The following is a 140,003-nucleotide window of genomic DNA, read 5'->3' as shown; positions in this document are numbered from 1 at the left end:
CCTCAGCTGCAGTGTTGAGCATAAATAGGAGAGGGATCCCCAAATAGAAGGGCATATTAGTTTGCTAGGGTTAATGCAGCGGTGTACCACACATTGGGTTGCCTAGCGACAGAAATGTGTTGTCTCACTTCTGGAGGCTGGAAGTCCAAGATCAAGGTGTCAGCAGGGTTGGTGCCTTCTGAGGTTGTGAGGAAGGATCTATTCATGCCTCTTGCCCAACTTCTGGTGCTTGCTGGCAATCTTTGGTGTTCCTTGGTTTGTGTAAGCATCACCCAAACTCTGGCTTCATCTTCACATGGTGTTCTTCCATGTGTGTTTCTCTGTGTCCAAATGGCCCCTTTTTATAAAGATATCATATTGGATTAGAGTCCACCCTAATGACCTTATGTATTTGTTAAAGATTTTATTTATTTACTTGAGAGAGAGAGAGAGCACGAGCAGGGTGAGGGACAGAGGGAGAGGGAGAACCAGCCTCCCCACTGAGCACGGAGAGCTCATATATGAGGCTTGTCTTGGGCAGCAGCAAGACAAGTGGATCCCTATACCCACCTGCTAAATCCGAAAAGTTTATGTAGATAGAGGCCTTCACTGGATTCAATCACATATACCATGTAGGAGTTCACAACACCCCATCACTATCTCAAGGCTCTGCCCTTGGACCAGCCTCTGGAAGAGGGAAAAGCAAGCAGAACCCATGTTCCAAGGACAGGGGAGGTGGTGAGGAGCCTCTGAGTGCCCAGGTCCAGCTCATGGGTCAGTCAGCGATCATGTCTTGTCCATGACCTTCCCCAACACTCTACCCACCACAGCAGGCTCTTACAATCTCTTTGGCTGCATTAGAGGCAGATGCCACACAACAATGTAAGTAAATGTAAGAGAGAACACTGATTAAGACAATGATTCCAGGTGCCCCTGTGTGGCTCAGTCAGTTAAGCATCTGCCTTGGGCCCAGGTTATGATTCCAGAGTCCTGGGATCGAGCCCCACGTCAAGCTCCATGTTGGGCTCCACGTCGGGCTCCCTGCCCAATGGAGAGCCTACTTCTCCCTCTGCCACTCCCCCTGCTCACGCTCTCTCTCCCTCTCTTTCTCAGATAAACAAATAAAAATCTTTAAAAAAAGACTGATACCAGAATCAGTGACAACTTTTTCCATGAGAGCTCCATGATCTGAACCACTGATTTATTAAGTTCCCTAGACTGGGGATTGGATCACTCAAGGTGTTTACTTGTGGCCTCGTGCGATTTATTAAAGATGACACATTAGCAGACTCATCAGGTTGAACACACAACATTCTGTTGGGATAATGGCACAGGTGCCTCCTTACAAGGCAGTAATAATGTCTAAGGCCATCCTGTTTTGGAGGACAGTTTTTTTCACCGGATACATTTCAAGTGTTCAGGCTTTGTTGGCTATCATTTAAGGCTTGCTGGGTGAAGGTTTCTAGGTGTGCTGTAATATCGGCCATTCCAATGGTGGGGACAAAGAAGGTGGCCAAATGGACCCATGGAAAACAGGATGTGTCCATCTGGCCTTGAGGAGAGGGAGATGGGCAACTTTAGGAATTTGACCAGGTTGAGCACACCATACATGTTGGCGGGGGAAGGCAGCACTATCCGATGTGAGGAGATGGACTGGGGATGGGATAAGTCAGACCAGGGTCTCCATCTTCTCCCCTCATCCAATGGTGTATTCTCCATTTCAGGTGCAATCCATTCCAATGGTTCTGGCTTGCAGCAAGACAATGGGATCCCAGGGGAGATTGAGTAGTTTCCCCCCCATACAGGGGTGCAGAGTAACTCACCCATCCTGGTGGGATGTCCATTGTAAATCCCAGTAGATAATGCCTTTCCCAGCTTTGATGGGACTTAGTGTTCTCAGCAGCACAGCACGTTGATCCACGGTGAGAGTCGAGGTAATGGTTGTCCTCCAATACTCCCGAAACTTTAAGGTGTTGGGTGTTTCGACAGGGGTCCCCAGTCTGGCATGTGGGGCAATAGGTCCTACTGGTTGGTCATCCAAATGTATTAAAGCCTGGGTCAGTACTTTAATCCACCTGACCAAGGTGGTTTTACCTGTTAATAATTTAATCTGTTGTTTTAATATTTCATCCTTCCTTTTTACCAACCCTGCTGTTTGTTTGTTGGTTGCAGGAGAGATGGAACCTCTGCTCAGTGTCACGTTCTTCTTCTTCTTCTTCTTCTTTTTTTTTTTTTAGAGAAAGAGAGAGACAGGAGGTGTGCATGAAGGGGGAGGGGCAGAGGGAAAGGGGGAGAGAGAGATAATCTTAAGCAGACTCCACGCCTAGTGCAGAGCCCAATGTAGGGTTTCATCTGATAACCCTGAGATCATGACCTGAGCCGAAACCAAGAGTCGGACACTTAACTGACTGGGCCACCTAGGTGCCTCTCAAGGTCATGTTCTATGCCCAGTCTTGTATGTCATGACCTTTGAAACAGGACTCCCAATCACTGTTTAGTCCATTTTAATATTTTTTTAAAAAAGATTCTATTTATTTATTTGACAGGGAGAGATAGCAAGAGAGGGAACACGAGCACGGGGGAGCAGGAGAGGGAGCCTAATTTGGGGCTCGATCACAGGACACTGGGATTACGACCTGAGCTGAAGACAGCCGCTTAATGACTGAGCTACCCAGGTGCCCCACAATGATGGTATCTTTACATAGTTTTTTGGTTTTTGTTTTTTGTTTTTTAAATCTCCTAATGGCCGTAGTCTGGTTTGCCTGGCAATAGGGGAAAACGTGGGTTGGGCCAGATGAATTGTCCACAACAAACCAAGGCATATTTAGAACCCTTACTTGGGGCGGGGGGGGGGGGCAATATAATCATTCGCTAATCTCTCACTGGTTTAACCAAATCACCATACTTCAAGGGCAGTCTGGCGCCCTTGGCAATGTGCCATCCTACTCCGGTCCTGTGGTGGCCACTCTTTATATGCACCCGATCTGCCGTAACCACTGAAAACTCAGTAGCTAAGGTTCATCCCCGCACTTAGGGTCCCAGCTTTCTCATTGCCGGTGGGGTGTCAGTGCCTTATGAGCTGAGCCATGAAAAAGGGAGGGCTGTTTCAGGCTCCTGTAGGCAAATTCAGATATCTTTTCACATACACCCTGACCCCACAGGGGCTTATTTATGATTATTTACCCCTTGGTTTTCCACTGTCCAAGTCATAGAATTAATCCCTTTAGAACAGTCCAACTATCAGGGCAAAGAGTTAATGGGCAGAGGTCAAGAGTGATCGCCAGACAAACTGCTCCAAGCCCAGCCCTTTGTCTGCTGCACTGACTGCCATGTGAGGGGGTTGTCCCTGCTAGGAGTTGCTGCTCCGTGGGGTATGTGGCATTTCTGCCCCCTTCCAGAGCTGGGATCAAAATCCTAGGGGTATTCTGCACCATAGTGCCTGACCCAAACCCTCTCGAGTCACAGACACATGTAATTCAAATGGTCGCCCTGCTTGGGAGATGCCCAGAGCTTTAATCTCTTTCCCTGGTATTTTTCCCTTCTCAAAGGCAGCTTACCACTGATCCCCAGTCCCACGTGTGCTCTTTCTTTACCAGGAGGCATAAGGGATGGAGGTACCCTGCCAGGTGGGGAATGAAAATCTTCCCAGACCCCCAGATCCCTACAGAGACCTGGATCTTATTAATCATAGCTTTGGGAACAACGTGAGTTTTAACTGGACTTAACAACGTGAGACTTAACTAGACCTTAACTTAACTAGACACCCAAAACCTTACAGCAGTGTCTGTGCCTTGAATTTTCTGTGGGTTCAGCTCCTACCCTTTCCCTCACAGATGCTCCAGCAAAACCTTCAGTGTGTCCTGTGGCAGAAGCAAATCTTCCCATGTTAACATTATATCATCAACATAATGGACCCATATTACAGATGTGGGGAAGAAGAACAAGGACAAGTCTCGGGCTACCATCTCATGACATAATGTGGGTTGTGCGGGTGACCTTGGGGAAAGACTTGGAAGGTTCATTAGTCTCCTTCCCACATGAAGGCACATTGAGCCTAGTTATCAGAAACTTGTTAAAGTCTTTTCCATGAATCTCTTTAAAGATGAAGCACTGGTTTTTTTTTTTTAAAGATTATTATTGATTTGACAGAGAGAGACACAGGGAGAGAAGGTACACAAGCAGGGGAAGTGGGAGAGGGAGAAGCAGACTTCCTGCTGAGCAGGGAGCCCGATGCGGGGCTCCATCCCAGGACCCTGGGATCACGACCTGAGCCTAAGGCAGATGCTTAACGACTGAGCCACCCAGGTGCCCCAAGATGAAGCACTTTTGCAAAAATGCTTTCTGCCAAAGCCTCAGAGTAAAACAATAACTATCTGTAAGTGACAAGAGACTTAACATGGCCATGATCAAAGATCTGGTGAGAGTCCATGACAATGCAATTGACAAAAGAATTTGGGTATTTCTGTGACATACATTTCAAAATTATGACTGATAACATTATACCAGGACATATCTGCTCTTAGGAATTTCATACAAATACATCTTTCAGCATCCTTTTTTGACAGGCTTCCCATGAAATGTAGCATATACAAAAAGCTGCATAGTCATAAAAAAATTAGCTCTTTGAATAGAGACAACTCAGTTTTTTAAGTAGTCAAAGACCAGATAAAAACAAAACAATCTTTGTTTTTCAGGCAGATTACAGTAAAAGTAAAGAAAAACCATTGTTTATGGTTTCCTTTTTTAATGATTTTATTTATCTATACTATTTTAGAGAGAGAGCATGCGAGCGGGGGCGGGGGTGCAGAGGAAAAGTATTTCAAGCAAACTCCATGCTGAGCACAGAGCCTGATATTGGGCTCTATTCTATGACCTTGAGACCACGACCTGAGCCGAAATCAAGAGTCGGATGCTTAACTGACTAAGCCACCCAGGTGCCCCTACAATTTCTTATTAAGAAGAGGCCAATAATCTAAGAAAACGGTCTTCTTAACCGAGAGAAAATAAAATTCTAATCTGGCAACAGTGTACTTTTGATATTAAAACGCTCTTATTTTTTCTTTTTAATTTGCATAAGTTCATTCCAACTCCTACGTAAGTCCATTCCAACCTCTTAGCTAGACTACCCATAAAATTCCTTTCTCTGTATTCCTTTTCCGTAGACCTTCTACAACTTTCTACCCATTCAGCTTTCACCCCAAAACCAATGAATCAGGTACACACTCACAGGGCTAGAGCTTTTTATTGATATTTGTGATCTTATGGAGGCTGTGGGCTGGATTTGGAGCAAGGGAACTCCTGCAACAGTCACTATTAAAAAAAAAAAAAAACACCAAAAAAACTTCCCCGTTTGTTTTTCTCTGGTCTCTGGTCAATGTTTTTGTTGTCTCCTGGGGTGTTTATGTTTCAAAGACATGCGATTTACAACTTCCTGGGACAGAGAAAGAATGCAAGGTATCTCCTAGGAGTGTTGGGGAAATTCCTATTTAAAATGTTCCTTAGTACGAGGGGTCAGAAGGCGTGGGGCAGTTCATGCATTTCAGCATCAATCACCACGACATCCTCCTCTTCTCTTTCCAAACTTTCTCAGAGATTCCACCTCTTAACATCCTCACCAGGCTTTGTCCCAAGTACCCAGATCATAATCTGAGCCAATGTTAGGCTCTCCTAGCTTTGCCAAAAGTCACGCAATAAGACCTCTAAGTTGGGGCGCCTGGCTGGCTCCGTGGGTGGAGCGTGTGACTTTTGATCTTAGGGTGGTGAGTTCGAGCTTCATGTTGAGTGCAGAGATTACTTAAAAAAAGAAAAAGACCTCTGATTCATGATTCTTTTCCCCGACCTGCTGTGCCAGCCCCGAAGCTGGTAGAGCAGTGCACAACCATGGGTCCTTCTCTAACCTCAGCTCTTCTAACTTTCTAACCCGAGCTTCCGCCTTTAGCTGGGCGTTGGTGGCCGGCGTCGGTGGCCAGCCCGACTGCCCACAGGAGAGCCCAGCCCACTGTGGCAACCATGCATTTCCCTTCTTTGCTGCTGTGTGCTCTGCGCAGTTCCTCAAACAACCCCCTTAAATCAGTCGGCATTTTCGGGGTGACCTTGTGCTCAGGCGGCGGTCCACAGCGTCTGACATATGGCCCCTGCCTCCCCCACGTAGAGGTCAATGGCCAATTCAGTATTTCCCCTCTGGGGATGCCTCATTCCCAAGGCCCATTTCTTTGGTTTCCTGGATGGCTCACCAACTGTTGGTTTATAAGCTCCTTGGGAGGTTCCCAGGTGTGATTGGAAACTGGCTCCCAAATGGGGAGGGCAGGGAAAGATGGAAGAAAGAGGCAGGCCCCTCCAGACTGGCAGGTGACAGGTTTAATAAGCAAAAGCAGCTTATGGATCAGGCTTGTCTTGGGTGGCCGCAAATGAATGAATCCCTGCACCCACCTGCCAAATCTTTTTTTTTTTAAGATTTTATTTATTTATTTATTTATTTGAGAGAGAGGGAGAGAGAGAGAGAACACAAGTTTTGAGGAGGGGCAGAGGGAGAGAGAGAAGCAGACTTCTGCCGATCAGGGAGCCCGATCGGGAGTTCCATCCCAGGACGCTCAATCAACTGAACCACTCAGGCATCCCCCCCCCCCAAATCTTAAAAATTTATGCAGAGGCCTTAAGTAGGTTCACTCACATATGCTATTGCAGGGGGTCTCAACACAACATCACTATCTCAAGCCTGTGTCCCTGGAGGAGCCTCTGGGAGAGGGAAAGGTAAGCAGAGCCCACAGATGGGTTGACCGGCAGTTGCGTCTCTTCCATGACCTTCCCCAACAGACTGGGAGAAAATATTTGCAAAAACCATCTATCTGGGGCCCCTGGCTGGCTCAGCGGCTTAAAGCCTCTGCCTTCGGCTCAGGTCGTGATCCCGGGGTCCTGGGATCAAGCCTCACGTCGGGCTCTCTGCTCAGTAGGGAGCCTGCTTCCCTTCCTCTCTGCCTACCTCTCTGCCTACTTGTGATCTCTGTCTGTCAAATAAATAAATACAAGCTTTAAAAAAACCTATCTATCTGATAAAGGACTGCTTTCCAAAGTATATAATCTCAACAATAAGAAAATGAACGTCCCGATTAAAACATGAGCAAGAGATCCGAACAGACATCTCAGCTGTGAAGACATGGGTGGCGAATCAGGATATGAAAAGATGCCGCCACATCACACGTCCTGGGAGAATTACAAATGAATGCGACGGGATACCACTGCACACCTATCAGAATGGTGAAAATTCAGAACGACATACCAAATGCTGGCAGACATGTGCAACAACTAGAACTTTCATACGTTGCTGGTGGGAATGCAAAATGGTCCAGGTGCTCTGAAAGGCAGTTATTCCATTCAGTGGTGGATATATGTCATTATACATTTCTCGAAACCCATAGAATGTACAAGGCCAAGAGTGAACCCTAATATAAACTATGGACTTGGGATGATAACGATGTGTCCGTGTAGGTTTACTGATTGGAGCACGTACCTCTCCAGTGGGGGCATGTTGATAGGGAGAGAGGTTGTGTGGGGGGGGGGGAGGGGGGCAGAGGGCTATATGGGAATTTTCTGTGCTTTCTCCTCAGTTTTACTGTGAACCTAAAACTTCACTAAAAAAATAAAGTCTATTAAAAATATATATAGCAGTGCACCCAGGTGGCTCAGTCAGTTAAGCGTCTGCTTTTGGCTCAGGTCATGATCCCAGGGTCCTGGGATTGAGCCCCACGTCGGGCTCCCTGCTGGGTGAGGAGCCTGCTTTTCCCTCTCCCTCTACCACTCCCCTTGCTTGTGTTTGCTCTCTCTTTCTCTCTGTGTCAAATAAATAAATCAACTCTTTTAAAAATAAAATAAAAAACAAAAAAATACATAGCATCTTCAATAGCAGCCCCAAATATAAAAACCTATAAATAAATATAGGAAGAATTGTAAAAATAATTACAGCGATTACTGTGTGCCCTGCATGATAGTAAGTACTTTATATACGCATCTAATCCTTAATGCAGTCCTGTGGCATAAGTAATGTTATCCCCAATTTGCAGATGAGGGCGCCATAGCACTGAGGTTAAGCAACTTTCCCACAGTCGGACAGCTGAGCAGAGTCTGGATCTTGATTCATGCAACGGTCTGCAGAGTCAACTTTGATGGCCAAATTATGACATTTTATGGCAAGACAGAAAAGGAGACTGAAAGAAATGAAGAGTCATACTACATTTATCCACAGGGAGACTCGACGTCAATAAGATGTTGAGAGTTCCCAAATTAATCTCATATTCAATGCACTTTCAGGCAAAAGCTTCAAAAGTTTGCCTGAGGACATTTTGGACTCTTTCCATAATTTGTGCATCCATCGGGTAAATAAAATGATGAAGTGTGTATCTTTGATGGAATATTATGCAGCCATCAAAAAGAATGAACTCTTGTCATTTGCGATAATGTGGATAGAGCTAGAGTGTTATGCTAAGTGAAATGAATCAGTCAGAGAAAGAGAAACACCATATGATTTCACTCACATGTGGAATTTAAGAAACAAAATAGATGAATACAGAGGAGGAAAAAAGAGAGGCAAAGCCGGAAACAGACTCTTAACGATAGAGAACACACTGAGGGCTGCTGGAGGGGAGGTAGGTGGGGGGATGGATTAAACAGGTGATGGGGATTAAGGAGGGCACTTGTTGTGATGAGCACTGAGCGTTGTAGGTAAGTGATGAACCACTGAATTCTACCCCTGAAACTAACATGACGCTATATGTTAACAAACTTGAATTTAACAACGTGAAAAGGAAAAAAGTTTCCTGAGGACCTTCACAAGCAGACTTTAAAATTTACATGGAAGTGTAATGGCCTCAGACACTCTTAAAAAGAAGAATGAGATGGGGAAATTGCCCAACAGATTTCAAGATTGTAAACACTGTAGTAACCAAGGCAGTGTGATAGTGTTGAAAGGAAACACAAACATCCCAAATAAAGAACAGTGCCCAGAAACAGAACTGATTAGAGCCATTTGACTTATGACAGAGCCAGACAGCAGATCAGTGGGGAAAGAATGGATATCTTTTTTTTTTTTTAAGATTTTATTTATTTATTTGACAGAGAGATCACAAGCAGGCAGAGAGGCAGGCAGAGAGAGGAGGAAGCAGGCTCCCCGCCGAGCAGAGAGCCCGATGCGGGGCTCGATCCCAGGACTCGGAGATCATGACCTGAGCCGAAGGCAGCGGCTTAACCCACTGAGCCACCCAGGCGCCCCAAGAATGGATATCTTAATTACCAGCTGGGACAATCCAGTATCCATATGCAATCCAACATGCAAATCAGTCGTAGAGGGATTGAAACATAAATGTGAAACCCAAAACTCTAAAAATTAGAGATGGTAAGGGAATAACTTTATAAACTTAGGGTAAAAAAGAATTTCTCTTTTTTAAAGATTTTATTTATTTATTTGAGAGAGCAGGAGCAAGCATGAGTAGGGGTGAGGGACCGAGGGAGAGAGAAAGCAGGGTCCCTGCTGAGTGTCCCATGTGAGGCTCCATCCCAGGACCCTGATTCCATTTCACTCGAGACTTCCATGTGATCCCTTCCATGGGATAAGGGATCATGACCTGAGCTGAAAGCAAACGTTTAATCTACTGAGCCACCCAGGCGCCCCTTCTTCTAGAAGTTTTTGTGTAGGGGCTTAGGGATTTTCTATCTGGACCATCATGTTACCTGCAAGTAGGGTCAGTTTTATTTCCTTCCTTTTCAATTTCTATGCCTTTTGTTCTTTTTCCTTGCCTCATTGCACTGGCAAGAATTTTCATTACTGTATTGAATAAGAGTGGTGACAGTTGACATCCTAGTGTTGTTCCTGATAGTCTCTCACTATTAAGTATGATGTTAGTTATAGTTTTTTTTTTGTAGATCTTATTTTTAGCAAGTTGGCAAAGTTAACCTTTATTCCAGGTTTTCTAAGAGTTTTGTTTTGTTTTTAATCAAGAATGGGTGTTGGATTTTGTCAAAACCTCTGCCTGGAGATTGCTTCTTCCTCTCCCTCTGCCCCTCCTGCCAATGCTTTCTATCTCTCTCTCTTTCTCAAATAAATAAATAAAATCTTTAAAAAAATTAATACATACTGGGGCCCCTAAATGGCTCAGGAGGTTGAGAGTCTGACTTTTGGTTTTAGCTCAGGTCATGATCTCAGGGTCCTGAGATCAAGTCCCATCTTGGGTTCCGAGCTCCACATGGAGTCTGCTTCTCTCCATCTCTCCCTGCCCCTCCCACTCATGCTCTCTCCCTCTCTAAAATAAATAAACAAATCTCTTAATAAATCAATAATACTGTTAGAAAATGAATAATACAACCTGTGGGGTGTTATTTGTGCTAAAACCAGGTAAGGCATAATCTCCAGGAAGTATGTTGAGAGGAATAAGAATCCATGCACTGACATCATTTAAATAAAGTTTAAATACTTGCACAAGTACTCTAAGTTCAGGGATTTTTAAAAAACATTATTTAGGGCTGCCTGGGTGGCTCAGTGGGTTAAGCATCTACCTTCGGCTCAGGTCATGATCTCAGGGTCCTGGGATCGAGCCCCACATCGGGCTCTCTGCTTGGCAGGGAGCCTGCTCCCCCCCCCCCTCTGCCTGCCTCTCTGCCTACTTGTGATCTCTCTCTCTCTCTCTCTCTGTCATATAAAAAAATAAATAAAATCTTTAAAATTTTTAAAAAACATTATTTATTTATTTATTTATTTGAGAGAGAGTGAGCCAGATAAAGAGACATGCACACATGCGCACTCTCGCACACACACGTGCGCACACACACGTGTGGGGGGCAGAGGGAGAAGGAGAAGAAGATTACCTGATGAGCCAGATGCAGGGCTCCATCCCAGGACTCCAGTATCATAACCTGAGCTGAAGGCAGATGCTTAGCCGACCAGCCACCCAGGTGCCCCAAGTACAAGGTTTCATACATATTTTGTAAAAATGTAAAAAAAAAATGCAGAAAAGCAGCAACTATGTGAGTTAAGTCTGTTCTGTGGAATGTGCTCCCCAGGCAGATATCCAGGAAGGGGTATGGGAATCTCCAACAGAGTAAGCTCCTTGTAAACCCCCAGAACTGGCCCCAGATTCCTCAGGGTCTTTGTCATGGGCTGCTCAGGAAGGCCCAGAGATGGAGAACGTGGAGCCACACTGACCTCACTGAGAGAGCAAAAGGACTGGGTAACCCCAGCCTCTGTTTTGCTCCTTTCCGTCCTCTCCTATTCTCTCCCTATCCGGTCCAGGAGAACCAGTTGCTGCATCTTTGGGGCACCCTCTCCCGATCCAGGCTTTGCCAGGATCTGTGGGACTTTGGCCAAATCCTTGAGCCATTCCCTTCATTTTGAAATAAATGCCACATGCAAAAGAATGCAATTAGGCCTCTATCTTACCCCATCCATGAAAATGAACTCAAAATGGATTAAAGACTTGCACGGAAGATGTAAAACTGTAAAATTCCTCAAAGAAGACATAGGGGAGAGGCTCCTTGACACTGGTGTCAGCAAGGATTTCCTAGATTTGACACCAAAAGCACAGGCAACAAAAGCAAAAGTAGACGAGGGGGACTCCACTAGACTAAAAAGCTTCCGCACAAGAGAAACAATCAACAGAGTGAAAAGGCAACCTATGGAATGGCAGAAAATATTTGCAAACTATCTATCTGATAAGGGGTTAATATCCAAAAGAATTTTTAAAAGTGGGGGGCAACTGGGTGGCTCAGTAGGTTAAGCACGTGCCTTTGGCTCAGATCGTGATCTCAGGGCCCTGCGATAGAGTTCATCAAGGAGTCTGCTTTTCCCTCCCTTTGTCCCTCACCCTCACTGCCCCCACCCACACTCGTCCTCGTGTGTGTGTGTGTGTGTGTGTGTGTGTGTGTGTGTCTTGTCCTCGTTCTCTCTCAAATAAATAAACAAAATCTATAAAAAAATTTTTTCAAAAAAAGAATTTCCTACAATTCAATAGCAAAAAACCCCAAATAACCCAATGTAAAAATGGGCAGGACTTGAACAGATATCTGTCTAAAGACATAGAAATGACCAACAGGTGCATGAAAAGATGCTCAACATCATTCATCATCACGGAAATGCAAATCAAAACCACAATAAGATATCAATTCACACCTGTCAGGATGACTATTATAAAAAAAAAAATAACAAGTATCAGTGAGGATGTGGAGAAGTTGACCCCTTGTGCACTGTTGGTGGGAATGTAAATTGTTGTAGCCGCTCTGGAAAACAGTACAGAGGCTCCTCAAAAAATAAAAAAATACAACTACCATATGATCCAGCAACCTCACTTCCGGGTATTTATCCAAAAGAATGGAAACCAGGATCTTCAAGAGATTTCTGCACTCCTATGTTCACATTATTCACAATAGCCAACTTAGGGATACAACCTAAATATCCACGGACAGATGAGTGCGTAAGGAAAATGTGGTCTAAGCGGGTAGTTTGGGGGCGCCTGGGTGGCTCAGTCGGTTAAGCATCTGCCTTCCACTCAGGTCACAATCCCAGGGGTTTGGGATCCAGTCCTGAATCGGGCTCCCTGCTCAGCGGGGGGGCCTGCTTCTCCCTCTCTCTCTCTTTTTGCTGCTCTCCCTGCTTGTGTATGCTCTCTCACTGTCAAATAAATAAATAAAATCTAAAAAAAAAGAATACAAAAATGTAATACATACATACAATGGAATATCATTCAGCCTTTGGAAAGAAGAACATCCTGCCATTTGCAACCACACGATGAACCTAGAGGACATTACGCTAAGTAAAATAAGCAGGTCACAAAAAGACAAGGACTGTGTGACTACACGTATATGAGTAACCTAAAATAGTTAAGCTCATAGAAGCAGAGAGTAGAATGGTGGTGGTCAGGAGCTGCGAGCGGATGGTGAGGAGGAGGAAGAAATGGGCAGGTGTTGCCCAATGGCTATAAAATTTCAGTTATGCAAAGAGGAATAAGTTCTAGAGATCGGTGGTGCAACATAGTATCTCCATATAGGTAACTATACAGGCCATCTCTAGTTAACAAAAAGGTATTGGGCACTTTAAAATATATTAAGAGGCAGGATTTCACGTTGAATAGTCTTATCACCCAAAGAAAAACACACAGACACACACACAAAAGAACACAAGGGAATTCTGGGAGACGATGGATATGTTTAGCATTTTGCTTGAAAACAATGGCATCAGGTCCTATGGCACACGCCCAAACTCATCATGGTGTGTAGGTTGAATATGTGCAATATTTTGTATATCGATTCTACCTCAATAAAGCTTTAAAAAAAAAAGAAGGGTAAATATATGAGACTTTGTGAGTTTTTTTTTTTTAATGAAGCTCCAGAGGGTACTTTTTTTTTTTTTTTAGATTTTATTTATTTATTTGTCAGAGAGAGAGAGAGAGCACATGCAGAGTGGCAGGCAGAGAAGGAGCCCAATGTGGGACTCGATCCCATGACCTGAGCCGAAGGCAGCCGCTTAACCAACTGAGCCACCCAGGTGTCCCAGACTTTGTGAGGTTTTTAAAATTGTATCCGCTGCGTCCAAGGTGGCTGGTGCTGAGGAAGCAATCAATACTGTCTTGCATATTACCTAGGGGATAAGGGTTAACTCTCCGTCCGCGCAGCTCCCTGCAGCCCCTGACAAGCCAAGCGCTGCCCCTGTCGCCAAGGGCACAAGTGCGTCAGATGAGCCTCCGGGGCAGCGGGCAAAGCAGCCTGTCCCCGTGGCGGCGCCGCCCGCACCAATGAACGACACAAAGGTGGGGCGGGGGGGGGGGATCGCGCAGGGCTGGGGGAGACCTAGAAACCTAGAAAGGAGAGGCTGGGTGGGACGTGAACAGCCCGCCCCGAGGTGCCCAAGGAGGCCGGAGAGGCGGGGCGGGGCGGGGGGTATGCTGGAGGGGGTGGCGACAAGGCTCCAGGGAGGGAAACACCCCACGGCGGGGAGGAGGGGTGCCTGGCTCTTCCAGGTCAGAATGCCAGCTCCCCACCGGGCGAAACAGAAAAGCACCAATCTCTGGATGAAGCAGCCTCCTTGCCCATCGCGTAACCTAACCCCGCCCCCGAGCAAACTAAGGCATTCATTCGTTCAACCCTTATATCTTTCCAGAACCCTCCAGGTATGTCTGGGGTTGGCCAAACGCAAGCTCACCCCCAGAATCAAAGCCATACCTCCTTAGTGACCAATGCCAGGGCGAATGGAGTTGGAGAGCCGGTTGGGGGGCGGAGCTCAGGGGCTGCAAGAGGAGTATTTACATTTAACCTTGGCCTTCGCACACCTTATATCTGGAAAAAATGTGTTGGAGCCCCAGAGGGATGAAGGGGATATCTGCTAACCTCGTTAGTGGTTTCTAAATGCTACTCTCCACAAAAGGATACAGGGCCCTTTGGAGAAATCACTTATTCTAGGGCTGAACAAGGGAAGTGTAAGATAAGCTTGCAGCGTCTTGCACCAGAAAGGGAATGTTCAGGAATGATGGGGACATATCAGAATGATGTGGGAGGGAGATCGAAGAGGGCCTCACTGGGTCAAATCTGGACCATGTAAGCACCAAAATAAATAATAATAGGACTTCTAGTTCCCACCAAGTTGGAGTAGCCCCATTCCTCTCAAGCCCTCCCTCTTACAACTAAAAACCCCTGTAATTAACAATAAACATAGGAAGACTCCAAAAGGTGGAAAGAAGACAAACTTCCTAGGGACTCCAGGACTCCTAGGGACACAACAGTGAATTTCCTCAGCTTCCAATTGCTACCTGTGGATCCTGGACAGGGGCTCCAGAAGCCTCCAATTCCCAACTCCCGACAGGCACCGAAGAGATATAAAAAAATGAAAGGCTACAAGGAAAGCCTGTTCCCCTTAGCCATAGGTCCCGGAAAACAGGTGGACTGACAACAGAAAAGTTTTTAGACAATACCAGCCCTGCAAGGCCAAACACAATGGAAAATCCACAGCACTGCTCCCCCCACAACAGCCAGATTTCATCAGGGGAACGTGGTGCTCCTGCTCCACCCCACCCCTCAGCAGGAGGAAGTGAACTGAGTCTCCACCCTCAGCCACCTGAACAGATGAGAGAGGGCTCTAAGCTGGATTCCATATTCCCTTCACCGGACCCAGCAGGCAGGTGAGCTCACAATCCCACACAGAGATAAGGGGGTGGTGCCTGTCTGGGCCCTAATTTTGCTGGGGGCAAATTTCCTGCTGGGGGAGGAGATGAGTTTCCACTGCACCTGCAGTAGAAGGAGGCAGCGTGAGTAAGCGCTCCGTCCTCACGGGGCACTTGGAAAGAATGCGCATTCTACAGGTGTTGGGCGGGTCACAGCTTCCATATGCTTGCTGAGTTTTTGTCTAGTAGTTTTATCAGTTGATAAGAGCGGGTGCTGAAGTCCTCAGTATAACAGTGTGTTTGTTTATTTCTCCTTTCAGCTCCATTGATTTTTAAATTACTGTTGAAGTGCAGTTGACATACAATGTTACATTACTTTCTGGTGTACCACATAGCGATTTGACAATTCTATACATTATGCAGGGCTCAGCACAAAAAATGTAGCTACCGTCTGTCCGCATACAATGTTATCACAGTATTATTGACTATATTGTCTATGCTGTTCTTTTCAACATTATGACTTATTTATTTTATAACTGGAAGTTTGTAGTTCTTAATCCCCTTCACCTTTCAATCATCTCCCCAGCCCTTCTTCCTCTCTGGCAACCACCAATTTCTTCTTTGTATTTATGAGTCCTTTTTTGTTTGTTGTTATTGTTTCTTTTGTTTTGTTTTTTAGATCCCACATATAAATGAAATCATATGGTATTTGATTTTCTCTGTCTGACATAGTTCACATAACCTAACACCCTTTGGGCCTATCCATCTTGTTGTGAATGGCAAGATTTCATTCTTTTTTATGGCTGAGTAATATTTCATTTTGTGTATGTATATCACATCTGCTTTATCCGTTCATCTATGGACTGACACTTGGGCTGCTTCCATATCTTGGCTATTGACAATAATGCTGCAGTGAACATAGGGGTGCATGTATCTTTTTGAATTAGTGCTTTTGTTTTCTTTGGATAAATACCCAGTAGTGAATTACTGGGTCATATGGTATTTCTGTTTTTAATTTTTTAAAGATTTTTGTTTATTTGACAGAGAGAGAGAGTCACCGCAAGAGAGGGAACACAAGCAGGGCCAGTAGGGTAGGAGAAGTGGGGAGAAGCAGGCTCCCTGTGGAGCAGGGAGCCCCATGCGGGGCTCGATCCCAGGACCCTGGGATCATGACCTGAGCTGAAGGCAGATGCTTAACGACTGAGCCGCCCAGGCGCCCCTGTTTTCTATTTTTTTTTAATTTTATTCATTTATTTGACAGAGAGAGAGACCACAAGGAGGCAGAGAGGCAAGCAGAGAGAGAGAGAGAGGGAAGCAGGCTCCCTGCTGAGCAGAGAGCCCGATGCAGGGCTCGATCCCAGGACCCTGAGACCATGACCTGAGCCGAAGGCAGAGGCTCAACCCACTGAGCCACCCAGGCGCCCCGCCCCTGTTTTCTAATTGTTAAAGAAACCTCCACACTGTCCTCCATAGCAGCTGCACTAATTCACATTCCCACCAGTAATGTATGACAACACTAGTTATTTCTTGTGGTTTTGATACTAGCCATTCTGACTGGTGGGCATCAGTTTTTGTTTTATGTACTTTGAGGCTCTTTTGTTTGGTACTTGCATATTTAAGATAGTATATTGATCCTTTCATCATTATGCAATATCCCTCTTTGTTTTTACTAAGGTTTTATTAATCTGATATTAATACAGCCACTACTTTTTTAAAAAGTTAATGTTTGCATGGCATATCTTTTTCCATCCTTTTACTTTCAATCTAATTATGTCATTGTGTTTGCGGTGAATTTCTTGTAGATAATATCTGATATGGTGCTCAGTGTAAGTAGAGAGAAGATTTAAGGGGCACCTGGGTGGCTCAGTCCTTCAACGTCTGCCATGATCCCAGGGTTCTAGAATCAAGCCCCACGTCAGGCTCTCTGCCCCACGGGGAGCCTGCTTCTCCCACTGGCCTGCTTTTGTTCTCTCTCTCGCTGTCTCTCTGTCAAATAAGTAAATAAAATCTTAAAAAAAAAGATATAGGGTTGCCTGGGTGGCTCAGTCGGTTAAGCTGCTGCCTTCAACTCAGGTCATGATCCCAGGGTCCTGGGATTGAGTCCCACATTGGGCTCACTGCTCAGCGGGGAACCTGCTTCTCTCTCTGCCTCTGCCTGCCACTCTGCCTGCCTGTGTGCTCTCTCTCCCTGATAAATAAATAAATTAATTAATTAATTAATTTATTTTAAAAATCTTAAAAAAAGAAAACATTAATTTGGAGCACCTGGGAGGCTCAGTGGGTTAAGCCGCTGCCTTTGGCTCAGGTCATGATCTCAGGGTCCTGGGATCTAGCCCCACATCGGGCTCTCTGCTCAGCAGGGAACCTGCTTTCCCCTCTCTCTCTGCCTGCCTCTCTGCCTACTTGTGATCTCTCTCTCTCTATCGAGTAAATAAATAAGATCTTTAAAAAAAAAAGATTTAAGGGGCGCCTGGGTGGCTCAGTTGGTTAAGCGTCTGCCTTCAGCTCAGGTCGTGATCTCAGGGTCCTGGGATCAAGCCCTACATTGTGCTCTCTGCTCAGTGAGTCTGCTTCTCTTTCTCTTTGTGCTTGCTCTCTCTCAAATAAATTAAATAAATAATAAAAAATAAAAAGGGGGAAGGGTGAAAGAAGTAAGGTGTCTATACTTCATTCGAATTAGTAAATGCTGATACTGACAGATGAGTTACGTGTATCTACTTGTTACCTAGAGCAACCACTAAGAAATCTATACAAAGAGATATACTCAAATCACTATAAATAAATCAAGTTGGAATCCTAAAACATGTTCGAATAACCCACAGGAAAGTAAGCGAAAGAAATAAGAAGGAGAAGACATGCAAAAAACATTAACATGGCAGACTTAAACTGTAATATATCTATAATGACCTTAAATGTAAATTATCTAAGTTCATCAATTAAGAGAGATTGGCAGAGTGGATTAAAAACATGATCAGATAACATGCTAGAATACATAAAGAACTCTCAAAACTCAACAGCAAAGGGCCACTTGGGTGGCTCAGTTGGTTAACTGTCCAACTCTTTTTTTTTTTAAGATTTTAAAAATTTGTTTATTTTAAAGAGAGAGAGAAAGAAAGTGCATGTGAGAGTGCAAGCAAGTGAGGGGAAGAGGAGAGGGAGAGGGACAAGCAGACTCTGCACTGAGAGTGAACCCATTGCAGGGCTCAATCTTATGAACCTGAGATCATGACCTGAGCCAAAATCAAGAGTCAGATGCCTAACCAACTGAGCCACCCAGGTGCCCCAATTGTCTGACTCTTTTTTTTTTTTTTAGATTAAAAAAAATTTGTTTTTATTTATTTGACAGACAGATCACAAGTAGGCAGAGAGGCAGGCAGAGAGAGACAGGAGGAGGCAGGCTCCCTGCAGAGCAGAGAGCCCGATGCGGGACTCGATCCCAAGACCCTGAGATCATGACCTGAGCCGAAGGCAGAGGCTTTAACCACTGAGCCACCCAGGCGCCCCAATTGTCTGACTCTTAATCTCAGCTCAGATCTTCGTCTCAGGGTCATGATTTGAGCCCTGTGTTGGGCTCCACACTGGGCATGGAGCCTACTAAAAACAAAACAAAACAAACAAACAAAAAAACCTCAACTGTAAAAAAACAAATCCTATTAGAAACTGGACAAAAGGTATGAAGAGACATTTCACTAAATGGGATATGCAGTGGCAAATACACACATGAGAAGTTGTTCAACGCTGTTATCCATAGGGAAATGAATATTAAAACCAGAATGAGCTCTCACCATGCACTCCTAACAGAATGACTAAAATAAAAAATAGTAATCCCAAATGCTAGCAAGCATGCAGAGAAACTGGATAACTCATACATCGCAGGTGGGAATGTAAAATGGTACAAGCACTCTGAAAAACAGTAGGAAAGTTTCTTATAAACTAAACGTAATTACCATATGACTCAACACTTATACTTTTCGGCATTTATTCCAGAGAAATAAAAACTTATGTTCAAATGAAAAAATTGTGCACAAATGTTCACAGAAGCCTTATTAGTAATAGTGAAAATGTGGAAACAATTTAGATTCCTTTGAGCAGCCAACACGTAAATAAACTGTGATACATCCATATTATGGAACACTACAGAGCAATAAAATGGAATGAAATGTTCCAAAAGGAACACGCAACTTGAGTGAACCTCCAGGGAATGATGCTGGATGAAAGGAGCCAAACCCAAATGGTCATATGCTCTATGATTCCATTTGTGTAACAGTCTTGAAATGACAAAATGATAGATACAGAGAACAGATTCATGTCAGAGAACAGGGACATGGAGGAGAGGATGGAGGGTGAAAAGGTAGCGGATGTGGTTATTAAAGGGCAGCAGGAGAGATCCTGTGAATTATATCAATGTCAATCCCCTGGTTGTGATATCATACTGTGGTTTTGAAAGATGTACTATTGGAGGAAATTGGATAAAGGATCTTTCTGTATTATTTTTTGCAATTGCAGGTAAATCTATAATGATCTCAAAATAAGTTTAATTTTTAAAAATGCATAGCTCACATTTGATGGTCTTATATCTCTGGCTTAGATCATGGCTACAAAGCAGTCACCAGAGGATGATGAGAATAAAGTGGGGAAGGCAGGAATCTTCTGGAAACAACAGAGAAAAACAAGCAAGCATGTGGTGGCAGGAGCCATATTGCCTGGGCTAGAATCTTGAGTCTGCCACATACTTGTTCTACAGCCCTGGCTATTAACTCCCTTCCTCCGTGCCTCAGTTTCCTCATCTATAAAATGTAGATGAGTTAATATGTATAAATCACTTAGAACAGCACCTGGTACATAGTTAGCACTCAAGGATTTCTTATTATTTCTATTATTTCACCTAGGAAGGATAATGCTCAACTTCTGACATTGATTCCCCAGCGCACTAAAAAAATGCTAGGTTGATATCTTTAAAAAGTACCGTAAAACCACATCACATGAATATTTAACTTATGAAAATTTCATTATTCTGGGGATAACTAACATATACTATATGTATCCATTTGTGTGACTGTTCAGACTTGCTGTCTTCTTTTTGTATTACTCCATTCTTCTCTTCCTTTATCCTAATTTGTATAATAAAAACAATATTAAATTTTAAAAATAAAAATAAATAATAATAGTAACTTATAGCCCATAGACTAAAACAGGGCATTGTGAGTGCATCCTGATATAAAGCCCTGAATAAATTAAATATTTGATGAGGGAGAGGATTTCTGCATGATCTCAAAGTGACACTCCATAAATTACATGTTAATTACAAAGGGGGATAGAGTAACTTTACAGGGGAGAAGCCTGGCAGATCCACTTCAATCAAGCAATTACAATGAATATTATCGGTAAGGGGAGAAATTGACATTATGTGCCACCTGATTGGATGCCCTCGGGACACAGCATCGCTTCTGTTCTATCCCTGACAAAGATGCGTAACCTGAACCTCACCATGAGGAAACATCAGACAAATTCAAACTGAGGAACATTCTACAAAATAACTGCCCTGCAATCTTCAAAAGTTTATGAAAGACAAAGGCAGACTAAAGAACTAATCTTTTTTTTTAAGATTTTATTTGATTTTTATTTGACAGACAGAGATCACAAGTAGGCAGAGAAGCAGGTAGAGAGAGAGGGGGAAGCAGGCTCCCCGCTGAGCAGAGAACCCTATGCGGGGCTCAATCCCAGGACCTTGGAATCATGACCTGAGCCAAAAGCATAGGCTTTAACCCACTGAGCCACCCAGGCACCCTGAAGAACTAATCTTGATTGAACAACACTAAAGAGACACGAACACTCAACACTAAACATAACTGAACACTATTGGAACAAGAGTTGAATACTGATGGGGTCTGAGGATTAGAAAGTAGGAGTGTTGGGTGGAGGGGATGGGTGAGCCCGATGATGGGTATTAAGGAGGGCACGTATTGGGGCACCTGGGTGGCTCAGTGGGTTAAAGCCTCTGCCTTCCGCTCGGGTCATGATCCCAGGGTCCTGGGATCGAGCCCCACGTTGGGCTCTCTGTTCAGCGGGGAACCTGCTTCCTCCTCTCTCTCTGCCTGCCTCTCTGCCTACTTGTGATTTCTGTGAAATAAAAAAATAAATAATCTTTTAAAAAATCATTAAAAAAGAAAACAAAAAAAAGAAAGTTGTTGGACAACTACATAGAAAAATGAACAGGAAATTGAAACAGGCAATTGACAATATTGACATATAAAAGTTGACATAAAGGGGCACCTGGGTGCCTTAGTGGGTTAAGCCTCTGCCTTTGGCTCAGGTCATGATCTCAGGGTCCTGGGATAGAGACCCGCATCGGGCTCCCTGCTCAGTGGGAAGCCTGCTCTCCCTTTCCCACTCACCCTGCTTGTGTTCCTTCTCTCGCTGTGTGTCTCTCTCCATCAAATCAGTGAATAAAATCCTTAAAAATATATATATATATATGATACAGCGTCATTAGCTTGAAGCGCTATGCTGTACCTTAGATCCCCCAATTGTTAATCTTATAACTGGAAGTTTGTACCCATTGACCAATGTCTCCCCATTCCCCCCGCCTCTCTACCCCCGTAATCAACACTCTACTCAATTTCTCTGTCTTTGTTTAGAGTCCACATATCAGTGATATCACAACGGTATTTGTCTTTCTCTGTCTGATTTATTTCACTTAGCCTAGTACCCTCTAGGTCCATCCAGGCTGTTGCAAATGGCAAGATTTCCTTCTTTTTTATGGCTGAGTAAATACTTCATTGTGTGTGTGTTTATCTATTTTTTCTTGATCTTTTCATCCAATAATGGACACTTAGGTTAATTCTATGTGTTATAAATAACGCTGCCATAAACACAGGGGTGCATAAATCTTTTTGAGTTGGTGCTTTCATTTCCTTAAGATAAATACCCAGCAGTGCAATTGGTAGATCATATGCTAGTTCTATTTTTAATTTTCTGAGGAGCCTCCATACTGTTTTCCACAACAGCTGCACCAACTTACATTCCCATCAACAGTGCACGAGGGTTCCCTTCTCTCCACAGTCTTGCCAACACTTGTTCTTTCTCATCTTTGCTGAGAATAGCCACTCTAACAGGTGGGAGGTAATCTCTCATTGTGGTTTTCCCACATTTCTCTGATGATGAGTGATGTTGAACACTTTTCATGTACCCGTTGCCCACTGTATGTCTTTGCTGGAAAAATGTCTCTTCAGATCCTCTGCCCACAACTTAAATTGGATTGTTCATTTTCCCCTTTTGAGTTATAGGAGTTCTATATGTTTTAAACATTAACCCCTCATCAAATACACAATTCGCAAACATGTTCTCCCATACCCTTAGGTTGTCTTTTCATGTTTGGTGGTCCCTCTTGCTATGCAAAAGCTTTTTAATTTGATGTGGTTCCCCTTGTTTATTTTTCCTTGTGTTGTCTGTGCTTTTAGGGTCACATCCAGGAAACCACTACTGACCAACATCAAGGAGCTTTTTCCTGGTGTTTTCTTATGTGAGTTTTTGGGTTCGGGTCTTAAATTTAAGTCTTTAATCCATTTCGAGTTCATTTTGGTGAGTGATGTATGTCCAGCAATATTTTCTTACCCAACAGTTTTACCTCACAAATGGGTAAAGGAAACACATATTACAGTTAGCTGCCTTACATTCTGTGGGCTTATAGCCAGAGAGCAAAACTTACTTGAGCTATTAATTATTTTTATTTTTTTAAAGATTGTATTTATTTATTTGACAGAGAGAGACATGGCGAGAGAAGGAACACAAGCAGGGGAAGCGGGAGAGAGAAGTAGGCTTCCTGCAGAGGACCCTGGGATCATGACCTGAGTCGAAGGCAGACACTCAATGACTGAGCCACCCAGGTGCCCCAACTATTAATTATTTTTAAATGACTCTTCTCTTACAGACCTCAAGATTAAGGCGTTTTTCTGCCTTACCAACTTGGAGATTTTGATGCCAAAAGGGCATGTATTTCCAAGTGCTGTGGCTTTTCCCTCCTCAGGTAATATCCTGACATGTTTCTATTTCGGGAGGTGATTAGTTGAATTGCCCGTTCTGTGGCCTTTCTTCCTCTACATCTCACTGCTTGTAAAACAGCAGAAATTCAAAGCGCTCTGAAATTTTTCGATTGAAAGTTTTCACTATTTTTCCCTACATGCTATTTTCCTGACCGGTTCCAAGAAATTTCAAACATTTCTAGGGTATCTAGTAGTTATTTGGGGGGAAAAAAATGAAAACTCGAGATCTTATGCTTCATACCAAAATAAATGCCATTAGGCTAGAAGCTTTAAATGCTAAAAACAAAACAAAACAAAACAAAACAAAACAAAACAAAATGACCCAGACAAGCCTAAAGAAAAAGAAAAACACATTGGAACTATTAAATTAAAACACAGGCGAATATTTTTATAACTGACAAATCAGCTGTCATGAAAGAATTAGGCCTCCTAAAAATATAATTCTGGATGTTTCTGAGCATTTTGCTATTCTTGTACCAACATAATTTTTTTAAAGAAAAATGAGATCAGTGAATGCTTATTGCTTTGCAACTTATTTTTATTCACTTGGCAATGGAATAATGGCATCTTTCCAAGTTAGTGCCTTTGTTTTAATGGATATAGAAGTATCTCATTACATTGGAATTGAGAATGTATTCTCTTTCATATTCTCCTCTTTTGTTAATATCTTAACTAACTAGGTTACAGGGGAAGCAACAAATAAGCCCACAGCGATATTTATAATGCCTAGAGAGTCTTATCAAAGGGTTTCTTTCAAAGGACCTAATCCAAAGGTTTTCTGACATCCCTCTGCTCCAGTGTGTGGCTGGAGATAAAGGATTCTGGAAAAACAAAATGCTGAGTCACAGAACATATATTTTTTTTTCACCACCTCTCAGGTGGATATGAATTTTAATATTAAAAAATAGTAATTAAGATTCTGAAGACCATAAAGTTACGAAGGTTGGAAAATTACAAAGTTTTGCTTTCCAGAGTGATGATAAAAGTGTACCATTTTAGTTATTAACTTGAAAAAAAATAAACAACACATCAGTACAGGTCAGGTGTTGTTAACCAAAAGCAGAGAGGGAAAAGCAGCTACTTTATGATCTAAATATTGTATCCTCTAAGCAGTTTTCAAAATGTGTACAAAATCAAACGAATACCTCTTTGTTTTCTTTGGTTCTCAGAATTTTCCCCTTATACTGGCCACGGCCTGTTTCCTTCCAGAAAATTCCCTGGATGGGATTTTGCACATAGCCCAGTAGAGGGCCCTGTGTTCTGAGCCGCAATCAAGCCATGTATTTAAGACGCTGCAGAGACCAGTTAGGAAATGAGGAATGAGGGCTTCCAACCTCCCACACTCCACCCACAGGCCCATCAGTTTCCAGTTACAGCCGTTTGGCTAACAACAGATGGCTTCTGAGCTTCCTTTTAATCAAGGAGGCAGAAAAAATGGTTTCTAAGAATAACTACCAGCTTGGGAAAATATCCCTATTATGTGAATTACCATGCAAGTATTTTATACTGCAGCTTTTATTCCCCTAGGGCTCCTAGCCGCATTTGAAAATGTATTTGAAAGATATCTAGATGCATAATATGAATGCTTAGGAGAAATGCATTAAAAAGGAAGACATCACAATGTCTTCCTGAAGAGATTATGGCTGATTTTGCTGCATTCTTTTGTTTTCCTGATTTTAAACATAGCACTTTTTTTTTTTTTTTTTTTTTTTGGTTTGGAATATTCCGTTTTCAAAAAGAGAAAACACAGAAGGGAAAATCAAGAGACAGGAAGTAAATACATGCCTATCAAAACAATTCAAGGGGTGCCTCTCTGTCCCAGTCAGTAGAGCCTGGGACCCTTAATCTCAAGGCCATCAGTTCAAGCCCCACATTGGGCAAGGAGCCTGCTTCAAAAATAATAATAATTCAATTCAATTAAAATTAAAAAATTCAAGACATTTGGACCAACTTTTTAAAATTTTTATTAAAAACATTTTTTAGAACAGTCTAAAATGTGCATGAGGATGACTCATTTAGCCTTTACCTAATTGGTCATTTTTTAATTTTTAATTTTTTAATTTTTGATTTTTTGTTATTTATGTATTTCAAATTTTTTATTTATTTGGCAGAGAGACAGAGAGGGATACAGAGGGAGAGGGACAAGCAGACTCCGTGCTGAGCACAGAGCCCCACCCAGCTCCATCCCAGGACCCTGAGATCATGACCTGAGCAGAAACTAAGAGTCAGCCACTTAACCGACTGAGCCACTCAGGTGCCACTCATTGGTCATTTTTATCCTTTCAGCAAAAAAGTGGAAGAATGTACTTATGTGAAGACGGCATGGATCACTTTTCCAGGAAGAAATTTTATCTTGATTTCAAGGAGGGGGGAAGAAACTGTCCAATGACTCTGTCGTTAAAGTGTGTTTTGTATTAAGAGATCATTTACTTATTTTTTTCCACAAATATTTACAAATTCCTTTGAGGTACCAGGTGCTTATCATTCCATTAATTCTCCCCCCCACCACACCCCCCCAAAAAATTTCCCTGATTGCAAGCCCTACATCTCAGGAAACCAGCACTGTTACCATTTTCATTCTCTCTGGTAGATCTTCTTTCTCCGAAAGCCCAGCTGTCACTTGGCCAAGGGCCCTTCATTCCTTAGTTTTTCAACTACGCTTCAGGGAGACCTTCTCATGTCTCCCATCGCAGCTGGCTTCTAGCCTTCAGGCATTTGCTTTCTCTATCCCTGGATGGGCACCTTCCTCAAACTCCTTGCAGACACCAGGTCTTCTGCTTAACTGTGGGCATCAAGAATGAAGACCAGGAAACCCTGGAGCCAAACCCGAGGCCATGGAAATGCCATGTATGACCGAGTGGGCTGTACTTATGGAATAAGTAGGTTTGTACGCATCCTCTAGTTCCAAGATAGGGTATTTCTTCTCTTTCCCACCATATTTTCTTTTACATTTTTAGAAAGGTTTTATTTATTTATTTGAGAGAGAGGGAGAGAAAACAAGCCAGGAGAGGGCCAGAGGGAGAGGAAGAAGCAGACTCCCTACTGAGCAGGGAGCCCGATGTGGGGCTCGATCCCAGGACCCCGAGATCATGACCTGAGCCAAAGGCAGACGCCTAACCAAATGAGCCACCTGGGCTCGTGGCCCTATTTTACATTTTTAAATGTTTATTTTGAAATGCTTTTAAATTTAGCAGAAAACTTGCAAGAATGGTACATAGACACTTTGATGAGAGTAGGGTTCTTTTTTTTTTTAAAGATTTATTTATTTATTTATTTGACAGACAGAGATCACAAGTAAACAGAGAGGCAGGCAGAGAGAGAGGAGGAAGCAGGCTCCCCACCGAGCAGAGAGCCTGATGCAGGGCTCGATCCCAGGACCCCGGGACCCCGGGACCACGACCCGAGCGGAAGGCAGAGGCTTTAACCCACTGAGCCACCCAGGCACCCTAGGGTAGGATGTTTTGTAGACCAAACTCCTCCCTCCCACTTAGTATTCATTGATTATTCTTGCATATTTATTTAAATTTTTAGTTTGCCTTATAACTTTTTTCTTTTTTTTAATTTAAATTCAATTAGCCGACATACAGTACATCGTTAGTTTCAGACGCAGTGTTCAGCAGTTTATCAGTTTCGTACAACACCCAGTGCTCATCCCGTCACGTGCCCTCCTTCATGCCCATCACCCAGTTACCCTGTCTCCCCACCGACCTCCCTTCCAGCAACCCTCAGTTTGTTTCCTAGAGTTAAGAGCCTCTCATGGTTTGTCTCCCTCTCTGTTGACTTCCCATTCGGTGCCCCCGCCCCATTCCCTATGATCTTCTGTGCTGTTTCTTATATTCCACGTATGAGTGAAACCACATGATAATTATCTTTCTCTGACTGACTTATAACTTTCAACTACCCATTGGCCTGTGTTTGTGTTTTCGCTTTAGGACCTGCTGGGAGGGAGTGTTAGATTGTATAGATGTTCTTCTCGAAGAAGAGCAAGTTTGGAAGACTTTTTTTCCACCAGGTGTCAGAATGTCTATAAATTAGGGCAGTGTGGTAATGGCACAGGAATAGACAAGCAAATAAATTTAGCCGAGTGGAAGCATGGCAACTCGGCCAGTACAGAACCTTGATCTATGATCCAGTTGCTACTACAGAGCATTGGGGGAAGGTGGGCCTTTTCAATAAATGGTTCTGGGCCAGTTGTGTATCTATATGGAAAAAAACTGAAATTGGTTCCCTATTTCACACTATCTACAAAACATCAACTCACAAGGCATTATAGATCTCCATAAGGGGGCCCCTGGGTGGCTCAGTCAGTTAGGCATCTGACTCTTGGTTTTAGCTCAGGTCATGATCTTGGGGTCATGAGATGGAGCCCCGCATCAGGTTCCGTGCTGAGGGTGGAGCCTGCCTGGGATTCTTTCTCTCTCTCTCTCTGTCCCCACTCTTCCTCACTCATGCTCTCTCTGTAATACAACCCCCCTCCCAAAAAAGATGGTGATTATGGAAGGTGATGGGTATGTCAACTTGGTTGTGGTAATCATTTTGTAACATATAGGTATATCAAACCATTACCTTGCCCATTTTGATATTTTATTTATTTATTTGACAGAGAGAAGAGAAGATGAGAGAGGGAACACAAGCAGGGGGAGTGGGAGAGGGAGAAGCAAACTCCCGCTGAGCAGAGAGCCCGATGCGGGACTCCATCCCAGGACCCTGGAGTCATGACCTGAGCCGAAAGCAGATGCTTAATGATTGAGCCACCCAGGCACCCACCTTGTCCATTTTAAATATATATAATTTTTATGGTCAATTATACCTCAATAAAGCTAGAAAAAGTCCCCAACCCAGCTATGGTGGGATACTCTGATGTGGCACGTAGATGTCCCTTCAAGCAAGAACTGCTGGGAGCGCTGAGAACACAGTCCTTAGCCATCAAAGCGCGGAAGGGTGCTTATGGCTGCAGAGAGCCACTTTGCACAAGGCTATGCCCTCCCCAGGGCAGTGCACACCCAGTCACTGACTAATAAGGGGGTAGAAAGGCCTGGCTATCTTCGGCCCTGCTCTGGAAATCTCTGATGGGCCACCCTCCATCTAGAGCTATTCTGGGTGATCAGCCAAGGCTGTCCAAGGCACTGCACATAAGAGCTCTCCTTGTCCTTCAGTCCAATCCAGCCTCTCCCATTGTTTCCATGTGCACCGATGCCAAGAACATTCCCGAATAAACAGTCCGTGAACTAAACTCCACCACAGGGCCTGTTTATTAGAAAACCCAACTTGCACAGTCACCTTTCAACCTTGAGGCCTCTGCTGTCAGATTTTAAAGGAAATGACAGACATTGTGACTACCCGAGCAGATGGACTAGTCTTTGGCTTCAAGGTATATGGTTTCAATAAACTTCTGTATATAATATAGTTAATACTGTGTATCTAGATTGTGCCTCAAGCCACAAAGGTTCAGCCTACTGTGAAATATGGGCATTTTGAACAAAGATAAAAATGGAAAATATCCTTTAACCCAGCTCAGATTTCTGTTCGTTTGTACAAATACTAAGGCACACAGACTCTTGGATTAAACATGAAAATTTGCCTGCTAATTGTGAAGATCATTGGTGCTCTAGAAATGTAAGGGTTTTTATATGAATTAAAACCTCATACTGGGCGGTGGGGGTGCCTGGCTGGCTCGGGTGGTGGAGCATGGGACTCTTGGTCTCAGGGTTTTGAGTTCGAGCCCCGCATTGAGTGCAGAGATTACCGACAAATAAAATCTTTAAGAAAAAACTCTTAGGGGGCGCCTGGGTGCCTCAGTGGGTTAAGCCGCTGCCTTCGGCTCAGGTCATGATCTCAGGGTCCTGGGATCGAGTCCCGCATCGGGCTCTCTGCTCAGCAGGGAGCCTGCTTCCCTCTCTCTCTCTCTCTCTCTGCCTGCCTCTCTGCCTACTTGTGATCTCTGTCTGTCAAAGAAATAAATAAAATCTTAAAAAAAAAAAAAGAAAAAACTCTTAGGGCACCTGAGTGATTCAGTTGGTTAAGCATCTGCCTCTGGTTCAGGTCATGGTCTCGGGGTCCTGGGATGGAGCCCTGCGTCGGGCTTTGTGCCCGGTGGGGAGTCTGCTTCTCCTTTTCCCTCTGCCGCTCCCTCTGTTTGTGCTGTCTCTCTCTCTCTCTGTGTCAAATAAATAAATAAAATCTTTAAAAAAAAGAAAAAACCCTCATTTTGAGGTTGAAAGTAATTTTCACCATCTTAGTCTTTTTTGTTTCTTATTCTTTTGTATGACATAAAATTTAAAATTACTCTGAATAGAGATATTTAATATCAGAATAAAAGACTTGCATCTTCTTGAAATAGTATTTTAGTGCAATATAAATGACCCATTTCGTGCAATATAAATAGATATTTATAAAATTATAAATTTTTAGTGCTAATCTCTGTAGAAATCTTTCAATAGTGCCACTAGAGGGCCTACAGAGCAGCAAACACTTGGTACCAGAGAACTTGCTAGGTTTAGCAAGTGCTGGTTTTAAGAGCCTTAAAAGCTTTAAAAAATATATATATTATTTATTTATTTATTTATTTGAGACAGAGAGAAAGATAGGAAATGCATAAGCCGGTGCAGGGGAAGGGGTAGAGGGAGAGGGAGAAGCAGACTCCCTGCTGAGCAAGGAGCCCAAGGCAGGGCTTGAGGCCAGGACCCTGAGATCATGACCCGAGCCAAAGGCAGACGCTTCACTGACGGAGCCATACAGACGCCCCCCTTCTGGACTTTTCTAATCGTACTTTTAAATTTTTTTATATTTTTTTCTTTTAATGCCCATGTCGGTCACATGGAGTGTTATATTAGTTCCAAGTGAGTCAACAGGTCCAAACCGCACCCGGTGTTCCTGGCTAGGAGTGCCCTCTTCTATCCCTGTCTCCTATTTCACCCGTTCCCCCCACCCAACTCCCCTCTGGTACCCATTTGTTGGTTCTCTGTCTTTAAGAGTCTGTTTCTCGATTTTTCTCTCTCTCTTTCCCCCTTTGCTCATTTGTTTTGTTTCTTAAATTCCACATGTGAGTGACATCATTCTTGTCTCATTTAGCATTATACTCTGTAGCTGCATCCATGTTGTTACAAATGGAAAGACTTGGTTCTCTTGTATGGTTGAGTAATATTCCATTGTCTGTGAACTGTCTCTTCTTTCTGCACTCATCAATCAATAGACACTCGGGCTGCTTCCATATCTTGGCTATTGTAAACGATGCTGCTGTAAACAGCAGGGGGCATGGATCCCTTTGAATTAGTGTTTTTGTATTCTTTGGGTAAATACCCAGCAGTGTGATTGCTGAATTGTAGGGGAGTTCTATTTTTAACTTTCTGAGGAACCGCCATACTGTTTTCTACACTGGCTGCCCCAGTTCGCATTCCCACCCACTGTTACATGATTGGGAAACACAAACTTTTTTGAAGAGAAAATTTTGAGAGAAACTCATCCTTCTGAGGCATTCTTGGTAGCTTTGGCACCATTTGTCTTCAGCCTCAATTAAAATTCTTCTCATATTACAATGCAAATTACATTATGTTAGGAGTAATACTGGGAATAAAGGAAGGGACCCAAGTTTCGAGACCTAGGCTAGGCCCTGCTGGAAAAGGCAGGTCTAGGTCCCCTCATTCTGTCCCTGGAAAGTTCAGCTTCCTCATCCTTGGGACCAAGGAAGAAAGAAGAGGGGTCTGATTTTCTCACTTATCTTTGCCAGCCTCTGCCTGGACTGATCGCCAGTTTGGACACCTCATTAAATTAATGCCATGAGACATCTCTTTTCCTTCTGTACTGGAAAAGGGTGCCCATGAGATAGCATGATATTTAGACTAGAAAAATAGGCATCATCTATAAAATTGTAAAGATCTTCAAATGTGTGTGCATTTGTGAGTACCAAGAACTTGTCGCTCTGTTAGTGATTTCCCAAAAAATTCACTGATAAAAAGGCATTTTTGAATAGTTTCCTTCCATGTCTTTTCATAATGTTGTCTTTGCTCATATAGGTATTGGGAACATGAGTCTGAAACAGAACTGTGTAATCTAGAGGAAAGAAATGTTCCCAAATCCCCATCCTTGGGTGAGAAATATGGTGTATCAGTCTTCCAGAGCTGCCATAACAAAATACCACACTGGGGGAATTCAACAATGAAAATGTATCTCTCACTGTTCTGAAGGCTGGAAGTCGAAGGTCAAAGTGTTGGCAAGATAGGTTTCATCCCGACACCTCTTCTTTTGGCTTGTAGATGGCAACCAACTCACTGTGGGCTCACAGAACCTCTTCTTTGTGAGGGGAGAGAAGGAGGCAGGAAGGGAGGGAGGGAGAGAGAAAGAAGGCTGAGGGTTGGAGAAGAGAGTACATGAGTGCTCTCTGGTGTTCTTTCTTCCTATAAGAACACTAATCCATCAGATCAGGGTCCCACTCTAATGACCTTGCTTAACCTTAATTATTTCCTTAGAGGCCCCATATCCAAATACAGCTACACTGGGGGTTAGGGCTTCAACACAGGAATTTTGAGGGGACACAGTATTCAGTCCGTAACATATAGTGAGGGTGTCCACGTTCTCTTCCATAAATAAGTTGGATTTACTAGATGTGCTTGTTTCCCATATATACATTGATAAATCTCTTTCAATGTTAAGGTTGATGATGGAATTCCACAACATGGAAATTTTTTTTCAGAAGGTTCAGAGAATATTCATCCTATGCCCAAAGGTATTTGTATTTCAAAATAGCTGTTGGACAGAAATATTGTGTGGAGGCATATTGTGTACCTATTTTTTCTTTCCTTTTTTTTTTTTAAGATTTTATATTCAAGTAACCTCTACACTCAACGAGAGGCTCAAATTTACAACGCTGAGATCAAGAGCTGTACCCTCCACTGACTGAGCCAGACAGGTGCTCCCAGATTATTTCTAGAACACGCATTTAACTGTGAGCTCAGAATTAATCCTGGGGATGACAGACGGGTCTTCTCAAGAGGAAGAAACTTCTGCCAATGTGAGAAGAAAAAAAAAAAACCAACACACAGTTTCGGGGAAGCAGCTTTTTAAGAAACTTTGGCCAGTAATATCATTCTTTTGGAAAAAGCACCTAAGGTCTTGGTTTTGGGGATTGTGTGGAGTCATTAAGAAAGGGATTAAACACTTCTGTTTCCAACCAAGATGAAGTAAGAGAGAATAAATATAACCTCCCATCCGAAAGAACCAAAAAATCCCAGGCAATATAAATAAAACAATGGTTTTTAAGATACTGGACATCACGCACTGAAGGACCATGATTCCTGAGAAATGGAAAATAAACAAGGTCAGCCCTGTGATTGCCCCAGCTTGCTGTCTTGAGAGTTTCCAGACCCAGCAAAGGGCCAACGAATGAGATGGAGCCCAGTGGACTCCCTGAGTTGAGGAGAGCTCCTGGCTGTGATAGCATGCTATAGTGTGATCGCACGCTATAGTTTTGCAAGATGTTACCACTGGGGAAAATTTGGAAAATGGAACACAGATCTCTCTGTATTATTTCTTATAGATGCATGTGAATCTCCCATTATCTCAAAATGCAAAAACTTAAAAAAAAAAAAACCCTTAACTTTGAAAGTGGGAGAGGGATGTCTGGGTGGCTCAGTTGGTTGAGTGGTTGAGCATCTGCCTTTGGCTCAAATCATGATCTCAGGGGTCCTGGGGTTGAGGCCAGAGTCGTGGGGCTCCCTGCTCAGCGTGAAGTCTGCTTCTCTCTCCGCCACCCACCCCCTGCCTGTGCTCTCTCTCTCTCTCAAATAAATAAATAAATAAACAAATTCCTTTAAAAAGTAGGAGAAGAGGCGCCTGGGTGGCTCAGTGGGTTAAAGCCTCTGCCATCGGCTCGGGTCCTGGGATCAGCCTCCCATCGAGCTCTCTGCTCAGCGGGGAGCCTGCTTCCCTTCCGCTCTCTGCCTGCCTCTCTGCCTACTTGTGATCTGTCTGTCAAATAAATAAATAAAATAAATAATCTTTTCTAAAAAAGGTAGGAGAAATAAACTTGCTTTCAGATATACAAAAGCTGGAAGAATGGATCACCAGCAGACCTTCAGTATAAGAAATGCTAAAGGATGTCCTTCAGGCAGATAGAAATCAAGACCTACACAAAGGAATGAAGAACAAGAGAAGTAATAGTTGTATCGGTAAATAAACAAGATTTCATATAGTTAAATCTCTTTTAAGATGTTACTTAAATCTCTTTATTTTATTTTTTTAAGATTTTATTTATTATTGGACTGGGGATGGGGGCTGGGGGGGGGGCGGGGAGAGGCAGAAGCAGGCTCCGTGCTGAGCAGGGAGCCTGACTCTGGGCTCCATCCTAGGACCCTGAGATCATGACCTGAGCTAAAGGCAGACGTTTAGCCGACTGAGCCACCCAGGCACCCCTACTTAAATCGCTTTAAAAGATACTTGCTTGCTTAAAAATAATCATAATAACGTGTTATGGGGGTTTTAACATGTGAAAATATAATGCATGAAAACAAGAGCATAAATCTCAAGAGGGAAGCAATAGAAGTATACTGTTGTGAGGTTCTTGTACTACCTATGAAGTGGTATATTGTCCCTCAGAGGCAGACTTTGGTAAGTTAAGTATGTTTATTATAAAGCCTAAAGCAATCACAAAAACCCTCAAGGAGATACATGGAATCATCATAAAAATATGCAATCCACAGGGCGCCTGGGTGGGTCAGTCGGTTAAGCCGCCAACTCTTGGTTTCGGCTCAGGTCGTGATCTCAGGGTCCTGGGATCAAACCCGGTATCAGGCTCTGTGGTCAGTGGGGAGTCTACTTGTGGATTTTCTCTCCCTAACCCTCTGCCCCTCCCCCTGCTCATGCTTTCTCTCTCTCTCTCTCTATCCTTTTCTAAAATAAATAAATAAATCTTTGAAAAGATACTCAATGTGGGACACCTGGTTAAGGGTTCAGCTCAGGTCATGATCTCACAGGCTGTGGGATTGAGCCCCCCAGTCAAACTCCAGACCCACAACTTCATGTTTCCCCTGACTCAGTACTTTCTAGGCTTGTAAGCCCCCTAGAAACCTGTGAGGCCAAGGATACCTATAATTCTTGACTTCTCCCAAGCTTCAAGCCTTCTGTTCTGCAAGCAGAGAACTCCTGTCCTTAGAATCCGAGTTGTAAGTCCTTGGAGACCCAGAATCCTTGAATCCACAAGATCCCCACAGTCCTCCAGACCCAAATACCCAGAGTACCCCAGTTTCAGTTTACCCAAAAAGGAGTCTCCAAAGCCCCTTGAGACCCAGAATTCTCTCAGCCTCCCAGCCCAGACCCCCAGATCAACCCATTCCTGTCCCTTCTGTTTATCTCTATGTTGGGCCATGGCTATCTGTCCCCAGACCTCCCCTCATTTGCTCTCTGTCACTCTCTCAAACAAATAAATAAATCTTTAAAAATCTTTAAAATGTTCCTACAAGGAAAATTTCAGGTGCTGGTTGCTTCACTGATGAATCTATCAAATATTAAAGAGGAGGGGTTCCTGGGTGGCTCAGTGGGCTAAAGCCTCTGCTTTCGGCTCAGGTCTTGATCCCAGGGACCTGGGATAGAGCCCAGCATCCGGCTCTCTGCTCATCAGGGAGCCTGCTCCCCCACCCCCTCCTCTCTGCCTACTTGTGATCTCTCTGTCAAATAAATAAATAAAAATCTTTAAAAAAAAAAAAAGAAGAAATAATGATTCTACACAAACTCTTCCCCAAAACTGGAGAGGTGGCAATACCTCCCAACTCCAACTCATCCTATGAGGCTGGCATTACCCTCATACCAAAATCAGACAAAAACCTTAACAGAAAAGAAAAAAAAAAAACTATGGACCAATATCCCTCAGTAACATAGATGCAAAAATTCTAAACAAAATTTTGGCAAATCAAATTCTATAATATATTAAAATGATAATACATTATGACCAAGTAGGGTTTACCCTAAAAATGTAGAATTGGCTTAGCATTTGAAAATCATTGAACAGAATGCACCACAATAACAATAACAAACTAGAAGAGAAAACCATATGGCAGAAAAGCATTTCACAAAATCTAACACTCATTTTGATAAAAACTCCCAGAATATTAGGATAAAAGGGAACTTTCAACCTTCTAGAGGGTATCTTTGAAAAGGAAAAGGAAAGAAGAAATGGAAGACCTTCTTAAGGCCCTAGCACAGGCTGAGCTGGTTATGGGCTGGCAACCCAGAATGGCTCACACATCTGTTAATGGGTACTGAGCCTTCTGAAATGAAACTAGTCTTCATATTGGATTCTTTGGAATGTTTAACCTTCTGTAATCCTGTCAGCGTCCTTGAACTTGGGTCATACCAAGTTCTGCCAGGGGCCAAAGATCGTTGCTCTAATACTTTAACAATACTGATGGTGATGATAGTGATAACGGGAATAGCTAATAATTCCTGCTTAGTCACTGTGTATCAGGCACTGTGTAAAGTTTGATATAGATTAGTTCACAGAGTATTACAGAAGTCTTTAAATGACAGCAGTACTTAGGAAATATTAAGATAATATTAAGGTAAGGCTGAGACATGTGGAGAGAGGAATCAACTTGTCCAAGGTCACACAGTTACAGAGCAGGACATGTGGGTACCTGCACACTAACTAGACAAGTGGTCAAATCCCAAGGCATTCTAGGTAATTCTAGAATTGATTTTCTCAAACCACGTGACCATACATAACATCTACTTAAAGTGACATAAAAACTATGAGGAATTCTTTTATATATACAAAGGACTACATATAATATGCATATTGTATCAGGAATGGTGTAGAAAAGACCACATGTGGGTCATTTAATGAATGAAATAATGAAAACTTACTTGGAGTACATTGGCGTGAAATCTCATTTACAACGGTTTTAGATGCTGACTAGAAATTTATTAAGTATGTGTGATGTAAACCAACAGATACTAAGCTTTTTCTTTCACCTATGATGGGCCTGTAGGTCAGTGTATATGTGCTTGAAATAAATCTGTTAACCTTAAGAAAAATTTTACCAGATGCATTTCTGATGAAATCCAAAGTAGACCCTTCTGAATCACTTTTTTTTAAAGATTTTATTTATTTATTTGACAGACAGAGGTCACAAGTAGGCAGAGAGGCCGGCAGAGAGAGAGAGGAGGAAGCAGGCTCCCCGACGAGCAGACAGCCCAAAGCCAGGCTCGATCCCAGGACCCTGAGATCATGACTTGAGCCGAAGGGAGAATCTTAACACACTAAACCACCCAGGTGTCCCCTGAATCACTTTCTTTGGGGAAATTATTTTTTGTTTGCTCTTCAGTTAATTAAAAATTTAAAAATAGGGGCGCCTGGGTGGCTCAGTGGGTTAAGCCGCTGCCTTCGGCTCAGGTCATGATCTCAGGGTCCTGGGATCGAGCCCCACATCGGGCTCCTTGCTCAGTGGGGAGCCTGCTTCTCTCTCTGCCTCTGCCTGCCTCTCTGCCTGCTTGTGCTCTCTCTCTCTGTCAAATAAATAAATAAATAAAATCTTTAAAAAAAATTTTAAAAATAATTGCCAACCATATTAAATAGTGGTTCCAACCTAGGAAGCTACCAAGGAGGACCAGAGGTGAATGTTACTGTTCATGGCACCTCAAAGGTGGTTCCATTGCTCAGTTTGTAGGTTTTTTTTATCCTTTTGCCTGAGTATTAAATATTTTCATACTTGACCTTTGTTTTATTTCTAAAAAATAAGCACACTGACCAAAGGATTCCGTCACCAGAGGAAAATTTTTTTTTTAAGATTTTATTTATTTATTTGATAGAGATCACAAGTAGGCATAGAGGCAGGCAGAGGCGGAGCGGGGGTGGGGAGGAAGCAGGCCCCCTGCTGAGCAGAGAGCCCGATGCAGGGCTTGATTCCAGGACCCTGGGATCATGACCTGAGCTGAAGGCAGAGACTTTAACCCACTGAACCACCCAGGCGCCCCACCAGAGGAAATTTTTAATAACAATTACAGGACTGTTATTTGGTTTAATTATTTTCCCCCTCTTTATTGAGAAATAATTGACTTTTTTTTTTTTTACTCCTCTGATCCTTTGGAGATTGAAAATACATAATAAACCAGCACGTTTGTTTAATTTTATGAAAGCATGGGAATGCCATATGTAGCATATAATGAACTCAATTTTTTTTTAAACAAAAGAATCCCGTGTTGGTTTAATGGTGTTTTTCATCCATTTGGATCATAGGGATAGCAAATTCAAATTCCTGCTCAAAGCATTTTGTTAGACTTTTTAATGAGGAAAATTTATGTTAAAAGTAATGTTTTGGTTCACATGTGAATTTCTCACACTTCTTACCCCTGGGTTGTATATTAAAAATCTCTTCCAGGAATATTCAGAAGTGGAAACGTCCACACTCTGCTTTAGAGGGACCCGATTACGGATGCATTGCCATTAATTTAAAAGTTAACGTTAAGTTGGGAGTTTGTAGTAAGTCTCAGGCTTGCATCACCTCCCATTGGCTGGGATGGCTCAAAGCCCACCTCCTCTGCGTAGCTATTGGTTTGTCAGTGGCTCCTCAGCCTCCCGACGTCCCCTCCCTTCTCATTCTTAAACCCCAGGAGTTGAGGTAGAACCTATCAATGCCCGCGGCATCCCAAAGCCCAACCTCCTCTCCATTGCTATTGGCTGATCTCCACGCCTGTCGAGGGCTGGAGGGCGGAGTGGCCTAGCGGAGTCGATAGGTGAGGGTCCTGAGTTAGGCATGAGGGGCGCCCAGCCAAGTCCCCCTCCTCAGTGAAATGTGTATATGCGCGGTCATCTCTTCCGAAATGGTTAGCTGAGGGAGGCATTGCGATCGGGTCTCAGAGGTGTCATTCTCAAGGCGGCGGCGGCGGCGGCGGCGGGAGTCAAGGGCGTTGGCTTTGGGAAATGGGCGTAGCAGGTTCTGGAGGCGGGCTTCAGGGAGTCAGGACTGCTGGGGTGGATCCAAGATTCCTTAAGGAGGTGTCCCTGGCCTGCACCCTTGTTGAACAGTTTTATCAAACTTGAATTCCTGGACTGAGCTCTCTTCTCTCTCCCTCCAGTTAGGGCACCCTGAACCTCGGTTTGCTCATCTGAAAAATGGGTAGCATTGCAACAGCAGTCAGTGAACACTTCAGATTTTATATATATATACACATATATATATTTAAAGATTTATTTATTTATTTGAGGGAGAGAGGGAGAGCACAGAGGGTAAGTGAGAGAGAGAAGCCGACTCCCGGATGAGCAGAGAGCCCCAGGTGGGATAAGATTCCAGGACCCTGGGATCATGACCTAAGCGGAAGGCAGACACTTAACAGACTGAGACACCCAGACGCCCTGTAATTTTGTTTTTAGACACGTTTCTAAGGCTTTTAAATCAACAATAAGAAAAACCAACAACCACTTTTAAATCGTTTAAAATTTCTAGGTGGGTAATTTTGAAAAAAATCATTATCAGCTAGTTCTGGTTTTAATTTTTGTTTTAATACATGGTGCTTCTGATGGTTTTAAATGTATGATGACAGTGATGTTAAAAACCCAAATCACTTTTTTTTTAAGATTTTATTTATTTATTTGACAGAGACAGAGACAGAGAGGGAGGGATCACAAGCAGGGGGAGTGGGAGAGGGAGAAGCAGGCCTCCCTCTGAACAGGGAGCCTGATGTGGGGCTCGAAGCCAGGACCCTGGGATCATGACCTGAGCCGAAGGCAGATGCTTAACGACTGAGCCACCCAGGCTCCCCCTCAATCACTTTAAAGGCCTTCATATTTTGTTAGGTACCTCTGAGACACTTGGCTAAAGTCGTGCCAGTTAGGATAGGTTTGAAGTGAGTCTATGAGTCCTGGGAGAGAACCATCCATTCCTCCCTGCCACCCCACCCCCTGGCACCTGCGCAGTGACTTCATGGAGGGATTTTCTTTGCAATGGTCGAGCAACAACCAGAAAGTCTGTCTTCAAATACTGCCTAGAAATTAAAATTTTTAAACAAATTTAATGATATATAACTGAATAATATTTCAGTGAATTGGAATTTAAAATGTATCTCCCCGACCCTGGAAATTATTCTTAGTTGGAGTATTTTGGAGCCCTTCGCTGAGCTCCAATAGTTGTTCCTGAGCCCATGTGGTGCTGAGGTGGGTGCCAGGGCTCTTGGACTGAGAAATGGAAATTTGGGGTCCAGGGATTCAATTTCAGAAAAGAAAAAAATTCTCTAACCAGTAAGAATTTGCAAGAAATCACGATGTTTGGAATTATGTTTGAAGCCATTTCTTTGCCATGCGTTTTTTTTTTTTTTTTTTTATGAGGTATGCTTTACATAAAATAAAATGACCCTAGTTTCAGTACAGAGTTCAGTGGTTTGGACAGATTCATACTGAACAGCCCAATCACCTCCAAAAGTTTCCTCACACGCTTCCGAGTTCTTCTCCCCTAAGATAACAACTACTCTGGAAATCCCTCACTGTAGATTAGTTTTGCCTGACTTAGAATTTCATGCAAAAGGAATAATACAATATTTCTTCTTTGATTCTGAATTCTTTCACTGAACCTTATGTCTACAAGATTCAGAGACATAGGAAGTAGTTTGTTTCATTACTGAGTAGTATTCCATGATCCCACCGTTGAGTCTATTGTCAGTTCTTCAGTTACTGGACACGTGGGATGTTTCCAGTTTTTTGTTATTATGAATAAAGCTAATATGGCCATCCACGTGCAAGTTTTTGTGTGCACATATTGCAATCGCATGCTGTGGACGGCTCACTGAGCTTATTTTGCAAATCTCAACTGTGGTTAAGCGATGTCATATTCCTAGCTTGAAATAAGTCATGGTGGGAGTGTTTACACCATAGTTGGCAAATGCTACAAATTAGAGGGTTTTTTTTTTTTTTCCTGGAGAGCTGGTTGTTGAACATCTACCAGCACATCACTGGACATAAGCTCTTATTTCTTTGAATACCTGGGAGTCAGATTGCTGGATTGTGTGTGTTTACCTTTATAGGAAGCTTTCGATCTCTTTCCAAAGTGGGTCACCATTTTACACTCCCAAATAGCAATGCATGAAAGTTCCAGTTGCTCCACATTCTCAATGACAGGTGGTCTTTATTGTCAGTCTTCTTATTTTTTTAAAAGATTTTATTTATTTATTTGACACACAGAGATCACAAGTAGGCAGAGAGGCAGGCAGAGAGAGAGAGAGGGGAAGCAGGCTCCCCGCTGAGCAGAGAGCCCGATGTGGGACTCGCTCTCAGGATCCAGGGATCATGACCTGAGCCGAAGGCAGAGGCTTTAACCCACTGAGCCACCCAGGCGCCCCTATTGTTAGTCTTTTTAATTTTTGCCACTGAATGGTGAAAATCCCGAAATAGAATGGGGCGGTGGAAAAATGGAGGTTCTATGACAGCCCAGTAAGCCAAACTTGTCTCTCTTTATAGGCAGAGAAACGTTAAATACACACTGAAGCATGTTGCCGTCTCCGCACCTAGTGACTTTTCTCTTGCTCTTTTCCATTTCACCACATAAGGAAGCTGAAGCTCCAAACAGGAGAATGTAGCCAGTTCAAACACCACAGGCAATTCACACTGTTGGGGAAATAATTAAAAAAATAAAAATCTTGTGCCAGCTTGTGAATCCTCTCCACAAAGGTAGAAAAGATTGAAATAGTTTTATTATTGAATAAACATTAAACCAGATGGCAATGTGCAACTCAAGCAATGTGCTAAAGAGCTTTGGAAGAGGGGCGCTTGGGTGGCTCAGCAGGTTAAGCCTCTGCCTTCGGCTCAGGTGTGATCTCAAGGTCCTGGGATGGAGCCCTGCATCGGGCTCTCTGCTCAGCGGGGAGCCTACTTGTGATCTCTCTCTGCCAAATAAATAAATAAAATCTTTAAGAAAGAATTAAAAAAAAATTTTTTTAAAAAGAGCTTTAAAAAAAAAAAAAAGCTTTGGAAGACAGAAAGAAACATCTTCTATGCAGCCGAGTGGCTCTGACCCGTTATATACGCGTTCTCAAGAATGGCAATTTGTAGGGGCGCCTGGGTGGCTCAGTGGGTTAAGCCGCTGCCTTCCGCTCAGGTCATGATCTCAGGGTCCTGGGATCGAGCCCCGCATCAGGCTCTCTGCTCAGCAGGGAGCCTGCTTCCTCCTCTCTCTCTGCCTGCCTCTCTGCCTGCTTATGATCTCTCTGTCAAATAAATAAATAAAATCTTTAAAAAAAAAAAGAATGGCAATTTGTCCTCCAGCAAGAGAACTTGACAGCACTGTTTGTTATCCATAGTTTATCTCCAATTCACCTGGAGATCGGGGTAGCCATCTGCCCTTACCCAAAGGAAAAATAAAACACCTATCTCTTTGACAAGCAGGTTAACAACTTGGGGCCAAGAGCCTAGGTCAAATTCCTACCCAGATGAGGAGATAAGGGTACTAGACTCGTCTCGCGGATGTTTACACTTCAAAGAGATGGCTCCAAGGCCCCTGAGAACAACATTCCTGGGTAATGATATGGACAGGAGGCCTATTTAGCTTTTTACAAGATTTACATACATCTGGAAGGGAGAAGGAAAAAATGTTTACAAGTTTTCTAAAGGAAAAGCTCTAAGAAAAGGGAGGATGGAAAGCCTCATTCACTTTTGACACCAGGGAAAATTCAGCTTTTGAAAAATTCTTCACCCTACAATGTCTTCACACTTTCCCCTGCTCTGTGCCCCATTCCAGGTCCACACTTCACCTCCCCTCTTTAACATGGTCATCTATGACTAATCTCCCCCCAAATCCTTACCAAAGCCATTCCTCAAGTAAGCTGCACAGAATGGGGCAGGATGCTTCTGCTAGGGCCAGACACCCCGGCCCCGGCCCGACCTGAGACCCGCTGTTATCAAAAGCTATGACTACAAGTTTCTTAGAACTGGCAAACGTTGCAGTTCTGCGGTCTGATGGCAACTCACTTCAAATATGGTAAAACTGAGACAGGGAAAGACCAAATGGGTACCTAGGGCTTCGGGTCACTGGCCAAAAAAAGGGCACTTAAAGATTCCCCGCCCAGATTCAAGAACCCCTAGAGTCAGCCCCAAGTGGCTGAAAAAAATTCCAGCTTTACTCCAGCACGGCACAATGTGGGTTAAAGTCCACCGCGCGGCGCGCTCCACCCAACTGCGCCTGCGCGAGTTCGGACAGGCGAATTTGCCTCAGACCCTGACGTTTTAGGCAGCCCCTCCTAATCCGGAACACGACCCACATTCCGCCGGTCCTGCTTTGACAGGCGTGACCCTAACCCAATAAGGATGTAGAGGTGAATCCGGCGGAGCCAATGGTGAAAGTCCGAGGGGCGGTGGAGGCGGACTCAGCGAGGAAACAAGAAGACAGGCCCAAGATGGAGGCGGCGGTAGCCGTAGCGGCGTGACAGGTGAGGGCGGGTCCGGCGGGGTTAGGTTTCTGGAGCGACCGCCGGGCACAGGCAGGGAGCCGGGACCGAAAGCTTAGCTCCAGGATGGCTTCGCCTGGACGCCGGCGCCCCCCGCCCGGAACCGGAGGAGTGGTTTGACCTGGGGCGAGACCATCGTCGACAGCGGGGGTGGGGTGGGTAGACAGGAATAGGGGTGCAAGGCTGCGGGGGATGGTTTCGCCCGTCGCGTGTGGCAGTGCGCCTGCGCAGAGCCGGAAGGCCCTCGGTAGGCGGGGCCGGGCTGAATGGGACCTGGGCTGTGGTGTGCCGGGACTCCCTCTAAACCTCCTTGAGATGTCTTGATAACCCTGCCCTGCCGGCAATGGGGAGTGCGTGGAGCTGTGGTTTACTAGTCGCGACCCACTGGGAGAATGTTTGAGGATTTCTCCGTTACTCTTTAACCCTACCCAGCCTCCTTCCATTGATAGCAGTAATAGGTCTGTGACCCCTTCATTAGTTAGGGGGGAGTTTGGACCCCTCCACCCCCGCTTTCAACCTGTTTATCTCATCTCGATAGTGTTTGGTAATGCACCATTTCCCTCCATTCCCCCATGACAGTGTTTGGTGATGTCCATTATCCATACTTCTCCCCACTACAGTCCCTTCAGCACAGTTTCTGCTGAGCCCCTATGAAGTCCCCATCATAGTCTGATGACAGCCATTAGCCACCTAACAGTGTTTGAGAGCCTGCCATCGTTACAGCCCAGGGCTTAGGGATTCCCCCAGGGCCCCTAAGAACACCGTTTGGTGCGGTTCCCATTTCCCCCCAACTAAGGGCAGTATCTGATGATCTCTTCCATTTCTTTCCCATCATCCTGTCTGTGACTCCTCCCTCACCACAGTATCTGGTAACCACCCTTTCTCCATCAAAAAGCCAGGACACCCTGTTCTTGTCCTTATGGACGTGACACGCCCAACTGCAGTGTGGTTTGACTTCCTTGTTACCCCCCCAGCACAGAGACTGGGTACGCCTGTGCACTCCAGGACAGTATGTGCTGCCTCTCCTTGTGTCATTACTCCCCTCTCCTCTGCCCCCACCCCATGCAGTGAATCCTAGACCTTGGCCCTTAAAATAGTGAGACAAACAACAGGAGAGCAGCCTGAGCAGAGGAGAGACTGGATGAGTTCGAGGTGTTTACAAGATCCCTTGGCCTTTGTGTGTAGATTGAGCAACAGCGGGGAGGGGGTGATGTGGAGCCTGGACATTGAAATTTTTTTTGTCCCTGCCACTTTGCTTCCAGACTATCATTACTGGACCTCTGAATTCTTCCTGTGTTCTAGGAGCCCCATGGCACCTGCTCAGCCCCACCTCAACCCGTCTTGACAAAGTCCTAGGCTCCATGGAGCCACCACGGGGCCCCCCTGCCAATGGGGCCGAGCCGTCCCGGGCAGTGGGCACTGTCAAAGTATATTTGCCCAACAAGCAACGCACGGTGGTGAGTCTGACGGGCAAAGCTGGCAGGAGGTCGGGGCAGATCCAGTTGTGACTGGGGGTGGGGGGAGGAGGCTTCTACAGAGGCTGGGCAGAGTCGGCTGGGGCCCATGTTGGGCACTGACCACCCCTTCCATCCCCCGTGTGCACACACAAATGCATAGGTGACTGTCCGGGATGGCATGAGTGTCTACGACTCTCTAGACAAGGCCCTCAAGGTACGGGGTCTCAATCAGGATTGCTGTGTGGTCTACCGGCTCATCGAGGGGTAAGTGTGCCCCCACCCCACCACTTCACCTCCCTCCACTGGGCTCCCCAGCCTCCCATCCCCTCCTTGGAGGCCCCTGACTCCTTCCCTCTGTCGTGTAGTGTCCTGTTAGTCTTCCCTTAAGCTCAGTGAATTCACGAGTGCGTGCAGCTTTTGTTTCATAACATCATTCATTCATCGGCCTTTGAGGCCAGCAGCTCGTCTCTCCTTGGCCCTCAGGTCCTTGCCCAGCTCCTGCACCCCATGTGGGAGTTCGTCTGTGGTGTTCTTTCACGATTTCATCTGTTTGCCAGCTCTCTGCGTCCTCCGCTTCCTCATTCTCGGTCGGTCTGCCGAACTGGGCCATGGCAGCCTTCCATTTATTCCTCTGTCCTGGGCTTCCTGAACTGTTTTATTCCATGCCCGCATGGCTTTTTATTTGTCGTCTCAGTGCCGGTCGGCCATTTTTTTCAGGGGCTTGCTGAGTGCTTCTGAGATTTCGTGGCTTATTCCCCCTCACCTTGTGGTTAAGAGCATGGACTCTTGACGCTGGCCAGCCATTCACAGCCTTTGTGGCCTTGGGCCAGTGACTTGAATCCCTCTGAGCCTCCGTTTCCTCATCTGTAAAATGGGGGCAAGGATAGTAACTAGTTCCTAGAGTTGCCGTGATGAAAATGAAACACGTCAGATGTTGCTCCATGGATGGTGGGTGTGGAGGGACTTTTGGGGGTTCCCTTCCTCCCACAATCTCTGTCCACCCTCTCACTCACTGCCTTCCATGTTTCGTACAGGCGAAAGACAGTCACCGCCTGGGACACGGCCATTGCCCCCCTGGATGGAGAGGAGCTCATTGTAGAGGTCCTCGAAGATGTTCCACTGACCATGCACAATTTTGTGAGTGTGGAGTGGAGAGTCGGGGCAGACTGTGGGCATGGGGCAGGGAGGTTCCTTGACCAGGCCTCAACTTTCCCTGCTCTGTGGCAGCAGGTACGGAAGACGTTCTTCAGCCTGGCATTCTGTGACTTCTGCCTTAAGTTTCTGTTCCACGGCTTCCGCTGCCAAACCTGTGGCTACAAGTTCCACCAGCATTGTTCCTCTAAAGTCCCCACAGTCTGTGTTGACATGAGCACCAACTGCCGACAGTGAGCCTGGCCTATGGTGGGTGGGGGAATGGGGATGACAGACGCCACAGGGTTCTTACAGATAGCTGACCCTTGTCCTCTTGCTCCATCCCCTTAAATGCTCTCAAGGTTCTACCACAGTGTCCAGGATTTGTCCGGAGGCTCCAGACAGCACGAGGTTCCCTCGAACCGTCCCCTGAATGAGCCGCTAACCCCTCAGGGTCCCAGGTAGGGATGCCTTAGCTGAAGGCCTGTTGTCGGGAGAAAAAGATCTGGAGGCCTTTGTAGATCATAAGCCGTACTTCATTCATTTGTTTATTTGCACACATTTATTGAGCACGTATAGGTGTGGAGCTGTAGGACCTTTGGCAAGTCACCTAATCTTTCTGGGCTACAGTTTTCTCTTCTACAAAGAGGGGATAATAATACTTTTTACCACATAGCGTTCTGGTGAGAATTTAAATGTGTTAAGGTGTATCCAGTGCTTAGAATGAGATCTGGTAGAAAATAAGAAGTCCTTATTAATTACAAGGACATATATATAAGTATCTAACTATTTCGTTAATTCTTACAGTATAATCATGCTCAAGCCTTTCCATTTTGAAATACATATTCGTAAATTCCCTTTTATTTCTCTTTTAAGTTCAGTATTATAATACTGTAGTATTTTTTTAAAAGATTTTATTTATTTATTTGACAGAAAGAGACAGCGAGAGAGAACACAAGCAGAGGGAGTGGGAGAGGGAGAAGCAGGCTTCCCGCCGAACAGGGAACTTGATGTGGGGCTCAATCCCAGAAACTTGGGATCACAACCTGAGCCAAAGCCAAACACTTAACCGACTGAGCCACCCAGGCGCTCCAATACTGTAGTATTTCTATATTAAAGTATATTATTGCTCTAAGATAGCACAAATTTATAAAATATACATTGTATTTGTCTGTATATTGTAGGATGTATTCATATGGTACATTATATTAATATATCATGTGTTCTATGTACACTATATAATATAAAACATTTTTATGCAACATAAAATAATGTAGGGCATTATGTTACTTTTAATTATGCATATATGTGGATTACCTATGCATTTCATTTCAGGATAGTGAAAGGAACATTTAAAAATACATTTGTGGGGCTTTTGGGTGACTCAGTCATTAAGTGTCCGCCTTCGGTTCAGGTCATGATCCCAGGGTCCTGGGATCGAGTCCCACATTGGGGTCCCTACTCATCGGGAAGCTTGCTTCTCCCTCTCCCAGTCCCCCTGCTTGTGTTCCTGCTCTTGCCATCTCTGTCTATCAAATAAATAAATAAAATCTTTAAAAAAATAGATACAATAAAAATTAAAAATAAAAATGCATTTGTGACATCAAAATATATATAACATATATCTTTATGTATTTACATCTACGTATAACATACACAGTTGACCCTTGAACAGCATGGGCTTGAACTGCGTGCGTCCACTAACACGTGGATTTTTTACGTGCAGTATTATAAATGTATTTTCTCTTATGATTTTCTTACAAACATTTTCTTTAGCTTACTCTTATCATAAGCATACAGTATATAATACATAAAACATACAAAATACATGCTTAATCGACTGTTTATGTTATCACTAAGGCTTCTGGTCAGTAGTAGGCTCTTAGTGGTTAAGTTTTTGGGGAGCCAGAAGTTACACGTGGACGTTCACCTGGGCAGGGGGTCAGTGGTGCCCCTAATTCCTACATTGTTCAAGGGTCCGCTGTGTAATGTTACTGCAATACACATATTTGGAAACATTGGTATCTTAATACATATAATATGTTATATATTATATAACAACATATTTGAGTAGTGCACACAGTTAGAAGATAATACATATTACTTTTTTCCCCCCTATGTTGTGTCGCTTGCTGTTCCTCCTTTAGGTCTTTACTCAGATGTCCCCTTGGGGAAGCCTTTCCAGATATCACCCATGATACTTTCTGTCTACTTGTGTTGCTTCATTTTTTTTTCTTTATTGTACCTTTCACCAATGGACATATTAAATATTCTTCTTCTTCTTTTTTTGGGGGGGGGCGCTCTCTCCTCACTGGAACATCAGCCCTACGAGGGCAGGAACTTGTTTTTGTTTTGCCCATGGTTTTATTTCCACTACTTAGAATGCTCTCTGCCAGAGGGCAGGCCCCCAGTAAGTGGCTCTTGAGGAAACGAATGGCAATAGTAACAGTAGACGGTGACTGTGATCTACACATACGTTTACAGGGTTGGGGGGCAGCTTTCCTTGTTCTCGTGTTCATCCCACAGTGATTTCCCAGCCTTTACCCCCCCTTCCAGCTCCTGCACCCCACACCGAGACCCCGAGCACTTTCCCTTCCCCGCGCCGGCCAACGCCCCGCTCCAGCGCATCCGCTCCACATCCACTCCCAATGTCCACATGGTCAGCACCACGGCCGCCACGGACTCCAGCCTCATCCAGGTTGGTGGCAAGGGGATCGTTGCCCAAGGGCACCGGGCCGAGGAGAGTGCCGTTCCTCTTGGCTCCCGTGTGCCCTCTCTGACTCCCGGCCCTCTTCTTCCAGCTCACTACCCGGAGTTTCGGCACCGATGGTGAGTCCACCCCGCCCACCCCATGCCCGTGCCTCGCACCCCCTCACCCCCATGCCACCTCTGCTCACACCTCCCCCACAATGATCGCAGCTGCTGGTAGTAGAGGTGGTGGTGATGGAGCCCCCCGGGGGAGCCCCAGCCCAGCCAGCGTGCCCTCGGGGAGGAAGTCCCCCCATTCCAAGTCCCCGTCGGAGCAGCGGGAGCGGAAGTCCTTGGCCGATGACAAGAAGAAAGTGGTAAGCTCCAAGGGAGCCTTTGCTGGGGGCGCCACAGGCTGAGTGAGGAGGGAAGCGGGCAGGCCCCTGAGATGCTGCCCATGTGGCCCACAGAAGAATCTGGGGTACCGGGACTCGGGCTATTACTGGGAGGTGCCGCCCAGCGAGGTGCAGCTGCTGAAGAGGATCGGGACAGGCTCGTTCGGCACTGTGTTTCGTGGGCGGTGGCATGGCGATGTGGCCGTGAAGGTGCTCAAGGTGGCCCAACCCACAGCTGAGCAGGCCCAGGCCTTCAAGAACGAGATGCAGGTGCTCAGGTGAGATGACACGTGTGTGAGGCGGGGCAAAGGGATGGGGCGCCTCCCCGGGGAAGGGCTGAACTGGGGCGCTTCCCAAAGGTCAGCTGTGTTTGCGTTGTGTTAATGAGCTCTTTCTCAATCAGGGAATGTCCCTTTCCCCTCTGGGAAATGGCTTCGTTTCAAGGCCCTCTGATGATGATACTGTTTGTGTTCCGGTTGATACTGATATTAACTAATGTCTCCGCCTCCAAAACGTGCATCTTCTTATTTGCCCGGCACTGAAGTGGGTATGGCCAAGGCCGGCCACGTTACCAGGTGCCGTCACATTCATAGCTTGATGTTAAGCACATTGCCAGGAAGCCTTGGGCCCCTCCTTCCCCTCTGCTTGTGTTGCATTGGTAGCAGTAGGTTTATCCTGCTGGACTCCTGTTACTAATCACAGTCCTGCCATGATTTAAAGAATGGTGGGTGTTGTTTCACTTGATTATGTCCTTGTTTCATTAACGGTTGTAATTCTCTGCTTAATACGCCCCTCATACTGTATCAGTTCATTTGCCCTGAGAAGCCCTGGTGTTCCTCTTCTGCCGCTCTGGTTACTACCTACCACTCCTGGGCTTGCTGACGTGGGTGTGCCCTCTGACCAATGGGTACAGGTACATTACAGAGTTGATGTTCTCATCATTTCTTGTGCCATTTTAACATTTATCCTCATTATGGACACCACAGTAAGAAAACTTTTATTCTCTTCCTCTCTGTGAAATGATTGGAGCCCACTGCTAGCCTGTATCACATTAATATTTTAACCGTAATCAGACCACTGTGAAGAGCGCTCCTGTCCTCCGTTACCCACTGTGACATGAGCAAAATCGCAGAGCACTGTCGGTGTTCGCATTTGTGTTGCCATTATACCTGCGGTGACTCCTTTTGTATGGAGGGAAGGTGTCCTCCTAAACCAGAGCGGTGGCGTCTGTTCACCGTGACGCAGTTTCTTTGAGGTAGACTCAGGCACCCAGTGGCAATAACGAGGACAGTGACATTTTCAGGGTGCTTAGCTCTGGTAGGTGCTGTTCCAAGTGCCTTACAGATCATTTGGTTCCCATTCTTGCCAATATCCCTATAAGGTAGCTAGTATAATGATCATAGTTTTGCAGTTGAGGAACGTGAGGCACCGAGAGGTTAAGTGTCATCCCTGAGGTTGCACAGTGAGTACCTGGGGAAGCCTGGATTGGAACACAGGATCTAATCTGAGTCTTAACTCCGAGCTCTATACTTCTAAGCCTCTCGTGGCAATTAACAGGAAATAGTCACACGTTACTGGGTATCTTTACTGGCATCTGTCAGTATCAGGCTGCTGTATCAATGAAGAAGGTTGGCATTCCACTCTCTTGTCTATAAAATGGTCACAGGCCCAGGTCAGGGTTGGAGGTTGGCAGGTGTTGATGACGTAGAGCCACTGGTCGATAGAGGGGCGGGGAGGGGGCAGTAGTCTCTCTCTCCTGCTTCTGTTGGGAGACTCGGCTGAGGAAGTTGGGGACATACGCCACCCCCACCAGGAGGGAATCCCCGCCCATCAAGCGTATCTCACAAATGCACTGAGTCTGGTGGCAGTCTGGCCCTGAGCCTCCTGAAAGGGCGGAAATGCTGACAGAGGGCAGCAGTGAATAGCCCCGTTTCTGATGCTCCGAAAGTGAGTGATGGTTGCTCTTTTTCCTTCCTGTCCTGGTACTGCCCTCCCTGCCTGTAGGAAGACCCGTCACGTCAACATCTTGCTGTTCATGGGCTTCATGACGCGGCCGGGATTTGCCATCATCACGCAGTGGTGTGAGGGCTCCAGCCTCTACCACCACCTGCACGTGGCCGACACTCGCTTCGACATGGTCCAGCTCATCGACGTGGCCCGGCAGACTGCCCAGGGCATGGAGTGAGCCTCCCGGCCTGGGGACAAAGGGGGGGTGGCAGGAGGCTTGGGGTGGGGAGAGGAGGTAACCCCCCCACCAATCTGCCTTGCACTCCGACCCCTACAGCTACCTCCACGCCAAGAACATCATTCATCGAGATCTCAAGTCTAACAGTATCTGCCTGTCCCTGTGCGCTGGCTGGGCTGGGGTAGGGGCTTAGCGGGGTGGCTCTTGTTGGGGGCCTTCTGGGGATGCATGGAAGGGTCATGTGGCACGTGGCTTAATAGGGCCTCTAAGGCGGGGGGAGTCTCTTGGTCAGGCTCAAGGCTGTGGCTGGTTTCGGTGCTGTTGTTGGGGACTTTGGGCAGGGTCCAAGGTTTGGGAGCTGTGGAGGGCATGGCAAGTCTGAAGCCCCACTTGAGGCGCTTCCTGGTCAGGAGTCATGGGGTGGGGGGTAGCATAAGGGGCAATAATTGGGAGTTCCCTACCCAAGTCAAGATTGTAGCTAGTTTGTATGATACGGGGGGCTTCTGGTCAGGGTCGGGGCAAGATTGGTGTGGGGGCATCCGTGGGAACCGCCCAGTCAGGATGGGAGATGTGGCTTTTGGGAGCTCCTGTAGTGGTCCTTGACCCTGGTGGACATCTTCCTACATGAGGGGCTCACAGTGAAGATTGGTGACTTTGGCCTGGCCACAGTGAAGACACGGTGGAGTGGGGCCCAGCCCTTGGAGCAGCCCTCGGGCTCCGTGCTATGGATGGTGAGTTGGGCCAGGCTGGACTGGGGCCATCTGGGTAGGAGCTTGGGTGACTGGGGCGGGATGCGGGGAGCTGAGTGGGGATGGGAATGCTTGTGCCAGATGAGGGTGTCTAGACTGCTCATGCTTCGCCTCACATGGGTGATCTGAGTTGTACCCAGTGTGGCTGGTGGGATCTGGGAGTGTGGCCGGCCATTGGCTGACCTCTGTGGTCCCCCTGCCTGGTCTGGTCTGCCCTATTGAAGGCGGCTGAGGTGATCCGTATGCAGGACCCGAACCCCTACAGCTTCCAGTCGGATGTCTACGCCTATGGGGTTGTGCTCTATGAGCTCATGACCGGCTCGCTGCCTTACAGCCACATTGGCAGCCGTGACCAGGTGAGCCCCATGCATCACCCACAGTCTCCCAGGCAGAGGAATCCTTTCAGCCTCCAAAGCCCAGACTTCCTCCTTTGTAAAGACCAAGAATTCCACACTTCCCCCGAGAAACCCAAAATCTTCTGGGCTGAGAACTCTCAGAATCCTCTGGTCTTCCCTACCTAGAATCCCCTCCTTCCCTACACATCGACAATCCTCTGGGTCCTTGAGGTCCAGAACCCCCGGAATCCCTTCTACCCAGAACCCGCCATGGCCCCAAACACCCAGAAGCCCTCTGGGGCTCTGGATACCTACAGTCCTCCAGTACCTACAGTTCTCCAAATCTCCCAAGTCCCAAAGCCTTGGGTATCTGCCAGGCTTTCAGGGCCCTGGAACCCATGGTACTCTGGGCCCCAGGCTCTCCCGAGTTCTCCAGGTTGAAGGCCTGGAATCTTCCAGGCCCTCAGAAACCTGGGGTCCTCTAGGCTCTAAGAACCGAGCACTCACAATCCTACAGGCCACATGGACCCATAGTTCTCTAGGCCCCAGACCCCTGCAGAAATACAGGCCCCTGAGGTTTTGACTCCCCTAGCTCCTCCCAGACCCAGAACTTCATGTTTCCCCTGACTCAGTAGGCTTGTAAGCCCCCAGAAACCTGTGAGGTCAGGGATACCTGTAATTTTGGATTTCCCCCAAGCTTCAGTCCCTCTGTTCTGCAGAGAAGCCCTGTGTTCAGAGACCCAGTGTCCTTGGATCCACTGCATCCCCATAGCACTCCAGATCCCAATACCCAGAGTGACCTAGTTTCCCCCAAAAGGAGCCCCCAAAGCCCCTTTAGAGCCACAATTCCCTCAGCCTCCCAGCCCACACCTCCAGACCACCCCATTCCTGTCCCTCCAGATTATCTTTATGGTGGGCCGTGGCTATCTGTCCCCGGACCTCAGCAAAATCTCCAGCAACTGCCCCAAGGCCATGCGGCGCCTGCTGTCTGACTGCCTCAAGTTCCAGCGGGAGGAACGTCCCCTCTTCCCCCAGGTGGGCCGGGCAGGAGGGTTGGACGCACTGGGGAGGGTGAGTCTGAGGAGGAGGACGAGTCTGAGGTGTCCGTGGGAATTGCACAAGTTCAAGGCTTTGAAGCGTATGGTGTGAGTGTGTGTGTGTGTGTGTGTGTGTGTGTGTGTGTGCATGCATGTGTGCTTCCCCTGTAGGCTGGGGTTTGTAGCTGTCGGGGTGCCTACATGGCTCTGGACATCCCCCTAACCTGCCCCTGCCCCCAGATCCTGGCCACGATTGAGCTGCTGCAGCGGTCACTCCCCAAGATTGAGCGGAGTGCCTCTGAACCCTCCTTGCACCGCACCCAGGCTGATGAGTTGCCTGCCTGCCTCCTCAGCGCAGCCCGCCTCGTGCCTTAGGCCCTGCCCCCAGCGGCCAGGGAACCCATCTCAGCCTGCCACGCCAAGGAGCCCTGCCCACCAGCCAGCCAGTGTTCTGTTTCTGCCCTGATAACTGCCTCAGGATCCACCCATCCCCGTCCTGGGAGATGAGGGTGTCCCCATGTGCTTTTCCAGCTCCTCTGGAATTGGGGGACCCCCAAAGACCAATACCCCTGCTTCCTCTAATTTGGTTTCCTCTTGGCTTTGGGGATACTTCTAAATTTGGGAGCTCCTCCATCTGCAATGGCTGGGATTTGTGGCAGGGGTTCCACTCAGAACCTCTCTGGAATTTGTGCCTGATGTGCCTTCCACTGGATTTTGGGGTCCCCAGCACCCCCTGTGGATTTAGGGGGGTCCCCTCTGTGTCTTCCCCACCATTCAAGGACTCCCCTCTTCACCAAGAAGCACAGAATTCTGCTGGGCCTTTGCTTGTTTATTTTGCTTCCCGACTCTTCTCATGGGGTTCAGAGCCGCTGAAGGGTGGGGGTGAGTCCAGGCAAGGAGTGGTTGGAGGGGGGAGTGCGGACCACACAAACAGCGCCACTGCACGCATCACCACAGGCGGCACGATGAACGAAGACCACGTATGCCAAGCACGGCACGAGAGGAGGCCACGTCAGTCACAGACACAGACATCACGGCAAAGGTGGGGAAGTGGAGGACCACTGGCCCTCCATGTGCAAAGGATTCTGGGAGGATGGTTAGAGTTTGCATATTTAGAGATAGCTGTCAGAGGCAGGAAAGTGGGAGTATGGGTCCCTGGGGAACAGAAGGGTCCTAGCAGTGGGAGGACCTCCCAGTGTGAAGGAAAGGGGCTGGGGGTGGATAGTGGCATCTGATGAGGTGGCTCTCCAGAGATGGGACATCCATGGAGGTGCTCCAGGATAGGGGTTTCTTAAGGATTTCGGAAATTCTGATGGGGAACAAGGCATACTTGAGAGATCCAGGAGTAGGGTTTTCCGAGAATTCCAGGGCTCCGGGAGGGGACTGAGTGGTGTGAGGGCCAGAACGGGTTGCCTGGTATTTGGGAGCTTCTGGGAAGGAAAGTGCACTCTGTGGGGCCAGGAGTAGAGGTCTTCAGGAATTTGGAGGTTCTAAAACTGAAAAGTCTTGAGGTGGCGGGGACTGGGCTTTTAAAGGGACTTGGGGATTCCAAAAGTGGGAGTTGGAGTTAGGACCAAGAGTGAGGTTTCCCCAGGGAGTAGGGCATTCAGCGGAGTGAGAAGAGGGGTCTCGGACCAGGAGAGGGCTTCTCAAGGGATTTGGAGACTCCAAAAGTGAGAAATGGATTCGGGCCCAGAGAGGGGTTGCCCAGGAGGAATTAAGGGTTCTCAGGGTGGGGTGTCAGTCGGAGAAGAGGCTGGCGAAAGACTTCCTCAGGCTGCGGATGGTCTCAGCTTTCACCTCGTCCTGGCTAAGGCTGGGCCTGGGCGGGGCTGGTTCTGGAAGGTTGAAGGCATTGGTCAGAGACTGGGATTTGCTAGAGAGAGACAAGGTGGAGGCATGGGAGGAAGGGGGGGGAGGAAGGGAGGAAGGGGAGAGAAACATAATGTTACCCCAGGCCCGGCCCAGCCCTGCCCCTCTAGTCCTGGGGCTGTGCCTGTGACCCGCGCCCCCCCCCCCCCAACCACCATCACAGGCCTGGACCCTGATGGATCCTCAGGTGGAGTGGGGGAGCCCTGGGCCAGGCTGGGAGGACTTGGGTCTAGGGGGAAGTCAGGGCTTAGTGGAAAGAGCCCTGGGCTGAACCGCCTCCACATTCTAGGCTGGACTGGGAGGAGTGGCAGGTGAAGACGGGAGGGGAGCTTTCCAGTCTGGGTGAGGAGTCCCAGAGGGAGGGCGGTGGGGTATGCACCCAGGACAGGCTGGTGGAGGGTGGGGGTCTCCCTTAGGGGAGTGGTTGTGTGTGGCACGGAGGACTTTCGAGCTAAGGTGCGGGGGAGGTCTGGAGCGGACCAGAAAAGGTAGAGAGGACGGTGTGATGATTTGGGGGGAGACTGAGATGGCCCAGAAAGGAGCCTAGGGAAAGCACGAGGGCAGCTGGGAAGAGCACAAAGTGATTGGAGGACTGTGAATTGGGCCGGGAGGAGTTTGGGGGTTTGCCTGGGAGGAGTCCGTTTGGGCAGGAGAAGGGTGCGTTTTGCTGGGAAGGCTCCAGACAGGCCGGGAGGAAGATCTGCTGGGCAGGGAGATACTCAGGGAGGGTCAGCAAGGCGCCTGGGTTGGGCCTAGAGGGGCTGGGGGAGGGGGCTTTCCCAGGGGCCTATTTGGAGGACAAAAAGAAAAACAAGATTCTCTGGAATTCTGGAACAAATCTCTGGGATGGAGGGCAGGAGCCCCCAGGAACTGGGGTGAGGTTGGGGGGTGGATAGCTCGGAGGGTTCTGCTCAGACTGGAGATGGAACTCTCGGAACTCCCTGTATGGGACCTGGGTCCGAGGAGCCTGGGAGCTGGGGCCACTCTCCTGGTTCGGGAGCCTGTTTTAAGTGAGCAGCAAGGCGAGGGCTGCCGTGGGGTCCTCTTACTTGAGCTGGGGGTGCGGGGGTCCCCCGGCAGTGGCGGGTGGTGGCACGTCCTGGCTGGGTTTCTGGGCCAGCTGTGGCTTGGTGGGTCGTCCAGCAGGGCCCGGGCCACTGGGCCGAGGCTGCTGCGTGGTGGGTGGCCCAGTGCGGGGCATGGGACCTGCCTGGCTGGCCTGGCGTGTGGGGCCGGCAGGGCCCGGGGGTTTCTGGGGTGGGCCCTGGCGCTGCTGACCGCTCGGCGGGGCCCCCGAGGCCTTTGGCGGAGCCTGACCAGAGACGGATGTCTGACGGGTAGCCTGTGGGGGTCCCGCCTGGCGCTGGGGAGATGGGGAGGCAGGGGGGCGGGCTGCTGGAGGTGCCCCAGGGCCTCCTGCCACCGGCCGGGATTGGCGGCCTTGACCCTGGGTCATTGGTGGGGCCTGGGACACAGGCTGCTGGGGTGCTGATGTGGGACTTGGTAGGCGCTGGGGCAGGGGACTGCCAGCTGGGGGTCCGAGGCCCGAAAGGTGCTGCTGGCCCTGTGGGGGCGGGCGCTGCTGTAACGGGGGTCCCTGGCGTTGCGGGCCTGGGCCCGGCTGTGGAGGGCCACCTGAGGGACAGAAAAAGTGCACACGTGAGAGGCGTGGGGTGGGGGGTTGGTTGCCAGTCCCGTAGGGGCCCCGGAAGCTGGTCCCTCACTTACCCTGTGGTGGGGGTCGTTGCTGAGCCGGAGGCCCCGAGGGCTGCTGGGAGGTCTGGCGGCCCAAGGGCAGGGCCCCTGGGGACGGAGTCTGCGGCAGAGGAGCAGAGCAGGAGAGGTTCAAAATAGTTACCGGCCAGCCTGAGCCTCAGCCAATCAAAATGACACGGGCTCCCCCTGTGCTGGGTGTTGCCGCGTCTGTGGCTGAGCCGAGGGGATGTGGGGCTGTGTGTGTTTGGCGGGGGGCTAGTTCCCAGGGGGTGGCTGGGAGGCACTCAGGGTGTGGGGAATCAGGATAGCGGCTGTTTTATCATGTTTTAAAACCACTGGTCATTGCCGCCACACATGGGTCATGGCTGTGCCCTCTGCCTGCTGCTGATTAGCTCTGTGGTGGCGTGACCTGGGGCTGGCCGGCCCGCCACCAGCCTCCTCGGGCCAGCCTGGCCCTCTCCCAGCACTGGGGGCCTGACCTGGCTGTGGGACCCCCGGCCAGGGGAGGCATCCCGCTGCCGCTGCCTGGGTAGGGCCTGGGCCATCTTGTTGACCACCAGCTCGACGATGAGCTGCTTGTCTTCATCTTGGTGGTCCCCGATGAGCGGCATGGAAGAGCCCACCACCTAGGGAAGGAAATGGGGTCCAGTGAGGAGAGAGGCGGCAGGTCCCTGGGAGGGTGACAGTGACAAAGCGCCTTCTGTTTTGAAAGGCATGGGCTGCTGCTAAAGAAGCAGATTCAGGCTGAGAGACATGAGTTCTGCGGTGTGAGGAAGGCCTGTTGTTCACAAGGTAACTTACAGCTCAGGAAGGGGGGTGGGGGGCCTACAGCGCAGAGTAGAGTTCCTCGATCAGGCCCGTGGGGTATGGGGCCAAATCTGCACACACACACACACCCTCCCCCCCCACGTTTGGGGATGACCCCTGCAAGCTAAGGGTTGGGTTTTACATTTTTTAATTGTTGGGGAAAAAAAACCACAAGAAGATTCCATGCCGCGTGAAAATATATGAAGTTTAAATGTTTATGTCCATACAGTTTTAGGGGAACACAGCCGTGCCTGCCTTTCTTTCTTTCTTTCTTTCTTTCTTTCTTTCTTTCTTTCTTTTAACATATTGACTTCAGCTGCTTTTGCAGAGCGGCTGCAACGGAGACCACACAGCCCACAAAGCCTGAAATGTGCGCTGTCTGGCTCTTGACAGAAAACCTCACCAAACCCCGCTTTACAGTGTGCTCGGTGCTTGGTTGTTCACGAAGAACTCTGTGACTTATATGGTGCTTTACAGTTTACAAAGCCGCTGTCCTTTTCAAGGGACTAGGGGATACATGGTGTGTTTAGACTTTGGAAAGTGCTTTGCAAGGGCACCACTGTTTACAAAATGCCTTACCACAGATAAAGTGCTCCCTACCGTTTACCAAGCCCTCCACTTTTCAAGGAGCTTTAGAGTTTATAAATGGCTTTACTGTTTCCCAGAGGCACAGCTGTCTATAAAGAACTCTGGAATGTTGAAGTGCTTTGCTCTGATAACAGGGACCTCCCTCCCAGTTTACAGAGCTCCCTTTAAAAAAAAAAAAATAGTTTTATAAGGCACTTTGCTGTTCACATGGCATTTCCTACTTTATAAGGTGTTTTACAGTTTGCAGAAGGCTTTAGTAGCCCCCTGCTGGGCCATGGAGAGCTGCAGGATTCAGTCGCTACCAAGCGCCCACCGCTCCCTCCGTACCCCCACCACTTTCTGGGTGCTCCCACCTCAATGATGTGATCCCTTCCGTCCTTGCCGTGCAGTGCTTCTACTGCGCAGATGTCCAGTCCCCCAAAAATCTCTGAGCATGTATCCACCCATAGCTTGTACCTGCCGAGATGGGGAGCAAGGCAGCCTGTCAGCGCCTGGCTTGGGGCATGCCACGCTTACCCCCCCTCCCAACCTGCCCTCCAGCCAGGCCTGGGTCACCCCTACCTGTCAGACATGGCAATCTGTTCGAGCATCGCAGAGCCGGTGTTGGTCTTCCAGTTTCCTGACACTGACGTCCTCCTGGGGTGGGGGGCAAGAGGAGAGAGGACAGAAGCTCAGGGGAGCCTGGGCTGCCCAGGGCAGGGGACCCCGACCCCGGCCCTGGTCTCTTCACTCACATGTAGGCTTTGTAGTTCTGCCCGATCTTCTGGACGCGCACATCATATTTGGCATCAATGAAGGGCTCGGCGGTGGCGTACGTCTTGGTCAGCGCTACAACGCTTGCGATGTCCTGGAAGTCATGCTGGTTGTCCACTTTGACCTGTGGGGGCAGGGTGGGGATCGGGGCCTGCTGAGGATAGGGCAGCCATGGGCCGTGGGGAGGCCTCTGGGTGGGGGCGTGCATTCCGATGGCCCTGGGGAGCTGAGTACAGAGTTTTTACATGGAGGCAACAGACACACAGGTGGGGAGATGTGACTTGAAACATACTGAAAATGATTGAATTGTCCACTTTAAGTGGGTAAGTGTTATGGGCAGTGACTTTCATCTCAGTAAAGCTGTGCGTGGGAGTGCCCAGACCCAAAGTCAGTAGTCCACACAACAGGAAAGCACACAGAAGCACAGACACGAACATACACATCCTAAGTCTGTTTCCTACATACACAGCACCAGGGTCGTCGGGGGATGGAAAGCATACAGGACCTTAAGACCCTGGAACATGAAAGATCACATGCTGTGTGTTCAACTCAGAGGCATGCATCCACAGAGACACAAAGCAGGATGCACGAACAAAAGAACAGGACACACAGAACTGGTCGAATGTCTGACAAAAGACTGGGCCACCATAATCTAAGAATGCAAGGGAAACAATACACATCAATAAAGATGCTCCAGGACACACAAGCGTACAGAATGACTGGGGTGCATTGACTATGCAATATACACGTACACACATATGCATGATGCCAGGAGTGTGCACCATACACACACACACACACACCCCATCTGGGGACTCACCTTGCCCATCCCGGAGTGTGCATGCCCCATCTTCACCACCACAGGGTACGTCGTGCTGCTGAGCTGGTTGGGGGGGGGGGAAGGCAGAGCATGGTCAGGGCTGGGGGTCCGATCGCCAGGGGTGGGGGATGGCACTGAGAGAAGCCCATTTAGCGGGAGCCACATCAGGAACCACTTCCCAGAAGAGGCGAGTTAGAGACAGACAGCAGCAAGGGTGTCACACAGCGTCTCTGAGCCCAGAATCGAACTCTGAGCCCTGCCTGCCCATCCCTCCCTCCACTACCCCCAAGTGCCAGACATCCCGCCTCTGCTTTCCCGGGCAGAGGCATGGGATAGGGGTGGGGGACTTTTCCGGAAAAGGGAAAGTTTGTTTTGACAGTGAATGGATGATAGAGAAGTGAGTGTGTGCATGTGCGTGCACGGGGGTGTGGTGGTGAGCACACAGTAACCAGACCCCTCAGCCAGGCCTCGTGTGTGAGCATCAGTCATACACAGACGCAACCTACAGACCTGCACACAAACCCTCAGAACTCAGACCTACACAACAAACCCAGAGATTCCCACGCATGTCAGCACTCGCAAGATGGAAAGACCCAGAACCAATACAGACTCTGGGCACACTCTGCTCTCTGGCTACAGATATCCACATAGTTGTTCAGCCAGCCGGGTGCTCGCACTTTGGGGCAGGCGCTCCTGGCCAGCCTCCTTGCCCAGAAGCAGACACACACACACACACACACACACACACACACACGCACGCACGCGCGCGCAGCTCCTTTCCTCTCACCCAAACCTACCAGACAGAGGGACACACAACACGGAGGATTACCCATGCAATACAGAGACAACCCTCAGAACGCACCAGAGACACACACAACTGACAGGCACACACGACACAACTGGGCACAGACTCAACACTCACAGACACACACGCAACACTCCCAGGCATCCGCACAATGAACAGGACCCATGCCTCCTATAGAGATACCCACCTTTCTAGGTAGTCACATAACCACCCACACCATGCCCCTGGGGAGCAAAACATACATCTAGGGACACACACACACACACACACACACGCACGCATTCAGGTGTGAGGGTACCCTGAGTGCCCTGCGACCCTGGCTGGGGAGAGGGGGGTGGGGCCGGGCGCCCCCAGCTCGGGGGCCCTGCACCACCGCCCCCTCACCCTCTCGCCCTCTTGCCCGGAGAGATGGCTTTCCCGGAGGGGCTGCTGGGGGCGGCGGCGGCGGCTGCGGCGGTTCCCAGTTCCCGACAGGCACAGGAAGCCCGCAGGCTCAGGGTGACCGATTGACCTTCAGGCCTCACCCTCTCTCCCCGCACCCCCACCTTCCTCATTTCCCAAATGTCTGGCGTCATGACGGGGCCCTGAGAGGCACGGTGTTGGGACAGGGGTTACAGGGATCCTCTAGCTGGCATTCCAGGGTGACAATGCAGAGGCGGCGCTTGACGCAAGGCTCCAGCGCACACGCAGCTCGGAGCCGAACACCACGTCCACAATTACACGCGCAACCTCAACCCGCTCTGCAGAGGCGGACGGGCAACTCCCCGAAGCGACACGGAGCACGCGTGCGCCACGCAGAGGGGCACATGCCACCTAAAGGCACACACGCAGTTCTTGGAGGCAGAGACACAGGAGAGCTGCGCGTTAGTGCACACGCACCCGCCCACCCCACCGCCAATCCCCCAGGTTTCTAGGCCCCTCTTTTCATAAACATTCCCTGTTTGCGCTGGACCTGAGCCTGAACACAGCCCTGGGTGTCGGGTGTCGGTGCGCGATTGTGCTGGCCCATGTGTGCAGGAGGGCATGGAGCTTTGCTCTCTAGGATTCCCCCGGAGAGCCCTGCGTTTTGACTCTCAGCCTCTCCTCCTCCTCAGGCCACATGGCACCCCCAGGCAGGTCGCTGAACCTTCCCTGGGCCTCAGTTTCCTAATCTGTACAAGGGGTACAACGGAGGCCCAAAGCACTTGGCATGCTGTGGGCAATGGTGGGGCGTCTGCTCTGCATACCCGGCCGGCCCCACGGTCCCCCTCCACCACCCATCCGGCTCCCCCCGGGGGACCACACACCTGGATACCCCTCCTTGACGCCCCCCTCCCCCCCCCCCCGGTTTCAAAAAACCCGCACTACAAACCAGATGCCCAGAACCCCTCACGTGTAGACATGCAGCCCGACTTGGGGCTGACTCAGGCTGGGGAGTCAGAGCCGGCCTTGGGAAGCAGCGTCCATGAGGGGCTTTCCCTTCCTGCGCAGCTACCTCCGGCCAAGCGCTGACTTACTCAGCCCCTGCCTCATTCACTCTCCCTCCCCACTTTCACAACCGGCTTCCCCAAATTCCTGGTTTACTTCCCTTCCCCCCATCAGGGTCATTTCTTCATCCTCATTCCTTGGTTGGTGGCTCTTGACCCCTTGGTGTGTCGCATTTTCCTCATCTGCCTAGGGAGAGACGCAAGTCTGTGTCTACCGGGGAAGTTGGGAGGAAGAGATTAGTTATTTCAGGGAAAGTGCTTAGCGCGCTCTCTAGCTCACAGGAAGCCTCCTCCATCCTCAAAAAGCTTGGGGCGCCGTTATCAGCACAGGGGGGTGGGGGAAGGGGCAGCCAACATTGATTAACAAGGAAGCAGCTGGGATCAAAGCCCTCACCGAGATTTTAGAGCCGGGTTTAATACCCATAACAGCTGGTGGTGGTGGTGCTGGCCGAGCTTACCTCCCTGAGTTCTGCAAGCTTCAGGAGCAAGGGGGCAATGAAGACCAAATGGGAGAATTTATACAAAGAATATAGGGCACAGTGCGCAGTAAGTGTTCAGTTAGTGGCTGCCGGCATCGCTCCCATCACTATTATTATTGGTCTGCCTTCCCTGACTAACAAAGGACGTTAATGAGCCCTTAGAGCCCTTTCCCAGGACCCCAGTGAAGATTCAGGCAGCATCTGGAAGCTGGTGGGCAGGGATTGCCTCACCGCCCCCCCTCCCCTCCAGAGGTGTGGGAGGGTTGGTGGGGAAGGGGCAGGGCAGGATGGGAGGGGATCTGTTTTCTCCTGACTCACTGCCCTCTTTCCCCACCAGTGAACTATCCGCCCCCCAACCCCAATGCTCACTAATTCACTGGCACGTTCCCCACTTGCCGGGGCTGTGCCACGCCTCGGGTGAGAGCCTAGCACCAGTTAGCCTGGGTTCAAATCCCAGCCGTGTCCTGTGATCCTGGGAAAGTTCTCCAATCCCTCTATGCTCCTATTTCCTCATCTGTAAAATGGGAATAATACCGGTACCCATCTCAGAGGTTTTACTGTGAGCTTTCAGTGAGAAAAGTTATACTGAGTGCCTGGTACACAATTGGTGCTCTATAAATGCTGATCGTTTGTCTTTGTGTTTGTTTGTTTGTTTTTCTTAAAGATTTTATTTTAAGTAATCTCCACACCCAATGTGGGGCTGGAACTCACAACCCCGAGATCAATAGCTCCGCAGACTGAGCCATCCAGGAGTCCCTGCCTGTGTTTTTTAGAGGGGTTAAGATCCAGGCTCTGGCTTCAGGCCACCTGAGTTCAAATCCCAGTTCTGCCACTTACTAGCGGTGATCTTGGCTAAGTCACTTAACCCCTCCGTGCCTCAGTTGTCCCACCTTGTATTCCTCTTCCACTCACCTGCCTTATCTCTCTTCCCTGCTTCTACTCCATTTGTTTCCTCTCTGCCTTGCTCGCCCTTCACCAGACTGTCAGATCTCCCAGGAGAGGGATTTCGGCATGTGCTCTCAGCACACAGTAGGTGCACAAGCAATGTTTATTAAAGGGATGAACTCACTGGGGCTTCAGCCATGGGGAGCTGGGTGGGGGACTGGGTAGACTTTGGAGAGAGTTTGGAGAATTTAGGGAATTGCCTTGGGAGGGGGGCTAGTTCTGCCTCTAAGCCCTGCACAGAAGCTGCCTGGAAGGACGGTGACTGATGTGGAGATGGGGGTGGGTGGCCAGGGCGAGGCCCAGAGGGAGGGAGAGGAGGAGGGTGCATCTCCTTTTCGGCAGCCCTCGGCCCGCCCCTTGGCCTCCACCGAGGGTGGGCGGATGAGTAATGCATCCAGGAAGCCTGGAGGCCTGTGGTTTCCGCACCGCTCCCACCCCCGCCCCTCGCGTGGACATTTATCCCCTGCTGCTCAGGCCCTGCCGCCATCGCCGCAGACCCAGCACCCCCGAGAGATACACCAGAGGTAGGCTGGGGCCCTGGGCAGCCCCGCGGGGCCTGGAGCCAGGCTGGAGCTTTCCTGCCAGACCCTGGCAGCTCAGCCTGGCAGGCAGCGGGTTCTGGGATCCTGGGCTGGTCAATGGGAGGAGGGCGGGAGGGTGCTGGAATGGCTCCCCCGATCCCCACGCTCCAAACTCCTTGGAACCCCGACATCTACCCCTGACTCCTCCGAACCCATGAGCCCCTAATATCACAGCTGCCTTCCAGGCCACCAGCTCCCCTAAATTCCTCTCCCCCCAATCCTCCAGACTCCTAAATCCCCAACTCCACAACTTTCTCTGCTCCCAAATCCTTCAGGCACCCCGCCCCCTTAAGTCTCCAAACTCCCTGAACCCCCAATGTCCTCCCCATTCCTGAGCTTCTCTCCATTCCTCCAATCTTAATATGCACAACCCTGAAACCCCAAGCTCCTCCAGCTCCCAAACCCCAAATTCCTCACCCCAGCTTCTCCACCTTCCAACTTTCCAGCGTCCCTAAATCCTGTAACCCCTCTGCCCCCTTATTCTTTAAATCCCACAATCTCATGCCCTCTCCACTCACCCAGTCCCTGAAATCGCTCAAATACCACAACTCCTAGACTCTCCCAACCCCCAGCCCTCTCAGCTCCTCTGGGCTCCCAACCCCCAAATCCCCAACTTCCTTAAAATCTTCACACACCTCCAACCCCACAAGCCCAGAGTGCAGTGGCTTAGTTGCCTTCCAAGCTGGCAGTGGGGGTGGGAGGGGCGGCTGCACACATTGGCAGAGGACCACTGACCACTCCTCCCCACCCTGCAGCACCCACCATGGCACCCTTGGCACCCCTGGCCTCCTGCATCCTGTTATTGCTGTGGCTGACAGCCCCCAGCAGGGCCTGTACCTGTGCCCCACCACACCCACAGACAGCCTTCTGCAAGTCCCAGATCGGTGAGTGCACCCCACTCTGCCCCCCACACTCTATGCTTTGGTTTCCCCTCAATCCCGCAAGGTTCACAATGGCTCCTACTTTTAGAGCAATCCCACTCAGCCCTGCACTGACTGATTTAGACACACTGGCATCCTCAGGCTTCCTTGATTTCTCCAGGCCCAATCCCACCCCAGGGCCTTTGCACTGGCGGCTTCCTCTGCCTGGGAAACCATTTTGCGAAGGTCTTGAGGTTGGGGCGGCCCCAGATGTCAGGATGGTCTTCCTCGACTACCCTGTTCGAAATTTTAACCCCCATCCCCTAGTACTCCTGATCCCAGCTCAAAAATTCCCCAACACATTGAATGCCTCCCATACGCTTATTTATTTCACTTGTGTTCAGTCTCTTCCTGGCTAGAATGTGAGCTTCACAAGGGAGCGGGGCTTCTGTGGTTTCTGTTCACTGTGGTGTTCCTAACACCCAGAACAGTGCCTGGCACACGGCGTGCTCCGAAATATCTGTGGAGCGAATGAACACACGATGAGTATATGAGAAAGGCTTAAAGCAGCTCCTGGCAAAGAGCAGTCACTCAATATAGAGATTAATCGATTATCCAGGGTGTGTACATCGCTTGGCGTGCCAGCTGGCATTCCAGCGATCCCTACTGAAGTCTGGGCTTCGCGCATGTTAGGACTGTTGATGATTTTACTTTATTGGCTCAGGCAGTCCATTTGATTCGTCTTTCCCTTGCTCCCTCCTGCAGTCATCAGGGCCAAGTTCGTGGGGACCGCAGAAGTCAACCAGACCGACTTAAACCGGCGTTACGAGATCAAGATGACCAAGGTATCCCTCCCGCCCTTTCCCCAGCACTAGTTCCTAACATCTTCCCGTCAAAGTCAAAGCCCAGGAAGTTAGCTGTGATGTCAGGATGCTAGAGAGGACTTCAGGGAAGAGCGTGGAGTGGGAGGGTTGTCAGTAAGACAGACTCTTGTTGACAGATGTTCAAAGGGTTCAGCGCCTTGGGGAATGCCTCTGACATCCGGTTCGTCGACACCCCCGCCCTGGAGAGCGTCTGCGGATACTTCCACAGGTCCCAGAACCGCAGCGAGGAGTTTCTCATCGCCGGTGAGGCCCCGCCCCCTCGCCCATTGCCACGCCAGCCGGTCCCTCCGACGCTGCCCTGCAGCCGGGACGGGGCGAGGCTCCGAGGGGCTGGTCCCAGTTGAAATGGGGACCGCCCCGATCTCAGCCTATCAGAAAAGCCGGGGCTTTGCCCGGCCGGGGTCTGTGCGCCAGGGACGCCAATCAGGCGCCGTCCTCCCGCCCCCCCCCGGACCAGCCAATCAGCGGCTGCCTGTCCCCCCCCCCCAACACCGCAGGAAACCTGCAGAATGGACACCTGCAGATCAACACCTGCAGTTTCGTGGCTCCCTGGAACGGACTGAGTAGCGCTCAGCGTCGGGGCTTCACCAAGACCTATGCCGCCGGGTGCGAGGAGTGCACGGTGAGTGCCTGGGCCCTGCGCCCCGCCTGGAAAGCGACCCTCGGGGCTCTTCCTCTAAACCGTGGCTTGTTTCTTGCTCCCTCTGGCCATTCCTTGTCCGTATGGCTGCTCCCCAAACCCTAGGGCTGCCCCTGATCTCTCTTGCTGTTCCCCCGAACCTGACACTGTTCCCTGGAAATTCTGGTTGTTCTTAGCTGTGTCTGATTCCTGATTCCGCCGTTCCCCGGACTGTCAGGTTGCTGCTTTTCCCTCTAAATCCCCCTTGTGACTATTTTCTAGTCCCCCTGTCTATTCCTGATCCCCCCACCCCCACCCCGGGATTGTTTCTTGGTTCCCTAGAATGTTCTCCAAGATCCCAAAGTGCTGATCCCCCAACCCACTGACTCTTTTTCCCCAGAACCTCCAATTCTTGCTCTGATTGTCTCACACACAGGGGTGTGTTTTACGTTGCCCTTCTGACTGTCCAAGGCTTTCTCCCTATGGCCCTGAACGTCCTCTGATCCCAGTGGCTGTGTCTGAGCCCCATGGCTCTTTCCTATTCCCAAGTCCCCACCCCCCACCCCTGGGCCAGCTGTTCCCTATCCTTTGGGATAGTTCCCCTGGAAGCCTGCCTGCCCACCCCCCACCCCATGACTGTTCCCCAACCAGTATTCCAGGAAACTGATCACAGCTGGCTGGATTACTGTGGCCAAGCCCAGTGACTGTTCCTCTAGCGGGAGGGGCTATTCTCAAGTCTCTCCCCAGGTGGGGCAACACCAGGTCTCCTTAGCAGCTCAGTGTTGAAAACTGAGGAGGGGAAGGTTCTGCTGTGTAGGGGAGGTAGGGGCAGGGGGAGAAGCCCTCAGAGACACGCCTCCTCCCCTCCACTAGGTGTTCGCCTGCTCATCCCTCCCCTGCAAGCTGCAGAGTGACACTCATTGCTTGTGGACCGACCAGTTCCTCACCGGCTCGGACAAGGGTTTCCAGAGCCGCCAGCTTGCCTGCCTGCCTAGAGAGCCCGGGCTTTGCACCTGGCAGTCCCTGCGGCCTCGGGTGGCCTAGATCCCACCCCTGGCGGAAGCCGGAGCCTGCACAGTGTTCACCCCACTTCCTACTCCTGTCTGTCTTCATCCCACAAGACAATGAAATAAAGAACTACCATCCAGCAGGCAGTGTCCCCGTGTCATGTCTGGGAACAAATCCATGTCGCTGATGACCTGGTGGCAGCACCAGGGGACTGAGGCCGAGGGGGGTGAGGGATGTGAAATCTGTATTTCACCTAAAATTTCAGGTATTGGGAGTCATTCTCCACGTCGGCATCGGCACCCATGATCGGCCACACCAGCAATGGCCATTTCACCTGCATTACCCACCACAATGTACCAGATAATCTCGCTTTCCCCGATACTTAAGAACAGCTTACCAGGCTAATTTCTGATCCCTGTTTGCACCGGGCTCTCTAGAAAATTATCCCGCTACTGACAAATCACTACCTCCCTGGCAGACCCCTCTATCCACAAGCCCCTCCAGTCGCCAAGCTCATCAACAAATGTCTTACTGATTGGCAAAGAGCTCTCTTCCCCTGGGCACTGTCCTGATGTCATCCAGGAGGAAGCCCTGTTCCATCCACATCTGTGGGTATTGCCGTCCCCGCCCTTAGGTTTCATACTGTGAGTCTGACTTAAGTGAAAGGGGAAAGCGGGGGGGGGGTGCTCAGAGCGCCCCAGTGTCCCCTCTCACCACGTGACCCAGCCAGGGCCTCTGGAAGAAGGGGCAGCCGGGGCTCCCCACCTGTGGCCTGCGGGAGAGTGGCCATTTGAGGAATAGGAGGGATGAGGAGAAGTTGTGACCTGGAATTCCCCAAGCTCTGCCCTTCATCCCCTTCCCCTACTTCTCCCTCACTCCTCCCTTTTAATATTTATTTATTTATTTATTTATTTATTTTTGAGAGAGAGAAGGAGCAGGGAGGAAGGAGCATAGGGATAGGGAGAAGCAGACTCCCCGCTCAGCAGGAAGCCCGAGGCGGGGCTCCATCCCAGGACCCCAGGATCATCACCTGAGCCTAAGGCAGGCACTTATCGACTGAGCCACCCAGGATACCCTCCCCTAACTCCTTTGACTACCACTGAAGGCACTACAGCAGTGAAGTGCAGGTAGGGTTCAAAATCAAGACCAGCCAGGTATGTCAGCCTACACTGCCCATGTATCTCCCATACAGACGTTGCCTTACCCAAACTGGGGCCTCTAGACCCAAGCCTCACCTTTCTGGCTCATCTTCCCCCATAAATCCCGAGTGACAGATGCTCCAAACATTCCCTTCCGCAGGCCTTCTTGTTCCCCAGCGGGGCCCTTCCCAGTCCCTGGCTTCTGTCCCTTATGCCCCAAAGATCCCGATTCAAGTGAGCTCCTGGGACCCAGAACCTCAGACTGGTGCACACTTGAGCGTCACCCTTGATCCGAACCTGTTTGCAAAAAGGCTCCAGTGCACCTTCTTCGGTGAAGGAAAGGAGCCCCCCTCCAATTCCCTCCCATCGGACTGCCCACCACTCCTAACAAGAAGTCAGACCTCCTCCAGGGAGTTCTGGGGTCAGCAAGCTGGCCCCCTGGATCCTCTATGGCCCTCTGCTCTTGCACTCCTGGGAGATGCCCTCAGGGCCCAACATACGTCCTGAATCAGGATGGGTAGATTTTGAGCTCTCTGCACCTGATTCTCTGGCCGCTCCGGGGACAACCAGTGCACTGAAAATTTCTGTGTCAACACTGAGACCTCAGTTATGCCTTGGCCCTCTCTGAACCCCGTCCACTGGAAGGGGCAAATGGCCCCTTGGCTGATGCGTGTGACTGTAAGGACCCTTGGTGCCCTCATTGCTATGGGCTCAGCTGCTCCCAACAGTTCACCAAACCCAAGTAGCAGCTCCCTGCATTCTTCCACTGTTGTTTCCTGGTCCCAGGGCCCATTCTCCGAGCCCTTAGCTGGGCTGGAATCCGTGGGAGGAAGGTGAGGTAGGACGAAGCCGCGGAAAAGGCCAGAGCTGAGTGTGGAGGCCGGTCTCCCGCCACCTTGCCTGCCAGCAGGTGGTGCCCTGGTTCCAGACGGCAGGGCTTCAAGGCCGGCCGACCAGCAGGCCCTGTGGAGGCCAGAACGACATCCAAGGCCACCTCCCCAAGCAGGAGCCCCTGGCAGGATTTCTGTCGTCCTGGGGCCCCTACATTCTCCCCATAGCTCTTCTCGAAGATGTACTCCAGTAAAATGAGTCACACGCCCCCACCCCCAGCATTCCATATGTCTGGGTGTGAATCTCTGCTTGGGACAGATGGATGGCTGAGAGGAAGCACGTGGGGATGACAGCCCTGTGAGGTGTGCAGCATGGAGTTGGGGGGGGCGGTCCCAGCTCAACAGGTGGCCGGGGAGCCGGCCCTCATCTGAGCCTCATCTGAGCCTCAATAATTCTCCCTAAAAAAAATGGGCCTCAAGGTGCCTACTCAGAATCCTTCTGAGGTCCATGCTAGGGTTGGAGGATGGTTAATGCGTGCGTTCGTCTCATGGGTTTTTTTTTTCAGGTCAAACACAAAACGCTCATAAATAACAACTTCATGGGTAATATCACTAACAGTGACTTTGTTTCTAGACAGGCAACGTGTAGTGAATAAGAACATGAACATGAAGGCTGGAGCCAGGCCATTTACATTCCAGTCCTGCCCTTTCCCTATACAAGCCCTGTGTCCTTGGGGAAATCACATGACCTCTTTGTGCCTCAGTTTCCACATCTGTAAAATGGGGATAGAAAGAATGCCTAACTCGCAGGGACAGTGTGAGCAATAAATGAGGTCATACGTAGCACTTACAAGTGTTAGTTATCATTAGTAGTAGCTGTATGCCGAATATAATTTCACATATAACAACAGTAGTGATCATTCTTATCAGTAACGATTATTTACAATATTGGAAATAATGTATAATATCAGTAGTAATAATTTAATGCACTCGGAAAACCTTAGTTTAACTTGTGATCCTGGTAACCTCCCCAGAGATGTTACAGATGTTTAATATGCTCGTTTGGGATGTTTTTTCTTATTCCTCTGAAACTTGTACATTTTTTCCCAGTGAGCAAGTCTCCCCGACCGGAAAACACCAACATTTTCAAAGCCTTCTAAGGAAACCCTTCCCCCACCAGTGATAATGTTCCCTGCTATCAAGTCCTCATCGTGGGTGACGAAATCACGGCACATAGAAATCCCTTCTGTTGCCAAGACCACAGGTGACCAGTTTCTAAGTACTTGGTAAATCTTTTCTTGGAAAAGTTCCCTCTTCTCACTGTACAAATCCCCTCTTTCACAACTAGCCCCATAACAAATACCTCTGTTGAGCTACTGCCTTATTCATAAATACCCCATTGACAACTCCCCATCGGTGACCCCCCCACTGACAAATGTCCCCATTTATAAATACCTGGCTGCAATCTATCACCCACTGAGGGATCCCAGGGACAAATATCTCTCTTCATAATTACCCATCATCTGCATATCCCCTACTGACCACCCAGTTCACAAATCTATTTATAAATGGTATATTCCCGATTTATGACATAATTCTCATGGACAGTCTTTTTTTTTTTAAGGATTTTATTTTTTGGGATGCCTGGGTGGCTCAGTCAGTTAATCAACTGCTTTTGGCTCAGGTCATGATCCCAGGGTCCTGGGATCAAGCCCCATGTCGGGCTCCCTGCTTCTCCCTCTGCCCCTCCCCCTCCGCTCCTGCTCAGGCACTCTCTGTCCCTCTCTCAAAAATAAATAAATAAAATCTTTTTTAAAAACAGATTTTATTTTAAGTGATCTCTACACCCAATCTGGAGCTCAAACTTAGAACCCTGAGATCAAAAGTCACATGCTTTGTCTACTGAACCCAGCCAGTCACCATCCCCCACTGACAAGCTTTATCGACAAATCACCGTATTCCTGTATCTCTACCCACTGACATATCTCCTCATTCAGACAGGCCCATCAAAATGCTCCCATTGATAAACCCCCTTGTCAAATCTTCCCATTCAGAAATACCCACCACTGATCTCTATCTCATTGATTAGCCTGCTTGAAAATCTTTCCATTCGTTGAGCCCCATATAGCCCCCTATTGATCGACCCTCATTGAAATTTCCCCATCCTTAGATATCTCCAGTTGGAAAAATCTCCTTGCTGGAACAGCTCCCAATGCATTACCGTATATGTTGAAATATTTCTCCCCAGCCCACCAATGACAGATGAAGGGGTATATTTCTTTTCTTTTTTTTTTTTTTTTTGTTTTGGATTTAAAAAAAATTTTTTTAAGTAATTTCTACATCCAACCTGGGGCTTGAACTCAGAACCCTGAGATCAAGAGCCTCATGCTCCGCCTACTGTGCTGACGGAGCCAGCCAGGCGTTCTACACGAAGAGGCAGATTTCTGTAATAAGACCAGCCCTTTCTTTTCCTCAGTAATGATGGACACCTAGGTCTCACCATCCAGCTCTGGATGCCTCCTCTACGGCAGTAGTGAAAACCCCAAAACCAACTCTTATCACACTGGAAAGCTCGCTCCAAAGGAAACAATTAGGACACAGGTTGTCTTTCAGTGTGGGAATGAAGGTGGAGATTTTTGGGGAAAAAAAAAAAGATAAGTTGAAAGTCTCTTTAAGAGGCCACTGGAACCTCAGATAGACTGCCCAACTCCTGATCCCCACTCCAGTAGAAGGCTGGAGGTATGCTCCCTTGAAAGAAGAACAGAGAGCTTACGTGGGCAGGAATACCCAAGCCACACCTCCCTCTTGTTGACTATTTTTTTACAAAGTTTTTAAAAATTTATTTGACAGATAGAGATCACAACTAAGCAGAGAGGCAGGCAGAGAGAGAGAGAAGGGGAAGCAGGCTCCCTGCTGAGCAGAGAGCCCCGAGGCGGGGTTGGATCCCATGACCCTGGGATCATGACCTGAGCCAAAGGCAGAGGCTTTAACCCACTGAGCCACCCAGGTGCCCCTCTTGTTGACTATTTATCTACCCCTGAACTTGGGCCTCTTGCTGAACCTTTGAGGAGAGCTACAGCTCTGATGGATGGAGGTGTGGGGCCACTGGCCAGAGGCCCAGACTCAGTGTCTTCCCTCACTCCCCCATGGGGCCTCCCCCTGGCCCCAGGCCCCTGAAAAGCAGTAGTGTTAGAGAGGTGCTCCCTGAATCTTCTCCTGCTTAGGGGTGAGCTGGGCCAGAGAAAGACCATTTCTCAGCTCTAACCCCTACCCATGTCTCTCAGGCACCTGCCATGAGTCCCACCTTCCTGCTGGTTCCTGCTTTGCTCCTGGCTCTGTCCGTGACCACCCCTGGGCCAGCCTTTGGATGCTACCATCCACACACCCATACTATTTATTGTAACCCAGACATGGATAAGTCTGGCCAGACCTTGGAGAGGCCTCCAACACAGGGGCTTATGGTGAGGTTCCTGAAGGGGAGGTAAAGGCCCCTGAGGTGACAGACCCTGGAGGGGAGGTGCTCTGCAAACTTTTTTCAGGAGTCTTAGGGATGGTGGAAATCTTGCCTCAACCCAAAAGGGTTCCCTGACACATTTCTCCCATTCCTAGTTTTCAAGGCTTAATTCCTGGGGCTAGTCCTCCTCATGTGGGACCATCATGTGGGAGACTTTGCCAACCTCTTCCTCACACCTGTCTCCCCACCAAAATATAAGCCCCTGACCCTGCTCTGGCGGAGGAAATGGGTGAGTCTCTGAGACCAAAAAGCTACTGATGTGATACTAAGACCTCGGTCCCTCACCCCATAAGTGCTCCTCGGGATACCCCTCCCTTTCCTTCCTTGTTTCACAAACAATCAAGGCTCCTAAAGGGGTCTTGAACCTCTGGTTCACAGGTGTACCCAAATATAAAGAGCAATGTAGTTCCTTCTACTTACATGCTCACCAAGAACAGCTGTGGGGACATCCATGAGAAGAGTCTCTACCCTGCACGGACTCCTCATCCTCAGACTTCTCCCCATCTCAGCCCTGGAACTCTGTACCCCCTGCTCAGGATATTTTTCCCACAAGTGCCCCGCCAGGATACTGCCCCCAGTTTAGGCCAATCCCAGCAAATTCTATCCCAATACCATAGTGTTCTGAGTCTTTGGGATTGACCACTCGTGGATCACAATCCTAGCCAAGGGACTTGTGGTCACACTTTACTGACTTCTGGGAGTCAGGGATGGCATTTGTCCTCTCTAGGCTCTGTGAGAGATGGGAACTTGCACTTGCGGAAATGAGTGGTGTATCCTGGAAGGGGCTTTGAGAGGAGCCTGTCAGGGAGGCTTCCTGAATATCTACAGGGAAGGGTGGCCCAGGGTGGGCGGTTGGGTGTTGAGTGTGTCTCTCAGGTATGTGTGGCCACTCTTTCCTGTTCTTTCTGCTCCCCGCTCCCTCCCTGCATCCCCTGCCCCTTCACCTTGTTCCCCGTGTCCCCTGCCCCCTGCTCCTCCTCCACATTCCCTCTCCCTGCTCCTGCTCCCTCTCCTCACTCTCTTCTTCCCGCCCTGCTCCTCCCTGCTTCTCCACCATGAGCTATTCCCTTTCCCTCTTCCCTGGCCCCTCTGCCCATCCTTTGTACCCTCCACCCTGCTCTCCTTGGAGCAAAAAGCTATGAGAAGTGTGAGGAGGGGTGCTCTGCCCAACCACTTCTACATGCCTTCCTGCCAGCAGCCCCCCCCCCCAACAAAGCCACATCCGTAAGTCCCAACCTTGCACAGTGTCTGTGGAGGGACACCTGCTTATCGGAGCATGGGCAAGAACATGAAGCCATGAGGAGAGCTGGCTGGCTCAGTCGTTATGCTTAAGCAACTGCCTTCGGCTCAGGTTACAATCCCAGGGTCCTTGGATTGAGCCCCTCATCGGGCTCCCTGCTCAGCAGGGAGTCTGCTTCTCCCTCTCCCTCTGCCCCTCCCCCGTGCTTGTGCTCTCTCTTGCGTCCTCTCTCAAATAAATAAAACCTTTAAAAAAAAGAGCATGAAGCCACAAACTTGGCTGCCTTCCCTGATGACCCAGTATCTGCTCTTGAACCCTCACGTACAACTGCCTTCTGCCTGGAGCCTGGCCTTCTTCTCAGCCACAGCGAGTCAGGGACTCTCCACCTTTCTCACTTGCAAGACTCCTCAAGCCCACCAACCTCCCACTACTGGCCCCTCAAGCCTCCCACAGACCATCGCCTTCTACCTGTGCTAGGGATCTATCTGGTGACATCGTATTTCTTTGTCTGGACACAAACAACAGGAATACATTCACTTTGCGACAATGTAAGGAGCTGCACACTCGGGACGGGGTCCTCTTTCCTGGTCTTGTCATATCTCCGTGAGATTGGCCCCTCCAAAGAAAACTCCCCATCCCCTTGACGCATTTCCCACGTGCCTTCCTGCCCTCTCTTTTCTCACACAATCCTTACATGCCTGACTGTTGATTCACACTCCCAAGCACCCATCTCCTTCCCCACAGCACAGAATCCATGAATCCTGGGCCCAGAGAAGGGACTGGATCCTGACAAGCCTTGGGATCAGAGTCCACCTGTTCCCCTGGGAACCCTCCATACATACTCACTGAGCCATATATCACCTGGAGTGTAGGAAGAAAGGGAGGGGAAGCAACCCTGACGATTCCTGGTGCCCTGCAGCCTGGATGGGAGTAGATGGGGTAGTGGAGTCAGAGTCTCCATAGGTGCCTCCCACCACGTAATGGAGGTTGAGCAACCTTCCCACCAGAGCTTCAAAAGTATGGGGCGGGAAAGACAGCTTCCGCAAACCCAGGCCTAGCTTACGCCCCTCCATGCTGCACACTGGGATGGGGGACAAAAGAGGAAATGTGAGTGGCAAGCTAGCCTGCGGGAAGTCCAATGCCCATGTGATCCAGCCACCATCATCGCCTGCCATTAGCTCTGTCTTCTTCCCGGCCTCTTCGGTCCTGTTCTTTCTGCCTATGTATAGCTACAGAACAGCCAGGAGGTGGGACTGCCCTACTAGGTATCAGTAGTCAATGAGAAAATATAGTCATTAAGCTAGGGTTGCCCCAGGACAGGTGTAAAGAAAGTGACCAATGGACTGGATCAGAGTCCAGAACTGGCCCCCATTAACACATGAGATTTGGGTACACGGTGGAGGTGGCATACCAGATCTGTGGGGGAGGAAAGGAAAGATATGAAAGTGGATCTCAACCTACTTCACCCTGTATAGGAAAATCAATTCTAAAGAACACGCGTAATAAAGACATTTGTGAGAGTGCTACTTCTTCGTTATATGAAGAACAGTGTTACGTAAGTGAATGGACATTTCAACCATCCTGTAATGCATGTAGAGAAGTGTTCAAGAACACATGTAATAGAGATGTTTATAAGAGTGTTAAAAAAAGGGAAAAAATCCATTTCAGATGAAAGATTTAAATGTCAAAAACAAAGCTTGCCACTTTTATCATCCACTAGATTCCCATATCTGGACTTTTAATTTTTCTTTTAGTCTGTCAGACTGCCCGTTCATGTGTCAGCATCATATTGTTTAAATTAGAAAACCTTCATAGAATGTTCGCTGGCAGAGGCATTAGACTCCCTCAAGGCTGTTAGGGCTAATTTCCCCCATCCCCCATTATAGCTTTTCTTTTTTTTTTTTTTAATGGATATTCTTCCATGTTTGCATTTTCATGTGAAGTTCATTATCAACTTTTATCAGTTGCAGATAAAAGCTTATAGGTATGTTTCTGGGGATCACATTGCATTTATAAATGAAGACTTGAGAAGGGAAACTGACATCTTTATGATACTAATTCATCCTGTCCAAGAACAAGGAATGTCTTTGCTTTTGTGTGAGTCTACCTTTGTGTCTTTCAGGAAGTGTTTTAAATTTTTCTTCATATAAGTTTGCATTACTCCTTGTTGACTTTATCGTGACAGATGGTATCTTTTTTTGTTATCATAAATAGCGTTTTCCCTTATATTATATGTTATGTCTGGTTCTTTGTGTGTGTGAAAACTAATTTCTATATACTGATTTTATATTCTGCTGTATTACTGAATTCTTTATTGCTTGAATTAACTTTATTATTGGTTCTCCTGGGAATTTCCAGGTATACTATTGGTATTGTCTTAAATACAGATATTTTTAGGGACCCTGGGTGGCTCAGTCAGTTAAGTGACTGCCTTCAGCTCAAGTCATTATCCCGGAGTCCCAGGATCTGAGTCCTGCAACAGGCTCCCTGCTCAGTGGGGAGTCTGCTTCTCCCTCTGACCCTCCCCCTTTAGTGCTCTCTCTCTCACACTCTCTCTTTCAAATAAATAAACAAAATCTTTAAAAAATAGAGATATTTTTGTATTTTCTTTACCCATTCTTACATCTATAATTATTTTTCCTACTCTAACTGCATTGGTCTAATAATACCTCTAAGTACAACTTTGAAAAGGAGTGCAGACAGAGGGCATTGCCTTGCTTCTGATCTTAGTGGAAATGCCTTCCATGTTGTCTCATTAAGTTGATGATAACTTTAGGATTGACGTATATGAATTTTATCATGTTAAGAAGTTATCAGTTAATTTCTATTTTTGAATGATCATATCAGAATTCTGCCAAAGTCTTTTAAAATAGCTATGGAAATATCATATGGTTTTCTCTTTAGATCTATTAATAAACTGTATGATATTAACACATTACTTATAAAGAACCATCCTTGCATTCCCAGAAGGAAACTCACTTACCGGGTTATGCTACATTATTTTCTTAATGTAGTTTTGAATTAATTTGCTGAAATTTCAGTTAGGATTATTGCATTGTTACCAACAAGTGAAAATAGTTCCTGCTTTTTTGAGTGCAATAAATGTTATAATTGCTTTAGAAAAACCATGTGGAAATTTCTTTTCATTCTCAGTTCTCTGGAACGATTTATTTGGCATTAGGATTAACTGCTCCGTAAGTTTGGAGACTTCTCCTGTGAAACCATCTGGGCCCGATGCTTTTTTATGAGGCAGTTTCTTACTCGCTTTCTCTTTTGTTTTATGGAAATTGGTCTTTTAAGCTCTAATGGGGTCAATTTTGGTAAATTGTGCTTCTCTAGGAAATTATGCATTCTGTCTAGGTTTTTAAATTTTATCCGTGTATGCTTTTTAATATTTTGACTTTTGGATCATGCTAACGTCTTACATGAAAAAATATACAATTTAAGTCATAGATAGGGAAAAGACTAAAATTTAATAGAAAGAGAAACAAATTATATTTGAAATACAATGAATAAGGTAATCATGCTGAACGGAAAATAAAATAACCAAGAAACTTTTGAATATAGCACTTTGACTGTACATCCTCATCTGAAGACCTAAAAGGGCAAACAAATCTCAGGTTTTTAGTTTGTTTTTCATAGTGGTGTGGATGTTGAAATTCTAAAAATACATTCTGTGTATCGTGGGACTGAGCAAATGAGTAAATATGCTGATGATATTGGAGGCTAGTGTTCTTATTGTTATAGAAGAAAAATATAAGTATAGACTGGGGGAAAACTAGATGGGACCCTGTGATGTGTTGGGTTACAATTAGAGGTATCAGTGTGAACACATAAATATATATATATATATATATATAAATTTCTTAGCTCTATATAATGAGAAGGCCTAGAAACAAAGATATTCTAGTATCAATGAGTACATCTGGCTCCCACACCCTGGTTTTGAAATGCTATCATCTTAGGGCTGGGGTGGGAAAGAGGAAGGTGTGTCTGGAAGTGATGTCAGTGGAATGCCAGAGTAAGGGCCTATAAAAATCTTTTCTTCCAGGGTGCCTGGGTGGCTCAGTGGGTTAAGCCGCTGCCTTCGGCTCAGGTCATGATCTCAGGGTCCTGGGATCGAGTCCCACATCGGGCTCTCTGCTCAGCAGGGAGCCTGCTTCCCTCTCTCTCTCTGCCTGCCTCTCTGTCTACTTGTGATCTCTGTCTGTCAAATAGATAAATAAAATCTTTAAAAAAAAAATCTTCTCTTCCATAAAATCAATGGGAATACTGGCAAAAATTGTCAAAATTAATTTTTTCGGAACTCTAAAAATTGGCCAAAGGCTATAATAATTCAGGAAGCATCTATTCAAGAAAAGTGGCTGAATCTCAGTAAGAACAGTATGCTTTGTGGCATTCGGACTTTCTCTGTTTCCATCACCTTCTCCCTACCTCCACAACAGCCTTGAAAATCAATAGTCCGGGGCGCCTGGGTGGCTCAGCGGGTTAAGCCGCTGCCTTCGGCTCAGGTCATGATCTCAGGGTCCTGGGATCGAGCCCCACATCGGGCTCTCTGCTCAGAAGCCTGCTTCTTCCTCTCTCTCTGCCTGCCTCTCTGCCTACTTGTGATCTCTCTCTGTCAAATGAATAAATAAAATCTTTAAAAAAAAAAAAGAAAATCAATAGTCTTGTAGTCCTGATGAAAACCAGCAGCCTATCAGCCAGAGCGGGAGGAAGAACAGGGTTGGAATTTCCTCCAAAGGTCCCATTCCTAGAGAACTATCTTCATTTGACCTGTCTGGAACTTTCCTAGAAAACTAAAGTTCACAGGGCTTGTCTATTTGATTTGACTCAGAGTTCACCTAGTGTGAACAGCTTTCCCTGGTTTTTTTGTTTTTTGTTTTTTTTCAAAAACAATCAGTAGCAATTGTTTAGCATAGCAAGTGCTGGAGGCAGTGATTATAGTTAGGACAAACATTACAAGCAGACCGAAAAACCTAACAGGAAAAGTTGAGTAAGGAGATCTTCATAGGAGCTTTGAAAAACACTGACAAATTCCCAGGAATCTAGAAAACCACAAATATGCCCATGGCTGTGTGCATGTTCAGGATCTCTGGCTGACCTTGAGGCTCTGCAAAACCGGGAAGTAAAGGCTAAGGCAAAGTTGCAAACAGCCTGCCAGAGCATTGAGGGCAGGCCCCAACAGGTGCACAGGGTCCATCAGCAAAGCAGGTTCAGAGAGAACATACCTCAACATAATTAAGGCCTTACATGAAAAGTCCACGACTAACATCTTACTCAATGGGGAAAAACTGAGAGTTTTTCCTCTAAGATCAGGAACATGATAGGGACGTCCACTCTCAACACTTTTATTCAACATACTATTGGAAGTCCTAGCCACAGCAATCAGACAAGTAAAAGAAATAAAAGTCACCTGAATTAGTAAGGAAGAAGTAACATTTTCAATGTTCGAAGATGAAATGATATTATATATAAAAAGCCCTAAAGATTCCACCAAAAAACTTCTAGAACTGATTACTGAATTCAGAAAAGTTACAGGATATAAAATTAATATACAGAAATCTGTTGCATTTCTATACACTAACAATGAAGTACCAGAAAGAGAAACTAAGAAACTAATTAAGAGAAATTAACAAACAATCCCATTTACAACTGCATCAAAAGTAATAAAATAAAATAAAATAAACATAACCAAGGACATGGAAGACCCATACTCTGAAAACCATAAAACACTGATGAGAGAAATTGAAAATGACACAAACAAATGGAAAGGTATTCCATACTCATGGACTGGGAGAACCATTATTGTTAAAATGTCCGTACAACCCAAAGCAATATACAAATTTAATGTAATCCTCATCAAAATGTCAACAGCATTTTCCACAAAACTAGAACAGATGATCCTAAAATTTGTATGGAACCGCAAGAGACCCCAAATAGCCAAAGAAATTTTGAAAAAGAAGACCAAAACTAACAGTATCACAATCCCAGATTTGAAGATATACTACAGAGCTGCAGTAATCAAAACAGTATGCTACCAGCACAAAATTGGACACGTAGATTATTATTTTTTAAAAAGATTTTTTAAATTTTATTTGACAGACAGAGATCTCAAGTAGGCAGACAGGCAGGCAGAGGGAGAGAGGAGGAAGCAGGCTCCCTGCTGAGCAGAGAGCCCGATGCGGGGCTCGATTCCAGGACCCTGGGATCATGACCTGAGCCGAAGGCAGAGGCTTTAACCCACTGAGCCACCCAGGTGCCCCTGGACATGTAGATTAATGGAAAAGAATAGAGACTCCAGAATAAACCCACACTTAAACAGTCAATTAATCTGTGAGAAAGGAGACAAGAATACACAATGGGGAAAAGGTAGTCTCTTCAACAACAGGTGTTGGCAAAACTGGACAGCTACATGCAAAAGAATGAAACTGGATCACTTTCTGACACCATGCACAAAAATAAACTCAAAATGGATTGAAGACCTAAATGTAAGTCTCGAAACCATAAAACTCCTAGAGACATACACCGGCAATAATTTCTTTGACATCAGCCATGGAAACATTTTTATAGGTATGTCTCCTCAGGCAAGGGAAACAAAAGCAAAATTAGAATACTGGGACTACACCAAAATAAAAATCTTTGGTACATCAAAAGAAACCACCAGTTAAACAAAAAGGCAACCTACCGAATGGGAGAAGATATTTTCAAATCAGTAGGGGTTAATCTGATAAGGGGTTTATATCCAAAATATACAAAGAACTCATACAGCTCAACACTAAAAAGCCCACAAATAATCTAATTAAAAATGGGCAGAGGACTTGAATAGAAATTTCTCCAAAGAAAACATCCAGATGCCCAACAGACACATGAAAAGATGCTCAACATCATTAATCATCAAGGAAATGCAAATTAAAACCAGAATGAGATGTCACCTCACACCTGTCAAAATGGCTAAAATAAAACACAAGAAATAAGAAGTGTTGGCGAGGATGGGGAGAAAAAGGAACACTCATGTACTCTTGGTGGGAAAGCAAATTGGTGCAGTCACTGCGGAAAATAGTATGGAGGCTTTTCAAAAAATTAAAAATAGAATTATCATGTGATCCAGTAATTCCACTATGGGGTATTTACCCAAAGGAAAGGAAAACACTAATTCAAAAATATATATCCCTGGGGCGCCTGGGTGGCTCAGTGGGTTAAAGCCTCTGCCTTCGGCTCAGGTCATGGTCTCAGGGTCCTGGGATCAAGCCCCACATCGGGCTCTCTGCTCAGTGGGGAGCCTGCTTCCTCCTCTCTCCCTGCCTGCCTCTCTGACTTCTTGTAATCTCTGTCTATCAAATATATAAATAAAATCTTTAAAAAAATATATCCTTATGCTTATTGCAGCATTATTTGCAATAGCCAAGATATGGAAGCAACCCAAGTGTCTATCGATAGATGAATGGATCAAGAAAATGCGATATATTTACAATGGACTATTACTCAACCATTAAAAAGAATGAAATCTTGCCATTTGCAAAGACATGGACAGAGCTAGAGAGGATAATAATAAGTGAAATAAGTCAGAGAAAGGCACATACTATATGATTTCACTCATATGTGGGATTAGGGGAAGGGAGGGAAAAAGAAGACAAAATCAGAGAGGGAGACAAATGATAAGAGACTCTGAACTCTAGGAAACAAACAGGATTGCTAGATGGGAGGTGGATGTGTGGATGGGGTAACTGGGTGATGGGCATCAAGGAGGGCACCTGATGTTATGAGCTCTGAGTGTTATGTGCAACTGATGAATTACTAAATTCTACCTCTGAAGCTAATAATACATTAAATGTTAATTAATTGATTTTAAATAAAAATAAGAAACAAAACAAGAATAAAAGAGGTAGAAAAAAGTGGCTCAGTTGCTTAAGCATCTGCCTTTGGCTCAGGTCATGATCCCAGGGTCCTAGGATCGAGTCCCGAGTTGGGCTCCCTGCTCAGGTGGGTGTCTGCTTCTCCCTCTGCCGGCCACTCCCCCTGCTTGTCCTTTTTCTCTCTTTCTCTGACAAATAAATAAATACAATCTTTAAAATTGTTCATAATTTTTTAAAAACCCATATTCTTAAATACAGAGAACAAACTGGTGGTTTCCAGAGAGAAGGTGGGTTGTGGGGGATGGACAAAATAGATAAAAGAGATTAAGAGTACACTTATCTTTGATGAGCACCGAGAGAGATACAGAATTGTTGAATCATTATATTATACATCTGAAACTAACATATAACACTGCATGTTAATTATACTTCAATAAAAAATAAGTAATGAGGGGCGGTGGCGCCTGGGTGGCTCAGAGGGTTAAGCTTCTGCTTTTGGCTCACGTCTTGGTCTCAGGGTCCTGGGATCAAGCCCTGCATCAGGCTCTCTGCTCAGCAGGGAGCCTGCTTCCCTCTCTCTCTGCCTGCTTCTCTGCCTACTTGTGATCTCTCTCTCTCTCTGTCAAGTAAATAAATAAAATCCTTAAAAAAATAAGTAATGAAAATTAGAATGGAAATAAATGAAATAGAGAATAGAAAAACAACAGAGAAAATCAATGAAATCACAAGTTGGTTCTTTGAAAAAATCAACAAAATTGACGAACCTTTAGATTAAGAAAAATAAGAGAAAAAACTAATTATTAAAATAAGGAATGAAAGAGGGGACGTAACTACTAACCCTACAGAAATGAAAAGAAATTGAAGAGAGTACTATGAACAACTGTACGCTAACAAGTTAGAAAACCTAGATGAAGGGAACAAATTCCTAGAAAGACACAAACTACCCAAACTGACTGAAGAAGAACTAGAAGATCTGAATAATCCTACAAAATCAGTAATAATAATAACAACAACAACAACATCCTGCAAAGAAATGCCAGGAAGGGGTGCCTGGGTGACTCAGTCGGTTAAATATCTACCTTTGGCTCGGGTCATGATCTCAGGGTCTTGGGATGAAGCCCCATGTTGGGCTCCTTGCTCAGCGGGGAGCCTGCTTCTCCCTCTCCTTCTGCCCCTCCCCTTACTTGTGTGCTCTCTTTCTCTCTCTCTCTCTCTCTGTCAAGGAAATAAATAAGATCTTATATAAATAAGAAATAAATAAGATCTTATTTATTTATTTCTTTGACAGAGAGAGAGAGAGCAAGAGAGGGAACACAAGTGAGGGGAGAGGGAGAGGGAGAGGGAGAAGCAGGCTCCCTGAGAGCAGGGAGCCTGATGTGGGGCTCGATTCCTGGACGCTTGGATCATGACCTGAACCGAAGGCAGATGTTTAACTGACTAAGCCACCCAGGCACCCTAAATAAATAAATTCTTAAAAAAAAGAAGAAGAAGAAATGCTCAGGACTAGATGTCGATGTCTTCACCTGCACATTCTACAAGTATTTAAAAGATTAACACTAATCTTCCACAGCTCTTCCCCAGAATAGAAGAGAAGGGACCACTATCCATCTCATTCTGTGAGGCTACTAGTACCCGGATACCAAAAACAAAGACATCATAAGAAAACAGTAGATCAATATCTTTTCTGATTATAGATACCATAATTCTCAACAAAATACTAAAAACTGAATCCTAAAAAGGATTATACACCAGACCAAGTGAGAGATGGTCCAGGAATGCCAATGCGCCTCAACTCGCATGGAACTCAAGTAATATAATACACCATATCCACACAATAAAAGAAAAAAACCCACACGATCATATCAGTAAATACAGAAAAAAAATTTGACAAAGTTCAACATCCTTTCATGATAATAATACACCACAAATTAGGAATAGAAGGGAAATTTGTTAACACTGAGGGAGAAGTTAACATATGTCAGACGCACTGTTCTAACCACTCTACAGTCATTAAATAACTTAATTCTCACACCCACTCTGGGAGGCAGGACCTATTATTACCCCCATTTTGCAGGTGGGTAAACTGAGGCACGGAACATTAAGTAACATTTTCTATGTTAGAGAGATAATAAGTTGTAGGTCTCAGATTCCAATATAGAAATTCTGGCCAGAGTCCACGCTCTCAACCACGATCAGCTATTATGTCCTCTCAAAGAACATGAATAATAATGATGATAAGCAAATTGGGTTTCCTAAGAACTAATGATTTGATCTTCATCTGTAAGAAAACTTAATTCGTAACACTGTTAACTTATATCAGTGGCCATAATTGGTAATGCTGGTAAGAATTTTTAATATTGATACCAATGTTTATTTAACCAAGTTGGTAACGTTGGGTCAATATTGACATTTAACTGTAATTTAACTCACACAAGTGGTGTGATTATTTATATAAGCAAACAAAATTTATAACATTGTTAACAATTTATAAAAAAAGTTTGATGGCGTCAGTAATGCTGGTTCAATTTCTATTTGCAATTGAAATTTGATTCATAACTGTGGTACTCATAAATTATATTAGTACTTGTAACTTTAATATTAGTAATTATTCATAATATAAACTGGAGTTGTTAAAACCATATTAATGATGATTTCTATTAGAAGCTACCAGATAATTCAAAACATAGTTACTCATAATTCACATTAGTAATCTTAATTTGTAACATTGGCAGAAATTTGTAATATTAGTTATAATATTTGATATTAGCAATGATCATGAAATTTCTAGTAAGCATAATATAATTCAAAACAGAGACTTATAATTTATATTAGAACATAATTTGTAATATTGATAATAATTTGTAATAAGAGTTATGATCTTCAATGACACTAGTAATGATTATTCAATTTCTGTAAGGAACTGCAATTTGATTCATAACATGGGTCCTCACAATTTGCCGCAATAACAGTAATTTGTAGTAGTAGTGATAAGTTGTAATATTGGTGATTTTATTTTACAATCATAGTAACCCACAATTCAATTGCTCCTGGTAAGCAATTTAATTTGTAACATCGCTAGTGATGATTTTCATTGCCAATCCTCATTTGCAACATGGGTGACATTTCTATCACGAAGCATATTTGCTAATATAAGTAACCATGACTTGATTTCTATATGTAATATAATCTGATTCATTACATTAGCTCTGTTCGTTTACAGTAGAAGTTGATTTTTAATACCGGTGAGAAAAGATACTATAAGAAACAGGATAAACGACTGCAATCACACTTGTAAGCCCATCAGTAAATTCATGCAATTAATAAACCAGGTTGCGAAGCAACTTCATCGCGCCCCCCCCCCACACACACTGGCTGCGCTCCCTGACACCGTCGCCATTGCTGATAATGCGTTCCCTGGCAATAAGGTCGAAGTAGGCACGACGCTTTCCCCTCCTGCCCTTCCTACGGCCCCCAGACTCACCATCTCTTTGTGATTGGGGTAGAAGGTCTGATCGATAAGCGGGAATTCCTCTGTTCCCAGTTTCTTGTGCAGTCGAACCATCTGGGCGAACTGGGAGAGCCAGGAGAGATGGGTCAGCACGCCCTCCGCGGGGACAGTCTCCAAGCTGGGATTCTGAGCTTCGAGCACCACCCCACTCCCCCCAAGATCGCAGGGATCTCGAACTCCCACACGCATGCATACAGGAGATAGTCCCTCCGCCAGCAGCGCCCTTCCCGCCACTTACCACCCAGGGCTTGTCGCAGAAGTTGTAGACAGAGTGCAAAGAGTTGACACTGGGGATCCCGGCATACTGCAGCCCGATGACCAGACTGCGGTAGTCTCCGTTCCGAGCCATGCTGAAGGCGTGCTGGCGGATCAGCACAAAGTCCGGCTTCAGAGACCTGGGGTGGCAGGGGGAGAGGTGTCGAGGATATGCACCCCCCCCCCAGAGCTCCCCACCACCCTTAGAACAAAAACCACCTCTCGAAATCTCTGCAGCTCCTAGAAATTGCGAAGTGGTTGCTCAGGTCTGCGCGCACACACATGCAAGCTGTTTCCTCCCGCAGCAACACCCTTTCCACACTTTCCCACTCTCTGGGGATCCCAGGATCCTGGGATCCAGCAGCACAGGCGAGCTCCCTGCTCAGCGCAGAATCTGCTTCTCCCTCTGCCTCTGCCTCTCCCCTTGCTTGCGCGGGCTCTCTCTCTCTTTCTCTCTCTCAAACAAGCAAATAAAAAACAAAACCTTTTAAAAAATGTCTCTCACAGTATCAGTCTTCCTCCTCCAAACTGCAGACCCCTCCAGTGTCCAAAGTTTCCTTTATCCCTTTGCTGCTATATATTTTTTCTTAGCAACTTTACATTTTCTGATTTGTTTATTGCATGTATCCCACAGTAGAATACAAGGTCTGTGAGGGCAGAGGGGTTTTTTTTTTGGTGGGGGGGAGCAGGGGCTCTTTTGGGGGGTCAGTTTTCTTAACTGCCAGGTCCTCAGCACATGCAACAGGTCCAGGTGCACAATCAGCACTCGGTAAATATTTGTTGAATGTAAAATGCTGAGGGCAGCAGCTGGTATACTGTAGATGCTCAAGAAATATTTGCTGATTTAATATCTAAAAAGTTTGGCTTGCGGTCTGCTAGGACCCTTGGCTCTGCAGAAGAGAGGCGATCTTCCCACATTCTGTACCTCGTTTTATTTTTTTAAAAGATTTTATTTAGGGGCGCCTGGATGGCTCAGTGGGTTAAAGCCTCTGCCTTCGGTTCAGGTCATGATCCCAGGGTCTTGGGATCGAGCCCCACATCGTGCTCTCTGCTCAGCAGGGAGCCTGTTTCCTCCTCTCTCTCTGCCTGCCTCTCTGCCTACTTGTGATCTCTGCCTGTCAAATAAATAAATAAAGTCTTGGAAAAAAAAGATTTTATTTATTTATGACAGAGAGAGACGAAAACGAGAGAGCACAAGCAGGGGGAGTAGCAGAGGGAAAGAGAGAAGCAGGTCTTGGCTGGGCAGGGAGCCCGATGCAGGACTCGATCCTAGGACCCCAGGATCATGACCTGAGCTGAAGGCAGACGCTTAACCAACTGAGCCACCCAAGCACCCCCCTAATTTCTTTTTATTTATTTATTTAATATAGATTTTAATTTATTTATTTGACACACAGAGAGAGACAGCGAGAGAGGGAACACAAGCAGGGGAAGTGGGGAAGGGAGAAGCAGGCTTCATGCCAAGCAGGGAGCTTGATATGGGACTGGATCGCAGGACTCTGGGATCATGACCTGATGCGAAGGCAGATGGTTATCCGACTGAGTCACCTAGGCGCCCCCCCTAATTTCTTTTTATTTTTTTTAAGATTTTTTTTTTTTTTTGACAGAGATCACAAGTAGGCAGAGAGGCAGGCAGAGAGAGGGGGGAAGCAGGCTCCCCGCCAAGCAGACAGCCCGATTCAGGGCTCGATCCCAGGACTCTGGAATCACGACCTGAGCCGAAGGCAGAGGCTTTAACCCACTGAGCCACCCAGGCACCCCATGGATAAAATCTGAGGGGTGATAGAATAAAAGAGATGTTTAGGGGCACCTGGGTGGCTCAGTGTGTTGAGCCTCTGCCTTCAGCTCAGGTCATGATCTCAGGGTCCTGGGATGGAGCCCCGCATTGGGCTCTCTGCTCAGCGGAGAGCCTGCTTCTGCCTCTCTCTAAGCCTGCCTCTCTGCCTACTTGTGATCTCTCTCTCCGTCAAATAAATAAATAAAATCTTAAAAAAAATAGAAGAGTTGTTTAAGGGTATAAACCATCAAATAAATAAATAAAATCTTTAAAAAAAATAGAAGAGTTGTTTAAGGGTATAAACCTATACCTGGAAGATATCAATTAGACACACTTATATATTGTAATAGAATTGTCACTGTAGCATTACTTAGCACTTCTATCATGTCACATAATTATCACTTCCTTTTTGTGGTGGGAATAATTAAGATCTGGCCTCTTAATAACTTCCATAATTAAGATACAATATAGTTGGGGCGCCTGGGTGGCTCAGTGCATTGAGCTTCTGCCTTTGGCTCAGGTCATGATTCCAGGGTCCTGGGATCGAGCCCCGCATCAGGCTCTCTGCTCATCGGGAAGCCTGCTTCCCACTCTCTCTGCCTGCCTCTCTGCCTACTTGTGATCTCTCTCTCTGTGTCAAATAAATAAATAAAAATCTTTTTAAAAAAGATACAATATTGTTATCTATATTCACTATACTGTACATTGGATCTCTAGGACTTATCTTCCAGGTATAGGTTTATACCCTTAAACAACTCTTCTATTTTTTTTAAAGATTTTATTTATTTATTTGATGGTTTATACCCTTAAACAACTCTTCTATTTTTTTTAAGATTTTATTTATTTATTTGACGGAGAGAGAGATCACAAGTAGGCAGAGAGGCAGGCTTAGAGAGAGGCAGAAGCAGGCTCTCTGCTGAGCAGAGAGCCCGATGCGGGGCTCCATCCCAGGACCCTGAGATCATGACCTGAGCTGAAGGCAGAGGCTCAACGCACTGAGCCACCCAGGTGCCCCTAAACATCTCTTTTATTCTATCACCCCTCAGTCCCCGGTAACCACCATTTTACTCCCTATTTTTTTTTAAGATTTTATTTATTTATTTGACAGAGAGAAATCACAAGTAGGCAGAGAGGCAGGCAGAGAGAGAGGAGGAAGCAGGCTCCCTGCCAAGCAGAAAGCCCGATGCGGGGCTCGAACCCAGGACCTGGTATCATGACCTGAGCCGAAGGCAGTGGCTTAACCCACTGAGCCACCCAGGCGCCCCTTTACTCCCTATTTTTATGAGGTTGGCTCTTTTTAGATTCCACAGACAAGAGATATCATACAGTATTTGTCTTTCTCCCTCTGATTTATCTTACTTAGCATAATGTCCTCAAGGTCCATTCACATTGTTGCAAAGGGCAGGATTTCCTTCTCTCTCGTGCCTAAATATTTCATAGTATATACACACTACATCTTCTTTATCCATTCATTCACTAGTGGAGCACTTACGTTGTTTCCATATCTTGGCTATTGTAACATACCTAAGTTCTTGCTCCCAGGAGGATGGGTGGAGAGGGGGGTGACGCTCCCACGGCTCTAAGGGAGTCCTTATGCCTATCCCATAACACCAAGTTCACCTCTCTGCTTACCGCACAACCTTCACCCCGTTCCGAAGAACTTCCATGTCCACAGAGAATCCACCATTGGCGTGAGCCACAAGGTTGAGATCAGAGAATTCAGCCTAGGAAGGAGAAAAAAGATCCGTGATTTACCATCAAACCAAAACGACCATCCAGTTTTTGGTCTGGACAGCCGACCCGCAGATCCATCTGCCCCAACTAACCTGTTCTACTTTAATGTCAATTTCTCCATGGATCTTCTTCCCTTTGAAGTATTTTGCCCTGGAGAGGAAAAGCAGAGCACAGCCATCAGTCTCAGGAGGTCAAAACCCAGGCCAGTTCCTTTGACCCGTTTACCCTTCAGAGCCATAAAGTGCTTCGTGATTGTTGAAACACTTTGCAAAGCTCAACAGTGCTTGGGGTACCGTAAGTTCTGTTGTGATCCCTTCCGGAGGTGTGTAAATGTCAGAGGACATTGTGAACTCTAAACGAAGTTCTCAAACCACAGCCGGCAGGCAGACATTCCCCAGAGGGTTGTTTGTTCATCACACCGCTCCCAGAAATGTTTTCTTCAAAAAGCTTTGCCAAAGGAGGAGTGCACTCTGCAAGCGGTAATGTACTTTGGAATTGCATGGAGGTTTGTAAACGGCAAGAAAACAAAGTGAAACAAAACAAAACACCAATAAATCCAAAACAAACAAACAAAACCAAAAACCCGTAGGGAATATGTATATATGAAGTGTGCCTGGGGAATGCCTCAGTCGCCTGTGTCTGCTTGTGCGTCCTGAAGGATCTCTCTGCGCCCTGGCCCTTCCCCATGGAGGATCACACTTGTCCACGTGTGCCTGAGTGCTTTGAGGGACCCAACTATGGGTGGGCGACTAGATAAAAGAGGAGCAGATCAAGGGATGCAGGCTGGTGGTGGTTCTACTGGAAGCGGCCCAGCGGGGGGGGGGGGGGGTTGGGGGGGGCAGCAATGATGGGCATAGGGAGGGATGTGGCTGGCAGCCAGCCAGCTAGGGGAGTGCGAGGGGAAGCCAGCCAGGAGTGCAGCGTGAACTCCCACCTCATTATCCCTGGGCCAGGCTGGGTTTCCAGTGGCATCCTACCCCAGGCCCAGGATTCCTACCCAACAGGCTTCTCTACACGCAGAAACTCATCTCCAGTCAGGGGTCTCACTCAAGAGGGATGAGGAAAGGAGGCACTCCCAGGCTTGTCTCTGACACAGACACCCACCCAACATAAATGGGCCCTACAGACTTCATGGACAAACCCCAAAGACCCCAAGCACAGCCATTTTCTCCTCTCCCTCTCCCTCCCTCTCTCTCACAAGCACACTCCATTACTGACACTGTCCCCTCACAAGCGTTGGAGGAGAATTTCTCTGAGACTGGCACATTTTTTCATTTGTAAAATAATGATGTGTGTAGACTCTATCACTGTATTTCAAAGTTTTTTTTTTAAAGATTTTATTTATTTATTTGACAGAGAGATCACAAGCAGGCAGAGAGGCAGGCAGAGAGAGAGGAGGAAGCAGGCTCCCTGCTGAGCAGAGAGCCCGATGCGGGGCTCAATCCCAGGACTCTGAGATCATGACCTGAGCCGAAGGCAGCGGCTTAACCCACTGAGCCACCCAGGCACCCCTGTATTTCAAAGTTTTAAAAAAGATTTCATTTAATTTATTTGAGAGAGAGAGAGAGAGAGGGAGAAGACGAGTGGGGAGGAGAGGGAGAAGCAGGCTCCGCACCGAGCAGGGAGCCCCATGCAGGGCTCGATCCCAGGACCCCCAGAATCATGACCTGAGCTGAAGGCAGATGCTTAACTGACTGAGCCACCCAGGAGCCCCATATTTCAAACTTTTTTGACCCTAAGTATAGTGAATACTGTGGTGCTCTGCTCAGATGGCCTCTTCACAGCCAATGCACCCTGAGTGTCAGCTGGTGACATCTTAGGGCTATGTCCCACTGGGAACTGTCTTCTCTCATAGAGAATTGCCTTAGCCAAGGTTAGACCTACTTTAGGCAACCCGTGTCTTCTCTCTGGTCCATGGGTGAGTACAAAGGCTAGCCTCTTGGCCTCAGTATAGGCTGACTCTGAAGGACCATCCCACCCACAGGGGTTCCCCCTAGTCAGTCTCTGATGCAGCTGCCTTGTGGACCAGCTGCCCCCTCTGCCGAACCCTGCATTTCTTACACGGGTTGATCCTAAAGGCACTCCCAGCAAGCCTCCTGCATACAAATGCCTGCCTTGAAATCCGATCCCAGAGAACCCAGCCTAAACCAGTGTGCCAGAGATGTCAAACCACAAAAAAGACTCTAATGCCGTTCTGGAATTGGGTCATCCAGCAGCCAGCAGGCAAGGAGGAACCCTCCTTTGTTGGGGGGGGCACGGAGAGCCACCCACATACTGTAGCCACATAACACACTCTGCCGCAGGTCTGGGCTGTGGTAGCAGCAGGATACCACTCACACCCTTATGTTCTGGCATATTCCATGATACTGGATGTGTCTGTGGTGGGAAAAGAGGCAGTGTGGAGTTCATTCTCATGAGCACACGAATTACAGTGTGGCACACCCCAGGGTGTGGGGGTATCAGTAACTTTTACTGAGGGTCAACTGTAATGAGATCCTGGCAGAAGGGAGTGCACCAGTTGGTGAAATGTCCCTGGTACTCTAGAGGCCTGGGGGAAATGTTCAGCAGACTCCGGTGACTGTTTGCTAAACACCAATGATGGATTAGCTGAAGAAAGATGGGATATGTTCAGGGTGAGTGATCGCTAATCCAAAGCAAAATGTGGAAGCCAGAGAATCCCCTTGGTTACATTTAAGGAAACCCTAATCCTCTGCAACTGGAGGGCAGGCAGTGGGGAAGACCAGGGACTTAGGGCATGATCCTAAGTGTAACAAAACTTCAGAGGAGGTTGAATTCTCAGGCCTAGCACATCTCTTATGTCATGATCAGGGCCCTAATAGGCCAAGAGTGAAGCCCTTAGACTCGGGATGGGGATATCTGGGAAGATGCATGTAATACCTTAACCGTATTGCTTCACCTGAACCGACTGGGCCTGCAGAGGTAGGCTTCTCCTCCTTGTTAGAATATAGACCTTCCCTCTGCTTGAAGGTAATACAGAGGCCTTGAAGGAAGCAGGTGCATTTTATTTATTTATTTTTTTTTTTAAAGATTTTTATTTATTTGTCAGAGAGAGAGAGAGGGAGAGAGAGCAAGCACAGGCAGACAGAATGGCAGGCAGAGGCAGAGGGGGAAGCAGGCTCCCTGATGAGCAAGGAGCCCGATGTGGGACTCGATCCCAGGACGCCGGGACCATGACCTGAGCCGAAGGCAGCTGCTCAACCAACTGAGCCACCCAGGCGTCCCAGCAGGTGCATTTTAAAACAATGCTTGCCCCTTTCACAACCTCCATCCCTCCCCTCTTAGCAACCAGACCAATAAGCAGGGTCAAATCCTAGTACATCTGATTGGAGAGGTACATTTGCAAAGGAAGAAAACAGTATACAGAAGCTGAAAAATCTGGCCAGTGTGTACTAACAAGAGATGTAAAAGTATGCAAGCTGGGTCCTAAGGACAATGAACCAAGGAGGTGGAACATGAAGTTGGAGCACTCTCCCGGGACCCAGAACTGGAAACCCTGGCAAGGACCGTTGGATGACTTGTGGAGGTTTGGAGAAAACAGTGGCCCACACCAAGTGAAGCAGAAATGCCAAATCTTCCATGGCGGACTGTGGAAGAAAGGATCAAAGGACTCAAAGAAGCAGACATGTTAGAGAAGTTATGCTACATGAGTCTAGGAAACTCATCAGCTGACTCTGTTCTATGGGAAGGGCCAGAGGATCTACCCAACTTACAAAATCAATAAGGAATATGCTGGCAAGAGTGGCACCAGCCGGGCTGAGAAGCACAGTAGTGGGAAGGTGGTAACTGAAGTCCTGTCCCAGGTCCTGTTCACAGTGGGTCCCCTGGGTCCACAGGTCCACCCATGGTCACTTCTCCAGTCTGCAAATGCATAATTAAACTGGACATATCTGTAGTTGTCAGAACCACTACGTGGGTTCCTTGGTTTGCGGGGTAAGAGCTATTGTGGTGGGAAGGTCCAAATGGACGCTTCTAGAACTATACCCCCGCCCCCCCGATCAAATCAGCAAATCCTAGCTAAGATTATATCTATCCCAAGGGTGATGGTGGAAACTAGCGCTACTTTGAAAGATCTAAGGGATGCAGGGGTGTTAGTCCCATCATATCTCCCATTGAATGGACAAGTTCGGCTCCTGGAGAATGTCTGTAGACTCTTGCAAGCTCAACCAAGCAGTATCCCTAAGGGAAGCAGCTATACTGGACAGGCTGCCATTGTCAGAGCAGAACTCGGGTCCAGTAGGTAGCCGCTGACTTCCTGAATGCACTCTTCTATTCTGATCAGAAGAGAGGATCAGTGACCTTTCACGTTCACATGGGACTGACAGGAATATCTGTTGAAGGTCTTGCCATGGGGTCATGCTGTGTTTCTTACCGTGTGTCATTCTATGGTCCAAAGGCACTGGGCCATCTGGACATCCCCCAGGATGTCACACTGGACCACTCTATCAATGGCATCTTATTGACTGGGCAAGACAAGCAAGGGATGAGTAGCACGTTGTCTGGCTAAGATGTATGCTCTCCAGAGGGCAGGAGATGAACACTACAAAGACTCAGGGGCCCGGAACATTAGTAAAAGTTCCAGGGGTCCAATGACCCAAGGCAGGCCCAGGACAGCCCCCTCCAAATAATAGGGCAAAGCGTCACATCTTGCTCCTCCCGCCAAGAGGAAAAGCGCACAGCACTTGGTAAGCATTGTCAGGTTCTAGAAGCAGCCTATCCCGCACCTGAAGATACTACTCTGATTCCTATTTCAGGGGGAGCATTAGGCTGCCCTCCCTGAACAGGGGCCAGAGCAGAAAGGGATCCACAGGAGGGCCAGACCACGGTGCCAGCCATCTTTCCACTTAGGCCATATGACCCCGCAGATCCTATGACACCGGATAAGCCAGTAGTGGGAAAAGATGCAATGTGGAGCTTATGGGAAGTGTGAGTGGGAGGACCTTGGGGGTTCTGGAGCAAGGCCAGGCCATCTGCAGCAGAGAATCACGTGACTCTTGAGAACCACTTTCTGGTCCCCTACCAGGCTCTGGAAGAGACAGAATGCATGGCTATGGGGGCACCAAGCGATTGTGCCTCTGGGTGCCCCTCGTGAGCTGGGTCCGACCGGGCCCATCAAATAATAACGTCACGTGGACCCAGCAGCTGGGATCAGGCTCAAGCAGGACTGAGCAAGCTAACTGAACAGGTTATCCCGATGCCCGTGTCACCCACCCTGGTGCCCCGGTGTCTCTCTCAGCTCACCAAGGGGACCCCTCACAGCCAGTGGCTAAAAAAGGGAGAAAAAGCCTCAGCTTGGTTCACAAATGGACCGGCTTGGTGTGTGGGGAGAAGCCAAAAAGGGACAGAGGCTGTGTCATAGCCCCACTCAGGGTGGTTGTGGAAGACAGTGGCAGAGCTCCCAACAGGCAGAGTTTTGGCTGGGTCCCCGGTAATCTACTTAGCAAGGAAAGGGAAATGGCCCACGATTAGAATATACATTCACTGGTGGGTCATGGTGGGTGGCTTGGCTGATCGGAGGCCTTGAAGGAAAAATATTAGGAGATCAAGACAAGGAGTATTATGCTAAGTAAAGTAAGTCAGTGGAAAAAGACAAATACCATATGATCTCACTCCTAGGCGGAATTTAAGAAACACAACAAATGAGCAAAGTGTAAAAGGGGGGGAGGCAAACCAAGATACAGACTCTTAACTATAGAGAACAAACTGATGGTTACAGGGGTGGGAGGGCAAGGGTGAAATAGACGATGGGCACCGGGCCACGTAAGGAAGTGCTGACTCACTAGACTGTAGACCTGACACTAATATCACACTGTGTGTTAACTAGCTGGAATTTAAATAAAAACTTTAAAAAAAGAAGATCAGGACAAGAAGGTCTGGGGCACAGAAACGTGGGTGGACATGGGAGTGGGCAAAAAGTGAGGAGCGAAGATCTGTGCATTGTGTGTTAACACCCACCAGACAGCATCCACAATGGAAGAGGCACTAAACAACCAGGTAGACGGAATGAGTCAGCCTGATGATGTCAGGCAGCCTCTCAAGTCGGCCACCCCAGTGCGAGCAGATGGGCCCATGAATGAAGTAGCAAGACAAGCAGAGAGAGTGGCTCTAAGTGGGGCCAATGGCATTATTGCTTGAGGTCCAATTTTTCAGCAGCAGAGACCAACACTGAGCCCGTGACACGGCACCGTCCCTATCCCTTAAGAAGCCTAGCTAGCCACTTGATGGCGGGCTGACTCCATTGGGCTCCATCCACCCTGGAAAGACGAAGGATTCATTTTGACAGGAATATTGCATGTGGGGGGTTTGCCTTTCCCGACCGCAGGGTCATAGCCAGTATCACTGCCCGAGGGCTTACCCAATGTTGCAGCCACCGGTATGAGATCCCTCATAACGCTGCATCAAATGGAAGGACACACTTGATAGCAAAGGACGTCCTGAAGCAGGCCCATGACCTTGGAGTTGATTGATGATGTTATACATCACAGCACCCAGGAGCTGCTGGCCTGGAACAGCTTGCAGCCAGGGCAAAGATGCTAGCTTGAACATGATACTGTGAAAGAATGGGGCACCGTCCTCCAAAGCACCCAAAATCAGTGGCCCATTCTTTGCGCTGTGTTCCCAATAGGTAGAACATACGGGTCTGGGAACTCGGAGGAGAAAGTAGGAGGGGCCCAGCTTACCATCAGTCCCAGTGATCCACTTTTGGAACGGGTGCTTCCTGCTCCCTCAAGGCTCTGCAAGGTTAGAGGTCCTGGTTCTCCAAGGGGGAACACCATTACCAGGGGACACAGCAAGAATCCTATTACATTCAAAGCTACGGATGCCACCTGGACTCCTAGGTTTCACACGCCAATGAATATGAAGAGGAATAAATCACTATCTTCACAGGGGTATGTGGCCTTGAACATCAGGAAGAGGTGGGGTTGTTATTACACGGCAAGAGCAGGGGGTGGGGAGAGATGTGTTTGGCACACAGGCAATCTTCTTGGCTGTCTGTGGGTGGGTACTCCTTGCACAGCTCTGCAGGGAAATGAACAAGGACAGTGGCCACAGCCTGAGAAGGGCATGGGGACCAAGGGCTCAGGGATCCCTCAAGGATGAGGGAATGGATCACTCATCAGGTAAGCCACAGAGACCAAGAGAGGCGCTAGCTGAGGGGGAGGGGAATCTAGAATGTATGGTAGAAGAAGGAAACGGAAGAAGCAGATCATTTATTTCTACAGCAGTGGAGGCTACTAACCCGTTCTCTTTCAAGCTTCCCCCCCCCCCGAAAATCTGACCAATCACAATCCTGGAGATGCTGTGCCCAGATGGGGCGATTAACTTAATCTAAGAAGTGAATCTGAGCAGTATAAGGAGTGGACTCTGTGCTCCCTTCAGATCTTCCCCCACTCCCATTTGCTCCCCCCGACCCTGCCATGCGGCTCACCTTCACGCCTTCCTATCTAGTTCCCAACTTCCGGGGAGATTTGCTGCTGAAGGCTCACGGTGCTCACTGGGAGTCCCTCACTGGGAACTGCCTTCTTCAGCAGGGGTCTGCCTTCCCCAAGAAAAGGCCTCCCTCCTGGGGGCAGCCCATGCCTAATGATTGACTGATGTAAGAATACAAAAGCTTGGACACCACCCCCCCCCCCCCATGAAGGTCTCTCTGAAGGGTCATCTTAGCTCTCTAGCTCCCCCCAAGCGTTGGCTGAGGCTTCTGTTGTGGCTGCATCATAGCTCAACCTTTCCCTCCACTAAATCCTGCTTCCCTCACTCCTCCCCCGCAACAGGTGTTGTTCCCAAGAGCTCTCCCCAGTAAATCTGCACACAAACCTCAGAGTCTCAGGGCCTGCTTCCAGGGAAGTCTAAGAAAAGAAGCCACAAGAAGAGATATAGTTTATATAACCCACTGTATACATAGATACATAATAACCTACCCTATATATGTAATATATGTTATATGACACCTCTACTGTTACACAGCAAATATAATATAGTGTGCCTTATGTAATATATCATATATTACATATTACATACTAAGTATGTACCTAGAAGGTACATAGACATATCTATAGAACTGGAATGAAACTTTCAGTAAATGATTACCTTTACTATGTGCAACGGAGTCTGATATTTTCTATTCTATTTTCTTCCATTTCACAAAGAAAAACACACATATGTATATATATATGTATTATGTACTATAAACCTATTATATAGCAAATGTATGATAGAGCATATGCCACATGTAATATATGGCATACATTACTGATTATATTTCCTGGAGTAACAGTTCCACTAAATGGTAATAATCCCACTTACTATGTGTCATATATTTCTTGTCAGATTCTATTTTCATTTATACTACTGCATGAAGAAAACGAAATCCTGGTTACAAGCCAGTAGGTGACCTGCAGTTTGAACCAAACACTTGGCTACATTATCTCTAAAAGGGGGAGATGATTCTTAACTCAGAGTTTGCAAGTGTGCGCCACAGAGGACCTGAGACCCAGGAAAGGGTGAGAGTGGTGAGATTTGTTGAAAAAGGTGTCAGACTCTATCCAGGAGTACAATCCATTATGGAGTCTGCACAACTCCTCCTCTATTCCAGGCTGAAATCCCCAAAGCCTGGATGGTAATTGCAGTATCTGTAGGCAGGTGATGCAGAGGTCTCTGTTCCCCACGCTGAGCCTGCTGTGAGTATACAAATCCTCTCCCTTTGTCCATCGCACCCCAACTATAGTAGACACTAAGTAAACATTTGCTAGATTGACCAGAAGAAAAGACTAGAGCAGCTGGATAAAGGGGGGGTTTCTGAGATGCAGGAAGAGAAGGGAAGAATCTTTCACTGAATTTAACAGGTGCTCAATAAATGCTTGCCGGACAACTTCGAAAACAATGGAAAACATTGGAGTTGTAATTATGGAAAGGGGGAGGGTCTTGTCAGTATTCCGTAGATAATTAATAAATGTTTGCTGGACTAAAGGAAAATGCAGCAAAGGAACTTCCTGGACTGTGGGAGTGGGGAAGGGAAGTCTAAAGGAGAGTGGCTACCGGTATACAGCAGGGGCCCCATTAACGTTTGTTGACTTCAATGGAGCAAATTTAGCCAAGAAGATGGCTCCTGTGTGAGGGGATGTTGGTGAAGGAATTACAGCAAGTGTTCAAGAACTGTTTTATGGATTGATGGAGAAAAGGAGGTGGTTGTTTGAAAAGAATACAGTCAGAGATTAACAAATGCTTTTTGGATTAATTGGTGGGGGGAAGCAGTTGGGAAGATGGCTACGAAGGGAGTGAGGGGACCTAGCCAGAATACGGTAGGTGCACATTGTGAACTTTCCAGATTGCATAGAGTCAAAGGTCAGATGAGGATTGTCAAAGGGGGAATTAGAGCTTCAAGAGGGTGAGGGAAAGAGGCACTGAATATGGGGACCTTGGTATATAGTAAGTGTTTATTAAACAATTGTGGGGTTGAATGGAGAAAAGGGTGTAGAGAATCCAGCCGGTGGTTGGGGTTAAAAGGAAGGGGAACTGAGGAGGGATCTTCCTAGTACGTAGTAATGCTAAATGGATGCTTCTCACACTCTGACACATGGAAACTATGCAGTAAATACCTATAGAGTGAATAAACGGCTCTGAATAGAGAGAAAGGCTGCTAGGTAAAGGCAGCGGGGGAGGAGCGATCTAAACAGTAAAAAGCTGGTACTCAATAAATTTAGGTTGAAGTAGACTCCTGGAGAGAGAGATCTTGAGAAAGGACAGTAACTTTCAGACTTGGAAAAGAAGGCATTGAGAATGGCCCTTATATAGTAGGAACTCAAGTAAGTGTTTACTGGCTTAAGTAGAAGAAAGACCTTTGGGGGTACAGACTTAAGATTGGGAGAGGGAATCCTAGGGACATTGAGGGGGGTGGAAAAAGGGTAATCCTTATTAACTGGGCTCTAGATTAATAAAAAAAAAAGCACCCTAGGGAGAGGCTTTATGACTGGCACAGTTTCTTCTAGGGGTAAGGAAGAGGTGTCTACTCCCTGCACACAGCAGGCACTGCATATGTGCTTACCGGACCCACTGGGAAGGAGGTGTGAACATAGAGCACACAGACAGCACTCCATAAATGCTCACAGGAGCCATGGGAAGAAAAGGTCTCTGGGGGAAGGTGATTAGAATCAAGCACCTGGCAGACAGTACAAAAATGGATGCTCACTGGATCCATTAAAAGAAAAGGTCTTTGTTGGAGGGTGGGCTAGGGGTAGGCATACAATCACTGGATCCACTGGAGGAAAAGTCTTCAGGGAAGGGGAATGGGGCTGCAGAAGCCTGATCTATGTAAGCTTGATCCTCCATCCATGAAAGGAAAGGCTCTTGTGGTGAGGGCATAGAATCAGGCACACGGTGGTCCTCCTCAAACGCTCCAAGGGGTGAGTAAAAAGAAAAGGCCTCTGGAAAGAGGATTGAAATGGTGCACACACCAAGTATTAGATATTTGATCACTGTATTAACTGGAGACAAGTCTTTATGGAGAAGGTCTAAGGTTGGGTCATGCAGAACACATGCAGACTGATGTCACTGGGGAAAGGGTTTGGGGATGGGGTAAACAGCAGGCACTCAATAAATGCTTGCTGAATACACTGGAGGAAAGAAGCTTTCGAGTAGGCTCACGCAGCAGGCAGGGAATAAATTCTAGGTGGGTTCACCAAAGGAAAGGCCTTTGGAGTAGCCTGAGAATGGAGAATAAACAAGGCCCTCAATAAATGCTTTCTAGATCCATTGGAGGAAAATGATTTTGGGGAGAGTCTGAAGATGAGTCACACACAGAGGCTCAAAAATGCTCATGGGACCCATTTGAGCAAAATACGTTTGAGAAAGGGGTTTGGAGATAGGGCATACACCAGGCACTTAGTAAATGTTTTCTAGGTGCTTTGGAGAAATAAGCTCTTGGAGAGGGGACTTAGAGTTGGAACACACAGAAGGCATTCAATAAAGGCTCACAGGATCCATTAAAGGCAACACTTTCGGGGAGAAGAGGGGATGGGATACACAGCAGGCAATCCACGTTCACTGAATAGCTTGAAAGGTCTTTGGGGGGAGGGTTGGGATGGGGCACATACCACACTCTGGATACATGCTCACAAGATCTGTTAGAGAGAAGGCCTTAGGGCAAGACTTGAGGGGGACAAGACACATAGCAAACTCTCAATGAATGTTCACAAAATTCAGGGAAGCCAAAGGCTTTGGGGAAGGATTCCCAGAGAAGGCACACTGCAGGTACTTGATAAATGCTAACAAGATCCATTAAAGGACAAGGCCTTTGGGGTGAGGGTTGGGGGGGTGGGCGGCAAGGCACATTAGGCTCCAGAACGCTCACAGGATATCCTAAAGCCAAGTCTTTCGGGAAGGAGTTACACAGCAGGCGCCAGATAACTGCTCCCTGTATGGATCGAGAAGGCCGGGTGGGGGGCAAGGGCGGGACACAGAGGATGCACACGGTATAATAATTTAAAGGAAAAGGGTTTAGGCTAGGGGGCCAGGTGCCTGGCACACAAGCCGTGCTTGGTAAGTGTTCGTCGTGGAACGATCTGGGGACCCAGGCCCGCGGGAAGACGTCCGCGGCAGTGGCTTACCAGTCGGTGTGGGGCTCGTCGATGACCAGCAGCACCCTGGCGGCAGCGCCCCCACGACCTGCGCCCCCAGAGCCGCCGCCCACCTGCTCGCTGAAGGTGGCCGCCGCGGCCGCCGTGGTCTGCTTGACCGCGTTGGACAGAGACGAGAAGAAGCCACCACCCCCCGAAGACCCAGGACTAGGGGCAGCCGGAGAGGCCACAGGGGCAGACGCGGAGGCCCTCTCGGCAGTGGCAGTCGCGGGACCGGGCGTGGCTCCGGGGCTGGGGGCAGCCGGCGGCGGCGGGGGTGGCTGCGGGCGCTGCAGGTCTGTCATGTACCCATTTGGCAGATTGGCCATGAAGTTGCTGTCCGACAGGCGGCGCCGCAGGTAGTTCATGGCTGCGGCGCGGGGCAGGGGGTCCTAGGAGCAGTCTGATCAGGAGCCGCGGGGGCGGACCGCGCGGGGCCCAGGAGCTCTGCTGCGCTCTCAGGCACGACGCGACTCTTCGGTTGCCCGCTGCAGACTGAGGTAGCGCTGAGTCGCCGCCGCCGCAGCGCGGTTGGTCGCGCCCGTACCCCCCTATCTCGCGCCCCTCGTGGTGCTGTCCAGCTGGGCCGGCGGCGGCGCGGACGCGACCAAGGCGACCGGGAAGGGGAGTTTGGGGAGGAACGGCGAGTGACGTCAGCGCGCCTTCAGTGCTGGGGAGGCGGTGGCACGCGCCGGCAGGCGGGGGCGAAGGAGCTGTCCCTGGTGCTGAAGGCGGCAGTGCGCACGCGCCACGCCGCATCCTGTTTCCCCTCCCCCTCGTCCGATTGGGGATGCGCAATTTGGGGGGTGGGGGCGGGGTAGATATTTCTCGGGAGGGTCGGGGTGAGTGGTCAGGCAAGACCCCCCACGCCGCCTCATTCTGGTCTTCACACCCAGACGCACCCACACGCAGGATTCTCTGCAGATACTCAAGTTTCTAGTGTTGATATTCACCACAGAAGTCATGTGGGGCGTGGGGGGAATAGAGGCACACGCAGAGACTCAAAAGTAGAAAAATAACCTCCTCACCGCGACAGATGGGGGTCACAAGCAGTACCCTGTAAGGGGAGCTCAATTTCCCATATCCTACGGGCTCAGCTAGGCAGAGAGAGGGTGCGGGGGTGGCATAGACAGCATCAGACAGGCAGACTTGGACACCTGGGCGGGGTACACAGCCTTGCCCTGGGTTGCTGGGGCTTGGAGGCACAGAGGAATGACACACACGTGGAGATACATATAGACACAAACAAAAGTAAAAGAAACACACAGAGGCACGTATAGACAGAGATCACACTGATCTAGGTATCTATACAGATGCCCAGGGTAACACACGTGGGCATGCATGCATGCACGCATATGCCTACACATACACACACTCACATACACACACACACACACACACACACACACACACACAGAAGCACCACACCTACACACAGAGACCCAAGGAAACTCACATGAACATGCACACCCAGACAAATCACATACCCACAGATGATCACGATAAACCTAGATCTGCCACAAAGACACATTCCCTGAAGCTCCAGACCTGATGTGTGTCCATCTCTGTCCCTCCAACCCAGGCCCTACACACACACAGACTCATTCTGTAGGCCCCCATTGCTCTGCCCTGGAAAAGCCAAAACCCACCATAACCATCTGGTATCATCAGTGCCCATGGCTGTCTCCCCCGCACCAGAGAACTTTCCACAGACAGAGGCAGACCCATCCTAGGGTATGCACACAGTAGGTGCCAAATGATGTTTGCCACATGAGCAAATGACCTTGATAGTCCAGGCAGCGGGGGCTGTGGAAGCCACCCTGTCAGCTCCTTTAAGATCCTGACTACAATGAAAGTGTGAATCTATTTAAAAACAATCATTTGTTGACAGCATCCAACTAAGCTGTTTACATGTATTATTTCATCCAACCCTCACAACAATACAATGGGGTGGGAAACATTCCCATTTTACAAATGAAGGAATCCAGGAGCTCCAATTCATGTTCACTTTGTGATCCATGCATTTAAAAAAAAAAAAGAACGTGCTAGAAAGTGGTGTCAGTATGGCTGAAACAACGTGAGTGTGTGTGTATGTTGGGGGGGTTGTGGCAGGAGATGGGGTCAGAGAGGTTAGCAGGGACCACACTGAGCAGGTCCTTGTGGGCCATAGTGAGTGATGTTGGTGGAACAAGTGAGGTAAAAGAAGGTACGGTAAGAAAAAGGCAGATTTGGAGTCTCTCTGACTGCAGGATTTTCAGGTGAATCATCCATTTATTCATTTGTTCATTCTTTATGCATTAAGTCCTTGGCCTGTTTAAACAAGGTAGTAAAGGTGTGGAGTCTAGAGTCAGAGTGCTTAAAGTTCAAACTAGGTTTCCACCATACCCCTGGGAAAGTGACTTATCCCCACTGAGACTTGGTTTCCTCATCTGTTAAGATGATCACTTGACCCATCTCTAAGGGTGTGGGAGGGGTGGGGTAGGAGACAACCTCTATATTTTTGCATGTGCTGTGACTTCTGCCAGTAATGTCCTTTACCTCTCTCTCAAGGATCATCTTTGGCCAGGATCCCCAGGACTCAGATTCCATCCCCTCTTCCCCTAGCCTCTCCAGTCCTCAAGTCCAATACTTACAAACCATTCTCTACTCCCTCCTCCATGCCAGGCAGCTTCAGTCCTACCTCCAAGGCCTTTGCTTTGGCCATTCTTTCCCTCTCTTTCGTGGATGCTGTCTCAGGTGTTCTGCATCCCAGTGTTGCCCAGATGGGGAACTACCATGAATCACATATTGTTCAACATTTAGAAGTATGTGCTTAGTTTTTTGCTCAGTAACTGAAGTAAACAAGCTGTGCTGGACCCATGGTGCCCTCTCTGGGGGACAGGAGCATCTGCAAGTCTTATAGACCTATCTTGCTCCCCTTAGGAATCTGTTTCCAGAATGCCTCTTCTCAGGGCTCCTATTCCCACGTTTCTAGGACTCATGGCCCCCAGCATTGTTCTCTTTCTCCAGGTGGCTCGGTTTCCAGAAATTAATGTTTTGGAGATTGTTTTGCAGAAGAATGAGGATTTCCCCTTAGGAGTGTCTCAGCTCTCTGATGCAGAGGTAGGGCTTCTCTGCACTGTCTCCATCTTCTCTAGCAGGAATGAACAAATAGAAGGGGCTCCAGGAATGATTTTCTTTGCGTGCATTGGTGAACCATGACTCTCAAACACACACCCTTGACATATGTTTGTAATCAGTGTTGTACCCACGTTTATAACTCACACACATATATGTCCATGACACCTCAACGCACATGTACATGTGGGCACGTGCACACACACACACACCTATAACTCAGATTGTTATGGCACACATATGGGTGTAACTTTACATGCACTCCACATACACTCAATGCATCCTTAATTCTTGCACAGACCTATTGGTCTGCATATCACACATACACAAAGATATGTTTCATGATGCCCAAAGTTCCACTGTCTTATAGACACGTTTCTCTCTCATACCTCTCATACCTCTCATACCCTCTAGTAGGCAACCAGAGTCACTCCCTTTCAGCTCGTTCTTCCCACGATGACCCAAAAGTCCACTTTGTCTTTACTTTAACCCATCAACTGACCTATTTTATGGGGGGAATCGACCCAGAGAAGTGAGCACCCTGACAGAATCCAGGTGTCACTCATCTCCCAACTGAACCCTTCCACAGAGGGGTCCCTCCTCTCACACCACACGTCATGCTTCAAATGTCCAGCCTGCTACCGTTCTGTGCCTCGGTTTACTCTTCTATAAATGGGAATAATGATAATAGCGACCCTCATAGGCTTGTTGTGGAGTAAATGAATTCATGCTGTGCGACCTAAAACACTACCAGGCACACAGTAAGTACTCTCTAAGTATTAGCTAATACCATAACTATGATGATTCTTGTGATTTGTCTCATCATGAGGGGCTAAGCATTCAGTAAATGCTAATTAGTGCAGCACTGAATGAGCAAATGCTAACAGCATTAGTGTCTGGGTTTGTTCCCCTCACTGTGGAGACACGTGCTGTTCTGACTCCTCTATTCTCCATGAGGTCCAGCGCTATTGTTAGTATACAGTAGGCGTTGATAAGTGTTGAAAAAAATGTTCAACGAAAGGATCGCATATTCTGAGTTTGTTCCCTCGCTCACATGTCCTCTCCTTCTACCAGTCCTCCTCCACCCCAGATGCCCAGACTTCGTCCTAGTATACAGTAGACGCTATAAAGTGTTGAATGAATGCACAAATACTAAAGGAATCTGTGTCTGGGTTTGTTTCAGGGGCCCCTTCTGGCAGGTGCTGACTCTGGCTTCTCTTCGCTCCCGCCCCAGCTCAGGGCACCTCACAGGCACTTCCTCGGTCCACCCCCGGCCGACCGCCACCCACATTTCGGTCTCCGATAATTGCGGCATTGGGTCTGGGCTGTTGGGAGTGGGTGGGTGCAGGTGTTCACGTGGCTGGGTGCCAACCCCAGCCACGCCTCTGCTGCCTCTGCTCCGTGCCTGATTGATGCGGAACCCGCCAGCCAAGGGGCTCCGGCGGGTGGGAACCTAGGCATGCCGGCCAATCAGAAAGTGCCCACCAGGGCGAGTAGCCAACCAGAAAACCTGCGACCCGGAGTTCTGCAGAGGGACGTGCTGGGCGCCCCGCAGCGACGCTGCGCAAGGGGTGGGGGTGGGGGAGGCAGACCCTGGAGCTAAGGCAGCGGCACAGGGACTGATACTCGACTTCACTTCTGCCAAACTATGACCACAGTGGAAAATACTGTTTTCCACAGCAAGCCACTGTGACCCTGCTTGTGCTGTACCCTTTGGCCTAGAAGATGCTATTGCCCCACTCCTGGGGAAGTGGCCCATTTATTGAGGTCTGGGAGGGCAGGGTGTCAGAGTGGGAGAGGGAGGTGTTAGAGCTTCTCATCCGCAGGGTCTTGGCAGGCAGGCACGTGTAGACATGGCCGTTCCTCCTTCACCACCAACCTCTGCCCCTGCAGAGGTTCGCACCGCGGAAATGGTGTCCCCCAGAAGGTCACGTTCTTCTCACCCTGACCTTCGACCACGGTAATGGTGGGCCTGGGGCATTAGAGGGGGAATGGAAGGGAGAAACTCAGGGAAGGCAAGAATGCATTCGACAAACTCTTATTGAGTGCCTACTGTGTCCAACACTATTTGTTAGCTATGAGACACTGGGCAATTTCTTTTCTTCCCTGTACTCATCTGAAAAATGGGAATAATTGGAAGAATAATAAGACCCAGCTTACTGAGCTAAGTGAGGATAAGCGAGTTCATTTTGGTCAAGTGCTCAGGGTGGTGTCTGGTACACAGTAAGTACTCAATAAATGCTAGTAATTGTTATTAGTTAACAAGAGTTACCTTCTCCTACCTCCAAATCCCTTTACATCTCTCCCTATTGCCCACTGGGGAAAACAAAACAAAACAAAACAAAATGCCTTGCCCTGGTATTCAAGGCCTTGTTTTGGGGCCCACATGCCTGCCCCAAGTCAATCTTTCTCTCTTCCACTCTATCCAGACTTAGTCCCACATCCAGAATGGTCTGTGCCTGGCTTGTTCCTCCCACGAGACAAGCATTTCATTCATTCACTCTCACCCCCGTTCCCTCAATCAAATCCATTCATTTCTCTACTCTGTCAAGTGCTTCCTGCCTCCACTCAACACCTCTAACTCCTCTTCAGGACCCACTAGAAACCCCAGAGCTGGAGAGTATTTCCCAGATGGCAGACCTTCCATGAATTGAAAATCTCCCACTTCATCTAGTGGCTCGACATATGTGGAAATAAAGAAGGGAGGAGTGAGTGTTTTTCCGCTCTCTAACACCTGGGCCACCAGGAAACTAGCTTTGGGAAATGGTCACCAGGGTCCAGGACTCTGCTCACACAGTCTTGACACTGGGAATGCCTTTCCTGACCCCTTCCTGCAGGGTGAGACCCGATCAGCTTCCTGGCTCCGGGGCAGGGTGTCATCCCCTTTTCCCTGTACCAACTTTCCGCATCTGCCTTTTGGCAGGACCCTGCCAACCAGGAGCCCTCAGGGAACCCACAGGACCTGGGTTCTCTGTGTCTGCAACTGTCGCGGAAAAGGCCTCAAGCATCTTGGGGTGGTGAGACGTTGAGTGAGATGCGGGGGGACTGAAGGAATGAGTAAGCAGACCAAGGCCTGAGTGACCGAAGGAGCAAATGGAAGTGTGGGTAACCAAGAGGGCCAAGTGCATGGTCACAGGAAGGACTGAGTGAGTGGCCGTGTTGGCTGAGGGACTGAATGAGAGACTTCTGGAAGGGCACAGAGGCCACCCGTTCTCCCCTCAGGAGCCTCTTTCTCAGCTGCTTCTTTAGTGTCTCTCCTCTTGGGCAAGAGGGAGATAAATGATACTTGTCAAGGCAGGCACCTTAGACCCAGTGGCGGATGTCCTGGTTGTGGGGAGCTGAGCTGACTCTCCCACCCTCACTGCTCACATACAGATCTTGTGACCCCCTTCCTGGGCACGTTCTGCCCCCTGACTCACGCGAAGTTGGGGAGCTCGGCCGTGCAGCGGCGCTGGCGGGTGCGAACGGGGTTGGGTCCGCACGGAGGAATGCACAGTCCCCAAGAACTCCACTCCGACCACGAGCCTTTCACTGCAATGAGTCAGAGTGAGGTCTCAGTGGGGTGGTGAGAGGGAGAAGGAGAGAGGTGGCAGGGACGCGGGGTCCCAGGGAAAGGCAGAGCCCCCCCCCCACCGCTACACAGGCTGCCCCATCCTCACAGTGGAGTCTGTGGGGGGCACTCACATCTACAGCGCTGGATGTCATAGCAATGACGGATGTCTTGCTGTTCCCCGGGGCACCGCCGGCCACCAAAATTACGGCCCTTGCAGCTCCTCCAGCGTGACTGCTGGCCCGGGATCTCCATACAGTTTATACTGTCTATATTCCTACGGGTGCAGGGGCTCCACTCCTCCCAGGAGCTCCACTCTCCATCCACTGCAGAGACAGGGAGCCAGTGAGGGGATTTGGAGGAAGGAATGATGACTGGGGGAAGGGGCGGCAGTGAGGAGAGGTGGGGGCCGAGGCATTGGGTCTGGGAATGGGGGCATTTGAGGCAGGAACAAGGCATCAGCAGTGGGAACGGGGCAGCAGGGGTGGGTGAGGGGCTAGGCACAGAGACGGCACATCTCGAGCTACTGACCAGGGCAAGACACGGCTGTGTTGCAGATGTGGGTTCGAGTGGCCTCACCAGCACAGGGGGGCCCCCCATGCTGGGGCACAGGGTGATCACATTTCCGGCTTTCCAGGGTCTGGCCCAGGCCACAGGTCACAGGGCAGGAGGTCACGGGACCCCATGCCCCCCAGCCCCCAGCCACTGTGGGGGTGGGGGATAGGTGTGAGAAGAAAGGCCACCTCCATCCCCCACCCCCCTCAGCCCCTAGACCCTTGAGGCAGACTGCCCCAAACTGAAGGGTTCCATGGTCACATGCTTGAAGATCTCTGTCCCCTGAGACGGCAGAGCATCTGTGCCCGAATCGAAAACAGAGCGTCAGGGGCTTCATCCCTGTGTACCTGGGCAGGGTGGCAGGCTGGAGCAGGGCCGGGTGTCGTGCTCCGACCCTGGGCATGGCTTCCCAGGAGGCTCCTTGGAGGGCTCAGGTGCAGAACACGTGCGGCTTCGTCTCTGGGTAGGCGCTCTGGGTCCACCATTGCAGGACCCCGAGCAGGGGCCCCAGGGGCCCCAAGCGGCCCATGCCCCATGTACTGTAGTGGGATAGGGGGTGTGGGGAGACACCAAGTATGGTCACAGTGTGCTGAAGTCCTCCCACCCTGGAAGTTCCCTGCCGTAACCCCCCAGACCCATCCCTGGTGCCCGCAGTAGTGGCCTTCACTCACTGGGGCAGACCTGCTCAGTATCACAGGCCTCAGACTCCTGTGGCGCTCCTGGGCAGTGGCCCCCACACTTGGGGGCAGGTTGATTACATGCTCGCTGACGGGTCCGGGTCCCTTTGGAACAGGTGACAGAGCAAGGCGTCCAGGGGTCCCAGTTGGACCAGCCACCCATCTCTGTGGGAGAGAAGAGAGGGGACAGGAGGGAAGTGGGGCCATCATTCAGGGGTCCTTGCTTCCTTGTGTGCTCCACGTCCTTTGCCACACACAATCCACCACCATTGCCTTCCCGCTGGTCCTGTTGCTTCAGCCCTCACCACAGACCATCCGCCCTCTTCGGGACAGTGAGAGGGATCTGTCACACCTAGAGTCAGATCACATCTCTCCTCTGCCCGCCAGCACCCAGTAAAAGCCAGTGTCCTCACCATGGCCCACAAGGATGGGGGGGAGGAGGAGAGGGGGCCTCTCCTTGGACCTTGCCTCCCACAGCTCTCCTCCAGCCACACCGGCCTCTTCCTCAGCACTTCGCAAACGTCAGGCGGCGCTGTCCTACCCTCTGGCCCTGCCCTGACTGTGCGTTCCCAGGGCCAGCCAACCGACAGTGCTCGGCCTCCCTGCTGAGCCTCCTCACCAGGACAGCACGGCTGGTCCTCGCAGGCCTGCAGCTGCCACTCCAGGGTCCCGGGCTCCACCTTCTCGGCACACTGCCCACCGTGGCCTATGCAGCGCCGGTGCCGCAACTGGGATCCCTCAGTGCAGGTCACCGAGCAGGGGGCCCATGCAGACCACGGGGACCATCGTGGGAGCCTGTCGAGGGGAGTGCACATGTGCTACCCTAGCCTGAGCTGGCCGGGGCTGGGGGGGGGGGCAGTGTATGGGACTGCGGGGTGAGGGCAGGCATAGGCAGATGTGCAGGATAAATGCACGTGGAATGGATTGATCAGAGCACCTACCCCTCAGGGATGCTGGGGACCGAATGGGAAGAGGAGGGCACACAGTAAGTACTTAATAATACCACTGACCTTCATGATTGGGGACCTGGAATCCTTTGAAGTTCCCCAAGGCTAGTGCCGGACATGCAGTACACAAATGTAGGACTAAGGGCCCAGAACTGCTTCAGAAATCTACCAGGCCACCACCATGCTTGGTAGCTGGCAAATGGAAACTTCTTAATAGGAGCCATGGTTCCAGTGAGCTTAGAGACCCCGTCAGAGATACCCCAGGTCTGGGGCACCTGGGGCGGCGAGGGGTGGGTGTCTCAGTCAGTTGAGCGACCAACTCTTGATTTTGGCTTGGATCATGATCTCAGGGTCGTGAGATGGAGTCCCGCATCAGGCTCCACACTGAGCATGTGGAACTCTCCCTCTGCCCCTTCTCCTGCTCTCTCTCAAGAAAAAAAATTTTTAAGAAGAGAAATACTCCAGGGGCGCGTGGGTGGCTCAGTGGGTTAAGCCTCTGCCTTCGGCTCAGGTCATGATCCCAGGGTCCTGGGATCGAGCCCCACATCGGGCTCTCCGCTCAGCAGGGAGCCTGCTTCCTCCTCTCTCTGCCTGCCTCTCTGCCTACTTGTGATCTCTGTCAAATACATAAATAAAATCTTAAACAAAATAAAAAAAAAAGAAGAGAAATACTCCAGATCTCTCCCCGGCTCCATGCACGGCATAATACTAAATATCGTCGACTGTTGACCTTACTAGGGGCCCGGGGCTGCCTTCCAAAACCCTCAAGCTCCCCACTCCCATGGTGTATCTGGGATATATGCTAAGCTGTGGGAAAATATGTCTGGCATATAGTAAGGGCTCATTACATGTAGGCTGGCATCATGATTAGGAGCCTAAAGCCACCCTCAGAAATCCTCCAGCTATCCCTGACCTCTGCAATGCTTCCAGTAGGCAGGAGGGGCTCAGTAAATGTAAGTTATGGCAGTGGTTCTCAAGCAGGGGTGACTCTGCCCCAGAGCGGGGGGGGGGGGGGAGCGGCAACATTTGACAATATCTGGAGGATTTTGGCTGTCACCATCGGTTGCGGGGGAGTTGCTCCTGGCATCTAATGGGAGGCCAGGGATGCTGCAAAACACCGGCTTTGCAAAGCACAGGTCAGGCCCCCACAACAAAGAATTTTCTGGCCCTCAATGTCAGTAGAGCCAAGGCTGAGAAGCCCCAAGCTCTGGTCGCAATTGGAGCCTTGGAGTCACCCTTGGAAACTCCAGAGAAGGAGAGGGCCCAATTCTGGGTGGCCTTTGTACCCCAGGCTCCCCCTCACCTGCATGCCTGACAAAGCTTGCTGCCGGGCTCCTGGAAGCCATAGGCAGGGTTGAGACAGCAGTCTTTCACACTGACACCTCCCCCCAGGAGGCCCTTGCACATGCCGGAGGACTCCTCATACTTGGTGTAGCAGAATACGGTGGCTGAGCCTGGAATAGGGTGGGGGGCACGGTCAGCGGTGTGATGGGTCCCGGCGCCCCTGCGGGCCAGCTGGACCCTCCTGCACTCACCTGTGGCGGGCAGCAGGATGAGCAGCAGCAGCTGAGGAACGCGTCCCCGGATGCCCATGTCGAGCACTGCCACCCTACCGGGGAGGAGGCCTGGCTTTGTACGGGCTGACCTGGCTCTGGGATCTGTGGCAAAGAGGAACTGGACCAGGAGGAAGTGGGCGGGTAAAGGGCAGATGGGAGTGGAGGGGGGGGGGGGGGAGGCGGTGCAGAGGGCGCCATGCAGGGTCCCAGCAGTTCCGACTTGTCTCCTGGCACCTTTGCCCTGTAGCCTCCTGCTCCCTACCAACTTCCTGTCTCACTCCTGGTCCGATCTTGCTTGTCACTGTATCCCCAGCAAACACGCCCTACCCATCCAATCTTTAGCACTCAATCAGTGTTCCCTGGGCACATTCTTACTGAGAGGAGATGGAGCATAAACGTCCCAACTGTGTGACCTTGGGCAAGTCGCTTGAACCTCACTGAGCCTCAACCCGCCCCGCCCCCGGAAATTCGGTCTCTACCACAATGACTGGGTCAACCTCACAAGGGTGAAAGGAGCTCAGTGTGGTGCTCCTGACTGAGTGGGGCAGGCACTGCTTCATCCCCTTTCCTGAAAGTGAGGTTGACTGCGGTCAGCAAGGGCAGGGGAGGTCAGCAGCAGGGGAAGTGAGAAGGGGAACTGAAAAGAGTGTGGGGAGAGGGTTTGAGAGTGAATTGGGGATATCTTCGTTGCAAAGATTGGGAGTTTAAGGTTTTTTAAAAGTCCTCAGAAAAGTGCCTGGCATGCAGTAGGTGCTGTGTGTTAAATACCTTCATTCAACACTTGCTAGGCCCCTACTGGGTGTCAGATGCTGTTCCTGGCACTGGACCGAGCAGAGGGTAAGACGGTCAGAAATCCTGGCCCTCGAGGGGCTTATGCTCTAAAAGAGACAGACAGAGAATGTCCCCTCTCTCGAGGCCTTCCCCAGCTACCCTTTTTGTATGGGACCCCTGTCACTCTGTAGTGCAGGGGCTCTCAAACCTTAGTGTGCCTCAGAATCATCTGGAAGGTATGTCCAATCACAGAGTGCTGCCCCCGACCCCCGCTTCTGATTCTGTAGGTCTGGGGCGCGACACGAGAATGTACATTTCTTTCTTTCTTTCTTTTTTCCTAAAGATTTCTAACAGGCTCCTAGGGGACGCTGCTGCTGCTGGTCTGGGAGACACACTTCAAGAGCCATTCTAGCCACCAACACCTCTTATTCTTCGTAGATGTCATCTGTAAAGATGATGCTAAGTGCTCCTTCTTTTACTGTTCAGTCCTCTTTATCCCCTTTCCGTGCAGGTAAAACCAAGCTCCATGGACCCACTCTTTTCTTTTTTTCCTTTTTTAAAAAAGTAATCTCTACCAAACATAGGTCTCGAACTCACAACCCCCGAGATCCAGAGTTGCACGCTCTTCCGACTGAGCCGGCCAGGAGCCCCCTCTTTTCTTGTTTCTTATTAGCCCTGATGAGTGGAACTCCAGAGCTCACTTTAAAACCAGGAATCTCTTTAATGAACAAAAAGGAGTCAAAGAAAGTTAGGAAGGCAAGGTCTTGTTTCCTCTGCATTCGTGGAGGGTGAGGTACTGTTCTGCAAATTAGCCCAGAGTAATAGACTTTGATTTGGTCAGGTTGTTAAAAGAGAATTTTTTCAAGAATGTTGGTCTGGGGCGCCTGGGTGGCTCAGTGGGTTAAGCCGCTGCCTTCGGCTCAGGTCATGATCTCGGAGTCCTGGGATCGAGCCCCGCATCGGGCTCTCTGCTCGGCGGGGAGCCTGCTTCCTCCTCTCTCTCTGCCTGCCTCTCTGCCTGCTTGTGATCTCTCTGTCAAATAAATAAATAAAATCTTTAAAAAAAAAAAATGTTGGTCTGTCGTTATGGGGCGATAAGGTGTGTTGACATCTGTATCCATTACACATGTACTGTTTCCTGATCAGACAGGCGTGTTTTTGAAAGTACGCTTTGAACAAAGGGGCTTTGTTAAGATTCCAAGACTTTAGACCTCAGCGCTGTGTTATCCTGTGGAAAGAAATTCCCCCAGAAACCTGTGATTCCGGTTGGCTGTTTTTTCTAATCGCTGGTTGCCCTGGTAATAATGTTATAATCAATACTTCCTTTGCGCCTAAATGGTGTACCCCGAGAACTCCCCGTGGGAAGAGAACTGTTGGCGCTTTCTTTCCCTATGCTTGCGCAATGAAATGACTACAGCTTTCTTATCTAAACAGCATGAGCCAAGTCTTTTCTCATGAAATTATTGCACTGATGATGACATACTTATCTGTTTCTTGTCCATTGGCCTCACTAAAACACTTGCTTGCCAAAGGGCAGGGGTTTGTGTCTGGTTTGGTAACTGCTGGGTCTGCCAGGCTCAATAAACAAGCACTGGACGGATAAACCACTCGTCAAAATTCTAGAGAGATTCCGATGCGTGCGACAAAGAAGAGTCTGGGTTGGAGGTAAAAAATGTGGGCATCACCGGCGGGGGGATTAAGTTGTGTCTCAAGTGCTGGGACTGGACCGGGAAGAGAATCCTAGGTGAAGCCCTGGGAAACTCCAGAATTTCAAATTTTGGAGAACTGGGAGAGGACAGTCCAGGGGATGGAGGAGGAGAGACCAATGGAGGAAGTGGCTTTTTTTCCATGCCTGGCACATTTGGTCTGTGGTCTCTCATACAGTCTCATTTGGTCTTGGTCATTTTCTCTTACTTTTCTTCCTTAACACAGTTACACACACAATTCTGGACCTGCAGCCTCTACCAGGAGGCTTAGGAACAGGCTCACATACATACTCAGTCCCACAGCCTCTTGGACTGGCCCTCAGTCACACGCTCATGGTCATTTTCTCTGTCATGGATTCCTGGTCTCCTACTAATAGTGTCACACACACACACACACACACACACACTCACGTCTTAACAGCCTCCCTCATTCAGCCACGATCACCAACATCTCTTACCAGTTTCTTACATGCACACAAATGCAGTCACGCCTTTAGATGTTTTTACCACTCAGTCCCTGATTTACAGCCCCTGCTGGTCTCTTGGGAACTTTCTCGCACACGAACTCAATCACCACCTCTCCTACTCCTTCTCACCCAGGCCCCCATCTTGCACACCCACAGTCCCTGGTGGAAGCTAAGATGCACACGCACACACCATCACACAGCGCCTCAGACGCTGCCTCAGTCACCTCATCTCACATCTCAAGTGGCGCGCAGCACACCCAGGCCTCATTTATGGCCTCTAAGTGTCTTGCAGAGACGTTCACACACACCCCCACACAACCAATCTCTCAGCCACTGCCTCGGTTGCCCATTCACCATCGTCGTCACTTTTCCTCAGTCAGCCTCTGCCATCTGTGGTCACTAATTCCCAAGTGCTCTGAGGCTCTCAAAGTGTCACACAGTCTTTCCGGCTGGCCTTGGTCCTTTACACCATCATTTCCTCAGCAGCAACACTTGAACACGACTAGGGCCTCACCCACTTCTCCCACACACCAATCCCCCCAATCCCAGGGTCTTGTCTCCTCTGTTCTTCCCACACATAAGGCGTCCCACTAAAGTCCCTCATGACATGTTTTGCATACCTGCACACGTACCCACACTGCTCGGCCCTTGGTTCTTCTCTCACATGGCATCACGCTCCTCCTTGGCTCTCACTGTTTCGGTCACTCGGCCTTGCCATCCTTTTCTCTCATGCTGTCCCAGTCCCTGAACCTCTGGGCCAGACTGGAGTAGTAACTGTAACCAATCTGCCACTGGTCTCAGGTATACACACACACACACACACACACACACTCACACGCTTACAGCCTCATGCTCCCCCTGTCACAGCCAATTTTTCTTCAGTTTCTCACACAGTCTTTGCCAGTCTCACATGAACGGTGTTCACACGCATGGTCACGCATTCTTGGATCTTGGGTCTCACAGCCATTTTCTCTCACACAAACAGCTCTTTTCCACAAGGCTTCTAGGACCTCAGTCACTACAACAGCCTTGCATGAAGTTTCACACACCATCCATCTCCCAAACGCAGTCACCTGCTTATTTATAGGCAACCTTCTCGCTGGCACTCGGTCCCTGACCATCTGTCTCCACCACACCTTCATGCCCGTACGGGCTCACATGTTGTTCTGGTCACTCAGTCTGTCTTGCTCACCACCATCAGCCTGTCAGACGGTGTCGGGGGTGCTGTTTCCGCTGCCTGTGCCTAAACGGGACGTCCCGCGTACCTCCAGACTCTTGAACCTTAATCGGCACTCGGTCTCATGGTGATTTGCGGGCACAGGGCCATCATTTCTTACATAGGCCTGGTGTCATTTGTGGTTACAGCTGCCACTCACAAACACACGCGACTTCACACACACACACGCACACGCGATTGTAGCTTTCCACACCTTCTCTCTTCTTTGCACGCTGGGGCTACCAGTCTGCAGTCTCCCATGCATGCCGTCACGCTCTCTCTCACAGTCAATTTCACACCCTTGCTGCCTTTCACAGAAGCTCACGCCTGTCACAGTCAGTCCCAATGGCTTCAGGTGAAAAAAGGCTAGCAGCCTCCAGCATCACCTTTAAAAATATATATTTACAGGAACAATTCCCCATTCTCTGGGACTCTTAGAAAAAAAAAGATCCATTTTTGGGGAAGTAAAACAAACAGTGGAGACAGGTGTAGCACCGTCCCCCAAATCACCAACCCCCAGGTCCCCAGGCCCGGGCTGGTCCGGTGCTGACAGGAGGTGAGCCCAGGAGTCCTGTGAACCCACCCTCTCCAGCCTGGGATTCAGATAGGACAGGATTTATGTCCCCCATTCCTCCCTCCCAACTCCAGGGACACTTAAAGGGTCCTTTGTACCCGCCCGCAGGAAATTGGGGGGCTGGGAGGGAGGGAGTTGAAAATACACGTTTGGTATCAAAAATAAACACTTGGGGGTGGCAGGAAGACCCCCCCCCCCCGCCAATCCCTTCCTTCCCACCCACCCCATCTCAGATATAGGAAGAGATGCTCTCCTCTCCCCTATTGAAAAGCCCTGTTTAAAAATAGATTATACTATCAAAATGGCAAGGGGTGGGGGACAAGGAGACCTGGAGTACTGGCTGGAGGGGTCCCCCAGACGGGAACCAACTCCCCAAAAAAACCCTCCATTGGGAGGTAACAGGCAGGACCCCAGGAGTTTGGCAGACACAGGAATGGCTTCTTGGGGGAGGAGAACAAAAGGGGCATTCCTCCCCCGGCCGAAAAGGTGGTATCTGAGAGAAAGGCTGGGGGGGGGGGCGCGGTGGAAATTCCTACTTCAAGGGTGTGAGTCTTTCCTTGGCCAAGATTCCCAAACTGCTGAATGGCACAAATTCTTCCTGGGCCATTGGGTGTGGCCAGGAATAATAAACAACAACAACAAGCTACCTTTTCCACTCACACCCCAAAATGGAGACAGGGCTCCCTCAGCTTTCCAAGGGCCGGCTGAGAAATAAATAAAGAAAGGTCCTTCTCAAGCCAGACCCCGATTGTCTCATCTTGGGAGAAAATGTGGAGATGGGGGAGATGTCCTCACCAACCCCTCAAAAGGGTTGGGCCAGGCTCCTCTCAGTGGCCTTCAAAAAATAAATAAATAAACCGTCCCCACCACTGCTGTAGGAGACGTGTAAGGGCGGCCACTGGGGAACTGACCAAGAAGAGAGAAGTTGTATGTTTCCTGTGGAAGGGTTACTAAAAGATCTTTCCTAAGAATCCCTACCCCACCACAACTAGAGCACAAGTCTGTCAGCTGAACTATGTTTCTCCTTGAGACGGCTGGCTGGAGAGAAGTTCAGGGCCATGGATGGAGTGACCCCAGAAGGGGGTGGTGGTGGTGGTGGTAATCATGGCTTCTGGGGCCCTGGGGAGAGCACCACGGGGGTTGAGAGGCCATCCACGCTGATGGAAGGGATGTGCACCTGGGCGCTGCCACTGGACGGAAACTGGGGACAGAAATAGGGAAAGATCACACATGGTGGTCATGCTGGGGTCTCTCACCCTCTCCGACATGGGGGAAGGGGATCCTACCTGGAAGGAGAGCTTGGCTGGGCTACGGGGTGCAATGGGACTCAGGGTGCTCCAGAAGTGAATGCTGGGGGGCAGCGAGCTGGGCGTCAGCAGCACCGGGGTCTGTGGGGAAGGGGTGGTTGGAGCTCAGGTGAGTATAGAGCAGGTGTGGGAAGATGGAAGGAACTTGGCTCCAGTCCCACCAGATTTCCCACTCAGCCTTCTGAGCTCACCCTCCCAGTGTACAGGCTTACCCCCTGACTGCTAAGATCAAGCCCATGACACCTCTCCAATTTTACAGACAACCCCTCTCAGCTCCTGAGAGCCCACCTCCAGCTTCACTGGGCGAGACCACCTACAAGACCCCATCCGCATGTTGTTCTCAAACCTCACACGGCACCATCCCATCAGCTTAGGATCTGCCTCCAACTCTCACATCCCACCACCCCATACACCTCACAGGAAACCCACTAAGGAAATCCCAGCCCCAAAAGCCCCACGCAGGATCCCCAAGCCACGCCCCAACCCAGAGAACAGTTTTGCCCTGCCCAAGGCCTCTCGGTCCCCGCCCACAAAACCCCCCAGACCTGCCCATCATTCCAAAAGCCCACCCTTTGCCCCGGCACCAGGGCACCAGAGACCAGCTCGCCCTCCCCCGTTAATCAAGCCCTGTCCCTCCAGCCAATGGCACTCGGAGGTTCCACCCTCCCGCTCACCCAGAGATGACCGCACTGGCCCTTGCAGTTTAGCTCCTCCCTTGCCCGCCCCACCCCTTCACAGGCACTCACCAATGTGTGCGTAGGTAGCAGGGACGGGGTCAGCGCTGGCCCCGGCGCCTGCAGCCCAGAGCCAGTTCCCGATCCTGGAGTCCGTTCGGGTCCTGGCCCACCCAGCAAGCTGGGGCTGAGTGGAAGCTCCAGGTCCCGGGGCTTCCGGCCCTTCTGAGGCTGGGGAATCTCTGTGCTGGAAGCAGTGGAAGCCGGGAGGCCGCCCACCGGCGCTGCAGTCTCCATGACGACCGCGGGCAGCCGAGCTGGCACGCCCTCCGCAGGAGGGACTTCCGGCCCGGCCTTAGCGGCTTCCTGCACAAACCCCGCCTCCCCACCGACTGCGGCTTCCAACTCTTCCTTGGGCCCGTCCACTTTCACTTCTGGGGGCAGTGGCCTGCCCGACCCGGGCTCCACATTCAGCTCTTCTGATTTAGGATTCTGGGCCTCGGGTGGGGTCAGGATGACCTGGGAGAGGAGGAGGGGGCGGGCAGAGGGGGCGCATAATGATTGCTGGGCTAATGAAGCCAAGGACTTGTCTTAGAAGGACTTGTCCTTCGTACGGGGCGGGGCATGACTACACATCAAGACAGGTCCACCAGCAGGACGTGATGCTTTGCCGAGGATGTGAGGCTGCTTCTGGGGAGGCTTCTCTCTGCGGGACAGGACTTCCCCTAAGGGTGGCCTCCTGGGGATACTGCCCTCATTCATGAAAGCCATGGTTCTCAAAATTTTGCTTTAGGGACTAGCAGCATGTGCCTCATCTGGAAACTAGTTTAAAAAAAAAAATTCTCGTGCTAGTCCCCTGATCCACAGAATCAGAAACTCTAGGGGGGGGGGGGGCGGATGCGCCCCAGAAATCTGTCGTTTCAAAAGCCCTCCAGGTGATTCTGATGAATGCTAAGCTGAGAGAACCTATGCATTAAACAAATACATTCTTATTACTTGCATGGCTCTCCTCCCCAACTCTTTCTCCCAGGGAACTTGTGTGTCCCTCCTTCCATGGTATCTAAATAGAATGTCTATGTCCCTTCTGCCAGCAGTCCTCCTCATCTGGGAATTGTATACCCGCCCTCCTACTGAATTTCCATCTTCCAGTCCTTACCTGCAGAGGGAGGCCAGCCTCCTCTGCCTCCAGGCAGGCCTCCAAGGGGCTGGGACTGGTGCTCCTGCTCCCAGACGGGGGCACTGCTGCTCCCGAAGGGGCGGTGTTGGGGAGGACGGAGGCAGGCCGAGGATGAGGGGGCGGCTGTGGCTGCAAGGACTGGATGGTGAAGGTGGAGTAGAGGCCCGAGCGCATGTACTCATTCCGGCTGCTGCGCGCCAAGCCCCCGGGGCCTGCCATTCCTGCACCCTTGGGTGTGCCGGGTTTCCCAGAGGCTGTGTCCCCGGGGGCAGCATGTACAGCAGTGGTGGCCACATTTGCCACAGTAGAGGTGACAGACACCTCGGGCTGGGGCGGGCAGTCCTCAGTGGAGCACCTCGCGACTTCAGGGTAGGACACAAACTTGTAGACAAACTTCTGGCCGCTCACTTTGCGGATGATGTTCTGGGAAGGGAGGAGACAGGATAAAGGGCCTTAGAATTCTGAGAGGGCCGCAGTGGAGGGAGGGTATGGAAGAGGGGGCGCAGGGGTGTCTCCTAGGGTCTTTCTTGCCCCCTCCTGGCTTTTTACATATACACCATTCCACTAACACATCTGCCCCCAAGTAGGCACCCCCCCAGCCCACTTCTCACCCACGTCTTTCCCAATTTGGGGGCTCCTCTCTTCCCCTCCTTCTGTTTCTACCTCTCTTGCCCATTGTGATTCCCCTCTCTTGTAGTTTTCCCAGTTTCTCCCCTTTCCCTCTTCTCCCTTCCACAACTCTTTCTTTAGTCTACTGCCCTTCCCTCCATGTCTCCTTCCCATCCATCCCTCTCCATGTCTTCCCGTCACTCTTCATCTCCATCTGTTCAGTCCCCGCACTCCCTCCTCAGAGACACAGTAGCACCTCTCCACAAGAGGCCCCACCTAGGGGAGCCAGTGCAGGGACAGGCTTTTCTCCTGGCTCCCGGAACCGGGAGAGTCTGTGGGCTAACAGGGCCAGGCCTTGGGAGTAGCTGCCAGAACAGCTGGGGAGTGTGGCTGATGCAGTAAGACAGGAAAATGAAGTAACTGATGTAAATACTGGAAGAGACTAAATTAATAGAGAAGAATGTAGCAGTGAATTATTAATAAAGAGGATTATTTAAAGCTATTGATAGAGAGGTAGAACCAGGCAAGGTCACTAGGGAGGACAGGCTGAAGAGCCTCATTCTTTTTTGTTTTGGGGCTTTTTCTGAACTGTCATAATTTATTTCTGGACTTAGCTGTAACTGAGGAGCCTCATTCTTAATACTGTGGTACAGGTTTAAGGGGTGCCTGGGTGGCTCAGGTCATGATCCCGGGGTCTGGGGATCGAGCCCTGCATTGGGCTCTCTGCTCAGTAGGGAGCTGGCTTCCTCCTCTCTCTCTGCCCCCCACCCCGCTCATGGGCTCGCTCGCTCTCTCTCTCTCCCCCCCTCACTTGCTCACTCTCTCAATAAAGAAATAACATCTTCAAAACATTAAAAAATATTGCGGTACAGGTTTAAGCTAAGGCAATTAGAAAATGAAGTGACTGACAGCAACCAGACAGGAGCATTAAAATACTGGTATAAGCACTGGAGGGAATCTCAAGGCTGGCTGGGTAGATCGCAGACCATGTCTGAGATATTTCAGGATAGGTCTGGAGGGTCTCAGGAATGCTGTGGTGGTCTCAGGGCACAGAATGAGGTGGCCTCAATATTGTTTTGGTGGTTTCAGCTAAAGGAATAAAATATGAGAATGGAATAAATGCTATGATGATTTATGGTGTGCAGCATAGGTCCAGGACTGTTCTGGGGGACAAAAGGCATCTGGGGGGCACCAGGGCACCCTAGAAACATCTTAATGCTGGTCAGGTATGTCACAGGGTGGGTTTTTGTTTCTCAGAAAATGAATGAAAAGGGAATATTCATTAATATTGCTTTGGAAGTTTCGGATAAAGAAGAAAATGAAATAACTGGTCTATTGTGAGGGATAGGAAATCCAGCACTTGTCTAAGAATCTGAGAGGATGAGGAAAATGTAAAATTTTAGCTATAGGCATAAGAGGATAAAATAATAAAAGCTGGGGTGGGGTGGGCCAGTGTTGCTTTGGGAATGCATGAGAATGGAGTGTGGAGCTGGCATTATACATGTTGTCCTAGAGGTCTGAGAAGAAAAGAACTGACAAAAGTGTTCACTATCCTAGAGGATGAGATAAAGAAAAGTTAGTATAATATTGCCATGGATGTAATGAAGCCAGGAATAAGATTATTCTGGAGTTCTTATTCTGGAACAAGAGCAGATTATGAAATAACTGAGGAGTCCAGGACTGGTCCAGTTCCAGGAGACAGGATAAGGAAGTCATTATTATACTGTTTTCCAAATTTTTAGCTATAGGAATAAGGCAAGAAAATGAAACGTTGTGTGGGGGATAGTGGAACAGCATGAACTTGGGGACCTCAGAAAAGGGGTGAGTAGGGGTGTTAGTATTACTATGAAGGTTTCAGCCTTAAAGCAGTAAGACAGAGAAAATATCTTAGACTGGGGTGCCTGGGTGGCTCAGTTGGCTAAGTGACTGCCTTCAACTCCGGTCAAGATCCCAGGGTCCTGGGATCGAGCCCCGTGTCAGGCTCCCTGCTCAATAGGGAAGTCTGCTTCTCCCCCTCCCCCTGCTCATGCTCTTTCTCTCACTCTCTTTCTTTCAAATAAATAAAGAAAAGAAAAAGAAAATACCTGAGATAAATATTTGGGGTGCCCAACATTCATCTGAGAGTATGACAGGGTAGGGTAAAAAATAGTAAACTCTGTTTTCAAAGTTATAGCTATGACAATTAAGACAGGAAAATGAAATAACCGATATAAATGTTGGCAGCTTCCAGTCCCAGTCCCAGAGGCCTTACCTTGTCATAGTAGTAACGCAGGGCCCGGCTGAGCTTGTCGTAATTCATGTTGGTCTTGTTCTTACGCAGTCCCCACAGCCGGGCCACCTCCTCAGCATCCACCAGCTTGAACTCACCGCCATCCCGTGAGGTCCACGAGATGATGTGGCCGTTTCCCTGCTCTCTCAGCAGCTGCAGCAGAAACTGCCACAGCGTCACAGAGGGGTCCATCGCTGGCGGAGTGCTCACGCCATCCCAGGGGTACCTGGAGGGCAGAGAGCTCAGAGCTGAGAGGCTGTGAACACAGGAGGTGGCAAAGGTCAACAGGAGGAGGAGTCCTTTCTTTCCATCTTGTCTCCGCTTCTGTTCCCAAAGCAACAGCATTCCCTAAACACCCTCAGACTAAATTCTATGTGCCCTCAGCCTGGCTTTGGATGACTCCCCATCATGGAAGGAGACTTCTGGGGACAAGAGGATGGTGTGAATGTAGTTTGCATGTGAGACAAACGTGAATTTTGGGGGGCCAGAGGTCACACTGTGGTAGGCAAAATAATGGCCTCTCAGAAACGTCCACATCCTAATCCCTGGAACCTATGATATGTTATGTTATGTCCATGGCAAAAAGAACTTTGCAGGTGAACTTAAAGTTCCTGTAGTTTCCTCATATCTGCAGGGGATACGTTTCAAGACCCCCAGTGGATGCCTGAAACTGTGGACAGTACCAAACCCTATATATACTATGTTTCTTCCTATACATATACACACAATAAAGTGTAATTTATAAATCAGGCACAATAAGAGATTAACAATAACTAATACTAAAATAGAACAATGATGGCAATATACTAAAGTTCTGTGAATGTGCTCTCCCAATATCTCATTGTTCTGTACCCACCCTCCTCTTTGTGATGATGTGAGATGATTAAATACTCATATAACGAGATGAGGTAATGACGTAGGCACTGAGACACAGTGTTAGGCTACCACTAACCTTCTGATGACAGGTCAGGAGGACCATCTTCTGCTTGACTACGGGTAACTGAAACCACGGAAAGCAAAGCTGTGGATGGGGGGGTACTACTGTACGGACCTTAGGGAGATTGTTCTAGATGATATGAGTGAGTTGAATCTAATCACAGGAACTCTTACTAAAAAAAGCAAGAGGCGGAAAGAGAGCTCCAAGAGCTGCAATGACAGAAGAGGCAGGAGAGATTCAAGCATGAGAGAGACTTGACCTGCCATTTACTGGCTTTGAAGATGGAAGAATGAGGCTCAAGCTGGGGGAATATGGTGGCTTCAAAAAGGTGGGAACGACCTTCAGCTGATTATCAGTAAGGAAACAAGGACCTTAATCTTATAACCTCAACAAACTGAATACTGCCAGCAGCTTGCATGAGCAGGAACCAGATCCTGCCCTGGAGCCTCCAGAAAGGAATGCAGCCCCGCCCATACCTGGGTGTCAGCCTGGTGAGGCTGGGCTGGACTTCTGACCTCTGGAGTGCCAAGATAATAATTTGCATTGCTTTAAGCAGTTCTATTTGCAATAATTTGTTACAGCAGTTGTAGAAAACTAGCATAGTTTCCCTCACTTGAACGTTTTCATTTGCAACCTCTGCCACATTAAATATCAAGTTTTCCAGGAGGTTCCTTCTGCCAGCCCCTTGCAAAACCTGTTCATGCCTTGCGGGGCTGCTCTCTTCTCTCTAGAAATCTTCCTCATCATTCCAGTCCCAGCCATCGTTCCAGTCCCAGCCACAGGAGCCTGGCCTTTCTGAGGCTTTCCTGAAACTCAATGCCTGCTTTCTTCTGTCAACTTTGCACTCCTTGGGCCTGTTACTGTCCCTTTGGGTCCTCCTTCTTGGTAACAGCAATAACTAACATTTGCTGAGTTCATAATGCTTGGCTGGTATTGTTCCAATCAGGCAATATGGCCTACCAATCACTCAGGCTCTAGAACCAGACTGCCAGGATTGGAATCCTCGTTCTGCTACTTATTAGCAGTGTGGCCCTAGGCATATTCTCTCTCTCTCTCTTTTTTTTCAAAGATTTTATTTATTTATTTGACAGAGAGAGAGAGACAGCGAGAGAGGGAACACAAACATGGGGAATTGGGAGAGGGAGAAGCAGGCTTCCTGCTGAGCAGGGAGCCCAATGCGGGGCTCGATCCCAGGACCCTACAATCATGACCTGAGCCGCAAGGCAGACGCTTAATGGATTTAATCACCCAGGGGCCCTGACCCTGGGCATATTCTTTAGCTTCTTTGTGCCTCAACTTTCCCATATTTAAAATAGGGATAATAACATGCTCACCTGTAAAATAGGGATAGTAATAATACCAAGTTCACAGAGTTATTCTACAGATTAGGTATCACATGCTTGGAGTATGATAAGCTTTTAATAGAATCTAGTTTCCAATTTGTTCATAATTCCTTATCTGCTATTCCAAAATCCCCCAAACTCTAAAAACAGAAAATTTCTTGGGGTGCCCAGGTGGTGCAGTCAGACAAGCACCTGACGCTTGGTTTTGGCTCAGGTCATGATCTCAGGGTCATGGGATCCAGCCCTGCATTGGGCTCTGGGCTCAGTGCAGAGTCTGCTTGGGGATTCTCACTCTTCTTCTCCCTCTGCCCTCCCCTCTGTGCACGTGTGAGCTTGCTCTCTCAAATAAATAAATCTTAAAAAAAAAAAACACACACACACACACACACAACCAAAAAACCCCCAAACCCAGAAAACGTCTTTCTCACCCTTTGGCAGCAAAACCAGATTGGAAATCAATGAAGTCCTTTCCAGTCTTTAGTGATCCTCCCTTAGTGCTGACTGTTCCTACATTCTGCTACAGAAATCTGAATGTGGCTGATTACTGAGGGCGTTATGTAACATTTTGTATGTGCACCTTGTTACCTTTCTAAAATCTGAAAAATCTGAAATTCTGAAACACATCTGGCTCCAAGGGTTTTGGATAAGGGCATGCAGACCTATACTATTTTTATAGGTACTGACTCATGTATCTTTCATCACAACCCTGGGAAAGTAGGCGCTCTTTATCATCGCTAATTTACAGAGGAGGGAGCCAAGATACAAAATGTCCAGATGACATCCTATGGGCCATGGAGCCCAAGTGGCACAGCCAGGATTTGGACCCCATGCAGTCAGATTCCCGTTATCTAAGCATGTAAACTGTTAGGCTAAACTGCTCTGACGTTGTTCCCTCAGCACGTCCCCACCCCCCAACCCCAAAACTGCCCTCTTCGCTGAATCGGAGGGTGAACTGGAAATGAACACGGAGCTTCCTATTCCTTAAGGAACAAGCTTTCATCAATCGACTGTTCACGGGCTGGGACTGTTGGGTTAAGAATAAGACCTTCCAAACCAGGTTTTAAAGAACCATCCTTCATTCTTTAATCTGTAATGAAATATAGAATATGATCGGCATGAGTCTCTCTTGTCTGAGCGCTTTTGAAGTTCACTGGGCGGACACAGTTTTAGGCCATTATACAAGTTACAAAGCCATGAAAGTGTCCACATTTGAGAGTCCTGTCATCAGAGGCTTTACTGAGTTGACTTCAAAGACCTGCTCGTCTCAGAGGCACAAAGAGTCCAGTGTGACTCCTGGTGGCCAAGACGGGCAATGTTACCAGATCCTCTTCCAGCCGTGATCGGACCTACTAATTAAGGTAATATCTGACCATTTGCTCCAAGCCATGACAGCACACAGGGTTTCACGTTTTGTTTATTGTATTTCCCACCTGACCCCTCAGAAGAGACCTAGTAATCTGCCTCACTCAGGAGTGTTTACGTCTCTTTGTCTCATTCATTCAGCAACCGTCTCTTGAGTGCTTACTGGGGGCTGGGGGCTGGGTGGGGATACAGCAGTGAACAAAACAAAAATTCTCATCTCAGTGGGGAAGACAATTAAGGAAGAAGATAAATGAGTCAAAGAGTAAGTCAGATGGTGAGAAGAGCTATGAAAAAAGGAGGTAGGGAAGGAGCGGTTCTTTCTGAAAAGGGTAGTCAGGGGAAGGTAGGCCCTAGCAGGTGACATTTGAGCAAACACCTAAATGAGGTGAGCGAGTCAGGTCAGCAATGACCCAGGGAACAGGATGATCCAGGCAGAGGACACCGCTAGGGTGAACGACCCTGAGGCGGGAGCGCGCAGGGCAGGTCAGAGAAAGAGCAAGGAGTCAGGCAAGATCAGAGAGGAAGGAGTAAGGGTACAAAAAGTAGTAGCGAGGTGAGAAGAGGGGGGTTATGGGGGCCAGGCTGAGTGAGGCTTTTGTGGGCCCTGCCAGGACTGTGACTCTGAGAGAAGAGCCACATGAGGGCTGTGAACAGAGGGGCAACAGGCCATGACCTGGACTTTAACTGGATCCTTCTGGTTATTGTGAGGAGAACTGGCTGGAGGGTCTGACGAGGCTACGGTGACCGTCCAAGTGAGTGATGGCCGCGACTGCAGTGGAACTGGGAAGGGATGGCTGAGTACTGGACGAAATGTGGAGAGTGAGCGGGACTTGCTGATCAAACAGTATGGCGGTGGGGCGGTGGGGGGCCAGTGAGAGAGACACCATCAAAGGTGATTCTAGGTGTGTGGCCTGAGTGTCTGGAAGCTGGGACCCTCTGAGATGGGAGCACAGCAGGAGAGCAGGGTTTGGGGCAAGATCAGGAGGTCAATTCTGGAGATCTCAGAGGCCTGTTAGACACCTACATGCACACTATGAATAATGATGTGAATTTTGAAAATAGTCATACAACCCTTACTGTGTATATCACATACCGTTTTCATCATTTAACTCATGTAATCCTCACAGCAACACTGTGGGGGCGGGCGTTATTATGATCCTCCCATTTTCCAGAGGAGGAAATAGGCTTCAGTCACCTGCCCCACATTATGCAGCTGGAAGTTTGCAGACCTGGGGTTCCAGCCCAGGCAGCCTGGCTGCAGGCAGTGGTCCCAGTGCTTTACAAGAGCAGCTCCTTATAAAGTGAGACAGAGAAGCAAGACCCTCGAGGGTCTGGGGGATGGTGTTTCCCATGGGGTGAGCAGGGAGGGTTCCCTGAGGAAGTGTCGTGCTGGCAGAGACCTCAAGGAGGGGAGGTAGCAAGCCACGTGAACATCTGTGGGAAGGGCCTTTGTATGAAGACTAAAGTGCCCACGAGCTTGGCACCCTGCATCATGGGCACTGTGAGTTCACCCAGTTCCCATCTCTGAGGACATGCACATACCCTTCCCCCTTCTCACACCTGATGAACTCTTTATTATACGATCCTCAGGTTCTCCTATCTCCCGGGCAGAATGAATTCCTCCTCTGTGTGATCCAGTGTGCCAAATAAACCTGTCTGCTCTTGCAAAGCCCTTCTCTCTGGCTCTCTGGTCTCCTGCTCCTCTGCCCTGTTCTAGCTGTCTGACCTCGGGCGAGTTACTCAACCTCTCTGGGTCTGTTTCTGCATCTGCAAAATATCCTCCAGATATAGGATTCTCAAAGGCTTTTGTGAGGATTAAGTGCCAATATATGTAAAGGACTTAGAAAAATATCTCTGGCATGTGGTAGACACTCGACAAATGTTAGCTCTCAGCTCATGTATTAGCTGTTTCCGTCCCCTCACTCTCCAACCTTATGTATTACCATGGCCTACACCATCTGGCTCCCATCACCGCTCTAACCTTGTCTCCTGCCTGCCTCCCTCCCTCCACTCTGCCCCAGCCACACTGGCCTTCTCCGTGTTTCTTGAATGCACTAGGCATAATCCCACCTCAGGGCCTTTGCACCAGCTGTTCCTTCTGCCCCTAGAACACTCTTCCCCTAGACTTGATGGCTTCATCCCTGATCTCCTTCAGGCCTTAATTCAAGAGTCACCTTCTAAAGGAGGCCTGCACGGTGCCTAAGATTTCAACCACCCCCATATTCTCTCCCTGTCTTCCCTACTTCATTTTCCCCCTTAGCGCCTGTCTAACATACTATCTAATTTTACTTACTGCTTTATTTATATAGTCCATCTCCCCTACTTTTAGCAAACGTCTGCTCCCCAAGGACAGGAATTTCTGCCTGTTCTGTTCCCTGCCATATCCCCAACACCTAGAAGAGTGCCTGGTACTCAGTAGGTGCTAAGTGTTTGCTGAGTGAACAGTCCCAATTAGCTTCTTTAACTAGCTCTCATATGCCCTCTTCATCTCCATCTTCCCCCCAACCCTGATCTGTCTAAAATAATATTTTTCACATTCATTCATGTGATAAAGTCTTACTGGGCACCTACTATATACTAGGTATATCTACCCAGCAATAAATAAGTGGACAAGAAACTGTAAGCCCTCATGGGACTCCTGTTCTAATGGGGAGGGCCAATAAACTGGTAAACTACACGGTGTGTCTGATAGCGACTGAGGGCAAAGGGACCAGTCAAGCCAAGAAGGGACCTGAGGCCTGCTATATACGCAGGTTCAGATTGTCAGGGACAGGCTGACATCTGAACAGAGCTCTGAACTCAATCATGCAAAGATTGGGGGTAGAGCGTTCCAGGCAGAAAACAGAGCCGAAGCAAAGGCCCTGAGGCTGGACTGCATTTGCTGTATCTGGGAATGAGTGAGGAGCTCAGTGTGGCTGGCACAGAGGTGGGAGGATAAGGTGCAGGAGGTGAGGTCAGGGAGGTGACTTGTTTTATTAACTCCCCGGGATGCTTCACACTGGAGGGGGTTCTGGTTCTGATTCCTCCATTTTAGAAATGAGGAAGCGTAGGCAGAGAGAAAGTGGTTAAGTCACTCAGGTCATAAGCTGCCATGACTGGGGGTGGATGGGTGCTGAGACAAGGTGTAGAATGGAGACAGCTCTGCAGTCCCGGGGATAACGGCAAAAACAAAAGCTTGGAGATGGCAAGTAATTTGGTGTTTGAGGAGTGGGGTCTCAGGTGGGATGGGATTAAGTGAGAGAGGGGAGCCTCAAAAATTAGTCTGTGTTCTGAGGGGCAGCCTAACTGTGTACTTACCTCCAAATGACGTATTGAACCCCCTATGCTGAAACTTTCCTGGGTACCTATCTCACAGGGTTGTGGTGAGGATTCAATGAGCTCACTGATACAAAGCTCTCTGCCAGGTACCTAGTAGGCACTCAGTAAACATTAGCTCCTAAGGGCATTATCACTATCTCTGATGCACCCACGTATTGGAGGGAGGCAGACTGTCTTAGGGGTTAATGATGTGTACCAGGGGGGTGTATTCTAGAGTAAAAAAGCCCTGGGTTCAACAAGCACAAGGGAAGAGCCACTGATGGGGAGGGGGGGACAGGGAAGGCATGGACTGATCCATCACAAGGAAAAGAGGGGCAAAATAAAACCCCCTCCTGGAAGAGGGATTACAAAGCACACTGGACTCAGGGGAGGGCATGGGGGTGTGTGCCTGAATGCAAGCACATGGGTAGCAGGGAGGCCAATGAACAGATCCCCTGCAAAGGCGGGGGTGGGGGAGTGCAAAGGCTCATCTTATTGGGGTGGTGCAAGGGGAGCAGAAAGGCATACTGACTGTGCCACAGTAGATGGGGTGAAAAGCCATCACACAGACCAATTAAAAGGAGAAGAGAACGAGGCCATGGACTGGGCTACTGAAAATGGGGAGATAAAAAGCACTGATCTGACGCACTATTAAAAGGAAGGGAGAATCCCAGGGACTGGGGCAACAGTCTACAAAAAAAAAAAAAAAAAAAAGGTTAAGGCAATGGGCTGATGACTAGGGGGATGTGAGTACAGGCATTTAGACGGGTCCACCGTAAAACAGAGTGTGTGATAAAACCGTGGACTAATGCGCTGGGGGACTGGAGGAGGCAGGAATACAACTTCACAGATTAACTCACTGTTAAAGGGGATGGGGGGGTGTACAACGCCATGGATTGATTCACTACAAGGAAAAGGAGTGACGGAACAAACAAGGCCACAGACGGGGCCCTTGAAAGTTAAGGACGGGAGAAAAACATTCATATGCACCTACTGTCAAGTAATCGGACAATGCTAGAGACTGCTCTCCTATAAGTGGGGGTGGGGGCAGGACCACGGACGAGTCCACTGTACGGTGGGGTGGGGAGAAAATACAAGCCTGCAGACCGATCCATTATAAAACAGGAAGGGGGGTCAGGCCACGGTCAGATCCACCACAAGGGGCGAAGGGAGGGGACAATTCCACCGGCAGGTCCACCAGCCGTGGTGGCGGCGGTGGGCAGTCGAACACCAGCAGGCCACGGGCCAAGCCACATCCCTCGCGCGGGGGCGGGAAGGATACGTGGGGTCACGGACAGGCCCTCCACCCTCCAAGCCCCGGGCTCACCTGTGTGTAGCGCAGTGGCAGTATTGGCAGCTCCGGGGGGCGGGGGCTCCATGCGCAGCCCCACCGCCCCCCAGGCCCGGGCTCCGAGGCGGCGGCGGCTGCGGCGGCGGCGGTGGCGGCGGCGGTGGCGGCGGCGGCGGCGGCAGCACCTAGAAGCCGCCCCTGCGTTTCCTCACCGCTCACGTGGGCCTACGGGGGAGGAGCCGAGCATTCTGCCACTCGTTGATTGGACAGAGCGCTTGGCTCGACCGCGACGCTTCCAGGGTTGGGAGGCGGGTCCTGCCCCATAGAGCTGTGCCGTGATTGGTCCAAGGGGAACTGATGGACCACAGATGGCCGCTTGCATTCCGAGCGGGCGTGCGGGGACCCGCCGGTGCTTCACGCTGATTGGCTCAAGCCTGACAGCCCGTGGGCGATTGACAAGATCCTGGGGGCTCCTGCCTCACAACAATTGGCCTATACGGAAGACAGCCTCCGAGGACAGGGGCGGATGGACTCTGCTTCCTGCTGATTGGTGGATGAAGGACTCCAGACAGCTGCCAAAACACCAACGGGGCGGTGCTGCACTCCACGCCGCTCAGCGGAAGCTGGACTTGTATGGAAGCGGGCGGAGCAGCAGGCAAGGAGGGGGTTAGGTCTGGGCTGTGCGTAGGTGGGCAGGGTTACTCTATCGTGATTGGCTAGAAAAGACGAGTTTAGAACCGAGCCCAGGTAGGAGGTTAGGAGAGCCGCCAGGCACGCATAGGAGCGTTGAGCGGCGGAAACTAAATGCCTACGAGAAAGTCAGCGGTGAGCAGCAGCCAGTTAGAAAGGGGCGGAACTTGGCTCTGTGTTGATTGGCGAAAGCTGGACTCAACCTAAAATAGGGGCAGGACCGAGGAGTGCGGGATGCGGTTCTGCAGCCCTTGGTGGAACCTAGAACTATTTAGAAGCGGGGTGAGGCCAAAGTTGGGCCGAGGCGGACGTGGGTGTAACCTAAGGTACCCCAGTCACGATTGGGGTGGGAGAGAGGGATAAACCTTTGGGCCAGGAGGGAAAAGCTGATTGTCTTGGTTACAAACCTCCACCCTGAATCGGCCCATTCTCTATGACAAGTAACAGTTATGTCCAGGAAAAGAAATAGAAAAAAGAGAAGGTCAGGTGGGAGGCCCAGGTTGCCAAGACAACGGAAGAGAGGGCAGAGTGGAAAGTCAAGTGGCAAATGTTGCCAGGCAACAGGCTGGAGGCGGGACTTAGGGTTACTTTATAGGTTCCACACAGAGACTGTATCTCTAGGGCTCCTGGTAACTTTGTGCTTCAGAAACAGGGCACCTTCAGCAAACAGCAGGGGTTGAGGTAGGGAAAAAAGGGCCATGTGACTCAAAGGCATTCAGGCTCTTTAATGTCTGAGGAAGCGGGTAAGAAGTCAATGGTGAGGTGTCTCCGGGAAATTCTGCAGGCCTTGTAGTTCTCTAAGCCCCTGAAAAAGAGGACAGAAGGCACTGAGCAGAGACTGGGTCTAGGCCTCCACACAGGCTTGCTGCGACCTCCCCTCCCTCAGAGCCTGCCTGGCTCCAGCCTGGATTCAGCTTAGAGAGAAAGATGGTCCTTCCAGTCCCTGGCTCTCTCCCTTCCTCAGGTCACAGCACCCTGAACACATCTGGAGACAGAGTCTGGGAGTGGGCTGAGCTGCTCTCACCTCTAGCAACATGTGGATATGGGCCTTGATATTCATGGAGTCCTTGGTGAGGCTGTCGCTGAGCCTGGAGAAAAGAAACAAGAAAGGGAGAAGTGGGCCCCACTTAACGCTCATGAGAATGATGCTTCTGCATCACTTCGAGAACTACCTACCTCCTGTGACAGGTGGTAGGACACGTTGCTGCCTGACCTGCTCCTGTGCACAAACGCCTAGCCACCCTCTGGACTGCACTGACTCGGAGACATTTACTGAATCCCTACTCTATGCCAGGCAATTTTAGGTACTGGGGAGGGAACAGCAAACACAACAGACAAAAATCTCGGCCTTCCAGAGCTCGAGCTCTCATTAAGAGGGACGAATGATGGAATGTGTTGGATGGTTGTAAGCAGAATGAAAAAGTTAAATGATGAGAGAGGATACGGAGTGCAGAAGTAGGGCCTGCTAATTCTGAGGGTACTTAGAAATGGCTGCACTGAGAAGCACTTGAGTCAAGACTTAAAGAAGTGAATCATGTGGACAGATGGAAGATGAAAGTCCCAGACACAAGGGCCGGCACATGGCAAGATGCTGAGGTGGGGGTATACGTGGCATGTCTGAAGCACAGCAAAGAGGCTGGTGTGGCTGAAGAAGAATAAGTGAAGGGGGTATAGTAGGAGGTGAGGTCAGAGAGGTAAGCTGGGGAGGCAGATCAGGTGAAAGCCACAAGGCTGTGACTTTTACTCTAAGTGAGATGGGAGCCAAGGGAAGCTTGTAATCAGAGAAGGGATGTGAACTGACAAAGTTGGGTGGGGTTTTTTTTAAGATTTTATTTATTTATTTGAGAGAGCGTGCATGAGCAGGAGGAGGGGCAGAGGGAGAGGAGGAAGCAGACCCCCCACTACACAGGGAGCCCGATGTGGGACTCGTTCCCAGGACACTGAGATCATGACCTGAGCTGAAGGCAGACGCTTAACCCACTGAGCCACCAGGGGCCCCGCTGACTAGGGTTTTGGTGGATCCACCTGGTTGCAGTATGGAGAACTGGGGATAAGGAGAGCTAGTGTGGAAGCTGAAGTCCAGTGAGAAGGCTACTGTAATAGCCTAGGTGAGAGATGGAGACTCAGACCAGTGTCAGCAGCTGAGGTGATGATCAGTGACTGGATTTGGAATATATTCTGAAGGCAGAATCAACAGGATTTACCAAACGGTTGGATGTCAGGTATGAGAGAGAGAGAGAGACGACTCACGAAGGATGCCTAGGCAACTGTGAAGCTGGAATTGCCTGAAACCACTCTGGCCCGTGACTGTTGAGTAGAGAAACCAGTCAGTTCCTTATATCTTCTGGGCCGACTGGGATCAGTCTCACCCAAAAGAATCTTAATTGATAGAAAGGATCAAGGAAGGCCCTTCTGATGAACGAAGAATGAGTAAGTAATATAGTAAGATAGGGTCTTTTCCCCAAAAAGGCCAAAATGCAGGAAAGAGCGGTCAGGAAGTCAGAGTATTAGGAATTAAGTGAATGGTGGAAGGAAAGTGGTATGAGAGAAGATCCGAGGGGTAGGAAGTGGCTGGATTGTGCAGGGTCTTGAAACTGTGATAAGGAATGCATATTTTATTTTGCTGAACTATTCATCAAAAGTAGAAATCAGTTTTAGGCAAACTAGATAAGGAAAGTAGAAGGTAACAACACAGAAGATTAAACTGGGGGGAAAAATACAGCACTATAAACCCGTTTATGTATCACTATCTCCCAAATTTATATTTTCAGCCCAGACCCCTCTCCTGAACTCCTGCCTTGGGAGTTTTAACTACATCTTCAAAAACTCCACTTCAGCCTTTAATAAGCACCTCATACTTAACGGGTCTAGGCTGAACTCCTGGGTCTTTTTCTCTAAATCTGTTCCTTCTCTATCATCTCCCTCTCAGATAATGGCAGCTCCCTGCGTTCTATTTAAAATTACAACCGCCCCATCCTACGCAGTGTTTTGTTTCCTTTTTAAATTTTTTTTAAGAACTATTTATTTGAAGGGCGCCTGGGTGGCTCAGTGGGTTAAAGCCTCTGCCTTCGGCTCAGGTCATGATCCCAGGGTCCTGGGATCGAGCCCTGCATCTGGCTCTCTGCTCAGCAGGGAACCTGCTTCCCTTCCTCTCTCTCTGCCTACCTCTCTGCCTACTGTGATCTTTGTCTGTGAAATAAATAAAATCTTTAAAAAAAAAAGAACTATTTATTTGAGAGAGAGAGAGTGGAGGAGGGGCAAAGGGAGAGGGAGAGAGAGAAACCTCAAGCAGACTTCCCACTGAGCACAAAGCCCGACGTGGGGCTCGGTCCCAGGACCCTGAGATCATGATCTGAGCTGAAATCAAGAGTCTGGCAGCTTATCCGACTGAGCCACCAGGCACCCATCCCTTTTTTAATTATTAAAGTATAACTGACATGTAACATTAGTTTCAAGGGCACAACATAATGATTTGGTATTTGTATACACTGTGAAAGGATCATCACAATAAGACTAATTGGTAATGGTCATCATACAAAGTTACCAAAAATTTTTCCCAGGCAATGTTTCTTCTCTCTGTTCCCTGCTGTTCTCTGCAGCACTGCCAACCTGTGACATACTACATCATTTACTTATTTTTTATTGTCTGGCTCCCCGGCCTAGAATGTAAGCTATGTAAGGGCAGAGAACAGAGACTGGTCTGCTTTGTTCCCTGCTGTATCTCCAGGACGCAAACTGTGTGTGGCCCATAGTATGCGCCAATGTATATTGAATGAATGACTGAATGGCTACTCCATGCAAAGGTGCCTGAAGTCCTCAGGAGATGGTTGAGTATATGTTTAAAGACAAGAAACCAGTGAAGCATGGTATTGTTACCAGAAAGCAAGAATGCTTTCAAGAATATCAGGGTTACTACTCAAAGAACAGAGTAATGAAACTGATCAGCTTCTAAGGGCAATCGGAACATCCATAAAGAGAACAAAATTAGTTAATGGTACAAGCCTGGTCTAGGAAAGGCTGTGAGCTGCAACACTTTTTAAAAAGGAGGAAAATACAAAGTCCACCAAAGGCTAGTCGTAACACAAATGAGAGATGTTTAGTTTTTTGCTACTGTTTCAATATGTAAGGCAGTGTTAACAGTCAAATGGTTACTGTCTCTTCTCTCTCTTTTTAAAAAGATTTTATTTTTAAGCAGTCTCTACACCCAATGTGGGACTTGAACCCACAACCCTGAGATTAAGAGTCACACGTTCCACCTACTGAGCCCAGCAGGTGCCCTTATTCTGTCGCTTCTACAGTTACACGTCTATGGACGTGTACTCTTTTCTGTGTAATCAGGAAAGAATACACACACAGACCTGATCCTCCCACTCCCCAAAGAAATATGCTAAAAATAAGGACTGACAGTCCTTTTGGTTGCATAAAATAACCTGAAAGAAAGTTAGTTCCAAGTGTGTCCCAAGGAACAAGGTATTTTTTAAAAAGATTTTTAAAAATTTATTTGACAGACAGAGAGCACTAGTAGGCAGAGAGGCAGGTAGAGAAAGAGAGGGGGAAGCAGGCTCCCTGCAAAAGCAGAGAGCCCGATGTGGGAATTGATCCCAGGACTCCGGGATCACGACCCGAGCTGAAGGCAGAGGTTAAACCCACTGAGCCACCCAGGCGCCCGGAACAAAGTATTTTAAAGAGAAGAGTGAGCTACCCAGACTCAAATCTTCATCTCCTAGAAAGGTTAAGCTTCTAGGAAGCCCTCCTAATTATAATAAAATAATAAGAGATCCAATCACATTTCTCATGACACTAGTAAACCAGATAAATATATCAAAAAGATCAGACAAGGGGGGCAGGCACTGATAATGTAAATATATTTTTGGGAAATACATCAAGTCTCAAAATATTAAAATCTCAGGGCGCCTGAGTAGCTCAGTTGGTTAAGCGACTGCCTTCAGCTCAGGTCATGATCCTGAAGTCCCTGGATTGAGTCCCGCATCAGGCTCCCCGCTTATTGAGAGTCTGCTTCTCCCTCTGACCCTCCCCCTTCTCAAGCTCTCTCTCTCATTCTCTCTCTCAAATAAAAAAAAATCTTAAAAAAAATTAAAATCTCTATCTGAAAGGCTCAGGAGTCCTGTCATAGAACAAGGAAAGTTTTGTTATAAAAAATGAACCACTAGTTCAGAACTCTGTTGGCCCATGAGAGCAGACCCCTTGACCCCCTCACCAACTGGTCTGATCACTGAGATTTAGAAATCTCAGCAGATGTGATGCTCTTTCAGGTCTACTAACACTGAAACCTTGGAGTGGTTTGAAAAGAGAATTACTAAAACCATGAGAGAGGCAAGTCTGGAAGAAATGAATGTAGGAAAAATTTAACCCAGAAGGCATTTTAGATCAGTGGTATTCACTCTTGTAAGATGGTATTCATCTAAGTATATTGCTCGGTGTTCCCTCTCCTGGCATGTTTGCCTCTCTTACCAATTCTGCAAATGTGGCAGTCACACGTGGTCCCCTTGCCAGAAATAGCCCCACGACTTGTTCACACAACCAAGAGACTCAAATGTCATTTCCCCTGGAAAGCCTTCCCTAGCTACATTTCAAACCTCTCATCCACACTCCCAATTTCCCTTCCCTGCACAAAGCCTTAAACTCAACTGGAGCTCACACTTTCTCCCCACATTACCTTCCCCTCCACCACCAGAGATCTGCTTCAATCCCCCCCTTCCATCTGGTTCCGGCATACCCTTTTAAATTCATTCAATAAACACAGAATGCCTACTGTATGCTATGTACTACTCTGGTCTCTTGGAGGTATAGACAAACTATTCCCCTTTGTAAAGCTTATATCCTAATGGGCGAAGGCAATGAATTTTAGAAAGAACTAAATTATACAGTAAACATTAAGAGGTCATAAGTAGAACAAAAGAGAGGAATGAGCAGTGCCGGGGTTGCAATTTTTTTAAAAGATTTTATCCACTTAGAGAGAGAGAGAGAGAGAAAGTGAGTGGGGAGGAGCAGAGGGGGAGGGAGAGGGAAATAATCTCCAAGCAGACTTCCTGCTGAGTCCAGAGCTTGATGTGGGGCTCTATCTTACGACCCCGAGATCATGACCTGAGCTGAAACCAAGAGTCGGATGCTCAGCTGACTGCGCTACCCAGGCACCCCCAGAGGTTGCAATTTTCAAGTTAGGTTACAGAAGGCCTCACTGAGGAGGTGACATTTAAGAAAGACTCAAACTGAGTTAGGAGAAAGGAAGCCATGTATGCACTTTGGAAAAATGTGTTATTGGCAGAGAGCACAGCCACTGCAGTCACCCTAAGGTAAGATCATTCCGAGGGTGTTTCAAGAAGCCCGGGAAGGTCAGTGTGGTGAGAGTATGGTGAATGAGCAGGAAAATTAGTAGGAGGTGAATTCAGAGCTAATTTGTTTTGCTGTTACTGATTTATAGGCCAAAACCTCCTGGATCTGGTCAAAATTAGACCCTCAAGGAACCCTTCTGTCTTGTTCACTGCTACCTCCCCACTGCCAAGTACAGAGCCTGGCACAGAACAGAGAGCCAACAAATGTGGTGAACGAACAATACAAAGACCATTTATTGAGTGGTTACTATGTGCTATACTTGGGGCTAAGCTTTGTGTCTCCCCTTTCCTCAGCCCTAGCCCTGAGGAGGAGGGGAAATGGCCCCTGAAGTCTCATCTCAGGGAGCCATGGGGAAAGGGAGAAGGGTGTTGCAAATGATGGCATTTTAGACACTATCCTCATAGGATGGACTTACTCTGTGAGGAGATTGCTCTTACGATCAATGAACTTGAGAGCTTCTGCCAGTGTCAACTCCAGGAAAAAACCATATCCAAGGGCCACGTAGATTCGTGAAGTGTCTGAGCTGAGGAAACAATCGTTAGAGGAAGTGGGGGAAGTCCTTATCACTGTTTAGCATACCATATAGCCATTCCTCCCACCTTACCCAAATTGGAGCTCTGAGAGGGTGGGGATTTTGTCCTATTTGATTCACTGTCATATCCCCAGCACCTAGCACAACGTCTGGTACATAGCAAGTACTCAAAAAAATATTTGTTGAATGAAGGAAGGGGGGAAGCTGAGCCCTGTGGGCTCAGAGGGGCAGGTAGACACTCACACAACTGTGTCAACGAAGAAGTTACAGCCCAAATCCACCTGCATATATAACTCCGAGGGCTTAGCTTCCTGTGGGGCCAGGGAAAAAGAGGTAGGGGTCAGTGGTGACTTTTCAGGTCAGCTGACAGGTTTTGGTCTGGGGTCTCTCCTCCCATCCCCCTCCCTTGCCCACACACACCAAAATGGTACCTAACCTTGGTGTTTTTACCTGAAGTCGCTCAATGACATTTCTCAGTTGAAGGTATTTGGCCAGCTGCTCATATACCTTGTCACGATGGTCCAGCACTTTTCTGATGGGACAAGAGGACAACAGTGACCAAAGGGAAGCCCTGGCCCTTTCAGAATACCTCAATTTATCACTGAGATCCTCATGTTGCCATGCCCTAAAGAAGCATTGTAGTACAGAAGTTAAGATTTGAATTGTGGGTCAGACTGCCTGGGTTTGAACCCAGGGTCCCCTTTTTTTTTTTTTACTAGTTGTGTGACTTTGGCAATTAAATAAGCTCTTTAGGATTCAATTTCCCTATCTATAGGAAAGGTATCACAAGTATTACCTCAGAGGCATTAGGAGAATTAAACGAGTGTTTACTACAAAGTACTTATAGGAGTGCCTAACCAAATAGTAAGCTCTATGTATTAGCTATTATTTATTAGTTCTATTATCACACTCTACTCCCAATGCCTCCCTCCAATCAGAATGTCCATTCTCAAAAAAAAAAAAAGTGTCCCATTCTTACTGTAAAAAAAAAAAATCTTCCATCCCTTTTAGGATGTTCATTATCCTACTTCTGAACACTCTACTTCTTGCTCAGATTAATAATGATAGTAATAATTTTCATACTCACTGAGCCCGTAGTATCCATGTTAAATCCTTTACAAGCACTGAACACATTAAAAACTCAAAACCACCCCATCAAGAAGGTTCCATCAATTTTCCCATTTCACAGATAAGAAAAGTGAGGCAAAGAAAGGCGAGTCAGGGTACAACGTCTTCACACGGATGGCGAAATGACCATGGATTCGAACCTGAGAACTCCCGCTTTGGGCTCTAGCTCAACCTGTAAGTGAGGTGGGAGGCCGCCCTTGCGCGGACGCACCCTCTACTAAGACCGCCACATCCCAGCCCAAGTCGCACCCCGGATGTCGCCCCTCCTTCTCGCCGGATCCGCGCACGACTCCAAACGCCTCCCCCACCAATCAGAAGGCTAGGCCCTGACTTCGAACGCCCCGCCCCCCACGTGGGACGTTCCATACGCCAGGCCCTCCACGCTGTCACTCACCGCAGGTCCCGCTGTAGCACGTCACAGATGAAGGCCTCGTAGCGCAGCACTTTCTCCCCCGTGGCTTCCAGCGCCCGCCGTTTAGGGGGCGTCGCCATGATGGGCTCCTGAGGAATGGGGATGGGGTAGACCACGTTGACCACTCTGTTTGGCCTCCGGCACAGTACATCTGCACCCTCTCAACAGCGGGAGTGGGCTCGTCTGGCTCCTGCCGGGGGTTCTGCCTTCTGCCCCTCCCAACACTGGAACTCGGCCACCCAGGGACACCCAAACGCGGCCCTCACCTTAGAGCCGCCGGCAATAAGAACGGTTGCTATAAACCGTGGCTTCCGGGTGGCGCTGGAGAATTACGTATGACAAGGGCGCTGGCCAACCAAATAGCCAGGTGGGGAAGGCGGTTCTAAAGGGCTGAACGCGGAGGAGAGAAGGGCGGGGCTTCAGGGAATCCGAAGAGAGTTTGCTCGACCGCAGAGCGTGGCAACAGGGAGACGCGCGGAGCTTCTGGGGATTGCGTGGCTCGCGGGGGCGGACTTTATTGGGATCTGGCAGCTTCTGGGCGAGGCGGATCGCGCAGGTAGAGGTAAAGAAAGTAAAGCATTTAGTATTTAAAAGTCAGAGCTTCGAAAGCAGACGGGCAAAAATTGATTAGGGTTCTGGTTTGTAAAAGGGAGAGTACCTCCCTGTGAACTATCGCCGTGGTTTTTGATTTTTCAGGCGGGAGATTTGGGTTTGACCCCCGGTAATAGGAATGAATGTGAGCATTAAAAAAAAAAAAAATTTAAACGGAGACGGATTTCCTGAAACTCATCTTCGATAACTCCAGTTTTGCAGTTTGCAATCCATAACTAAGTTCCAAGCAGATACAACGCACTATGTCTATTACCTCGTTTAAGAAAGGCGGCGACTGGAGGGTCGCTGAAGTCCTCTGCTCAAGATCGCTCAAGTCCTCTGCTCAAGTCCTCTGTTCTGTAGTTAGAAATAGTTCCTATGTCATTATTTAAATATGTAAACTTTTTATTTATTTGTACACATTCAAGTTAATGAATTTATTTTCCCATGTTAGATTTTCAAATAATAGCATCAAACCCAGGAAGTGGAGGCTGAGTCTGAAGGGAGAACCAAGATGGCCAGATCCCTCAAATGCTGTTCCGCTTACAGGGCCTAGAGAACACCTTTCTACCAGTGAAGTCTTCTCAGATAATTTGTGTGTTTCCCATGTAAAATCAAGTTTTTCTTTCAAATGCTCAAAACCTAAGCAAGTCAAGCTTTTCT

General features: G+C 48.4%; 6 protein-coding genes across 14 annotated transcripts; 2 read left to right on the top strand and 4 right to left on the bottom strand.

Moving 5' to 3' along the window:
* The first annotated feature begins 42,368 nt into the window (after positions 1-42,368).
* ARAF (A-Raf proto-oncogene, serine/threonine kinase) lies at positions 42,369-53,363 on the top strand. Of its 2 annotated transcripts, none has more exons than XM_047715020.1 (16): positions 42,369-42,550; positions 43,871-44,025; positions 44,186-44,289; positions 45,060-45,162; positions 45,256-45,410; positions 45,519-45,617; positions 47,713-47,854; positions 47,958-47,985; positions 48,076-48,221; positions 48,315-48,517; positions 50,244-50,420; positions 50,524-50,570; positions 51,037-51,155; positions 51,398-51,529; positions 52,409-52,543; positions 52,786-53,363. In XM_047715020.1, exons 2-16 carry the CDS (start codon positions 43,930-43,932, stop codon positions 52,918-52,920), a joined length of 1,821 nt encoding a protein of 606 aa, XP_047570976.1. In that variant the 5' UTR covers positions 42,369-42,550; positions 43,871-43,929; the 3' UTR covers positions 52,921-53,363. The 2 variants fall into 2 exon arrangements, with proteins under 2 accessions (XP_047570976.1, XP_047570977.1); XM_047715021.1 differs by having other exon boundaries at positions 43,831-44,025.
* On the bottom strand, positions 53,360-100,788 carry SYN1 (synapsin I). 2 transcript variants are annotated; one of them, XM_047715008.1, is made up of 13 exons: positions 100,223-100,788; positions 88,694-88,751; positions 88,500-88,591; positions 85,074-85,230; positions 84,809-84,898; positions 59,102-59,164; positions 58,263-58,405; positions 58,090-58,164; positions 57,882-57,984; positions 56,613-56,759; positions 56,146-56,233; positions 55,467-56,052; positions 53,360-54,421 (listed from the first exon to the last, which is right to left on the bottom strand). In XM_047715008.1, exons 1-13 carry the CDS (start codon positions 100,597-100,599, stop codon positions 54,286-54,288), a joined length of 2,115 nt encoding a protein of 704 aa, XP_047570964.1. In that variant the 5' UTR covers positions 100,600-100,788; the 3' UTR covers positions 53,360-54,285. The 2 variants fall into 2 exon arrangements, with proteins under 2 accessions (XP_047570964.1, XP_047570965.1); XM_047715009.1 differs by having other exon boundaries at positions 53,360-54,383.
* Positions 63,165-66,890, top strand: TIMP1 (TIMP metallopeptidase inhibitor 1). Of its 2 annotated transcripts, none has more exons than XM_047715044.1 (6): positions 63,165-63,320; positions 64,133-64,261; positions 65,003-65,082; positions 65,238-65,364; positions 65,619-65,743; positions 66,614-66,890. In XM_047715044.1, exons 1-6 carry the CDS (start codon positions 63,185-63,187, stop codon positions 66,782-66,784), a joined length of 768 nt encoding a protein of 255 aa, XP_047571000.1. In that variant the 5' UTR covers positions 63,165-63,184; the 3' UTR covers positions 66,785-66,890. The 2 variants fall into 2 exon arrangements, with proteins under 2 accessions (XP_047571000.1, XP_047570999.1); XM_047715043.1 differs by having other exon boundaries at positions 63,182-63,323; positions 64,122-64,261.
* A 4,300-nt stretch (positions 100,789-105,088) lies between the features above and the next one.
* On the bottom strand, positions 105,089-110,769 carry CFP (complement factor properdin). The gene is made up of 9 exons (XM_047715032.1): positions 110,613-110,769; positions 110,381-110,531; positions 108,750-108,925; positions 108,125-108,295; positions 107,801-107,992; positions 107,430-107,603; positions 107,033-107,224; positions 106,768-106,879; positions 105,089-105,320 (listed from the first exon to the last, which is right to left on the bottom strand). The coding sequence occupies exons 1-9, from the start codon at positions 110,668-110,670 to the stop codon at positions 105,155-105,157; spliced, it is 1,392 nt and encodes a 463-aa protein (XP_047570988.1). The 5' UTR covers positions 110,671-110,769; the 3' UTR covers positions 105,089-105,154.
* Positions 110,770-115,175: 4,406 nt separating this feature from the next.
* Positions 115,176-129,993, bottom strand: ELK1 (ETS transcription factor ELK1). 4 transcript variants are annotated; one of them, XM_047715035.1, is made up of 7 exons: positions 129,670-129,993; positions 122,260-122,403; positions 121,386-121,659; positions 118,505-118,948; positions 117,421-117,867; positions 116,654-116,755; positions 115,176-116,568 (listed from the first exon to the last, which is right to left on the bottom strand). In XM_047715035.1, exons 3-7 carry the CDS (start codon positions 121,593-121,595, stop codon positions 116,470-116,472), a joined length of 1,302 nt encoding a protein of 433 aa, XP_047570991.1. In that variant the 5' UTR covers positions 121,596-121,659; positions 122,260-122,403; positions 129,670-129,993; the 3' UTR covers positions 115,176-116,469. The 4 variants fall into 4 exon arrangements, with proteins under 4 accessions (XP_047570991.1, XP_047570990.1, XP_047570989.1 ...); XM_047715034.1 differs by lacking the exon at positions 122,260-122,403 and having other exon boundaries at positions 121,386-121,629; XM_047715033.1 differs by lacking the exon at positions 122,260-122,403 and having other exon boundaries at positions 129,670-129,890.
* A 1,035-nt stretch (positions 129,994-131,028) lies between these two features.
* UXT (ubiquitously expressed prefoldin like chaperone) lies at positions 131,029-139,153 on the bottom strand. Of its 3 annotated transcripts, XM_047715050.1 has the most exons (7): positions 139,016-139,153; positions 138,732-138,838; positions 137,660-137,741; positions 137,453-137,520; positions 137,093-137,200; positions 131,348-131,411; positions 131,029-131,128 (listed from the first exon to the last, which is right to left on the bottom strand). In XM_047715050.1, the coding sequence occupies exons 2-7, from the start codon at positions 138,827-138,829 to the stop codon at positions 131,075-131,077; spliced, it is 474 nt and encodes a 157-aa protein (XP_047571006.1). In that variant the 5' UTR covers positions 138,830-138,838; positions 139,016-139,153; the 3' UTR covers positions 131,029-131,074. The 3 variants fall into 3 exon arrangements, with proteins under 3 accessions (XP_047571006.1, XP_047571005.1, XP_047571007.1); XM_047715049.1 differs by lacking the exon at positions 139,016-139,153 and having other exon boundaries at positions 138,732-139,009; XM_047715051.1 differs by lacking the exons at positions 138,732-138,838; positions 139,016-139,153 and adding an exon at positions 138,297-138,600.
* Between the last annotated feature and the right edge of the window lie 850 nt (positions 139,154-140,003).

Source organism: Lutra lutra, chromosome X (genome assembly GCF_902655055.1).
Source record: "Lutra lutra chromosome X, mLutLut1.2, whole genome shotgun sequence".
In the NCBI taxonomy this organism is placed as follows: domain Eukaryota; kingdom Metazoa; phylum Chordata; class Mammalia; order Carnivora; family Mustelidae; genus Lutra; species Lutra lutra.
This window is presented reverse-complemented; position numbering and strand designations above follow the sequence as displayed.

Bases quoted from the DNA above. Each gene is read 5' to 3' on its own strand.
- ARAF (XM_047715020.1), top strand. From the start codon at position 43,930: ATGGAGCCACCACGGGGCCCCCCTGCCAATGGGGCCGAGCCGTCCCGG. The intron at 47,855-47,957 runs GTTGGTGGCAAG...CTCTTCTTCCAG, and splicing joins CGGACTCCAGCCTCATCCAG to CTCACTACCCGGAGTTTCGG. The intron at 48,222-48,314 runs GTAAGCTCCAAG...TGTGGCCCACAG, and splicing joins CCGATGACAAGAAGAAAGTG to AAGAATCTGGGGTACCGGGA.
- TIMP1 (XM_047715044.1), top strand. From the start codon at position 63,185: ATGCATCCAGGAAGCCTGGAGGCCTGTGGTTTCCGCACCGCTCCCACC. The intron at 63,321-64,132 runs GTAGGCTGGGGC...CCCACCCTGCAG, and splicing joins CCCCGAGAGATACACCAGAG to CACCCACCATGGCACCCTTG. The intron at 65,083-65,237 runs GTATCCCTCCCG...TCTTGTTGACAG, and splicing joins ACGAGATCAAGATGACCAAG to ATGTTCAAAGGGTTCAGCGC.
- SYN1 (XM_047715008.1), bottom strand. From the start codon at position 100,599: ATGAACTACCTGCGGCGCCGCCTGTCGGACAGCAACTTCATGGCCAAT. The intron at 88,592-88,693 runs GTTAGTTGGGGC...TCTCCTTCCTAG, and splicing joins TTGACATTAAAGTAGAACAG to GCTGAATTCTCTGATCTCAA. The intron at 58,165-58,262 runs GTGAGTGAAGAG...CCCCCACCCCAG, and splicing joins CAGAACTACAAAGCCTACAT to GAGGACGTCAGTGTCAGGAA.
- CFP (XM_047715032.1), bottom strand. From the start codon at position 110,670: ATGGGCATCCGGGGACGCGTTCCTCAGCTGCTGCTGCTCATCCTGCTG. The intron at 108,296-108,749 runs GTGAGGAGGCTC...TCTCTCCCACAG, and splicing joins GGACCAGCCGTGCTGTCCTG to AGATGGGTGGCTGGTCCAAC. The intron at 106,880-107,032 runs GTGAGTGCCCCC...GACTCATTGCAG, and splicing joins TGACATCCAGCGCTGTAGAT to TGAAAGGCTCGTGGTCGGAG.
- ELK1 (XM_047715035.1), bottom strand. From the start codon at position 121,595: ATGGACCCCTCTGTGACGCTGTGGCAGTTTCTGCTGCAGCTGCTGAGA. The intron at 117,868-118,504 runs GTAAGGACTGGA...CTCCTCTCCCAG, and splicing joins AGGCTGGCCTCCCTCTGCAG to GTCATCCTGACCCCACCCGA. The intron at 116,756-117,420 runs GTGAGTGCCTGT...CCTTCCCCACAG, and splicing joins TGCTACCTACGCACACATTG to ACCCCGGTGCTGCTGACGCC.
- UXT (XM_047715050.1), bottom strand. From the start codon at position 138,829: ATGGCGACGCCCCCTAAACGGCGGGCGCTGGAAGCCACGGGGGAGAAA. The intron at 137,521-137,659 runs GTAAAAACACCA...CTGGCCCCACAG, and splicing joins ATGTCATTGAGCGACTTCAG to GAAGCTAAGCCCTCGGAGTT. The intron at 131,129-131,347 runs GTGAGAGCAGCT...CCTCTTTTTCAG, and splicing joins ATATCCACATGTTGCTAGAG to GGGCTTAGAGAACTACAAGG.